Source organism: Cervus elaphus, chromosome 7, assembly GCF_910594005.1.
Source record: "Cervus elaphus chromosome 7, mCerEla1.1, whole genome shotgun sequence".
NCBI classification, from domain to species: Eukaryota; Metazoa; Chordata; class Mammalia; order Artiodactyla; family Cervidae; genus Cervus; species Cervus elaphus.
In genome coordinates, this window is record NC_057821.1 from 29431324 (window position 1) to 29569695 (window position 138372).

General features: G+C 46.6%; 9 protein-coding genes, 1 long non-coding RNA gene and 1 other non-coding gene across 22 annotated transcripts in view; 7 read left to right on the forward strand and 4 right to left on the reverse strand.

The window, feature by feature from the left end:
- The window catches only part of LOC122697354 (high mobility group protein B1), a 1190-nt gene extending 5 nt beyond the window's left edge, over positions 1 to 1185 (reverse strand). The window contains exon 1 of the mRNA XM_043908116.1: positions 1 to 1185. This exon is cut by the window's left edge and continues 5 nt beyond it. Coding sequence (XP_043764051.1) covers positions 473 to 1120 — 648 coding nt within the window. The 5' untranslated portion in view covers positions 1121 to 1185 and the 3' untranslated portion in view covers positions 1 to 472.
- An 8000-nt stretch (positions 1186 to 9185) lies between these two features.
- Positions 9186 to 20677, forward strand: TRIM31 (tripartite motif containing 31). The gene is made up of 8 exons (XM_043908778.1): positions 9186 to 9602; positions 10244 to 10339; positions 11135 to 11369; positions 12970 to 13104; positions 15946 to 16020; positions 17186 to 17251; positions 17850 to 18023; positions 19293 to 20677. The coding sequence occupies exons 1-8, from the start codon at positions 9186 to 9188 to the stop codon at positions 19817 to 19819; spliced, it is 1725 nt and encodes a 574-aa protein (XP_043764713.1). The 3' UTR covers positions 19820 to 20677.
- Positions 20678 to 21632: 955 nt separating this feature from the next.
- Positions 21633 to 21714, forward strand: TRNAS-GGA. Its single transcript has one exon. It is a non-coding gene; the product is annotated as a tRNA-Ser (tRNA).
- A 20148-nt stretch (positions 21715 to 41862) lies between these two features.
- RNF39 (ring finger protein 39) lies at positions 41863 to 47396 on the forward strand. 2 transcript variants are annotated; one of them, XM_043908117.1, is made up of 4 exons: positions 41863 to 42567; positions 44165 to 44187; positions 44403 to 44494; positions 45935 to 47396. In XM_043908117.1, the coding sequence occupies exons 1-4, from the start codon at positions 42136 to 42138 to the stop codon at positions 46513 to 46515; spliced, it is 1128 nt and encodes a 375-aa protein (XP_043764052.1). In that variant the 5' UTR covers positions 41863 to 42135; the 3' UTR covers positions 46516 to 47396. The 2 variants fall into 2 exon arrangements, with proteins under 2 accessions (XP_043764052.1, XP_043764053.1); XM_043908118.1 differs by having other exon boundaries at positions 41866 to 42501.
- PPP1R11 (protein phosphatase 1 regulatory inhibitor subunit 11) lies at positions 47326 to 50486 on the reverse strand. 2 transcript variants are annotated; one of them, XM_043908119.1, is made up of 3 exons: positions 50190 to 50486; positions 49024 to 49132; positions 47326 to 48586 (listed from the first exon to the last, which is right to left on the reverse strand). In XM_043908119.1, exons 1-3 carry the CDS (start codon positions 50256 to 50258, stop codon positions 48384 to 48386), a joined length of 381 nt encoding a protein of 126 aa, XP_043764054.1. In that variant the 5' UTR covers positions 50259 to 50486; the 3' UTR covers positions 47326 to 48383. The 2 variants fall into 2 exon arrangements, with proteins under 2 accessions (XP_043764054.1, XP_043764055.1); XM_043908120.1 differs by having other exon boundaries at positions 49955 to 50486.
- A 3054-nt stretch (positions 50487 to 53540) lies between these two features.
- On the reverse strand, positions 53541 to 57313 carry POLR1H (RNA polymerase I subunit H). 3 transcript variants are annotated; one of them, XM_043908123.1, is made up of 5 exons: positions 57155 to 57313; positions 56821 to 56975; positions 56481 to 56581; positions 55963 to 56072; positions 53541 to 54123 (listed from the first exon to the last, which is right to left on the reverse strand). In XM_043908123.1, exons 2-5 carry the CDS (start codon positions 56954 to 56956, stop codon positions 54099 to 54101), a joined length of 372 nt encoding a protein of 123 aa, XP_043764058.1. In that variant the 5' UTR covers positions 56957 to 56975; positions 57155 to 57313; the 3' UTR covers positions 53541 to 54098. The 3 variants fall into 3 exon arrangements, with proteins under 3 accessions (XP_043764058.1, XP_043764057.1, XP_043764056.1); XM_043908122.1 differs by lacking the exon at positions 57155 to 57313 and having other exon boundaries at positions 56821 to 57148; XM_043908121.1 differs by lacking the exons at positions 56481 to 56581; positions 57155 to 57313 and having other exon boundaries at positions 56821 to 57148.
- Positions 57314 to 57945: 632 nt separating this feature from the next.
- LOC122697359 lies at positions 57946 to 62868 on the forward strand. Its single transcript, XR_006342056.1, has 2 exons — positions 57946 to 58001; positions 61579 to 62868. It is a non-coding gene; the product is annotated as an uncharacterized LOC122697359 (long non-coding RNA).
- Positions 62869 to 65417: 2549 nt separating this feature from the next.
- Positions 65418 to 65771, forward strand: LOC122697360 (40S ribosomal protein S27-like). The gene has a single exon (XM_043908125.1). The coding sequence runs from the start codon at positions 65450 to 65452 to the stop codon at positions 65699 to 65701; it is 252 nt and encodes an 83-aa protein (XP_043764060.1). The 5' UTR covers positions 65418 to 65449; the 3' UTR covers positions 65702 to 65771.
- Positions 65772 to 70861: 5090 nt separating this feature from the next.
- On the forward strand, positions 70862 to 78387 carry ZFP57 (ZFP57 zinc finger protein). Of its 5 annotated transcripts, none has more exons than XM_043908126.1 (5): positions 70862 to 71104; positions 73303 to 73793; positions 74240 to 74366; positions 75029 to 75133; positions 75968 to 78387. In XM_043908126.1, exons 2-5 carry the CDS (start codon positions 73608 to 73610, stop codon positions 77248 to 77250), a joined length of 1701 nt encoding a protein of 566 aa, XP_043764061.1. In that variant the 5' UTR covers positions 70862 to 71104; positions 73303 to 73607; the 3' UTR covers positions 77251 to 78387. The 5 variants fall into 5 exon arrangements, with proteins under 5 accessions (XP_043764061.1, XP_043764064.1, XP_043764065.1 ...); XM_043908129.1 differs by having other exon boundaries at positions 70863 to 71104; positions 75053 to 75133; XM_043908127.1 differs by lacking the exon at positions 70862 to 71104 and adding an exon at positions 71146 to 71687.
- MOG (myelin oligodendrocyte glycoprotein) lies at positions 75778 to 88202 on the reverse strand. 2 transcript variants are annotated; one of them, XM_043908132.1, is made up of 9 exons: positions 87918 to 88190; positions 86458 to 86805; positions 82312 to 82425; positions 81065 to 81085; positions 80720 to 80740; positions 78935 to 79051; positions 78616 to 78636; positions 76774 to 78235; positions 75778 to 76456 (listed from the first exon to the last, which is right to left on the reverse strand). In XM_043908132.1, exons 1-8 carry the CDS (start codon positions 88000 to 88002, stop codon positions 78222 to 78224), a joined length of 741 nt encoding a protein of 246 aa, XP_043764067.1. In that variant the 5' UTR covers positions 88003 to 88190; the 3' UTR covers positions 75778 to 76456; positions 76774 to 78221. The 2 variants fall into 2 exon arrangements, with proteins under 2 accessions (XP_043764067.1, XP_043764066.1); XM_043908131.1 differs by lacking the exon at positions 75778 to 76456 and having other exon boundaries at positions 77383 to 78636; positions 87918 to 88202.
- Positions 88203 to 107556: 19354 nt separating this feature from the next.
- On the forward strand, positions 107557 to 136772 carry GABBR1 (gamma-aminobutyric acid type B receptor subunit 1). Of its 3 annotated transcripts, none has more exons than XM_043908134.1 (23): positions 107557 to 107582; positions 108166 to 108250; positions 108931 to 109134; positions 109877 to 110062; positions 111429 to 111449; positions 112981 to 113141; positions 116514 to 116648; positions 117027 to 117197; positions 118254 to 118355; positions 118785 to 118850; positions 119292 to 119483; positions 125690 to 125932; positions 126551 to 126614; positions 128054 to 128131; positions 129495 to 129645; positions 130116 to 130248; positions 131553 to 131669; positions 131773 to 131880; positions 132292 to 132385; positions 133087 to 133214; positions 134225 to 134353; positions 134539 to 134682; positions 135375 to 136772. In XM_043908134.1, the coding sequence occupies exons 2-23, from the start codon at positions 108166 to 108168 to the stop codon at positions 135546 to 135548; spliced, it is 2886 nt and encodes a 961-aa protein (XP_043764069.1). In that variant the 5' UTR covers positions 107557 to 107582; the 3' UTR covers positions 135549 to 136772. The 3 variants fall into 3 exon arrangements, with proteins under 3 accessions (XP_043764069.1, XP_043764068.1, XP_043764070.1); XM_043908133.1 differs by lacking the exon at positions 107557 to 107582 and adding an exon at positions 107630 to 107749; XM_043908135.1 differs by lacking the exons at positions 107557 to 107582; positions 109877 to 110062 and adding an exon at positions 107631 to 107749.
- Positions 136773 to 138372: the final 1600 nt, after the last annotated feature.

Here is a 138372-nt window from a genome sequence, read left to right on the forward strand (position 1 = left end):
TTTTTTTAATAAAAAAAATTGTATTTACTTAGAAGCATTCAGAATGTCAACAAAACAGCTGCAACTTTTTTTCTTTTTCTTTTGCAATTACAGAGTGGTATTCAGTTAACAGAACAACAATTATTCGTATAAGCTGCATCAGAGACAACTGAAGATGAAAAAACTACCATCCCCATATATAACTAATTTGTGCTGTGCACCAACAAGAACCTGCTTTAAATTTCCATGCCAATTTACAACCCCCATACTGTACCAGGCAAGGTTAGTGGCTATTGAAAATACCACCAGGACAGGGCTATCTAAAGACACATTCGGTAGTGTGTTAACTATACAAAAAAAGACACTGTACAGTTTAAAAACAAATCTTACACAGCCTTACATTTCAATTTTTTTTCTTTAAAAGGAGTGAGTTGTGTACAGGGGGGTTAAATGCTTTATAGACAAGAAAAAAAAAAACTGCGCTAGAACCAACTTATTCATCATCATCATCTTCTTCCTCCTCCTCATCCTCTTCATCTTCTTCCTCCTCCTCATCCTCTTCATCTTCCTCGTCTTCCTCCTCTTCCTTCTTTTTCTTGCTTTTTTCGGCCTTAACAACTCCCTTTTTTGCTGCATCAGGCTTCCCTTTAGCTCGGTATGCAGCAATATCCTTTTCATACTTTTCCTTCAGCTTAGCAGCCTTCTTCTCATAAGGCTGCTTGTCATCCGCAGCAGTGTTATTCCACATCTCTCCCAGTTTCTTTGCAACATCACCAATGGACAGGCCAGGATGTTCGCCTTTGATTTTTGGACGATACTCAGAACAAAACAAGAAAAAGGCCGAAGGAGGCCTCTTGGGTGCATTGGGATCCTTGAACTTCTTTTTTGTTTCCCCTTTAGGAGGGATATAAGTTTTCATTTCTCTTTCATAACGGGCCTTGTCCGCCTTTGCCATGTCTTCAAATTTTCCTTTCTCTTTAGCAGACATGGTCTTCCACCTCTCTGAGCACTTCTTAGAAAACTCTGAGAAGTTGACTGAAGCATCCGGGTGCTTCTTCTTGTGCTCCTCCCGGCAAGTTTGCACAAAGAATGCATATGATGACATTTTGCCTCTCGGCTTCTTAGGATCTCCTTTGCCCATGTTTAATTATTTATCCTCCGCGAGGCACAGAGTCGCCCAGTGCCCGTCCGGCTCTCACTTGCCCCCCCAGACTTCTTAATCTAAGGTATAAAATGATATCTTGTTTTAACTTTGCATTTTCAAGATTACTGTTTCATATGCTTATTGATTGATTAATTTTACTGTTCTGTGAATTTCCAGTTCAATCTCAGTCCATTTTTTATCATTCAATTTTGTGAAAACTTAAAAGCATTTACAAAGTTAAACCTTCACAAAATGAAAAACATTTATATATAGTAAAGTCTCTACCACCCCATTCTTCAGCCAGTCCACTTCCTTAGAGGCAACCAATGTTAGTAGATCATTATCGTTCCAGAAAGTTTATATTCATGTTCAGGAAAATAAGAATTTTTATCTAAGTGATTCATAGTACATACATTATTCTGCATCACTGGGTTTGTTTTTTTTTTTTCCCCACTTAATGACATAACTTGGTGATATTTTTCTATCTATAAATATATAACTTCCTCATTATTTCTATTCAGGTTTAGAGCTGGATTGTAATTTATTTTAACATTTTCCTATTGATGGGCATTTAGGTTGTTTACAATCTTTTGCTAATACAAACATTGCCACAAATCCACACTAATTTTAGGTGTGTGAGTAAATCTATAGGATAAACTCTTAGAGGTGGAATTTCTGAGGTACAGTGGTAAAGGGAATTAAGTGAAAAGAAAGTGAAAGTTAGTTGCACAGTCACGTCCAACTCTGCGATTCCATGGACTGCATGCAGCCTATCCTGCTCCTCTGTCCATGGAATTCTCCAGGCGAGAGTACTGGAGTGGGTTGCCATTTCCTTCTCCAGGACCCAGGGATCAAACCCAGGTCTCCCGCCTTGCAGGCGGATTCTTTACCAACTGAGCCACAAAGGAAGCTACTTACAAGGTAAAAGCACTTGTAATTTTGAAGCATATTACAATATTGACCTCCATTGAAATTGCACCAGTTTACATTGGCCCAGCAATGAAAGAATCTTTTCCCCTGACATTGGCCATCACAGTGTCATCAGACTCCAGGATTTTTACCGAGTAAAAAATTGTATTTCAGTGTCATTTTAATATGCATTTCTTTCAATGTAAGTGAGGCTGAGAATTTTTCACATGTTTAAAAGGCATTTGTATTCTCTTTCCTGTGAACTGTCTGTTCATATCCTTGGCTCATTTTCCTATGAGATTGTTGATCTTACTGATTTGTAGCAGCTTTTTAAAAAAAAAGTTTATTTTTGGCTGCACAGGGTCTTCATTGCTTTTGCACAGGCCTTTTCTAGTTGTGGCTTGGGGTGGGGGAGGGATTACTCTTCATTGCAGTGTTGCAGGCTTCTCAGTGCAGTGGCTTCTCTCATGGAGCACAGGCTCTCGGTGCTCGGGTTTCAGTAGCTGTGGCATACAGGCTGAGGTGCTCTGCAGCATGTGGTATCATCCCAGACCAGGGATCGAACCCATGTTTTCTGCATTGACAAGCAGATTCTTATCCACTTCACCACCAGGGAAGTCCCTGGAGCAGCTTTTTTATATCTCAAAGAAATTGATTCTTAATCTTTGATTAATTTATGAATCAAATTATTAATAGTTCTCCCAGTTTTCATTTGTCATTTGAATTTATTTTTATAAATTTCATCATGTAAAAACATTTTTATTTATTAAACATTTTTATTTTTAAAATTTATCATTTAAATTGATCACTATTTTCTATTTTGTGACCTATCTATAAAGACCCTCCCACTCTGAAACTATAAAATAATTCTCCTGTGGTTTCTTCTAGTGCTTTTATATTTCCATTTTTTTTTAACTTTAAATTATGTCTGTTTGAAAAAATAAATAAATAAAAATAAAATATGTCTGTTTGGAATTTAGCCCAGTTTAAGGTATAGGGAGTGCATTCAATGCATTAATTTTTTTCTTTCTCTTTCGCTTTCTTCTTGTTCCAATTATCATTTATCTAGTTACAATTGGAGATGGGATCTTTGTTAAGTACTAAATGCCTGTATGTATTTTGGCTATTTCTGAACTTTCTATTCTGCTCTATTCCTGATCTTGTGTTCATGCCATATTACTGAGTCTCTGTAATATGATTCAATAATATAATGAGGTCATTTTCCCCCACATGTACTCTTTTTTTACATTCTTTTCTATAATTCCTCTTTTTCATAGCTACTCTTACTCATTTTTCCTTATGACCTTTATTTTTGTTTTAATATTTATTTATTTAATTGGCTGCGCAGGGTCTTGGTTGCCACACAGGGGATTTTTGATCTTTGTTGCTGCATGTGAGATCTTTAGTTATAGCATGTGGGATGTAGTTCCCTGACCAGGGATCAAACCCAAGGCTACCTGCCTTGAGGGCACAAAGTCTTAGCTATTGGACCACCGGGAAAGTCCCCACCCTTCTTATTTACAGCCCCTTCCAACTCTCTTGCCTCTTGTTTTGTTTTTAATTAAAAAAAATTATTTATTTTAGTTTGGCTGCACTGGGTCTTAGTTGTGGCATGCGAGATCTAGCTCCCTGACCCAGGATAAACCCAGGCCCGCTGCCCTGGGAGCACAGACTCTTAACCACTGGACCACCAGCGAAGTCCCTTGCCTCCTATTTTATTGGCTAAATTTTCTTTATTAGTATTTTTCCCTTTGCTGCTTTGAAAGTTATAATTTCTATTCCTTTAGTACTTATCCTTGAAATTTTATCTTATGTCATTAACTTCATATTTTTATAACAAAGTCTAAAAATTTAAGTATCTTTAGACTCCTAAAATATTAGCTCCCTTAGGTAGGTCTTTAGCTATCCTCCAAACTTCCCCCTGCTGCTAATTCCTGTATTATAGTCGTCTAAAATTTTAGCTCTACTTTTTTGAAGACAAAACTTTTTGTTTCTAATGTTTTTTACAGTCAATGGTATACAATATTTACCAATACTGTTGAATTATGTTTTCTTTGCTTTGTGCATCACACTCCCATTGTGGAGCCTTTCTCTCTCTCTCTCCTTAAAAGATAATTTTCAGGAGATTTTTCAGCAAGATTCCAAGGATCTCCTATGACTTCCTTGGCAGTCCAGTAGGTAAGACTCTACACTCTGAATACAGGGCATGAGGGTTTGATACCTGGTGGAGGAACTAAGATCCCACAAGTAAGATTCCACAAAGGGAAAAACAGACTTCAAAGAGGAAAAAAGAAAAGATTTCAAGAATCCCCTGGTGGAAAATTAGTTTTTTTTAATGTCCAAAAACCTCTTTATTTTGCCCTCCTTTATGAATAATAGATTAAATGAATATAGACACCTTGGTTTGGTAATTTCCTCCCACTTCTTAGAAATATTAATATCAGTTCTAAAGATTTACTTGCATGTTGATTTATGGCAGAAACCAACACAATGTTGTAAAGCAATTATCCTCCAATTAAAAATAAATTAAAAAGATTTACTTGTTCTTTGATAGGTATGCTGCTATTTCATTCTGGCAGCTTTTGCAGTTTTCTCTTTCATTCTTTTCAGTTGCATTACAAAGTGTTTTTAGTGTGAAATTATTTATTTTTCACATGTTGTGCTTGATATTTGGTGCATTTTCAGGGGACCTGAAAATTCTGAAAAAACAAAAAAACCTGAAGCCTTTTACGCTTCATATTTTGCTCCTCCATTTCCTCTCCTCTCTTCTTCTGAACTTCTGACTGGACACATGTTGGAGCGTTTTGATTTATCCTCCGTATCTCTGACCTTACTTGGTTTCTGCCGCTTAGTGATTCTCTGTGCTGTGTGTCAGTAAACTTCTCAGAGGGTGCCAACCCACCACTATCTTATATTCATGAATTCTCTCATTGACTGGTTGTAGTTTTTTACTTTTAAAAAATATTTTGTCTGTTATTTGTATGTCAGGGAGGGAGTAGTGGTGGCCGCGTGAATTTACATCCTCATCTTGATGCCAAATCATTTTTCTATATTACTGCTATTAACCCTTGACATGTCATATTAATGCTAGTTAATCCTCTTTTGCTATCATTTGCCCTTTGATTTTTTATGGCATTATTTTCCATGTTGAAATTTTTTTTTGTTTTTGGTGATCTGTCAATATTTTAATTTTATGTCTTTTTTTTTTTTTTTTTAGTCATTCAAAACAGCTCTCTCACATTAAGGATAAATGTTATTCTAAATTTTAATATTTTCATATTTGATCTTTAAATTACCTAGAATTTTTGTTTATGGTATACAGCACAAGTCTAACTTTGTTTCTTTCTAAATAGTCAATTATGGCAACAAGTGGGACTATATCAAGCTAAAAAGCTTCTGCATAGCAAAAGAAACAATGAACAAAATGGAAAAGCAACCTATGGGATGAGAGAAAATGTTTGCAAGTCATATATCGAATAAGAGGTTAATATCCAACGTGTTTAAGAAACTCCTACAGCTCAAAAGTAAAATCCCACAAATAATACAATTAAACAGTCTATTGAAGAGACTGGGGCTTCCCTGGTGGCTCAGGCAGTAAAGTGTCCACCTGCAACGCTGGTGACCCAGGTTCGATCCCTGGGTCGGGAAGATCCCTGGAGAAGGGAATGGCAGCCCACTCCAGTGGAGAATGGAATGGCAACCCACCCCTGTTCTTGCCTGGAGAATCCCACGGACAGAGGACCCCAGCAAGCTGCAGTCCATGGGGTCGCGGAGAGTCAAACACAACTGAGTGACTAACACTATAAGGGACTGGATAGACATTTATCCAAAGGAGACATACATATGGCCAAAAGGTACATGAAAAGGTGCTCAACATCACTAGTCATCAGGGAAATGCAAATCAAAATCACAATGACATATCACCTCACACCTGTCAGAATGGCTATCATCGAAAAGACAACAAATGCTGTCAAGAATGTGGAGAAAAGGGAACCTTGGTGCACTATTGGTGAATGTAAATTGGTGCAGCTACTATGGAAAACAGTATGGAAGATCCTCAAAAAAATTAAAACTAGAACTACCATAGCATCCAGCAATCCCACTTCTGGCTATATGTCTGAAGGAAATAAAATCCAGAATTCAGAGAGATATCTGCATTCCCATGTTAACTGCCCTTTGTTCCCAAAAGCCATCACTTGGAAACAACCTTAAGTATTCATCAACAGACGAATGGAGAAAGCAAATATTACTGTGTGTGTGTATTTTATTTATTTAAAATATTTATTCGGCTGTGTCAGGTCTTAGTTGTGGATAAAGCAAATACTGTATATAGTCAGGTCTTGAAGTGAAGTCACTCAGTTGAGTCTGACTCTTTGCGACCGTATGGACTGTAGCCCACCAGGATCCTCAGTCCATGGGATTTTCCAGGCAAGAATACTGGAGTGGGTTGCCATTTCCTTCTCCAGGGGATCTTCCTGACCCAGGGATTGAACCCGGGTCTCCCGCATTGTAGGCAGACACTTTACCATCTGAGCTACCAGGGAAGCCCTACAGTCAGGTCTTAGTTGTGGATAAAGTAAATACTGTATATAGCCAGGTCTTAGTTGTGGCCTGAAGAATCTTCATTGTGTCACATGGAATCTTTTCTTGTTGCACAGGTTCCCGAGTGCGCACGCTTTCGTAGCTGCAGCACATGGGCTTATTTCCTTTGTGGCATGTGGGATTTAGCTCCCCAGTGGATTCTTAACTACTGGATCACCAGCAAAGTCTCTCAAATGTATTTAAAGTCAGCCATAAAAAGATGGAAATCCTGACATTTGTGACAATAAGAATGGACATGGGGGCATTGGGCTAAGTAAAATGTCAGACAGTGAAAGTCATGTCTGACTCTTCGCTACAGTCCATGGAATTCTCCAGGCCAGAATACTGGAGTGGGTAGCCTTTCCCTTCTCCAGGGGGTCTTCCCAACCCAGGGATTGAAGCCAGGTCTCCCGCATTATGGGCAGATTCTTTACCAGCTGAACCATAAGGGAAGCCCAAGAATACTGGAGTGGGTAGCCTATCCCTTCACCAGGGAATCTTCCCAACCCAGGAACTTAACCAGGGTCTCCTGAATTGCAGGGGAATTCTTTACCAACTGAGCTGCCAAGGAAGCCTGATATGTCAGACAAATGGCAGACAAGAGAAAGACAAATACTGTAGGATTTCGCTTGTATATGGAAACTAAAAGCACCGCACTCATAGACACAGATAGAATGCTGGTTGCCAGGGTCTGAGGGGTGAGAAAAATTTGAAGGTGTGGATCAAGGGGTATAATACAAAATTTCAGTTAATAAGTTTCAGGGGTGTCATGTACAGTGTGTGACTATAGTTTAATATATACTCAAAAGTTGCTACAAGAATAGATCTTTAATGCTCTCACCATAACAATGACAACAACAAAAAAGTTATTTATGTGAGGTGAAGGATGTGTTAACTAACCTTATTGTGGTAAACATCTCACAATATGTACATGTGCCAAATCATCACATCACATCACATCACATTAAGCCTTCACAATGCTGTATGTCAATTATATCAATAAAGCTGGGGAGGGGGGGGAAGGTGAGATGTCTTCAGGAGCTAGGTAGACAAGAGGCAGTAGGAAGTGGTAGGAAAAATAAAACATCCATCCTCTCTAAAGTCGTACAAATTATTATGTCTAAAATCACTATGTCAAGTGAAACCTACCTATAAGTTAAATTCTGCCTCCAGCAGCCAGCAGTTTAGGATGAGAATAAACTATAAAATATTATACATATGTTAAGATGCTTTAATTTCACCTCAAAGCAAACAGAGGAAGGCCTTTTCATAACATTTCTGAAATGGAGGTATAACACTTCTGAAAGCCTTGGCTTCCAACAGTTTCTATAATTAAGGTAACCATATAACTCATCATCCAACCTGGATACTTTTGAGAATGGAAGGATGTTCTATTCATTACAGCAGGTCAAAGGTGAAACCCAGCACTCTCCCAAGGTAGACCAAAATATACAATCACTCTGATTATAATAATAAAATTACCCACAACACATGTCTGACATAAATATTAAGACCAGATAAAAATGAAAGATGTGTTTCTCGAGGGAAACAGATGGCAGATCCTGGAGAGAGAGGAGGTAAAGGTGGCAGCTGGGATCCAGATGAAATGGGAAGAGAGAAAGGACCCTTCCCTTATCCAAGAGGGAAGGAGCAAAGGTTGCAATGCAAATGTGTTGAGCTACAGAAGGGAGTGTAGGTGATGGTGGTTGGGGGAAGGCAATCCAGAGATCAAGTAAGCACCAAGAAGCAGGAAGAAACGGAAAAAACGAAGAATGAGCATGGACGCACCAGAGTATTGAAGACGTTTGAAAAAAAAAAAAAAATCCAGAAGAGGACAGACTGATCCAGGTGCTGCAGGGAAGTAAAAAAATCAACTAGGATGGAGAACAGAGGATGACCTTTCAGCAAGGAAGTTCCTTGCTGGTCCCACTGTATTAGGCATCTCCCCAGGGGAGGAATGGTTGCCTCTCCTTTTAACTGGAAACTCCCTGAGCGGGTGATTATATTTTCTATATTTACACAAAATACTTAAAAAGTGTGGAGCCAAATTATAAGAGGTAGAGAATTACCTGCTTCTTTTTCATATGTTCTCCCAAGGTTTGGGCTCTGCATGAAAGAGATGCTCAAATCATTACTGGTGAACTGGCTGTGACCTTTCGGGAAGTATTTTCCAGTCCCTCCACTCCTTCCCTGAACCTCTGAGGATGGACTTTGGTGCCCTGGTCCTTCTAATCTCAGTTAACTGCCTCATAAACACCCTTAATTAGTCCAAGGTTCAGGAATACTTACCCCATTTTATAAGCACTGTATATTCATTTGCTGAATCCATTCATTCTCAAGAGGCAGTGAGGTAGCATTGCTCATCTGTTTCCCTCTTTATAATATTTCCTACCTTCTAATTTTGACTCTTTGCTACTATTGTTTTTTTCCTCTCTCTTTTTCCTCTCTCTCTGATTCTCTAATTAATAGACTCTGACCTCCATCGTCTCTGTTATTTTCTCTTTTCCTAGAACCAGTGTCCACAGCTGACTTCTAGACTTTCAACAGACTTGAAGAAGCCCTTGGCCCCATCATGGCCCATCAACAGTTTTCCGGTAAGCTTCAAGAAGAAGTGATTTGCCCCATTTGCATGGATATTCTGCAGTACCCTGCTACCATCGACTGCGGGCACAACTTCTGCCTCAGTTGCATCACTCAGAGCGGGGAAGCAGCAGACAGCATCATTAAATGTCCCCTCTGCAACAAAATTGTGAGGAGGGACACAATCACGCCCAACTGGCTCTTGGTAAATCTGGTGGAGAAAATCCAAGCTATGGATCCCTCGGAGATGCAGCCAGAAAAGGAAGAGCTGAGATGTCTAAGGCACGGAGAGAAATGTCATTACTTCTGTGATGTCGATGGCAAGTTCCTCTGCGTGGTGTGTTGTCAGTCCAAGGACCACAAAACCCACAACGCAACTCTGATAGAAGAAGCTGCCCAGAGTTATCAGGTAGATATTTGGGGGTCCCTTCTCTGTTCCCCCATCAGTCCAGGAGTTCAGTGAGGACCTGGAAACTATCATCTCCTCCCTCTGGGTTTGTACCCATTGCCCCCATCTGAGTAGAAAATTTGCAGTCAGGCCCAGTAGTTTCAAAAGTCTAAGACTGGAGAACTGATGCTTGTTGTGACCAAGGTATAATGGAGAATGGAAAGAACACGGAATTTCAAGTCAGTGGCGTAAGTTCAGGTTCAGACTCCTGAACTTTCTATAGATCCTTCAAGGAGTCACTTTACCTCTCTGAGCTTCAGGTGCCTCCTTTTTAAATGGGGCAAATAAATTGTACTTCTTAAGAGTCGTAGGTATGACAAATGAAAGAAGGTTTGTGGAAGTCCTTTGATAACCCCCAAAGCACATCCAAATATTAGTCATAATTTATTAGTTGTAACTTATTACCACATTCCTTTCTTGTAGGTCACTTAGACTCCAGAGTTCTTCCTCCCCCATCACACCCCAGCCCCCAGCTTGAACAGGAAAGGGGGATCTATTAATAACGACACAAGGACTCGCCCACCATCCCAAGAGATCAGGAGGGCATCACGAGGTCAGGAGGGCTCCAGGCACAACTTGCCAAGACAACTCTCTCCCAACAGGAGCAGATCCAATCACAAATTGAGGTCTTGCAGCAAAAGGAGAGGGAGATAATTCAGACAAAGTCACAAGGTGAACACAAGATCAATGTCTTCATGGTAAGAAAAAACTCAGGTGTGGGTCTCTCTGTCCATGAGCTCAAAAGCAGAAACACTATCTCTGCAAAACTCCTAGAATTCCTTATTACACTGACCACTCAAAAAGACCTCATTGACAAAGAAACAGATACAGAATGGGATGGAGGGTAGGAGGGACAGAAAGAATTGTGGCATCAGGGGTAAGGGTGTGCTCCAGCCTTCTCCTCTTCTACAGCACTTGGATTGCCAGTGCTAGCACCTTCCACGTCCAGCCTCGTGTTGTTGGAGTAGGTTGGCTGCTTTGGTCTCCTCCACCTGGGGACAGGTAGTGTAAGGAAAGCTGGTGCTGGTCTTAGAATTGGAAATACCAGTTTTAAGACCCATCTCTGCCCCTCACAGTCCCTTACTTACCTAGAAACTGACTTCTCAAGTTAGAAAATGAAGACACTATGAACCCACTCAAATATCTGTACCTGTTTTGTGTGTGGGTGTGTGTAAAAAGGAAAAAAAAATCTATGTGAAAGCAGATTATAAACTGAAAAGACTTCTGGAAATATGAGTACTTAATACTTAGGTATTAAGTATTAGCTACCTGTCCTTGAAGGCAAAAAATGTAAATAAATAACCTAAAATGAAAACAAGGCACATAGTAAGGGCTTTCAAAAGTTTGTTCTCCTCCCATTTCCTTTCCTCCATGTCTGCCACTGCACGTTGCTCAGAATAAACTTAATAAAATGATAACTTTGAATAAAATGAGATAGAAGGAACTTTGAGGCCATCCTCTCATCTTCTGAATGTCCACTTTCTTGCCCCCAGACCCAGGTGGAATTAGAGAAGCAGAAGGTCATCACAGCCTTCAACCAGCTGCATCAGGTGCTAAAGGAGGAGAAGAGCTTCCTCTTGTCCCGGATCAACTGGCTGGGTCAGGAGATCTCCAAGGGGGAGAAATTCTATGTCGTTTCCACCAAGACGCAGCTGAACAATCTCAGGAAGCTTAAGGATTCCCTGAAGTCCAGGCAGTGTCTGCCGCCAGGCCAGCTGCTCCAGGTGAGTGTCCCTTGGGGGCCAAGTTGTAAAAACATAGGGACCCCTCCCCAGTTACAGATCAGAGCACTGGTCCCGTGGCAGGATACCAGAGTTGCCTCCATCTTCCTTCCCCCAGCTGAGTGCTGTCCAATAGAAACATTGTGTGAGCCATAATTTACAAATATATTTCACACTATGTATATAATTTAGAAGTACAATGTGAGCTATATGTGTAATTTAGAATTCTTTTGCAAGTCACAAATATGACTTAAACTTTTTTCTTGTAGCCACATTAAAAAGATAAAAAAACACAGGTAAAATTAAGTGAAATATTTTATTTTACCCAATATATCCAAAGTATTATAATTTCAATCATTAACCAATATTTTTAAAGTATTAATGAAATATTTTATGAACTTCTTCCTTTAAAAAATTGAGTCTTTAAAGTCTGGTATATGTTTGGCAGATCTCAGTTCAGACATCATATTTTGAATGGTTGAATTAAATGACTCTGACCAAATCAATATAGTTGTGGTCAATGGAAAAAGTATTTTACACTATTTCAGGTTTTTTTTTTTAATTTAAATTTGGATTGGTGACTCTAATAAAATTTAAAAATTTGGTTCCTTGTCATACTAGCCATGTTTCAAAGTGTTCAATAGCCACGTGTGACTGGTGGCTGTCATACTGGACAGTTCAGGTCTAGGTGGTGCACAAGATAAGCTGAGCTCCCTTCTGTATACGTCTCCCACTCCCACTAGTTCAGAAATCCATTTCTTTTTTTTTTTTAAGAAAGACCACACAAAGCCATTCCAGCCCTTTTCCTGTCTGTCTTCTCCCTTTTCCGGTTTAGTCTCAGAGACAAAACTTATTTTCAAACAACTCAGTTAGTTCCTCTTGAGGTCTGATCATTTTCCTGCCTACTGACATATTGGACACTTCCTGGAGGAACCTTTATGGAGATGTTCGTATGGGAAGAGAGATGTTCTCATTCCACCTGCTCTACCCCATGCCCTGCATGGTCGGTACTTCCTCCTTGGCTCCCATGAATCAGCCAAGTGCTAAGACTGTGCTGTTTTTCTTTCTCTTCTAGGACATCAAAATTGCCTTGTGCAGGTATGATGGGCCACCCCAAGTGCATTTTGCCCACTGATTCATTCATCTTACAATGCTCAACATACATTCAAATACTCAACATTCTTCCCTCCCAAGTTCCTGTCTACTCTGTCTAACTGCAGTCAGGTACTTAGGCTGCAGCTTAAGCTGAGTTGGTTACTAAAGAGAAGAGCTGTTTCTCTTTACTTTCCTATTTCTTCATCACAGATTCTCCTATTTGCTTGCACTTCCTGCATGACCCCTTGCTCAACTAGATGGCTCCTGGGTCTCCTACCCCGTCTCTCTGCCCCCTTCCTCTCTGCTTCTTTCTGGCTTATCTCCCATCTGCATTTCCATATCACACTATGCCCCACCGCACCCTGTCCCCATATCCCTAGCCCTGGCCTCCTGACTCTCAGCTCACTATCCTCTGATTTCCTTCCTCACCCCCAAGGCTCCATCACCTCATCCCCACCTCTTTGTCACAGCTCTTCCTCCCCTGCACCCCATCCCTTGATCTCACCATCCAGTTCAGCCATATCTTCCTAGGAGTGAAGGATTTCGCTTTCTCAACCCAACCCCTGTTTCAATGGGCCTGGAGAAAAAACTCAGTGACATCAAATCACGGCATGATTCCCTCACAGAGAGCCTGAAGAGATTCAAAGGTAAGGAAGAGGCTGTCATTAACTCAGTTCACCTCCCTTTGGGGGATTCTTCCTCCATCACCCCGAGGAAATGGAACTGTAGCTCATCCATGCCGATAGTAATTATATAGGACATTTCCAATGCCAGGCTCTCTGCCGGGCACTTTCCAGGCATCTGGATCTTTCTTTTCAGGCATCTCTTGCACTCTGTCTTCATGTTTCACCTGTTTGCCTCCCTGACTCTTCTTGTGAAAGCTGCGAGAGGTTCCCATGCCTGGCACAGTGACTGGCAGGAAGGTGGTAGACCAGTTGTCTGGTGGGCCAGAACTGGGTTTCAATCTATTTCTGACTACAGAACACAAGAAAATAGATTCAAAGTCAATGACATTTTAGGGAAATCCTTCTTGCAGCCTTGCAGGGAAACAGAAGTCAGACAGAAGTAGATGACTTGGGCTTTAGATATTTGGTCAGATATTTTTCAAAAACATGTCTGGGATTACAACTAGGAAGACAGCTGTGTATTTATAAGGACTCCCTTCACAGCAAAGGTTGTGCTTGTGAGTAGAGAGAGCTGGATGGAGTTTTCTCCCAGGAAATATCACAAGAGTCTCCCAATCCCAGACCCCTTCCATATGCCTCTGGAAAATGAGGACCAGGACAAAGCCCCCAAGAATACCACTCGTTCAGCTAAGAATCTCCACTCCCCAGACACAGAGTTTTTGTTCTTAATTTTGTTGTTTTGAACTTTTCTTTTCCCTAGTAACTGCTTTGCTTTGTCCAGTTCTCCCATCCCACGTGGTGTAATCTCATGTAATCCAACAATTTCATAGTCATTTCAGGTTTTCATAGTCATTCCAATTTGGTTCTGAAGTTCCCTGGTGGCCTAGTGGGTAGGATGCTGGCCTTTCACTGCCATGGCCTGGGTTCAATCTCACATAGAATAACTACAATCTAAAAAATAAAATTAAATAGTTTTGCTTCAGTTTAGAATTTCAATAAAGGGATTTATTACCTTTTCACTTTGGCACAGGCTGGGATTGGGCATGGAGAAGGGGGCTACAAATACATTCTCTACCTTTTGGCACAGATGAACGTGGTCTGCTGTATTTTCTCCCCCCTACCCCCACATACAGTCCCCTAACTCCCACCTGGCTCTCTTAAAGTCCACTGGATGGAGGGGTTGCTGGGGGCCTACTTACAACACTGGTCTAATCTCCATAGCTGCCTAGTCTGAGGATGGTTGCCTCCTGTTGGGGAATGACTGGGTCTGGGAAACCAGAGGTGGAGGGGGTTGATGGCTGGACCCTGAAGGCCGTGGAAGCATAGCATTCCTGGCCAGTGTTTGCTCTGGCTCCAGGTGTGTGGACCCCTCATAAGAGGGTCGCTGAGCATTCCCTATGGCTGGGCTGGTGGCCCTCAGATGAGATCCCCTGTGTCTCCCTCCACCTATACCCAGGGCTGGCTCTCTCCTGTCCTGGAGCTACAGGGCACTAGAAGGGTACAGAGGCCCAGAGGAAGCCCCTCATCTAGGAGTCCCACTCTGTAGCTCTTCCCTTAGTCCAGCACCCCTACAGCAAGTAGAGGCCGGACACAGGCCATCCTCCCTGAGTTGTGGGCTCATTCTCCAACCACACAAAGTCTTTTGTCCTCTGCCCCTATTTCCATGAGGGTACACAGACGTTGACAGCCCTCCATGTCTGGGAGACGGGGGCACAGAACTCCCTCCTGGGGGAGAACCAGGACAGAAGGGCACTGAGCGCCTTGGTCTGGAGCTCCCTTGCCTTTCCTCTCTCGAGTCTTCTCTTATCGGGAGGAGAGGGATTGCCACCCAGGCTTTAAGTAGGTGGGACCATCCTTTACCACAGCCTGTGCCTGAGTGGCGGGCACCACAGCAGACCTTCTTCTGAAGCCAAAGCGTGAGGCCAAACAGCACCTTTTGTCCCTCAGCCCTTTCTCCTCAGTTCTCCTCACTAGGAAGGGCCTAGATTTGTGCTGCCCGATATGTTGGCTACTAGCCACACATGCACTTGGGCATTTGAAATGTGGCTCGTCCAAAGTCAGCTGTGCTGCTAGTGAAGGAAACATATCAGATTTCACAAGACTTAGTGTGAAAATAGAGTGTAAAATATAGTAATAACTTTTTATAGGTTGAAAGGCAATATTTTTTAAATAATGGATTATTTTTTTAATTTTTTAAAATTTTTTTATTTTTTAATTTTTTCATTTATTTTTATTAGTTGGAGGCTAATTACTTTACAATATTGTAGTGGTTTTTGCCATACATTGACATGAATCAGCCATGGATTTACATGTTAAATAATGGTTTAAATAGAAGATATAATTAAAAATTAATTTTATCAGTTTCTTTTTACTTTACTTTTTGTAATGTGACTACTAAGAAAGTAAGTAAATGTTAGTTACTCAGTCGTACCCAACTCTTTGCGACCCTGTGGACTGCAGCCCACCAGGCTCCTGTGTCCATGAGATTTTCCAGGCAAGGATACTGGAGTGGGTTGCCATTTCCTTTTCCAGGGGATCTTCCCGACCCAGGGATTGAACCCAGGTCTCCTGTACTGCAGGCAGATTCTTTACTGACTGAGCTACAAGGGAAGCCCTTCCCTGGTGACTACTAGAAAATCTAATGTTATTTGTGACTTGAGGGTATTTCTATTGGACAGTGCTGGGCTAGAGAGCCACTCCAGGATAACAGAAAGAGCATCTCTCAGAGTTTTACACCTTGGTCCACTAGGAATATGAGAGTCAAGTTCAAGGCATTTGAAATTTGGTGCCCGCTGTGTGATCATAGGTTCCTGGTTCAAACTCTCTGAATTTACTCCATCTCATTCTTTTCTCTCTCCACAGACAATCTCCAGGCTGACAGCAAGAAAGATAAAAGCAAATTCCTCAAAGGCATGACTGAGGAAGACAGAAAGAGCTGTAAGTGATGACTGCTCCTGCCATTTGGGGAAAGTGAAAAAAGCAAAGGGGAAGAATTCTCTCTCTGGTTACACGGAGGCCAAATATAGGTGAATCCCCATTCCTCATCAAGGCAGAAGCACAGGCATATGGATATATTTTATTATTTTAAACTTAGGTAACTCACAAAACAGAGACTAATCCCAAAATTTTGAAATATTTAAAAGTAACAGAAAATTCTGGGACTTCCCTGATTGTCCAGTGGGTAAGACTCCACGCTTCTAATTCAGGGGGCATGGGTTTGATCCCTGGTTGGGGAACTAAGATCCCACATGTTGCATGACATGCCTCCCCCCCCCCCCCCCCCCCCGCCACCCCTGCAAAAAAGTAACAGAAAGTTGCAAATTTATTCCTCCATTCCTCAGAGTAAGGGAGGAAAAGATAAGACAAGGAGAAGACAAAAGCAGCTCAGTCTCTGCCGTAGTAGCTGCCATCAGCCATAGGCTGGGTTTCCGGTTGTAAGTCAGGTCATGACAGCCCAGGGGAGGGAGACCTCCTGTAACTGCAGCCTATGCCCAAGCCATCAGAGATGGCCCTGCTATCTGAGATGGTAACACCAGAAGTACCATTTCTTCAAGAGCCACCATGTGCTAAGCAGTCCACATCTAGAAGTTCAAAATCTCACTACCATCCTCCTAGACAGGTGTTATTATTGGCAATTTGCAATCAATAAGGCCCCTGCAACTTCAGAGAGGTGAAGTAAATTACCCAAGTCACATGACTATTAAGTGGAAAAGACAGCATTAGAAATCATTTTGCCAATGCCAGAATCTACACAATGCCTTCCAAAGCCAAGAGCAGAACTTAAGATTCTGTTCCACCAATGTTTCTCCACCAGAGGAGCTATTGGTGTTTGCACATGGTAAGTCTCCACTGTGCTCTATGCCTTGCAGTCTGCTGAATCACATCCCAGGCCTCAGGAAACATTCTAGGCCAGTAGAGTACCCCCTCCTTTGCAGGCATTGGGACAACCTGAAAGGCTTCTATACTTCCTCATGACCTGGGGTGCAGCCCTTACTGAGAATCACCAATTCTTGAACTTACTGATGGTGGCAGGCTGTTTGGTTTTTAGTTAGCAGCTTCCAGTTATCGAGACCAACACTGGTTTTCTCTCACCAATTCCTAGGGTACCTGTCAGAGAAAAACTATCCTATAGTGAACAAAACCTCGGAGCCTGAGTCGACCCCTCCAGGTAAGAGTCCTCACCCTGAATGCTGGTGGCTTCTAATGGTGAAGTCAAGGAACCTCCAAGTCTACAGGGGGTCAAATGCTGTCCCCACCCAAGCACCTGGAGGGTATGCAGTTAATGGTCAAGAATCTGCCTGCAATGCGGGAGATTGGGTTCTATCCCTGGGTCGAGAAGATCCCCTGGAGAAGGGAATGGCTACCCACTCCAGTATTCTTGCATGGAGAATTCCATGGACAGAGGAGCCTGGTGGGCTACAGTCCATGGAGTCACAAAGAGTCTGATATGACTGAGTGACTAGTGCACACACATACAATTAAAAGGAAAAATTACAATTAGAGGGAAAAAATAACTAAAGTAAGCTTAACCAGTGAAGACAGCTTACAATTAGAGGGGTTTTACTAAACTGTTCCCTTATCTATCATTCAGTAAGGCAAGCCCAAGAATTTCTGTTGATCCCCAGCTACTGGAACCCTGTGGGCAGTTTCACTTTCCTGAGTCTACCCCTGATTCCTCCTGCTGTGTCTAGAGCTTGGTAGCACTTTCTGACATTGCTGCTTTGCCCCCACTGACCTCTCTTCTCTCCTCTCCTTCTCCCTCAAAGTTGACAGAACAACTAAATCAGTGCTGCCAAATCCCAAACTCTCAGTTTCACTCGGCCCACTCTTCCGGAGCCGAAACACGCCCTCTTTTGTTTCTTATTCATCAAACCTGGACAGCTCTGAGAACCTGGGGAGCCCTGGAGTTACGAATATTGAAGAGCTCAAGACGGTGATTGGTGAGTGGCTGAGAATAGTGAAAAGTCCCTGAGGGAGTGGAGATGGGGATGGAGGTGAGAACTTAGAGAAGGGAGCAGGTGTTCTCAAGTAAAAGGAGGAAGACGACCCAGCACTAGGCTTCTGTTTACTGCTTTGGCTGTGGTGCCCCCTGGTGGATAAAGGAAGTCACTATAGTTGGCTGCTCTGGTCCACTGTTTTTCAACTACCAAGGCATCAATCAGTTTAGCCAGGGTGGAATCTAGAGACCAGTAAGAACTACCTGGGCCCCAATCCACCTAACTCATCCTCATGATTCTGACCACTCTTCTTCCTTTTCCCCACATTCCCACATCCTCCATTTCTCCTACATGCCCCATCCAGTAAGTAAACATTAAATCATACTAGAGTGAGAGGAGGACTTCCCTGTAGCTCAAACGGTCAAGAATCTGCCTGCAACGCAGGACACCAGGGTTCGATCCCTGGGTTGGGAAGATCCTCTGGAGAAAGCAATGGCAAGCCACTCCAGTATTCTTGCCTGGAGAATCCCATAGACAGAGGAGCCTGTTGGGCCACAGTCTGTGGGGCTGCAAAGAATCGGACACGACTGAGCAACTAAGACACAGACAGGAGTAAGAGGATGAGGCCCCCATTCCTAAGTCTTTGGCAAGGACTGGAACCACAGCTTCTCAAGCCATTGTAGAGGGAGGGTGGGGGCCTTCTACCTTTGACAAGCTATAACTTAATATCCAAATCCAGACTTTCCCAGTGGTTAAGACTCCATGCTTCCACTTCAGGGGCGGTGGGTTCCAACCCTGGTGGGGGAACCAAGATACTGCATGCTGCGCGCCCACCGCCCCGCCCCGCCCCCCAAAGTGTGCATATGTGGTGAGAAGGGGGCTGACAGTTCCTCCTTCTGCACTCCACCCCTCCACTGAACCCTGTTTTTGAGGGGTTGTACTTTAGAAAATTACTCGAGCTCAGACCATCTGAACCTCGACATCTCTTATACAAGCCTCAAATCTTGTTCTAGATATGAGGACCACAGGAAACGGGGAAGGAAGAGGAGATAGTCTCAGTTCTGAGTGTTGAAATGACACCTCCCCACCACCAATGGAGACCACCCTCAGAGCTGCATATGGTGAAATTTAGGGATTAACGCCAAGGAGGGGGCGGGGGGCTAGGACGTCTCTGGGGGCAAAGGTGACTGTGACTATGTAGAGAAAGCCATCCTAAAGGGGGCTGGATGGCTTGACCTGGGATTGCCCCTCTTTCTCCTCATCTTTCCGCAGACCCACTGATCCTGGATGCGGCCTCGGCTCACCCAGATCTCATCATTTCCCAGGATCTGAAGACAGTGACGCTGATGCCGGTTCTTCAGAGCGTCTGCGCTGAGCCCACCGACCCGGAGCGCTTCTATCCGTTCCGCTGTGTCCTGGGCTTGCCAGGCCTCTGCTCCGGCTGCCAGACCTGGGAGGCGGAGCTCCAAGGGCCCGGGGGCGGGGGCTGCGTGGTGGGCGTGGCCTCGGAGCCAGTACCTAGGAAGGGCATGCTGCAGATAGAGCCCTTGAGTGGCTTTTGGGCGCTGCGCATCGCGGGCTCCGAGTGCCAGGCGCTCACCGGGGCCGGCACCCGCGAGGATCTCTCGGTCTGTCCCAGGAAAGTGGGCGTCCGCGTGAATCACGAGTGCGGCGAGGTCGTGTTCTGCGACGCCACCACGAGCAACCACCTCTACACCTTCCACGCCTCGTTTCCAGGGCAGATCTTCCCCTTTTTCCGGCTCCTGTTTCCCGGCACCCAGATCACCCTGAGTCCCTAGAGTTGTTCCTTTGCTTTCCTCTGCGTCTCCTCTCCGTTACCCCCTCGCTTTGGGATGTGTGGGATGTGTGCGGTAGGGTTGAAGCTAGACTTCCAGGAACACTTTAGGAAAGTTACACTTTTTTGGCTTCTTGATGGAGGCCTGATATCTCTGAAATTCCTCCCACGGCCCCCACCCCACCCTTTACTTTTACCTTCTTTCTTTCAGTCCCCCTTTCTCCCCAGTGTACCTAGGTTAAAAAGGAAGCTTCAAATACACAAGGCTATTTATTGTCGCATTATAAATCAATAGGTAACAGTGAAGATTCTGCAATGAGAATGTTGGTTGAGATGCAGATTTCAGGGGACCACACACTGATTTGAGGCTGTGGCTTTTATCCTCGATGCCCTTGAGAGTGTGTGCAGGCTTGGCCCATCTAGACCTCTTGCTTTTGAGGGACCTGAAAAACATGACGCTGGATCGCTGGTGGTTGTCTCCCCAGAGACTCAGTCAGGTCTAGACCTTTTGCAAGTGAGGACTATCTGTCTATTATTTTAGGATGACCTCCAGGATATATTAAGTGAAAAAAAGCCAAGATGGAGAATAGTGCACACAGCATGTTACACGTTACCTAAGAAAAGGGGAAATGTAAATATACATTTTTTTAGCTTGTATTTATTTTTTAAGTGGAAGGATAAACCAAAACCTAACAAAAACACTTACTTTTGGGAGGAGGGAAAACCAAGTGGAAGACATGGAAATTAGGCTTTGGAATTATGTAAATGTTTTACATCATTATAAAACAAACTTAAATTAAAACAAGAGGAACCTAACTGTGTATGTAGTTGGTAGCTTAAATTCTCTGTATTTGGTAACTTCTTAGGAGTTATTTTAGGTGACTTTAAAACACAGTAATTTAGCTGTATCTCCTTAGTGGAATATAGCCTAATGACAAAAAGAATTGAAAATAAAACAAAATTTTCAGTTATCATCTTGGTAATAATATTTTTGTTGTTATTCTGAATTTATTATGTATTATGTTGTTTAGTCCCTAAGTCATATCTGACTCTTTTGTGACTCTATGGCTTCTCTGTCCATGGGATTTTCCAGGCAAGAATACTGGAGTGGGTTGCCATTTCCTTCTCCAGAAGATATTCCTGATCCAGGGATTCAACCTATGTCTCCTGCGTTAGCAGGCAGATTCTTTACCGCTGAGCCACCTGGGTAGCCCATATATTATGTACATGTACATATATACACATATATAATAAGATAAAGAAAATAAGCAATTATGTTAACATTACCAGGAACCAAGATTTTCAACCTGAAAGATTAGTTTTCTCTTATGATTGTGACATAAAAGAAGAGAAATAAAAGCATGGTGATCCCAAATTTGAATTGGAACATCATAATGTGATAAACTCATGATGCATTTTCCTTAAAAAAATAATAAAATGTATTTCTTAGCTTCCTTCACAAAGAAGCCCTATTATTAATAATAATAGCCTCACTGGATACACTGAGCAAGCCCTGCTTACACCCAGATGAAAATCTTATTATTTCCTGCCAAAATGGCTCCTTGAAGAACTGGCTAATTCTAGGTCTGGGAGAAGAAATACACAAGATGACCCTGGAGCATTTTGTCACATCAGATTGTGAGAAAGCTACTGGAGCCATATCTGGTTAAAGATGGGACACTTTTAAGCATGAATGAGAATAATAATAACTACAATTAATTAATATATGTCAACTATGCAAAAGACAAAAAATTTCCACCAGTTCATCATGACAACTAAAAACTCACTGGTCACTTTTGGAAGATGCTAGAAACTGAGCTGTGATGGCGGAATGGTTAAGGCACTGGACTGGAAATCCAGTGGGGTTTGCTCAGGCAGGTTCAAATCCTGCTCACAGCATTCTTATTTGGGCTTCCCTTGTGGCTCAGTTGGTAAAGAATCCACCTGCTATGCGGGAGACCTGGGTTCAATCCCTGGGCTGGGAAGATCCTCTGGAGAAGGGAAAGGCTTACCCACTCCAGTATTCTGGCCTGGGGTTACCGAGAGTCAGACATCACTGTGCAACTTTCACTTTTCTTTCAGAAACCTTTACTTCTTCCTGAACACTGGTAAATAAAGACACAGTTTTTATGCCACCATTCTTGTAGAAATATATCTAAGATCACCAAATGGCTGAGGAACAGTTCTTTATTACAAACTCCAGCTTAAGAAATGAAGACAAGGTGGAAGACTATCATCCTTTTTAACACCTAATGAAATAAAGGACCGATGCAATAATTATCAACAGCTGCTGGAAACATATGTGAAAAGCTTACAGGGAATCTTACAATGATGAATCATTCTGACAACACTTGAACCCACTGATCAATCCTAGCATCATAAAAAGAAAGACAATTCAACATTATGTGCTGTCCAATGTAATACAATAGGAAGTAATGACTTGATGTATACTTGCGAAAAATGTTGAACCTAAAACCCATCTATCAGAATCATTTTAACAATGCTAACAGAAATGCAGTCGGCAAATCCCAGTTTGGGAAAATTCATAGGACAGAGAATCGGTTATCTTCATCAGATAATTTCCAGAAGAAAAGGGTTTGGGGTGCAGGTGGGGGAGATAAGAGAAAGGGAACTTAACGATTGAAAGAGATATCAAGCAAACGCTGTGGTGGACTTGTTTGCATCCTGGTTTGAATGAATTAATTGTAATCTAATTTTATTTTTTTTATAATCTAATTTTAAAACATAAGACAAAATTTAACAGACAGTACATTTATATTAAGGAATTGTGCACTTTTAAGGTGTGATAATTGTACTCTTTAAAGTGAGGTTTTGGTATATTGAAGTTTTATTAATAAAATATGCCTGGAATTTGCTTAAAAACGACACACTGGGGAAAGGGGGAGGATGAGTGGGAGGCAATTGATGAAACAAAATTGGTCATGAGGTGATCATTGTCCAAGGCGGTGATAGTTGCACAAGAGCTCATCATATTAATTTCTCCACTTCATGTGTGTTTTAATTTTTCCATAATGAAAAAGTTGACACACAAAAAATTTAAGACATCCTGTAAGTGTGGCCTCCCATGGTCAATGTTTGGGAGTGAATCTAACTCAGAACCCAAAAATCCTTTCATAGGTGTGAAAAGATTTTAATTTTTAGAAAGACTAGTTTAAGCTGGAGTATGAGAGGATGTTGTTTCACTTTCAAGGCAAATCGTCTGCCTTTTTTTCTTCCTTAATTTCCTCAAAATTAATCTCAGGACCAGGTGCATCCTCCTAACTACCCACCTCCCCACACCACCACCACCACCAGCATCACGCACAGCAAAGGCCTTCGTATAGTGTTGCCACGTGAGGGATCGAAGTTAAACTCAAAGAAGGACTGCCCCTGTTTCCAGGATGATCCCGTAAAAATAAGAGGTGAGAGGCTTGGAAACCTAAGCCAAGAGGATGACAAGATGACGAAGAGCAAGACTCAGGATTTGCGCCGGAGTTCCAGATTATTACAGGTTTCTTCCTCTTCGACTCCCTTCAACCGGGTGGAGAGCGGGGTAGGCGGATAGGGCGGGCTTCCCGGGCATTTACAGCCATCCGGTTCCAGTTGGGAAACGGCTGTATTACAAAGGCGTGGGGAGCCGCCCGCGGATCTCCGTGTGGCCGCGCGCGCGTCTCCGCAGGGGCAGGGCGCATCCAGGTGTCCGGCCCGGCAGAGGCAACTCCTCCAGCGCAGATTCCAGGAGCGCGCAGTCAGCCCCGGCCGGGCTCCCCCATCCTGTTTCCCGCGTCGCCCTCAAGGTACCGTCGATTACAAAAGCAGCCTTCATCTGCCTGTTAGGCGACGACGGGGGACAAGGTGACCCGGACCCACATCCCCGCCCCCGCCCTCCCCTCGCCCCCTGCATTCTTTCAGAAATCTTCCCGGGGCAGAGTTCACAGTCACTATATCCGGTATTAAAAGTCCGAGTGGTTGACGTCACTCTCTTTATCTCATAGTTTCCTTTTCTTGTATGCAGATTTAGCTTCCTTACAAGAACAGGAGAGCCTCCCGGACTGCAGATTTCATACTTTCTCCCTCCCGTGACGCTTAGCACAGATCCTGGAATGAGGTGGTTGCTAACATTCACTAGTGGAAACCATCTCCTAATTCCTCTTTCTCAGGAAGGACTGGAATCTTGGCAACCCCACTCAACTGTTGTGGAGCAGCTTCAGCTCACGTCCCCCAGGACGACTTCCCCAGTCGGGGTTCCTGGCTCTTCCTGTAGGAAGGTCCACACTCCCAAGCCACTGCACTCACCTCAGTAGACTGTGAAGTCCTTGCCGGCAGAAGCTGCCTCTTACTCATCTTGGCTTCCCTCTCCCACCCTTCTTGCGCAGTTCTTAGTGAATGAAGGGACATATTGTGACATGGTTTAAATCTGGGAAGGTCTTCCTTCCTTACCAGGGGGGGAACCTGTAACCTGTCCCTCTTCTGTCCCGTATAGCAAGAAGCACTTTTGAATCTTTCAGAAGCTGAAAACTTGAAGAGGGTCCTGGCCACTCACACAGTGCTATGTTTGAAAAGTGAAGCAGTCACTGAGGCCAAGGCCTAGATTTCCCTTCTCTAGTTCAAGGTGTTTTTGGCTCCTCCACACGCTGATAACAGTACTAATACCTTCTTTAGAGAGTTTAACAGTTTATCAAAAGGTTTTATACACCGTATTCCATTTGTTCCTCACAGCCTCTTGAATTAGGTATTGGCATTGATGCTCAAACTCAGGCCTTTTAACTGAAAGCAAACACAAAAGCCATATTGAAAAGGTAAAATATGGTAAAAATATGTGATAGTATGGTATAACAAATAATAATCTTCCCATGGTAGTGCCTTCTACCTTGACATCCTCAACTCCTGTATTAATTTCTTAAGTCTGCTCTAATACATTGCCTCAAACAGGGTGGATTAAAACAAGAGAAACTATTCTCTCACTGTTCTGGAAGCTGAATGTCTGAAATCAAGGTGTCAACAGGACCATACTTTCTCAGAAGTATCTAGGGAAGAACCTTCCTTGCCCCTTCAAATTCCTGTGTTTGCTGGTAATATTTGTCGTTTGTCCTTCCTTGGCTTGTAGATGCATCAGTCAAGTCTCCCTGCCTCTAGACTTCACCCTGCTGAATCCATCCTTCATGACAGAGGCCAACATAACCCCCTCTCCAAAGTTTATTACAAACATTTTCAAACAGAAGAGTTAGAATATTTTATATAATCTATATAAATCTAAGATTTATGTAATCTACCACTTAGATTATATCATTAGCACTTTACTACAATTGCTTTATCAAGTGCTTTTCCCATCTATCCTCCCCTTTATCCATCCATCAGTCCATTTTATAATTTTATGCCTTTTTAAGTAAATTGCTTAGGAGCTGCAGGTTCGATCCCTGGTTGAGGAAATAAGATCCCACATGCCGCTCGGTCAGAAAAAACCAAACCAAAACAAAAAAAAAAAAACCCACAAAACCAGACAAAATCAAGTAAGTTACAGACTTTCAAATGATGTTTAAAAACATAATCTCTTCATGTCAGGACTTGCTGAACATTCAATGGACATTCCATGATGCCCTCTTGGGGCAAGCATAAAGCCCAAACCCGTTTTTAAGTGCCTCCAGCCTAATCCCTCCCAGACACTGCTTCTTACTTTCCATTCTAGTGAGATCAATTGCAAGTAAAATTCCCCACTCATCATGCTATTTGTCACCTCCCTGACCTGCTCGTCTTGTCCCTTCTCATGAGATGGTCCTCAACCTCCAGGGCCTCAAGGATCCCCTTCCCCAGAAAGCCTTTCTTGGTACCCACCTGCCTCACCACATGAGGGTCGATTCACCTCTTCTTGAGCCGGCAGCAGCCCCCAGGGCATTCTTCCCTTGATTACTGCACTTAGCTCTATAGATCATAATGATCTGTTTATGTGTCTTTCCCACCTTATGTGTGTGCTCAGTTGCTCAGTTGAGTCCAACTCTTTTCAACCCCGTGGACTGTAGCCCACCAGGCTCCTCTGTCCTTGAGATTATCCTGGCAAGAATACTGGAGTGGGTTACCATTTCCCTTTCCAGGAGATCTTCCCAACCCAGAGATCGAACCTGTGTCTCCTGTGGCTCCCACTTTGGCAGGCGGATTCTCTACCACTGAGCCAGCTGGGAAGCCTCTTTCCCACCTCTCAAGCCCCCAGATGAGAGCTTCCTGAAAAATCATGGATCCTGCTTTATCTGTCTATTGTCCTTCACACCTAGATCTCTGTGTGGCCTGTGTGGGTGCCCAGTAAATATTTGTCGAGTGAATACATGTCTTGTTTTGTCCCTTCTGACAGCACCTCCTGCCTTTGTACCATCTTCTCCCATACAGCCTGGCTCCGGATCCCTAAGGTAGAGCTCAGAGGCTAAGAATGAAGAAAAGAAACACTGAATGTTATCAATGTCCTCCAACCATCAGCCCCCAGAAACACACCTATAGTTGAACACGTTGGGCTTATTACTCTTTGCATCAAAAGAGTAGGGAACTGTGAACATCTCAGAAAGAAAGTGTTAGAATAAAAACCTGTGACAGTATGTGGGCTTTGGTTAGGCGATTTGGGGGCAGGTCTAAAAAAACAGGGTCTTCCCAGGTGGCTCAGTAGAATCAGCCTGCCAGTGCAGAAGACCTGCGTTCAATCCCTGGGATGGGAAGATCCCATGGAGGAGGAAATGACAACCCACTCCAGTATTCCTGCCTGGGAAATCCCATGGACAGAGGAGCCTGGAGGATTATAGTCCATGAGGTCGCAGAGAGTCAGACATGACTGAGCACACACGGATGCACACACAAAGAAAGTAGGGATTTTTCTCAGATAGAATGCTGTCAGAAAGCAGGATAAATTTTATAACTATCTTAATCAGTTCTTTCTACAGTTCTTTCCCTGGTGGTCCAGTGGTTAAGAATCTGCCTTCCAATTCAGGGGATGTGGGTTCACATACTGCAACTAAGACCCCATACAGCCATAAATAAATAAATATTAAAAAAAAATCCTCTCTACTGAGAGAGGAGATTAGAATGAGGGTAAAGAAATAATAGCTTTTTTTTTTTTTTTTTGGCTATGGGAAGGAGTGTTTGATATTTTGTGTGTGGCACAGTGACTGTTTTTTTGTTTGTGCTCAGAATTATGAGCTGGCCTTGCTTTGTCTCATGTGATTTCAGAGTGAACTCGTCTGAGGTCATTGTTTTGTAAGATAGTTTATGCCTAATAGGAGAGTAACGTGGTTTGCCTGTGAGTGTCAAGCCTGCTTCTGAAAGTTAGAGGCTGCTGTTTCGTCAGAGGCTTCTCCGTGTTTAGGTGGGGAACTGGCTGAAGCATGAATTAGTGGGGTTGGGGCACATGTGTTTACCTGTGTAGAATCCAGTTCAATGCCAGAAACTTTCAAACAGAGTAAGTCTTGAGTTTATCTCCACTGTCCAACCCCCAGCTCAGCCATGTAATTCCAGGTCACCGGGCAGACACATTCACCCTCATGGTCATCACCCGCATGGCCATGGGAGGGGACTGGTGACCCGGGCACTGGTGAAGCTGAGTCATGAGGAGGGAGAGGCCAGCTGCCTCCGGTGGCCTTGGCTGCGACCTCTCCCAGACTCCTGCTCCCCAGACATCCCGCATTCTCTCAGGACAGAGACTCTGCAGCTTGACTCCTTGGCCTGGCTGTTTTTGTTTGTCTTCCTGCCTAGTATCACAGCCTCACAGTGACTCTCTTACCTACTCATGTGAGCCCTGAGGAAAACCTATTAGATATGAATTCTTTGTTGGTTTTATGACTGTGGCCTCTAACCAGACTGGTTGAGCTCCCTGGACCCCAAGGGCCTTGTTGTCTCTGCTCCCTGCCTTTTGATGATCTCACTCTTGCCATCAGTTTCTGGATTCCAGTGACTCACTGCAGATGCCTGGCTCCTGAGTTCTCCAGGGATGCTCTCTGAGGACAGGCAGGAGAGAGGCCATGACCCTGCCTCCTTCAGTCCAGGGTGTCTGTCTAACGATCTAGTGAGTCCCCTTCTCCCGTAGAGCCCTGAACGTCTCCTCCCAAACCGCAGCTCTCACGTGACTGCCTCCCAACTCCTGCCTTCGTGATCCTTTTCTGCCAAAGATGGCACCTCTCCTGTTAGAGTTCCTGGCTTTCAACTTGACGTCCTGTCCTGCCCCAGCACTGGTCCCTTCTCTTCCTTCAGGCACAAGTCTGGTTTTTACCAGTTCCACTTGCTTGCTGTAAGACTTTGAACAAATTAATTAAGTCTCTGGGCTTCAGTTTTTGCATCTGTAAACTGTGGATAGTGATAATTACCTTTTACTATTGCTGTGTGGATTAGTGTGTTTTTTTTTTTTACTACACACATAATAATTAATGTAAGGCTCCCCAGGTGACTCAGTGGTAAAGAATCCACCTGCTAATGCAGGAGCTGCTGGAAATGTGGATCGATCCGTGGGTTGGGAGGATCCCCTGGAGGAGGAAATGGCAACCCAGTATTCTTGCTTGGAGAATCCCTTGGAGAAAGGAGGCTGATGGGCTGCAGTTCATGGGTCACAAAAAGTAGGACATGACTGAGCAACTAAACAACAACATGAGCCCCACATCCTGCCCAGTGAGCTCAGGAAGTTAGTGATTCCTAGGACATGCTCTCTGCACACATAAAAAACAATAATTTGTGGAACAGCTGGACCATGAAGGGACAAGAAAACTCCTCTGCCTAACCTGGAGTAGGAGCTGATGATGGAAGTATGACATCTACTCAAGAAAGACAAAGAAGTTCTTCTCCCCCTCCCCACTTTTCTTTTGTTTATAAAACCCTAGTCCAGTAAGCACTCAGCATGGCATTTCTCACCTGCCTGCTTGTAAGCCAAGCATCCTATTCTAATAAGTCACTTCTTATCTATCCAAAAAAAAAAAAAAAAAAATTTAAACCAGACAGGTAGAATGAAAGTCTCCTTTATCAGTGTCCCCCTGGATCCTAGTTTGATGTGGTCCTTCAGGACGTTTTTCTGTGCATTTATATACATATTTATGTACACATGGAAATATATATGTGAATTGTGTGTACATAGTTTAAAAACATCTATAAAGTGAAGATAGTGGGGATGACGAAGATATCTGTTTGTGGACCAAGTAGGTTGGTGGTGTTTTTTTTTTAAAGCTGTTTCTTTTGTGAAAGCAAATCAATAGATAATACCTAAAATGAAAAAGCATGCAGTAATACTATAATCGTGTTTACAGATATGGAGACAAATACCAAAAAGTAAATCAGCTAAGAGAGTTGAAAGTGGTGGAGATGGGTGGGGCTGCTGGTTTTTCTCATTAACTCATTATTTGCCTTTTCATGTGCAGTTATAACTCCGGTCACACTCCCAAAAATAATCTGTGCTTTGTGTTTCTTTTTATCCCTCATCAGCAATGTGGAGATCTGCTGCCCACTCATGCCCTCAGACCAGTTTCACATACTTCCTTCCTCCTCCTCCTCTCTATTCCCACGGTCCAGCCTGTGCAGCCCTCTAGTCCATTCTCCACCTGCAGCCAGAACCCTGCCTCATCAAGTGTGTCTGATGCAACATGCTTCATCAGAGTGTGTTTCTCCCCACTTAAAAACTCTCTCAGGGGACTTCCCTGATGGTCCAGTGGTTAAGAATCCATCTTCCAAATCAGGGGGCACGAGTTCGGCCCCTGGTAGGGGAACTAAGACCCTACATGCCGAAGGGCAACTAAAACCGCATGCTGTAAAGAGAGAGGCCAACTAGAGAAGCCTGTACATCGCAAGGAAGACCCAGCACAGCCAAAAATCAAAACAAAACTCTCTGAAAACAAACTAGTGGTTACTAGTGGGGAGACAATATAGGGGTAGGGAGTTAACAGGTACAAACTATTATGTATAAAATAAGCTACAAGGATATATTGTACAGGGAATATAGCCAATATTTTATAATAACTATGTGCTGTGTGCTGCGCCAGGTTGCCTTGGTCCTGTCAACTCTTTGCAACCCTATAGACTTTAGCCCGCCAGGCTCCTCTGTCCATGGGATTCTCCAGGCAAGAATACTGGAGGCTTGCCATGCCCTCCTCCAGGGGATCTTCCCAACCCAGGGATGGAACCCAGATCTCCCACATTGCAGGTGGATTCTTTACCATCTTAAAAGTAAAGGATAAAGTCTCTGAGACTCACCTAGGAGAACAGGGTTAATATTAAGCCTTTTGCATGGCAAGCCCCACATCCCTCTCAGCTCCAGCCCCAGGCATGAGCATCCTTACCAAACACGTCATCTTCACCAAGGTCAACCACCTGCCATTCTCCAGACACACCTTGTTCTCCTGGGCTTCCCCGGCTCTGTATTCCCTATTCCCTCTGACCAAACCTTCCCTGTGTGTCTTTAATATGGATCACAACTCATAGGGCAAAATATCTTGCACTTTTATTTTTATTTTTTTATCTCGCACTTTTAAACCATGAGTATTAGAGGTCTTCACAAATAGATCCAAAGAAGTCGTCCTCATCCTTCCTAATGGCTCCATGAATTAAATGAGATAATGTACATGAAAGTGCTTTCCCTGCTCTTTGGCACCTAGAAATTGTCAACGAATGTTTCTTTACTTCATTTAATTTCGTATTACTCCAACATAATGGAGAAGCACTCTCACTATCCCTTAAAAGTACAGTTGTAAGATGCCTCTTCAACCCTGACTAGAGCTAGGCAATGGTTTTAAATCCATCATGAATTAAATGTCACTGATCTCCATCTAGTTCCCTTCACATCCCTTGTTTATTCTCTTTGAACTCACTCAACTCTTGGGAGCTCTCCCAGACTGTGTTTGCTTGCTTATGCCTCAAAGGCCTTCTCCCACCACCACCCCCACCATCCACTAGGGAAATACTTCCCTTCTTCCAAGATCAGACTGTGTCACTTCCCTCTGAAAGCTGCCCTCCCCCAGAGAAGAGCCCCAGTCATCTGGGCTGCCACGCTGTCCAGTATGTACTGTTTACATCACTCCTCAGTTAGCTCAGCCTCCTGAAGACAGATAGCCTTAGCATCTTCAGGGCCTAGCACATTGCCTGACACATAACAGTGGCCCCATAAATGTTTGCTGGATGAAAACCTCCAAGTACCTAAAAGTCTCATCTCCCTTTTCTATATAATATGACATACACAGAAGCAGCTGCACTTGTAGTATAAAGGATAAAGGAAAGTGTTTAGATTCTTACTAGCTGTGTGATTTGGGGCAAGTCACTTGACCTCTCTGAGCCTTGACCTACCTCAGGAGAATGAAATAAATTAAAATATGTAAAAGAGCTCTAGAAAGCAACAATTGTCATTACTGCCCCCTCTCCGAACTCATTTGCAACTTAAATCCAGCCACTTCTGTGAAACCGCCTCTCTCCTCTCCATCTCTGTTCCCGGTTCATCCCTGGTCCTCTGGTTTCACCCTCCCGTCCCCTTCATCTGATCTGGTGGGCCCTGTTCTCCGCCAATTCCTCCTGAGACGTCTCTGCAGCCTTAGCCTTTCTCCTCTTATGTGTGGAAGAATCTTCACAGCTTCCGCGGAGCCACCCCAGGAGCCTTGGTGGGGGGCCTTTTCCTCCACTTCCTTGAAGCCCCTCCCTGTCCTCCCGGCCACACACACCACCCCTGGGGGCGGGGGCGCCGGGCGTGGCCGGCTGATGCCTCCAGTAAGCACTGGTTTCGAGACGCTCGCAAAGGCGCACAGAGGTGGCAGATAAAAGGATGCGCGAGGCCACGCTCTGCGCCGGGAGGGGCTTGACCCCTGGAGGGAGCCGCAGAGACCGCAGGTCCCTCGAAGCCAGTTTGCCACCCAAAGATGAAGGGCAGGGCAGGACTGGGCTGGAGGGGAGTGTTGGGGGTAGGGGAGGAAGCAGGCGCACATCTGAAGCTCTGGAGGAAGTCAAAGGGAGAGGCTCCTGAGCTAATTGGCAGGCCGGATGCCAACAACATGCCAGTGATGTTTTGGCGACACGTCACCTGGGAAGGGGAAGGAAGGGAGGGAGGGAGAGTCTGTCATGTGGGCCAAGACCTGAGAGGCACGTGGGGCTCCTCTCAACTGCTCTCCAGCTCATTAGGCTTTTCTAGGTCATTCTCTGTATTACTGTCTCCCTCAAGGGTGCCCCTGCTCTGCCTCACGCTTGCTTTCATGTTTCTGACTTGGTCTCTCTGACTCACTGTCCATGTCTCTGACTCTCACTGTGTCTCCCTTGGTGTCTCTGCCCCTGGGAGTCAGGAGTCAGGTTGGGAGAAGAGACACTTGAACCCTAGCCCTCCCGGACTCTGCCTTCTGCAGCCTTTGACCTTGGGCAAGCAAGCCTGGGCCTTGGTTTCTTCCCTGTGGCTGAATGTTACCAACTCCCCTGGAGTGGTTAGTGAAATTTTAAAAAGAAAAATAATATGAAACTTTGAAGATTATAAATTTCTATATAACCATGAACTATTCTTTTTGGTGCTGTCACGGCTCATAATGTCACATGCTTACCTGGGCCTTGTTGAGGTATGGGGAAGTCATTCTGACTTAATGTATGATTTGCTTGAGCTCATGTTAACTAGAACACCCTGTCTTACAGCCTATGGAGCATGCATCTGCTTTAACCATTAAAGAAAGAAATGTATTTAAAAAACAAAATGGAGTAATTGTGGTTCAAGCATTCAAAATGGAACCAGGTGGCCGATATGGCTGTTGTTTCAAACAGGTTTCTGCATTATTGAGAACTTGAATTTTCTGAACTGTGTCAAAGTCAAGGACATCAGCCATTTTCAAAATAGTATCTGCTAGCAGCTGTTGGGTATAACCTTGTGGTCTGAAGGTCTCCCCTTGCAACTATGCAACCATTTTGGACACCAACCAATCCTTCTTGCCAGTTTCAGTCCTAATTCTTGACAAATATCTTATGTGACCTTGGAGGTTTTGCCTTTATAAGCCTTTGCCATTTGTTATCCACACTTTTGAGTCTGTGTTTCCCACACTGTAGTCCTCAATCTGGCGCAAATAAAAACTCTTTTCTATTTTTATGATAGATTGATTATTGATTATTTCTATGGACATTGAACAGTTCACAAAGCAAGTGGTTGAGAGTTCATCTGCCAATGCAGGGGACATGGGTTCCATCCTTGTTTTGGGAAGATTCCACATGCCACGGGGCAGCTGGGTCCATGAGACCCAACTACTGAAGCCTAGAGCCTGTGCTCTGCATTGAGAGAAGCCACCGCAATGAGAAGCCCGTGCACCACAATGAAGAGTAGCCCCCTCCCCACGCCCCCTCCCACCGCTTACTACAACTAGAGAAAGCCCATGCAGCAACGAAGACCCAGTGCAGCCATAAATAAAAAATTAAAACAAAACAAAAAAACCTCTGAAGCAACTGAATATCTGACAGGCAGCTCAGCTTCACATGCCCACCATTTAACTCCTGACTTTGCACCCAAACTGGCCCCTCACGGTCTTCCCTACCTCTGTCCCAGGCAGTTCCATCCTCCCATGGTGCTTGAGCCAAATCTCTTGGAGATTCCTGACTCCTGTTTTGCTCTCATACCTCAAATGCAACTAAGCTGCAACCTTATCAGCTCTCCATCAGCTTATATCCAGAAGTCAGCCCCTTCTCATCACCTTCATTCCCTACCAGGCTCACCTCACTCAGTACCAAAGAAAGTCCTCACAGTGGCCTCAAGACCACATACAGTCAGCCCATCACCTCTCTACTTACCTACCACTCTCCCCACTGCTCTGCCTGTGCCAGCCACATGGCCTTCATGCTATGTCTCACATATCATAGGCTTTTGCACCTGACTCTCCCTGTCTGGACCACGTTCCCTCCAGATAAGCAATTGACTCATTCTTTCACCTATTTCAAATCCTTGCTTCAGTATTGTTTATTACAGTTATAACCCTGCTCACTCTATCTAACACCTCTATCTTCCTTCCAAGCTTTATGTTGTTTTATGATACCTATCTACAATGCGGGAGACCCGGGTTCGATCGCTGGGTCAGGAAGATCCCCTGGAGAAGGAAATGGCAACCCATTCCAGTACTATTGCCTGGAAAAATCCCATGGATGGAGGAGCCTGGTAGGCTACAGTCCATGGGGTCGCAAAGAGTCGGACACAACCGAGTGACTTCACTAATCATGTTTTTCACTTATTTATTTGTTATGTATCTGTTTTCCTCATTAGAATGTAATTTCCATAGGGGCAGATTCCTGTCTGCTTTATTCTCTGCTGAGTCCCCACCTCCCACCGGTACCTGGCACATAGTAGGTGCTTAATAGCCTTTTGTTGAATACATGAATATAAATTATTTCCTTGGATCCTTAAAAGAATTTTTGAGATAAGTATGGTTGTTCCTGCTTTATAGTCACAAAAAGAACAAGACTTGAATCCAATCTTGAATACCCCACTGCTTGCAAATGGGGTGGGTGTGTTCCTTCAGTTTCTGCAGGTTCTTACCTAGTTTAGTCAGAAGAAGCAGAGGTCTCAGATTTCTCAGTTCAAAATGAGGGATTTAAGACTTCCCTAGCAGTCTAGTGGTTAAGAATCCATCTTCCAAGCAGGGGACACTAGTTTGATCCCTGGTTGGGGAACTAAGATCCTATGTGCCACACAACACAGTTCCCCTCCCCCTCAAAAATGTACAAAATGAGAGGTTTAGACCAGTTAGTTTTCCATCTGCTAGAGAATGACGACTCCTTAGCTGCTTCAGTCCAAGTTCTTCTCCCTCTTCCCACCCTCACCCCTTCCTGGGTCCAGGGAAGTGAGGCTAAATGGTCTGCCAGGTCCACTGGGAAACTGTGGCCCACAGATTCATGAGAAACCTTTTCATTTCTTGCTTCCTACACTCCACACATCTCACTGGTTGAGTCTCTGATTCTGTCCAGGAGATAGGATGACTACAAAGAAAAAAAGAGAGAGAGAGAGTAAGAAAGAGAAAATGATGGAGGCGAAGGCAGGGACTGAAGGAGATGGAGTAGGCAGGTAAGTGGATGTTAGGAAACAGTCTGCAGAGAGAGGCAGTGGTTGTGAACTGTTGTCCCACTGAAACAAGGTATTTCATCACTTGGTCATTCCTTCCTCCCCTGTGATCCCATCGCAACTCCCACAGCTCCTGAAGAGCTTTTCCTGTTTCCCGAAATAGTTCTTGCATCAACCCAGTTCCCCATTGCAGGAACTAGAAGTTCACCCCTGATTTTCCTCTCCCTTACCCTCCAATGACCACTCCAACACTTTCTTCAATTCTGTCTACAAAATATATTTCAAATTGGCCTGCTCATCTCCCAATCCACTGGCTACCATCTAACTGAAGCCATCATCACCTCTCACCTAAAATACTGGAATAGTTTTCTCTCTTCAAATGACCATCTCGCATAGCTCCAGGGGATGTCACTAGCATGTAGTGGCCTTGGGTCTCTCCCATTCCACTCTTGCCTTAATCCACTGCTCACAACTTAAGACTCTGCACAGTTCATCTTTGCCTAAGTTTTTATCTACCCTGTAACATCTTCACTCCCCTGCTCCCCAGGCACCAGGTTTGTTTTGTTTGTTTCTGTTTGTTTGTTTAGGATTTTTTTTAATTTTTATTTATTTTTTGGCTGAGCTGTGCAGCTTGCCAGATCTTAACTCCTGGACCAGAGATCAAACCCACATCCTAGACAGTAAAAGTGCTGAGCTCTAACCACTGGTCAGCTTTGTTTAAATTAGCCTCAATTGCTCTTGTCTTAGAGTCTTTGCAAAGTTGTTCCCTCTGCCTGGAAAACCCTTCCTTCTATTCTGTGCTTAATGAACTCTTATTCATCTCTCAGTTACCCTCTTAAATGTCACCTCCTCAGAGAGCGCTTCCTCAGCCCCTCATCTAAACTATAGCCCCCTGCTACCAGTCTCTGTGCTGGATCCTTAAAGAGCTGCCAGATTTAGCAAGTACAAATACAAGACACCTACTTGAAATCTGAATTTCAGATAAATAATGAATCAATTTTTTTTAGTACAAGTATGCCCCCAAACATATTTGGAAGATACTTAAATACTTTTAGAAAATTCATCATTTATCTGAAATTCAAATTTGCTTGTATTTTACTTGGCAACTCTAGATATGTGGATTGACTTTATTTCCATTCTGTTTGGTTGGGAAGTAAAAAAACTATTTCTCAGAAATTTTTGCAGCTGGGTTCTGAACCAGAATTAAGGTTGGCTAATTAGATGTATTTGTATGATATTTGAAAGGCAGAAGTGAGGGGGAAGCCACTTTCCTGTAACAGATGGTCAGGTGGACAAGCTCCAATAAACATGAGAAGTTCGTGGCAGTAGGACACTTGGGGGAGTGACTGCAGCATTTCTGATCTCTGGTGATTGGCCTTGAAGTCAGTCACCCAGTTAGGACCTCTTGATTCTTAATTCTCCAGGTTTTTCAACGATTTTCTTGTCAACTGGTTCCCTGAATTAAATCCCTTGCTTAAAATACCCAGAGAGGTTTCTTCTGCCTGAACGGAGGCTGTCCTGGTCCAGTTCCCATCACCCTGTTCTCTCCCTTCATATCACAGTTTGTGTACATTGTGTGATTGGTCAGTATTCCTCTCACCCACAGACTCTAAGCTGCCTGAAGATAGGCCCCTTTCCACTCTAAGGTCCTACAGATCTCTGTAGTAGAGGAAGCAATCAGAATCGAGTTAGCTACACTTGGTGCACTGCACAGGTTAATACATTGTTAGTTTGGAACACTCATTCTTCAATGAGATGCTCAATTTTTTTTTGTTTTGTTTTGGTTGTGCCAGGCAGCAGGTGGCACTTGTTTCCCCTACCAGGGATCAAACCCACGCCCACTGCAGTGAAAGCATGGAGTCCTAACCACTGGACATCCAGGGAAGTTCCAGGATGCTTATCTTGAATACATTGAAGGAGGACAAGAGTTAAAAAAGGAAATGAAAAGAAAAGACGACTAGGCCAAAGGGAATGTCTAAATACATAAATTGGATCCTATAAACTCCCCACTTAAAGCCCTTCAGTGGCACCGCACTTTGTAGAACCAAACCCAACTTCTAATCTGGTCCCTAAGGCCCTGCACGACTTGGTTCTTAGTATCTCTCCCGTGTCTCTTTATACCATTCTTATCACACCTCATAGCATGCCATCTTCATCAAGATATTTCCTTCTGCAGGGCCTTTGCACCTACTGTGCCCGCTGCCTAGAAAGCTCTCCCCCAACTTTTTATTTTGGCTCCCTCTCATCAGTCAGAGCTCAGCTTAAATGTCACCTCCTCAGAGAAGCTTTTTCTAACAGCCTATTAAAAGCAGTGCACATCTCCTCCAGTTAATTCCTCTTATATTACCCACTATATTCTCCAAAGAACTTATGACATCTATAATTATCTTGTTAATTTATTTGTTTACTTGCTTATTGTTGGTCTTTCCCAACAAGATCTAAATTGCCAGAGGATAAGGGACCATGGCTGACTTGTTCACCAGTGTATCCTCACTAGGAGTGAGGAGTGAGGATACACTCCTAGAACAGTGTTTGACATATAGAATGTTGTGTTAGTCACTCAGTCATGTATGATTGTTTGTGACCCCATGGACTGTAGCCCATCAGGCTCCTCTGTCCATGGGATTCTCTAGGCAAGAATACTGGAGTGGGAAGCCATTCCCTTCTCCAGGGGATCTTCCCGACTGCTTCGTAAATAGTTGCTGAATGATTAAATCAATGGATGAATAAATGCTCAGCTCTTAAAGCTCAGCTGCTTAATGAAAGCAGCTCTTAAGGCCTAGGGGACACTAAGAGAAAAATGATTAGTGAATGTCTAAGGGGGAATTTAAAGGATGGATAAATAAATGTCAGTGATACTAACGGAGGGTTATCAGAAGGAAAGAGAATAAAAGGGCATCCCAAATGAACTTGAAGGAGAGGCAACATCTGGGAGAAACCGTTAGCCTTAAGCTTGGATTTAAAGGGAGAGGGACAAAGGAGGCTTCCAGGAGGGAAAACAAAGTCTCATAAGAGAGGAAGTAATGTTTAAGGGAAAGAGCTTAGAATTCGGAAGTGGGAAATCTGAATTTCAGTCCCACTTCTGCTTCTAACCTGCTGTTTGAGCCCAGGCAAATCTCTTACCACGATGGAATCCAAGTTGTCACTGTAAAATATCTGGATTCTCAACCCTACAGCTGATAAATGGCTAAACAATAGATCAGGCAATATGGATGACAGTCCTTTACAACCCTGGTCACATTTTTGAGCATCAAGATTCCTCATTTAATCTGACCTAATCTTTGTCCTCTATGTCAGTCTTAAATTCATACTGCCTGAAGCTGCCCTGAGCCTCAGAGGATGTTTTACCCAGAGTTCTTGGAGCCATTGAATAGGAAAGCCACCATGCTCTATTAGGATCAGTCATGTTAAAGCCCACTGTAAACAGCAGTCTTTAAAAAAAAAAAAAAGTATTTCTGGAAGCAACTGAGGTTGAAGATACTCTTTGGGAAGGAGTATAGTGAGTGGGAATTGAGAAAGAATAATGGTTTCCTTCATCAATGCTCCTTACCCCTGGGCCTCTTTTCCCACTTTCAGTTTTTTTCCCCCAAGATGCTTCACATGCTTTGTGCAGGCTTTTTCATTTCTCTCCAACTCAACCCAACCCATCCTTCATTTACAAACCACCTCCTCCAGGAAGCCTTCCTGAAATAGTTTCCACTCATTCTCTGACCTGTAAACAAAACCCTCCACTCACTCTTCTCTCTTTAGCACACCTTTACAATTTGGTAATGACAGATCTTGGTCGATGATGGAGATACCTTATTTGTTTCATCACACTCCCTGATTCAGTAATGGCAGATTTCGGATGATGATGGATATACTTTACCCGCCTTATCATACTTCCTAAGGGCAGGGGCCATGGCTGGCTTGTCATCAGTCTCCCAAACACCTTTTCTTACCTGCCGTTCCCCCTCCAAGGCTCCTAAAGACTTGTAGGCTCTTTAAAAACACGGGGATGTTGGAGACACATAGTTTTTCAAGGCAGAAGCCTGGTGTGTCTCCCTTTGCCTGGCAAAGCAATAAAGCTGTTTAAAAAAAAAAAAAAAGATGGGGATGTTACGGATATGGGGAAGAGATAGACTGAAAAATAAAAGAAGAAAAAAAAGAAGAGATGGAAAAGAAATGAGGGAATTATGCAAGGCCTTCCCAGCTGTAGCATCTCCATTGCCACCCACGGATGTCTGACTACAACATTCCACAGCATCACAAGCAGATATCCTGAATGGAGTTGGAAAGGGGTGGGAACAGTTATGTTGGAGACACCTGTATTAAGAAGATGTGGTGCTAATTGAGAGGCAGGATGCAGTCATGATCAACTAGAGCAAGCCAAGCCAAGCCAACACACCAAAAATCAGCTCTGCCCATCTGGTTCTCTGAAGATAGAATAAACCCAAGGGAGAATTAGAGAATCAAGTGTAGCATTGTTGGGGATTCTGGCAAGGAAGGGAGAAAGTCTTAAAAACTGAGACAGTGAAACTACTGAACCACTGAAACTCCTATGGTCTAGAGCCCATGCTCTGCAATAAGAGAGTAACCCCTGCTCACCAGCAACTAGAGAAAGCTAGCGTGCAGCAATGAAGACCTAGTGCAACCAAAAAATAAATTAATTTAATTAAATTAAAAAGACAAATTATCACGAACTTTTGTTTGAAATCTGTGAAACAACACACATTTGTTATCTTATAGTTTTGTAGCTCAGAAGCCTAAAATGGGTCTTTCAGGGTGTCAGCGTGCTGGACTTCATCTGGAATCCATCTCCTTGCCTTCTCCAGCTTCTGGTGGCCACCTACGTCCTTTGCTCATGGCTCCCCATCCTGTCTTCAAAGCCAGCAGTGTCAGGCTGAGTACTCTTGTGACTCTTTAATCCAAAGAGGAAGATTGTCTTCTTCTGCTTCTGTCCCTCACCTTTTTTGGCCGCACCACAATGCATACCAATCAATTCTTAGTTCCCTGACCTGGTATCCAACCGGCACTCGCAGCAGTGGACGTGTGGAGTCTTAATCACTGGACTGCCAGGGAAGGCCCTGTCCTCCACTTTTAAAGACCCTTGGATAATCTAGAATAATTTCCTTACTTAAAACTCAACTGATTAGCAACCTTAATTCCATCTGCAAGCTTAATTCTGCCATGTAAGGTAACATGTTCACAGGATCCATGCCACAGGTAACATGTTCACAGGAATCAGAACAAAGGCATCTCTAGGGATTCGTTATTCTTCCTATCATAACACGGAAGTCCATTTCACAACATAGATTTTGGTCATAACTGTAGCCATTTGCTTGGGTAGCTGTGCATTTTATGAGCAGGGAGCTGGGAGGTTTGTTTCAAGATGAGTGTACTTTATCAGAGTGTCATGTTTGAGTGTCTCCCTGAAGTAAAGGGGGAGAAGGATGCCTGGAGGGGTTGCCTAATAACCTGCTTCTGCTCCATAAAGACTTACTGCTGTTGTATTGTTGTTTTTGTTGACAATAAAACTAATGACAGAGTGTCTTTGCATGTTTTCTTCCAGTATGTCTATCTGTCCCTAAAAAATCCGGGTGTCCATCCCAGTGATACAGTATGTATGAGACTACCTGTGGCATATGTGTGGTTTTGCATTATATGAGTGTATCTGCCTATTATGTCTGCAATTGGGGGCATTTAGACATTGCTGTATGCACACGCATGTTTGTGCAACAGTGTGTGATTGCAGTTGCAGACATCTGAATGTTTACTTATTCACAACCCCCCAGGAGTACCCAGACAGAACGGCCTAGCATGAGAAAGGCAGAGGAACTAGGAAGAGGAGGAGAGAAGAGGAGGGCGGAGGAGGAAAGAGACAGAGACGGAGATAATGACACAGCATGAGGAAAAATCTGAAAAAAAAAAAAAAAATCAGAAAGTAGCTTTCCTGGTGGTCCAGTGATTAAGAATTCTTCTGTCAATGCAGGGGACATAGGTGCGATCCCTGGTCTGGGAAGATTCCACATGCCAGGGGACAACTAAGCCTCCTGTGCCACAACTACTGAGACTGTGCTCTAGAGCCCAGAGACCACACCTACTGAGGCCTGCGCGCCTAGAGCCTGGGCCCCACAACAAAAGAAGACACTGCAATGAGAAGCCTGCTCACTGAAGCTAGAGATGGACTGTGTGCAATAACGAAGACCCAGTGCAGTCAAAAATTAATAAATAAATGAAATTTAAAAAAATATAGAAGGGAGTTCTAGGGATCTGAAATTAAAAGAGGGGCAGGGTGGAGTCACAGCAAGGCCATAAATCAGAAGATCTGGGTATGGCTTCACTTCAGGTCATTGCCTGGCTGTGTGACCTTCACAATGCCAGCTGTCTGGGCCTCAGTTGACCAAAAGAGTGAAAATAGATAACCTTTGGGCACATGCCAAAGAAGGAGAGGAGAGAAAAGTAGAAATAAAAACATACACAGGGAAAAGAGAGAGAAACAACTAGAAACAGAGAAATAGGAAGAAACAAGAGAGGCCTGGGAGCCAGCCAGAGGTAGAGCGGAGAGAACCCAACCAGGACTCCTTGAGGCAGGAGTGTGGGCGCCTGCTCCCCACCCCTTACCCCCAAACTTCGGTGTCCTTAAGCCCTTAATAGGTAAGGCAGGAAGATGGAGAGAGGCGCCTGGAATGACAGCCACACGCCAGCGCTCAGAGGCCCGCCAAAGCCACACAAACCAGATCTGTCTTCAGTGCCCCCAGCCCCCCAGATGTAGGTGTGCCAGCCACCTGGAATGACTCATACCCTGGCGATGTGGGCACACATGCCAAAAGCGATCCTGGGCACCCTGCCCACCTGCACACTGCAGGCCAAGGGGAAGGCGAGATTCCGGCTCTTAAGGGAGGTGGGGGCGGGGAGGGGGTGTTGGTGATACGGGCTACCCACACACACCTTGCTACTTTGCTACCTTGCCCCCAGAGCGCCTCCTAGCGACCACCTGCTCGGCTCGAGACCTAAGTGTCCCTTCCACCCTCCTCCCCCGAACCTTACTGGGAAGCGGGAGAACCAGATGGGGTGTTACGCAAGGCCTGATGTTTACCTCCCGCAGGGGCCTCCTCCCTCCCTATAAAGCCTGACGTGGTGGGGAGATCGGCGGGGACAGACTGGTCGAAGGCCGAGGCGATCCCAGGAGAGCGCCAGGAAAGCGTCAGAAAGTTAATGCGGGAGGCGGAGAGCGGGGCAGAGACGCAGCCAGCAGCCGAGGCGCACCGCCATCTGCGCAGCCGAAGGCGGTCGCGGTGGTCGCGGAGGGGACGGCGCCCGGGCGCTGGCTCCCCATGGAGGCGTCCGAGCTTCTGGGACCGGGGCTGGTGGAGCGTCTGGAGCAGCTGGCGACGTGCCCGCTGTGCGGGGGCCCCTTCGAGGACCCGGTGCTCCTGGCGTGTGAGCACAGCTTCTGCCGCGCGTGTCTGGCCCGCCGCTGGGGGACCCCGCCGGCAACCGGCCCCGAGACGCCCCCCACCGCCTGTCCGTGCTGCGGCCTGCCGTGCCCCCGCCGCAGCCTGAGGTCTAATGTGCGGCTGGCGGTGGAGGTGCGCATCAGCCGCGGGCTGCGGGAGAAGCTGGCCGAGCCCGGGGCGCGCGCGGGGAAACGCCGAGGCGGGCGCATCCCTACCATGGGCTGCCTGGACCCGCAGGGAGAGGTGAGGCGGGGTGCGCTTCGCGAGTCCGCAGCTGTCCGCGGAAGGGGCGATCGGCTGGGGGGAAAGGCAAGTCCCGACCCGAGGCCCTTCTAGAAGTTTAGGCAAAAGAAGGAGTTGGGAGGAGACCGGCTGAGGACGAGGGGGCGGTGGCTGTCAACTGAGAGGTGCCGGGACGCACGGCGGGGAGTTGACGCTGCGCCCAGAGCCAAGGGGGCTGGACGGATGCCTGGCTCTTATTAGAGGGGCTGGAGGGAAGGGGCTGGGGCACTAGACCGAACGCAGGGAGACCCCCGAGGCCCTGCGAAGAGCGCGCGAACTGGGAAGCTGGGAAAGACGCCACTGGGCGCCCGTGAGGAGAAGGCCTGGCGGGGAGGAAAGGGGAGGAAGCAGACCGGGGCGGGAGCGAGCTGGGGGCCTGGGAGGTTGGTGAGGGAGATCGGAACTCGCCCAAGGGAGGAGGAGCAGGAGGGAGGGCGGAGAAAAAGCGGGAGTGGAGGAGAGAAGGAGGGGGGCTGTCAAAAGGAGGGAAGAAGAGAGGCAGGTCCAAACTTTTCTGCAGCGTCCTGGGGTAGGTCCCCGCGCTCCTGTCTGGACCTTGCTGTATTGTTTGTTATTGTTGTTCTCAGCTCCTCCCAGAGCCCCAGGCAGAGGCGGTCACGGGTGGAGGCAAGATCCGGGAGAACAGCCTGGGGACCCCTGGCTCCTCTCCACTTCCCACCCTGATCACCCACCCTCCCACTCTCCCTCCTGGGCCTCTGACTCCTTGGCGGTCAACCATCCTCGTTCCCTTGCCCGACCCCCAGGCGCCCCGGATTCCCTACTGGCTTCTTGCCAGCAGCCGAGCCGGTCTAGAGTCTTGTTTCCACCCTTTGAAGTCTACACATACCTAATTAGTCTAGGTGTAATTGGCATAACTAGACAAGTTGTCTTTCCTCTCTCCCCTTCACCATCCCTCTGGTCTGCCCCAGTCTTCCCCATTGGACAGAGAAATGGAAAGAGGGAATCCTAGACTTTGGAAAGGGAGCACCCCGCGCCCTCTCCTGGCTCCCAGGGTGCCCTGCAGGTCGGCGGGGCCTTCTGGGACACATCCAAGTCCAGCTGCCTCCTTGGTCAGGGTAGAGAGACACAGAACAAAAGGCCCAGTAAACGCCACTGGGCTTTTATGGCAAGAGGGGAAGCGGTTTTATTATAAGACTTCTGTAAACGAACTCTTAGCCTAAGGACTCGAGGTATGTGTTTGGTCTCTGTGATGGATAAAGCGGGATGTTTATCTGGGATACAGCCTCAGGAAGGTGGATGAAGATAGGGGCCACTGACATAGAGAAGGGAGGTGGGGAGGAAGTAGGGAAAGGCGAGGACTCCGGGGGCAGGAAAAGGCCGGGATGAGACTAGGAAAGGGGAACTGAGTGGCTCTGGGGGGAGGGAGGCGGATGGTGGGGGGTGGGGTTCGGGGGGTGAGAAAGTGGTGACCGACAGGAAAGAAAGGTCATGCTAGGAGAAGGGGAGTGAGAGGAATAAGGAGCACACGGGGCTAAAGACGTGAGATCACTCTGAGATGTGGAGAGGGCCTTCACCAGAACAGACCCAGCCACCTGAGGGCGGGGGAGCTTCCCTCAGGATGAAGCCCGGAGCTCACATCCATGTTTTTTTCTGTCCACTCCAGGATATGAAGATGACATGGAGAAGGTGAGTTCCATTTTTACTGTTTCTTCCTTTCCACTACCAGCGGCCACATCCATCACCTTGTCACGGGAACCACATCTTTGTCCCCACTCCCAGACAGGTTTCCTGGGTTGGCCTCACCCTTTTCTGCCCCAGAGATGTGAGTGGGGGAGGGGTGCAGGCATCAGAGGGCGGAGAGTGTCTACCAATTTCTTGACCCTTCTCCCTCATCCCTCCAGGTTTGATGCCCCAACATCTAAGGCATCTAATTCAGAGGACGAGCTCCCTGAAGATTACCCAGTAGTCAAAAACATGCTTCACAGGCTGACGGGTAAGGAGGGCAGAAGAGAGGCAACTAAATGAGAGGCTTTTCAGTTTGTTCCCTTTTCTCAAATATGATCCAGTCCTTTTTGATGTCTCTGTTAATTTCCTAGGGCTGCCGTAACCAAGCATCTCACACTAAGTGGCTTAACAGAAATTTAGTGTCTCATGATTCTGCAAATAGAAGTCAGGTGTCAACGGCATTGGTTCTTTCTGATCCCTGAAAGGGAGACTCTGTTCCAGGACTTCTCTCTTAGCTTCCCTCAGCCTCAGGTGTTCCTTGGCCTGTGGATGGCATTCTCCCTGTGTCTTCCCTCTAGACACACTTCCCTCTATACACACTTTTTGGGTCCAAACTTTCCCTTTGTATAAGGACATGGGTTATATTGGATTAGGGTCCACCCTAATGACCTCATTTTGATTACCTTTATAAAGATTCTATTTCCAAATACAGTCAAATTCTGAGGTCTTGGGGGGACTTCTTATCTTTGGGGGCGGGAAGAACACGATTTAACCCATAACAAGGTCAATCCTTAACCCTCAGGTTCCAGCCAGTCTCCCCTCTTTCCTGTTTACTCACACAACAGAGCCCTGCAGGTCAGGTGCTTCTGACCTGCTGTCACCACCTCTCATCACTCCCTTCCAGAAGTGTCCCAGAACTCGCGTGTCTCCTTGCCCCTGGGGCTCTGGGCCTTCTCTGCAGCTTCTGGGGAGTTCCTTCCATCACTCCCACGGCTGCCCTCTGCCCCTCTTTAAACTGCCTAGAGAAGTTGCTCCACCCTCCTGGACACCCACCATCCCACCGACCCAGATGGCTTCTAGTACCCCTAGTCCAGAAATCTTTTTTCAAAGCACCCCATACCCACAAGGCCAAGGACTACTTCTTTCTGGTCCCTTGGCTATCACCGCCTTCTCTCTCCTCCGCCCCACCCTCCCTCTAGAACTAGGCCTGTCTACTCCCACCTATTCCCGTGGGTGGTGGGCTGGTTTCTCAGGATACTTCGGATTCCTCCCTCTGCCCTCCCCCCCCCCCCCCCCCCCCGCCTTGGGGTGCTGGTTTCTGGTATCAGTCCTCCTCTTTAGCTCCACCTTTCCCATCCTGTTGACCCAGCTCCCACGCCCTGCCCCAGATGCTGCAGATTGAGGTATCGATCCTCCCGCTCCTAAGAAGTCAGTCCAGCTTCACTCTCCCCAAGGCCACAAACCAGGAAACCCCTCCCCTATGCTCCTGCCCTGGGCCGGCAAGGACCTTCTCCAGGCCCAACTCTCCGGAAGGAAGTGGCCCATCAGCGCAGGCGGGGTCTCGCCCAGCCTCCTCTTCATTCGCCTTCACCCTCGGTGGTCCTACGGCCGCCTTCGTAGAGCGCTGTTGTGAGCCTCTGGCGTCCGACCCCGCCTCCGCCTGGGAAAGCCCTCTCACACGGTCTTCCTCGCGCCTTCCTCTCTCCAGCCGACCTGACCTTGGATCCTGGCACGGCACACCGCCGCCTGCTCGTCTCTGAGGACCGCCGCAGCGTCCGACTGGCCCCACCGGGGACACCGGCGCCCCCCGACGGCCCGGCGCGCTTCGATCAGCTTCCGGCGGTGCTGGGCGCCCAAGGCTTCGCGGCTGGCCGCCACTGCTGGGAGGTGGAGACCGCGGACGCCGCCTCCCGCGGAGACTCTTCCGGAGAGGATGAGGACGACGGGGAGAGCCTCTACGCCCTGGGCGCGGCCGGGGAGTCGGTGCGACGCAAGGGCCGAGTAGGGCTGTGCCCCGCGGGGTCCGTGTGGGCCGTGGAGGGTCGCGGCGGCCGGTTGTGGGCGCTCACCGCCCCGGAGCCCATCCCGCTGGGCGGCGCCAGGCCCCCGCCGCGGCGCATCCGCGTGGACTTGGACTGGGAGCGGGGCCGCGTGGCCTTCTACGACGGCCGCTCCCTCGACTTGCTCTTCGCCTTCCAGGCGCCGGGTCCCCTCGGGGAGCGCGTCTTCCCGCTGCTGTGCACCCGCGACGCCCGCGCCCAGCTCCGCATCGTGCCCGCGGAAGGCTGAGAAGCTCGCCCACAACCCTCGTTCTGGCCTGGCCCAAATGAGGCAGCTTCCTCTTGAGCACGGACATCCTTACTCATTACAGGGATCCTGTCCGCGCCCACCGGGCAAGTGTATTGATAAGCACCCCGGACCTCCCCCCCTCCATTTTCTCCAAATAGGACCTCCACTGGCCTCCAATTTCCACATCCATGCCCAAAGCTGAATTCCTGAACCCCCTTCCCCCCATCTTGGGATGCTCCTCCCCCTCGGTTATCTCAGTACTTCCCCCAGGGATCCCTCCCCTTCTATATTTCCCAGGCTTGATTGGGGAAGAGGTCCTGCCCCACCAGTACTGGTAAATGGCCCATTTTAATACGCAGAGGGCCAGCTGGTCAAATATTTACCTCCCACCCCTGCCGCTCCTCCTGGCAAAGAAGAGCACGGTGCCCTCTCCACAGCTCTGAGGTTTGGGCTTCCCTGCCTCGTCCACTCTGAGGTTTCTCTTCAAGACCCTCCTCCCCTAAAACAAGAGGCTTAACTGTGGCCTGGGCCTTAGGGCTCTCTGTTTTTGGGAGATGAGGGGCAGGACAGTTCTATTCCACCCTGACAACCTTCCATGTTTACAGCTATTTCTTGTTAAGAATCTTAACCAATATCCCGTTTCCCCCGCCAGCCCCACAACCAGCTCCTTGTGAGCATGGCACATACTTGTAACATGGAACCAATGGTGCTACCTCTCCATTTCTCAACCTGGGAACGACCCAGACACCCCAAATTTGCCCTTGTATATATAGCCTCACTTCTTTCCCCATATGTATAAATGGGTCCATATTTAACACATTTTTATGTTGGGTTATTTATTTTGTGCATCTGTGGCAATAAATGAGATCTCAGTGGTGGTATGGATTTGACTGATCTCTGCAACCGTGCACTGCAAAAGGCCTGGAAAATGATATCCAGATCCCAGTAAGGAGTGGGGAGGGCTGGGAGGGCTGGACATCTGGGCTGGGAGAGACATCAAGGCCTTGGAAGGAAGGGGTAAGATTGCATCTCTTGGCTCCCTCCCTTTTCCATCCCCTCCCAGGGACCCAGGCCCCTAGGGCCGGGTTGGATCTGTTTCCTAAGTTGGAAGACCAAAGGCTGAGGAGATAGTGGGCTCTAAGTGACTAGTCTTGGAGCCAGTTTTGTCAGAAACCCTAGTCACATGAGAACGGTGAGGAGAGAGGACATGCCTATTTTTTTCCCCCCATTTCTCATTAAAGGTGAGAATGGCAAAGACCTCCCTCTCTCCTAACTCCTCTTAAGGGCTTGAGGGAAGTGGGCAGGAGAGGAGGGAAAGGGCTAGGAGCCCTGAGGTCTCACAGAAGACCTCACATCCCACAGGCAAGGACTAAGAGTTAGGATGACATAAATACATTAGTGGAAGAGCTCTAAGCCAGGATTAACAAGCATAGCTGGAGCAAGATTGCCTGGAATCTGACTAGGACCCTGGCAGTGAAAGCTGGGGCTGCTGGAAACCCATATTAACTGTTTGGAACTCAAGTAGAGAGTGCAAGGGGCCAAGGTAACTGGATCCCAGGACAGGCAGTTTGGCAGTGAGAACAAAGGAAAAAGATTGGGATCAAGATGGCTGGATCCCTGGAGAGAGAAGGCTGGGTATTGTAAGGAGAAATGAGGGCTGGGGGAACCCAGAAGCCTGGGTTCTGGAATAGCAGCAAGTCAGAATTCCAGGATCTCTGTCCACCTTCCTCTCCCTCTTCCCTTTGTCAGGCAGAGGAGAGGGGAGGAGGGGGCTGGAGAAGGGATCAAATCATGGGTTTAGTCCCCGAGTAGCCACATGAATACATTCAGGGCCAGACAGACACAGGAATGGTGGGGGAGCGAGGAATTTAGTGCTGCATGGGCCCTGGAGGGGGCTGGGAGGGGTCAGGAGGCTGGGGAGGGGTGGTGGGGCTTGGTCCCGGGGTTGCATGACGCCGTCCTTTGCGGTGGCCCCGAACACAGTGTGTATGACCACAGCCCTCCTCTTCCTCGTCATCACTCTCCGTGGAGCTCTCGCCAAAGGCCCGAGGTTTCTCATAAATACAGCAGCCTGGATTTGGATGCAGGAGCCCAGTGAAAAAGGAGGAAGAGTTCAGATGTAGTGTCAGTTCCATTCCCACCGGATCTCAGTCAAAATTCCTACTTCCCACCATTTTCTCCTTCTACCTTCCAGATCCAGCTTCCCCAGGCCTACACCCTGGGACTCTGTCACCCACCCACCTTGCTTTGCCAGCCGGGAATCCAAAGCTCCTCTTCTCCCACCTCAAATACCTCTTGACTTTAGGCCTTGGCACATAGAAATTCAAGCCCTTCCCTACCTCTTTCCCTCTAATTTAACCTCCTCTCCCTGATAACAGAGAACCACCAAGGCAGCCACAGGACTGTGAGCATCTGGGGGCTTCGCGAAGGCTAGTGAATGCCAGAAGGCAAAAGATATGCTGAGGGGAGCCAGGACTCCAGCGTTACTGTGGGGCAGCAATTACTCACATTTTGATGAGCGGCGGCCCATGTGTTCATTGTCCACAGTATCACTCGTCCATTCCACCTTTTTCTCTGGCTTCCGTTTCCGAAGTTTGATGGTTAGGCTCCGGTTTTCCTGGAAGGTTAAGAAGGATAGACATACCTAGCTAGTCCCCTCCTACTAACTCTTCCCGCTTCCTCCCTGGGGCCTCCTTTCTTCCCTTCCCCAGTTCAATCAGGATCACAAACACAGCAACAGAGGAGCTGATGCTGGGAGAAGATAGAACAGGCTTTTGACCTCAAGGAGTCCCTTGAGGAATTCTGTTCTTAGTAACTACTGGTATACAGAGAAGATACAATTCCTAACCTAGGGAGAGTCCCAGCAAATCTTCAAAGGAAAATATAATCCTTGCTGTTCCTCCGTCTTCCTCCCCAAAACATCCTTGGTGGTATTAATACATGGAAATTATTTTCTCAGTCACCAACACCTAAACTTTGATCTCCCTTTCTTTTCCCAGAACCCCTATTCTTTTTCCCATTAAAGAAATAACTCTGTTCTCACATCTCTCATCCTCAAGCCCAGCCCTCCCAACCTGTTTTCCACCTATTCTCCAGCATCCTGGCATCTCTAGTAACTATTACTCTAAACTCCCTTAATCCAAGGGTTATTAAGTCCGACAGGAACTTCTCCCTTTGAAAGAAATGTTTTTGCAAAAATGCTATTTTTCTCTACATGTCTGATTTTTCAAAATACTCTCATCATCTCCCTTTTCTTGTACTCTCATTCCCTCTGCTTCCGTTTGCAATAATCCCTTCAAGAAATATTTATTGATAAGCATGCTTCGTGTTAAATTTCCCTACAATGAGTTTCCAACCATGCGTTCTTACACAACCCTTCATTTCCCCCAGCACATCCCTTGCTCATTAATCGCCAAGTTCGCGGTCTTTCAGTACTTACACACACCACCATCCCAAGCAGCATCACCTACATCTTAACTCTATTGCATGTCACTTGACCAGCCTTCTGCACCAACTCTGACACACCAAAAAATCCCTAATGCCCTGCGATTCTCCCAAACCCACTTTCTCCCATATCCCCAGGCCCAGCCCACCCAGCTACTCTCCAAAGCCCTATCCCTTCCCTCCCGGTATCTCCCAGACCCCTAAACAGCACCGCCCCCCGCCTTTCTCACGGGCTCGGTTGTCACGGTAACCGTTGTCTCAGTGACGGTCTCACTCAGCCCGGCCCCTGCCTCCGCCATGGCTAAGGCTGAGGAGAGAAGCGGAGGAAAGGGGATGGGGCACCCTTCTGTCTTTTCTGTGTCTCTGAGGTCTAAGAGACTCGGTATCGATTCAGATTAGCAGCCAGGATCCTCCACCTTCTCTTTTCCCCCTCCTCCTGGGCCTCCGCTGCCCCACCCCTGGGGATAACCTGTCCAACCCCACTTCCGGCTCCCTACTTCCGGGTGTGACGCGTTCTGTGGTCCCCCTTTTCCCTTCCTGGCACTAAATGCGTCAAAGCCCCGGGTCGCCGGATTAGTTCCGCCGTAATGTGACAGTGCGCAGGCGCCGCAAGGAGGCGACACAACTTTGGCGGAACAGGCGTCACTTCGGTACGGGAGCCGGAGGCGGGGCGAGCAATGACTGCCTGATCCTGCAAACGCAGAGGTTGAGCAGGAATCCGCGGTGGAGGTTAGAGCTGGGCCTGTTGCTGAAGACTGGGTACCGCACCCGGTTCAGACGTCCCGTAGCTGAGTCCATCCCATTGCCATCCCTTGTATGTGTGTGTGTGTGTGTGTGTGTGTGTGTGTAGCTGAGTCCATCCCATTGCCATCCCTTGTATGTGTGTGTGTGTGTGTGTGTGTGTAGCTGAGTCCATCCCATTGCCATTCCTTGTGTGTGTGTGTGTGTGTGTGTGTGTGTAGCTGAGTCCATCCCATTGCCATCCCTTGTGTGTGTGTGTGTGTGTATGTGTAGCTGAGTCCATCCCATTGCCATCCCTTGTGTGTGTGTGTGTGTGTATGTGTAGCTGAGTCCATCCCATTGCCATCCCGTGTGTGTGTGTGTGTGTGTGTGTGTGTAAAAAACTAAGGGGCAATAGCAATGATCCTACCACAGCCTAACTTCATTTCCTTTGTCTGGGAATTAGGCAATTGGGACCTGGGAGCAGCTGGAAACACACTCGATTCAGAGTTTTAATCCTCCTTCTGTGCCCGTAGGGGTTGGAGCAGGGCATTTAATGCGCCTTCAACATGGATTCTTTCCTGTCACTGGCACGTGAAACACTCTAGAGTCTGCATTTTAGCTCCAAGTCTACAACAGCTAATGGGGAAGACTGGCAAAAATACTAGCAAAATATAAGACATTAGAATATTAACGTAGATGTTAAGACTCATCTGTGAAACTGAATTTAGTCACATGCTGCCTACACATGCTCTGAGGTGGAGATGAGAAAGCTTAAACACAGAAATGGTCATCAGTTCATTTCAGTCACTCAGTCGTGTCCAACTCTTTGCAATCCCATGGACTGCAGCATGCCAGGCTTCCCTGTCCATCACCAACTCCCAGAGCTTACTCAAACTCATGTCCATCGAGGCAGTGATGCCATCCAACCATCTCATCCTCTGTCATCCCCTTCTCCTCTTGCCTTGAGTCTTTCCCAGCATCACGGTCTTTTCAAATGAGTCAGTTCCTCGCATCAGGTGGCCAAAGTATTGGAGTTTCAGCTTCAGCATCAGTCCTACCAGTGAATATTCAGGACTGATTTTGTTTAGGATGGACTGGTTGGATCTTTTTGCTGTCCAAGGGACTCTCAAGAGTCTTCTCCAACACCACAGTTCAAAAGCATCAGTTCTTCAGTGCTCAGCTTTCTTTATAGTCCAACTCTCACATCCATACATGACTATTGGAAAAGCCATAGCTTTGACTAGACGGACCTTTGTTGACAAAGTAATGTCTCTGCTTTTTAATAAGCTGTCTAGGTTGGTCATAACTTTTCTTCCAAGGAGCAAGCATCTTTTAATTTCACGGCTGCAATCACCATCTGCAGTGACTTTGGAGCCCCCAAAAATAAAGTCTGTCACTGTTCCCCTATCTATTTGCCATGAAGTGATGGGACCGGATGCCATGATCTTAGTTTTCTGAATGTTGAGCTTTAAGCCAACTTTTTCACTCTCGTCTTTCACTTTCAAGAAGCTCTTTAGTTCTTCTTCACTTTCTGCCATAAGGGTGGTGTCATCTGCATATCTGAGGCTATTGATATTTCGCCCAGTGATCTTGATTCCAGCTTGTGCTTCATCCAGTCCAGTACTTCTCATGATGTACTCTGCATATAAGTTTTAAGCAGGGTGACAGTATACATACTCCTTTGCTCATTTGGAACCATGTGTTGTTCCATGTCCAGTTCTAACTGTTGCTTCTTAACCTGCATAGATTTCTCAGGAGGCAAGTCAGGTGGTCTGGTAGTCCCATGTCTTTAAGAATTTTCCACAGTTTGTTGTGATCCACACAGTCAAAGGCTTTGGCATAGCCAATAAAGTAGGTGTTTTTTCTGGAACTCTATTGCTTTTTCGATGATCCAGTGGATGTTGGCTCTTTGATCTCTGGTTTCCCTGCCTTTTCTAAAACCAGCTTGAACATCTGGAAGTTCATAAATTACAATATAAGCCAGTTTGTAAGATAAAAATACGTGTGTTTCTCAAGGAGCAAAAGAGTGGTAAAGAACAGGCAAGCAGACGAATGACTTTTTTAGATAAAGAAAGCAGCTTATAAAGTACTTGTGTGTACTGAAGAAAATGGATTCCTGTATTGCAGGGATGTAAGGAGTTTCAGTTGACTGACAGGTAGACATGGTTATGAGGCCCTGTAAACTTTGCAAGAAACTTGGACTTTATCTAGTCAGTGAAAGGCTTAAAGTATAGCAGACATGAACAGATTTTATTAGATTTCAGGAGTGTGGCAGTAAAGTCAATTACCAGAAATGTTCAAACATACAGTGGAGGAAACTGTCTTGCCCATCTGTCTAAGTTGCCATGGATAGCATATCAGTTCAGTTCAGTCGCTCAGTCGTATCCAACTCTTTGTGACCCATTGGACTGCAGCAAGCCAGGCTTCCATGTCCATCAACTCCTGGGGCTTGCTCAAACTCATGAGAACTCCCAAAATAGAAAGGGCCACACAACTGTAAGATAATCATGACTGCCACCTTCTAGTCACTACTTAAACCAAAGAATGCAGGAATACTAATTCCCAGGCTGAAATTTGAATATGCTGATTGTGCCTGGACTAAATATTTGTTTGCCTTTAAAGTTTTTGGCTCAAACTGAAAAAAATAAGCTACGACTCAGCATGTAGAGTAAAGCCCATTAAAATAAAAAATCATTGTGGAGTGGGATTCCTGTTGATTTTTTTTTCTTTCTACTTTTCTCTATATAAATCTGTTACAGTGTAAAAAAATGTGTGTATACACACACACACACACACACACATATATATATATAACATTATCTCAAGAGCAATAAAAAAATTTCCAGAATGTCCACTTGTGTCTTTGAGTGTAGATTTTATTGTTCAAACTTACATATCAAATGAATCTGATTCAGAGCTTTCTGTTGAAGCTCACTATCCAAACTCCCACTTTTTGTTTCCCTAAACTCAGGAACCAAATAAGATTTAGCTAACAAGGGAATACTTATAATTGCCTTTTTATGTTATTAGCCTCATTCCTGGCTCCATTTTTTATCCTAGTTTTTTATTTTTTTTCCCCCTTTTTCTTTCTGCTGTACTAATTTATATTCCTTTTTTGTCACTGATACATTTGTTGAGAGAATGAATATATCTCTCTAAGCTAATATAAATTTCTTTTGGAACAAGATAGATTATAAATCACATACGTATGTCTGGCTTTTGTAGAAAAATATAACTTTAATAAGGACACTCAATTAGGGTAGGAGTACTCTGGGGACAATGGTAATCCACACATGATGATCTGCTTTTCCTCTGAGAGCAGAACACTGCAATCGGGAGATGGACAAAGGACCTAAGAACTCAATATCCTTCAGCTTCCAAGTAAGAAAACGATTGTGAGTCGCTCAGGAAAAAAATCAAGAATCTTCCTTCTCTTGGAACCTATAGAGAAAGAAAGGACTTGTTACATTTGACCAAAGAGGTACTAGCAGTGTAAAATGAAAGAAATAATCAAGGAAGGACTTTCATTTATGACCATAGAGGACTCGCTCCCCTAAAAACCCTCCACAAATTCAAGACAATTAAAAATGCTGGGATTAAAAATGTATCTTGCAAATTATGAATTAAGTCAAGATTTCTTAGGAAAACAAAAAGCACTAGCCATAAAAGAAGAACAAATAAACTAGACCTCATAAAAATGAAAAACTGGTCACTTAAAAAAAAATGTTAAGAAAATAAATAGGCCAGGCTGAGAAATACTCCCCAAAGGCATTTCTAACTATAAATATTTTTAATCCATTGATGAGAAGGCAAGAAAGTAAAGGCAATCTTCGTACTGAGTGAAACTATATAAAATCAGGAATCTAGACAGGTACATTAAAACTGAAGCCCCTGGTAAGCTGGTGCCCTTGCTGTTTTGATAGCCACATGAGTGAACCAGAGACAAGCCTACAATATCTGATAGGAGATACTTTGAATAAGTTTGAAACCCCCAAAGGGCTACACCTGTGTATAAAAGTGAACAAGAAAAAAAAAAAATCCAACTCTGCAGAAGAGGAATTTGACTGTCTCACTAGGTAGAGGGAGAAAAAATTAAAAATTTCCCTCTAGAATTTCTAATCAAAAGCTGGCCTTACATTGGATTTGCAGCCCAAACACATGAAGCTGAGAATTTATTTAAAGTCATTCCAGCTTGGTAGTGCTTCAAGGCACCTGAAGAGGAACACACATGCCAAGAATATAGTTTTCACTGCAGGCCTCAAAGAATCCCATAGTCCAAATTCTAAAAAATCTGAGCTTATATTAAAAACTACAAAACAAAAAAAGCACCATGAGAAAAGTCTGCAGGAATAATGGCAGCATCAGACCCGTAAAAACTATGGGTATGAGAATTAGGAGACACAGAATATAAATATCATGCTTTATATATTTAAATATAATATATGTAAGAATTAAAAATAATTTTAGGATTAAAGAATCATGAATTATTAAAAGTGATTGAGGAGACTTGAAAAATAAGCAGAACTCAAAAAAAATTTTTTTAAGTACCAATAACTCACATAAACTGAAGACAGAATTAGTGAAGTGGAAGAAAGACCAGAAGAATTTACCCAGAAGCAATATAAAGAGAAAATAGATGGAAAATTATGAAAGGGTGAGAGAAATGGAGTAGTGGGTAAAGTCTAATAAGCAATTAGTTAATTAGAACTCCAAAATGTGAGAACATAGGTAAAGGCAATATTCAATGAGATATGGCAGATAATTTTCCAAGGTTGATGGAAAAGAAAAAAAAAAATCAATCTTTACTTTCAGAAAGCCCAACAAATCCTAAACATGATAAACAAAAGAAAGCCACATCCAGATATACTGTAGTGAAACCACAGAACACCAAAGACAAAGGGGAGTTCTCAAAACTATTCAGAAAATCATGTTCTTTAAATCACCCATGACTAATTCTCACCAAAGTAAACCTACCTTGAGTACAGTGGAAGATGCAACAGTAATACCCAGATCATCAAGCAACATTTGCCTTTTGTATTTTTTTTTCTTTCTTTTTAAATATCTTAAAAGGTTTAATTCACCAAGTATAAAAAGGATAAGAAAAGTGTAATTTTCTAAAATAAAAAACGACTACAAGTTTCCCTATTATTTCAATTGTACGGAAGAGAGGGATGGGACCAAAGAACACAACTGTTTATTCAGTACAAAAAGCAAATCACTGGATTTATTTAGGTCGCAAACAGACCGAGAAAGGGCAGAGAGGAGAGAAAGGATACGCACTTGCAGTTGGTACAGGTGTAGAAGACGGTCTGCCCTTCATCCGCTGATCGCATCTGCCTGGTGTGGTACGCCATCCCCTCGTGCCCACATCGAGAGCAGCGCCTGTCAACCTGGGAAGCAACTGGTGGGATTAATAATTCCCCTTTCCGCTCACAGACATGGGGCTGTCACAGTCTCCAGACTCTGACGTTTTAAAGACCCCTCTTCCCTCTTAGAGGCGCAGTGGTAAAGAATCCGCCTGCCAATGCTGGAGACGCGGGTTCCATCCCTGGCTCGGGAAGATCCCCTGGAGGAGGAAATGGCAATCCGCTCCAGTATTCTTACCTGGAAAATTTCATGGACAGAGGAGCCTGGCAGGCTACAGTCCTCGGGGTCGCAAAGAGTCAGACACGACTCAGCATAGCACACACCCTTCCCTCTTGGAATTGGGTACAAAACTCTCCAGATTTGAGCAATCGCCCCTCCATTTCTTTCCCACCCTCCTTTGATGGGCCCAGTCCTCGATGTCATTCACTCACCACGGGTCCCTGGAACTCAGGTCCTTCCTCCATCGACAAAGGCATGGCTGTCCCCAGTTTGTTAAATACAACTGAGGTCTTCACAACCTTCCCCTCAAAGTCTGCGCAAGCAGTAAGAACTGGTTGTGGAGACAGTCAGGAGGGCTGACACCCATAACTCCCTCTCGGTTAGGACAGGGGGGCCTTATATTCTTCCCTTCAGGTTTCGACCCAAGGCCAAAAGTGCCTGATTCTCTGCTTCAGGGTCCCCCTCTTCAATCCAACCGATATTAGGGTCCTCAAGCCACTGACTCTTTCACGCTGGGCCCCCGGCCGGGGTCGCTGCGTACAAGCCCCTTACCTCGCACGTTGATGGAGAAGCCACAGCGGATACAGGCGACCGCATCCTGAGCCCCGGGCAGAGGCAGGACCGAGCCGCAATCTGGGCAGAAATCCAAGTCCGACTGAAAGCTGGAGCAGATGCCGTTGAGGTCCATGACGGAGGGTGGTCGAGGGCTGGGAAGGAGAGATTGCTAACAAAAGAGAGTCGCTCCCTCTCCTCCCCTATTCTGTCCTTGGACCTACGCATACAGAACTCGAGTCCTTCTCCCACGTACGCCTGTGCCTCTAAGACCAAGAAGCCCATATATCCATAATTTCAAGCCGGGGTCCGGTACTTCGACTTGGGGGCTTACCTACGACCGGCGAGAAGAGGAAGTCAACTCCGCGAGCTAGAACGTCGGCTCTACGCTGCAGCGAAGTAGCGAGAGCAGGGCGGGCTAGAGCGCCCTGTCGTCCGGCCTGTCGATTGGCTGTTACGTCATAATTAATCGCAATCTTGGTCCCGGGAGGGAGAGGAACCTCTCTGAAGGAAGGTTGTAGCGCTACCTTCAGGCTGGTTTTGTGGCGTTGGATAAGACAACAGGTGATTGAAGCTGAGCCACCGGTTGTTTTCCCCCTCAGTACCCAGTTCTAGGAACTACAACTTCCTCTGTTCCTGAGTTGTTGTTGTTTAAAATAAAAATTAAAAAAAAAAAAAGCGAAACATTCTGGGAGTTACAGTTCTAGCGCTCCTCGGACCTCGCGATGCAAGCAAGGGCGCTCTGCAGAGCACCGCCTGGCTCGAGTGCTGGGCCCTTGGCGACGAAGAATTGATGCTTTTGAACCGTGGTGTTGGAGAAGACTCTTGAGAGTCCCTTGGACTGCAAGGAGATCAAACCAGTCAAGCCTAAAGGAAATCAGTCCTGAATATTCACTGGAAGTACTGATGCTAAAGCTGAAACTCCAATATTCTGGCCACCTGATGCGAAGAACTGACTTATTGGAAAAGACCCTCATGCTGGGAAAGATTGAAGGCAGGAGGAGAAGGGGAGGACAGAGGATGAGGTGGTTAGATGGCATCACCGACTCGATGGACGTGAGTTTGAGCAAGCTCCGGGAGTTGGTGATGGACAGGGAAGCCTGGCGTGCTGCAGTCCATGGGGTCGCAAAAAGGAGTACGACACGACTGAGCGACTGAACTGAACTGGGCCTTTGGAAGGGGTGAGTCGACCTCTTACGGGGCATGAAGTAGAGAGAGTGAAGGCGGAGGAGGAATGCCTAGTCACTAGGAACGAAAGGACGCAGGGATGAAGTAGGACACTTAGGAAGGGGCTCTAGACTTTGGAGGTAGTGAAGCAGAAGAGATTGGGACTCCTTCCTCTATAGATGCCTGTCAGATGAGGGAGGTTAGCATTAGTCAAGGGAGCAGCCTTGTGATGACGACTATCAAGGTTTGCTTTCAGTTGCAGACCCCTTCCACCTTGTCCCCCGCCTCCCATCCGGCCAGCTCTACATCATCATTGCATCCATTAGATGGAGAGTTGACATATCCCTGATCTTTTATAAAACATGAGGACAAGTGTCTTAAAAGTCTTGCTATTTTAATTCATCTGGAACCTACAATCTAAAGTGTAGAATCTTGTCCTGAAGGGACAGCTTCTAGATGAGTTTCTTAGTTCTCTCCCAGTCCACCCACCCCCTCTCAACCTCATAGCTGTGCTAAGCTGCTTATGTGTGAAAGTTCTGGAGCCATCACTATTTTCTCCTGTTTGAAAGAGAACCAGCTGTTGTCACTCCTAGAGAGGTTTTGATCCGCTACTCTCTGCAATAATGGAAATACACAAACTAGTGAGAGGGTTAAAACTGATCAATCTACTAGAAAGTGACAAGCCCCATAATAATTTGTCTTACAAGGAGAGATCTGCTGAGCCCATGATGGTTGGCAAGTTTTTATTCTCTCTTCTCTGTGTGTCTGTCTCCTTTGAAAATAGAAATTGAAATTAGTCCAACTTTCCCTTTCAGTATCAGTTCAGCTGCTCAGTTGTGTCTGACTCTCTGCGACCCCATGAACCGCAGCACGCCAGGCCTCCCTGTCCATCACCAACTCCCGGAGTTTACCCAAACTCATGTCCATTGAGTCAGTGATGCCATCCAACCATCTCATCCTCTGTTGTCCCCTTCTCCTCCTGCCCTCAATCTTTCCCAGCATTAGGGTCTTTTCAAATGAGTCAGCTCTTCGCATCAGGTGGCCAAAATACTGGAGTCTCAGCTTCAACATCAGTCCTCCCTTCCAATGAACACCCAGGACTGATCTCCTTTAGGATGGTCTGGTTGGATCTCCTTGCAGTCCAAGGGACTCTCAAGAGTCTTCTCCAACACCACAGTTCAAAAGCATCAGTTCTTTGGCGTTCAGCTTTCTTTATAGTCCAACTCTCACATCCATACATGACTACTGGAAAAACCATAGCCTTGACTAGACAGACCTTTGTTGGCAAAGTAATGTCTCTGCTTTTATTATGCTGTCTAGGTTGGTCATAACTTTCCTTCCAAGGAGTAAGCGTCTTTTAATTTCATGGCTGCATTGACAAAACTCAGTGAAGATCCACAATGAGTTGAATACTGTCCTAATGCAGCAAAGTAACTAAGCATTATAAGGCATGACTCTTTCCCAACACAAGCTCAACAGTCTGTTCTGTTCGTATTTATTAAGCACATATGCCAGTCTTTGAGCTGAAGCTGTGGCTGTCAAGCTAAAAACTGTGTCTCTGACCTTAAGGAATACAAATGAATAATCAGAATGCAATGAAAGTACACTTACAGGACAAAATGAGAGCCCAGGAAAGGCATAAACAACAGATATGCCTGTATACTTCAAGGAGGACTATTTATTAAATGTTTCAATAAAAAATTGAAATGTAAGAGAAGAAGATGCTCATTCTGTGGTGAGGATAATCACCAATCAACAAATCATTAATTTTGAGAACTTGGAATTACAGACTCTAATGTTAGGTACTGTGCTAGGTACTGTGTACACAGAAATAAAAGTAAGGTGGTCATATTTTTAAAATCTCAAAATAAGTATATGTAGTCAGGCAAGAGGTTAATGCCCAAGAGGTTAATGCGATCCAATATTTGATATCAGATCCTTTCTAATATGATAGATAGATTCTGTATTTGTAGATAAAAAAAATTATAGCTCCTACTCTATGAGTCTGAATTTCAGCATCAAAATGTTAAAAGTGATATATGGATACAGATATCACAGTGGAAACCAGGATTGATTTTCAAATGAGTTGAAGTAAAAAAATATTATGTTCATAGGGAGGCAAAAATTGCTGTTACACAGAGAAGACTGGGCAGATTTTATGGTCAAGTCTTGACCTGAGGAGGATGGACAACTGCCATTTATTGAGAACTTACCATATATAAAGCATTGTGCCAGGATCTTTAATTCTCATTTGTTCTTTATAACTCCAAGAGGCAAATTTTTGTCTTATAGTTCCATTTTATAGATGAGGAAACTGATTTAGAGAGAGACTGAGTTACCTACCCTGAGTCACACACCTGGGAAATGGTGGAATTAGGATTCAGGCATAGCCCTATAAGGCTTCAAAGTCCATGCTGTGTAAACCATAAACGGTATAAATAAAGGCACAGAGATGAGATGCCAGGCATTCTTAGTGGCTTAAATATGACCTCACAGTAAACTCAGATTAGACCAGAGATGACACACAGAGAGTTGGTAGTCTTCACTTGTGTTGCCATCAGCTTGTCCTGTAAATAAACCCAGAGTGACCCTAGATTCTCATCCCTAGTGGATCAACAGGGAATAGTCTCAATGGATTTAGGTTGAAGAATGACTGGCAGAATAAGGCAGGCAAGCAGAGAGTGAACAAATAAGAATAGAATTTCAGAACAAAAGATTATAGGGCAGATATGCTGTATGTGGTGATAGAGGCAGAGAGGGCCCGGCTCAAGAAACTGTACAAAGAGAATGAACCGATAACACTGAAGTCTAAACTTATCCCAGAAGACAAAGGAGGAAACCGGACTGAGCAGTATGTCGTAAATGTGCTTGGGCAACACTTCACCAAGGAGCCCGTCTCTTCCCATGCCCAGTCCCTGGTGCAAGATTCAGAATGGTTCATGTTGAGTCCACAGGAGAAGTATGCTTTTAAGTTTATATGAGAGGATTATACTTGGCCCTCTATATTGGAGGTTTCCCTATCCACAGATTCAATTGTGGATGGAAAATACTCAGGGAAAACAGAATTATGGAAAGTTCCCAAAAGCTAAACTTGAACTTGCCACTTAGTGGCAACTGTTACATAGTATTTACATTGTATTTACAACTATTTACATTGTAGTAGGTATTATAAGTAATTGAGAGATAATTTAAGGTATATGGGAGGATGTGCCAAGGTTATATGCAGATATGATATCATTTTATATAAGGGATTAGCACATGGATTTTGGTATCTGGAGGAAGCAGGTCCTGGAACCAAGGGACATTGGTGGGGAGAGTGGTCCACAAATACTGAGGGATGACTGTATGCTCTTATTTATATGTCCTTATTTTTAAAAGAGTTTTCATTATTTGTCACCATAGGAATGTCATGGTTTCTCATCAGAAAATGGCCCTGTTGTAGTCCTACCTATTCCCAGGTGTTTTCTTTCTGAGGGAAATATCCTTGGCCTTGGCCAAAATAATTGGATTCTTTTGATTCAGTTGATATGAGAGCAAATTTGTTCTGACATCTCCCACCTTATGTTTTACCTTTGCTTTTTTATCTTACAGATTGGCCTGGGCTAAAGTATCAAAAGACCCTAGGATTGCAGAAGGTCAACAGTCTCCACTGGAGAAAAAAATATTGGTAAATAAATCATCCTAACATCATACTGTTTGAAAAGACTAGAAGAAGGAAAGTTAGGTTTAAAATCCTACTGGCACCCAAGTGACACTTTGCGGTAATGTGTCCACACTGGCAAATATTTTCCAGCTAAATCTTTACTTGCAAAACAAAGTATTATTTTCAAAACTCCCAACACTATTTAAAAAAAACAAAACAACTAGTTATTGATTTTGGTGGTAAGAACACCAACTTTGAGAGCTTGCAGGCTCACCTAGGAGTGATGGAAGTAAAATCCCTGTTACTCCAAAGTTAATGACAGGTCCTTTCTTCCCCCACCTCCACCCCCACCATGGTCCTTTCTTGGTGTCAATAATGAGAATAGGCTCCTGTTTAAATATGTTCAAAGTAAAAAGATGGTCATATTACAAAATTCTGCACCTCACCTTGACAGAGTCTAGGTGGCGTACATACATCAGAAGCAAAACAACTGATAATTCAAAAATATCAAGAGGAGTATGAAATACGCTGTAGGGAGCAAGGGCTTTCCCTTGACTACTGGCTTGCCAAAGCGGAGTCTTACTATAATAAAAGAATAATGGAAACGGTGAAAGAACAAGAGAAAGGCAGTGAAATCAAGAAGAGATTGGAGGGAAAAACAACCCAAAGCATAGAGAGACAAAAACGGTTTTATTTGCTACCCGAGAGAGAAATGAAACACATAGAAAGGCACATACATCGAGGTGGACAGATCAGAGAGTTTAACAGTAAAACATTTAAACAATCAACACCACACTCTAGTGAAATAAAATTTCCCAGAATTGTGCCGGAAGAGCATGGCATCCAGAACACACAGAGAAGAAAAAAGCAGGTAAATGAGAGAGAACAGATACAGATTAAAGATCACCGGGAACGCATGATTCGAGGGAGAGAACTTGTAGAGCAAAAACTCAAGGAAAGAATCTTGAGAAAAGACCAGAGCCAGCCTCCTGTTCGTAAGAAGTGTGAGAGCATAAAGAGCATAAAGAAAGAGATAAAAGAGTATGAAAGTGTTATTGCATACCCACTTTTCCAGCCATCCGGTAGCAGTCGGATTAAAGTGAATGTTCTGATGGAAAAGTCTCAGAATAGAGAAGAAAACAACACAATGATCAAGCCACTTCAAAGAAGATTCTTAACTATGCCACCCTTTTTGAGAAGTCAAATAGGAAAAATAAAAGACTCAGTGCTTTCATGATGAGATCATGTCTCTTAAATGAACCTTTATTTTTTAAATAGGAGAAATCAAACAAAAGTTTAATAACTTATATACATGAGAGAGACCCTGGAAAACTGAGTAACTCCCCCCACCACACACACTTTTTTTTTTAATGCTGGTTCTGTTCCACAGGGTTCAGTGACATTTCTCATTTATACAGAAGCGTCGGATAGTTCTGGAGTTTAAAACCAGCTTGGCTATTTTGCATTGCCTTGTGTTTGTTCAAGTTGCTTATCCTTTTGATGTTCATTACTAATCTGTAAAGTTGGAAAATAATAGTTCCTAGCATTTATAAGAGGACTTCATTTTTGTGAAACAGTAGCATGTATCAGATATTTCATAAATATTGGGTTTTCCATTTGGAAAGACCTGGGTTGGGCAAAGATGGTGAATAAGGAATTGTTCTAATCTGCCTCTTCCATTCCTCCTACCCTCAGCCTCAAAGGTTATCTTGAGATTGCTGTAGGTCACCATGCAGTTTTTTTGTTTTCTATTCATATCTTTATCAGGGAAGTACAAACCAGGCTGTAAAAGTCTAACTTATAACATGTAATTTATTTGTATGAGAAACTTAATTTTGAGAACCTTCTATGTGCCAGGCATTGTTAGTTACTGAGATGAATTAAGAGAAATGCTTGCTCTTAGCTGGTTTACAGCTAATGGCATAGATCACTCTATGAACAGATAATAAAATAGGGTTATGACAGAGGTATGTCTAGGTGTGTACAGAGGAGGGACATCTAACCTAGGTGAGCAGAGTGAGGAAGAAGGTCAGAGTATAAAGTTGTAGTAATCTCTCATATTTCTGCCAGCTCCATATTTTGTCAGTTTCTATCACCCACTTAAACAAGACCTTCCCAATGTCTGGATTCACTTAGAGGTAACCCAACTCACCTTCTCTCAAATAGAGATCCTTCCAAAAGTTGGTAAATTTGGGGTTCAGAATTGGTGAATAGAGAAGCCGAAAAATGGAAACTGGATGGCCTAAGGAATATTATACTTCAGTTGTGATCATCCTGATGCCTACCCTTTTGTATCAGCAGGACACCCTTTACAAAAATGCAGATATTGCTAGATCAGTGCTGTCAATAGATCTTTCTGTGGTGATGTAACTCTTCTATAGCTTTGCTCTTCAATACAGTAGTGGTTTCTCACATGTGGCTACTGAGCATTTGAAATGTGGCTAGTGCAAATGAGGGACTGAATTTTTCATTTTATTTCACTTGCATTGATTTAAAATTGCTACATGTGGCAAGTGACCACCATGTTGTACAGCATGGTGCTAGATAAATATAACTCTTGTGTTAGACCTCAATCCCACAGTCAGTTTCTTGCCTTTAACAATATTTGCAGGTATAATAGACCACTTACCTTAGTATCAGTTTAGTTTCCTTTATATTTGAGATGCTCCTTAATCCCACAAAGAAATTAAAAAATTACTGTAGGCAACTTCTATGTGGACATGAGGTGATTGAAGTTGCTTAAATTGGGTTCAGGAACTCGCCCTCCCCTTGCTCCTTTTGGAATGTGACCAGGACACCTACCAAAATCTTATTCCTACCCACCTGATTTGCCTTATGCAGACTTTTTTTGTCCTGTTGTTCTCTAATCTTCCATCTTCATGTCACAGTTTTAGATTATATACCTTGCAAAAATGTGGATCATCAGCATGCAAGAAGCAAAAGACTTAGAAATCCAAATCACTAGGGTACTGATAAGCCATTTGAATTGCGTGGGGTAGAAAAGTAACCTGATACATAGCTGCTGGTAATTGTTTACCAGGCAGATATTCACTGTTGGACCATCCTTTTGACCTGTAAATGTACTCAAATCTCTCCCATCTAAATAAGCTTCTATGTGCAGAAATTCCCTGGCAGTTCAGTAGTTAAGACTCCGTGCTCTCACTGCTGAGGTCCTGGTCAGGGAACTAAAATCCCAAAAGCTGAGTGGCATGACCAAAAAAATTTTTTTAATTAAAAAATGTAAAAAAAAGAATAAATAAGCTACTTTGCTATTTATCTGCACTCCTTCATAGTAAAGTCTCTTTAGAACGTCTATACCGGCTCCCTGCATTCTGGCTTCAGTGCCCATCCGTCCACCAAATCCCTTTCTGCTGAGTCATCAGCAAAGAGCTCCATGTGGCTATATCCAATGAACAGTTAAGGGTGGAATGAAGAGAAGAATGTGCCAACAACAGCAGAAGACCCAATAGGCATTTGGCAGCAAGAGGAGTCAAGAATTTAAGGGTAGGAATGCAGTATGTAGAAAATGAGAGAGCAGAGAAGAGCAGTCGTGCTGAGAAGCTGGAGATCAGGCAGGGCACAGTGGGACCTGTTTAAGAAACTGGAGTAAAGTACCAAAGGAACAAGATAAGCAAGCAGTCATAAGACTCAGGATAAAACACTGGAATATGAATAGAAGCACTGACAGATCCAAACTATTGAATTGGTCTCCACTTAGGATCGAACAAGTTCTGAGTCTTAGGCTGAGCTGAGCTGACAATTGAGGGTGTAAGAAAGTCCAAACTACTTTTCCGGCGGTGACGACCTCCTCACGAGAACATGCCTCTCGCAAAGGATCTTCATCCCTCTCCAGAAGAGGAGAAGAGGAAACACAAGAAGAAGCGCCTGGTTCAGAGCCCCAATTCCTATTTCATGGATGTAAAATGCCCAGGATGCTATAAAATCACCACCGTCTTTAGCCATGCACAAACAGTAGTTTTGTGTGTTGGCTGCTCTACTGTCCTCTGCCAGCCTACAGGAGGAAAAGCAAGGCTTACAGAAGGATGCTCTTTCAGATGGAAGCAGCACTAAAAGCACCCTGTATCAAGATGAACGGGAAACCATCCCAATAAACAAGTTTTGGATAAAAAAAAAAAAAAAAGTCCAAACTAGGTACTTCCCTGGTGGTCCAGTGGCTAAGACTTCTTGCTCCCAGTGCAGGGGGCCTGAGTTCAATTCGTGGTCTGGGAACTAGATTCCACATGTTGCAACTAAAAGATCAAAGATCCTATATGCCACAACTAAGACCTGATGCAGATATATATATATATATATATATATATATTTTTTTTTTTAGAAAGTCCAAAATAGAAACAGAGATTATCAGGTCACAGAGCAGGAGACAAAGCAGATAATTACTATAACCCTCATACTGAGTCACTTAACATGAGATAAGATTTTAATTCATTAAAGCATGCCTGATATTATCTCTAACCATGAACGTCATAGTGGCTTGAAAAATAAGCCTCAGGATGTAAGATGTACAAGGCTGGTGTATTTTAAATAGAGCTAAAGTCTTACAAACTAGAATAAGTCTGAATATGTGGCATTTTAAAATACTAATGTGGTAGGAAACATAAAAAATTGATTGATACCTTGACTATCATCCCATTGTCAAGTGGCTTTGCAATAAAAGGCACATCATGTTGTGTGAGGCTTTCCCAGGTGGCACAGTGGTAAAGAATCCGCCTGCCAAAGCAAGATACACAACAGTTGTGAGTTCAGTCCCTGGGTCAGAAAGATACTGAGGAGTAGGAAATAGCAACCTGCTCCAGTATTCTTGTCTGGAAAATTCCATGGATGGAGGAGCCTGGTAGGCTACAGTTCAAGGAGTCACAAAGAGTTGGACACAACTGAGTACACACACACACACACACACACACACATCTATCTACTTACGTGTATGAGAGAAATCAGAATTATACAGATCAAAGTTGTGTTTTCTGGAAAGCCAAAACCATGACACATTAGTTTCAATGGTATGGATGGAGGAGGGTGGACTAGAATAACAGCACTGTACCCTAAAGTGTGGGCTTCCCCAGTGTCTCTGTGGGTAAAAAAAAATCTGTCTGCAATGCTGGAGCCATAGGTGATGCAGATTTAATCCCTGGGTTTGGAAGATCCCCTGGATGAGGACATGGCAAGCCATTCCAGTATTTTTGCTTGGAGAGTCCCATGGACAGAGGAGCCTGGTAGGCTGTAGTCCATAGGGTCACATTGAGTCAAACATGACTGAAGCAACTTAGCACACACACACCCTAAAGTGTCAACACTCAAGAGACACCACTAATAGCCCTTGAGGGGCTCAAAGAGCCAATGAAGCCCATCTGCCAGGAGCAGGTGTGGACAATGCCCCATGCTGTGTGGCCTCACTTATGGTAAGACAAGTCAACCTTTGACAGTAGTCACAAGTCCAAATCAGAAACTGGGTCCTGGGACTTCCCTGGTGGTTCAGTGGCTAAGACTCCAAGCTCCCAATCTGGGGGTCCAGGTTTCAATCCCTGTCAGAGAACTAGAACCCACTTGGAGCAGCTAAGAGTTCACATGCTGCAGCTAAAGATCCCGCATGCCATGCAGCAACAAAGACCACAACTAAGACCCAGTGCAGCCAAATTAAATAAACGTTGAAAAAAAAAATCTGACTCCTTTACTTTGTGCCTAGTTGATGATGGTGAATATCTTGCCATGTCTGGTGTGATGATGGACTCAGGCAGCAGGGGAGGCAGTTCACAAAACATGTTTCCATCTGCAGCTTGATTAGTCAACCCCATCAGAGACTAGACTCATTCCGTGCGGATTCACCTGAGTGACCCAGATGGTGGTAGCTTACGATGAACGATGTCGGAGTCGTGATCTCTGAAGAAGATTTAGCTTCAGGACCAGGGACCAGGCTTGATCACTCAAGAACTTTTGTGTAGGAGAGTTTTATTAAAATATAAAAAGGGACAGAGAAAGCTTCTGACATAGACATCAGAAGGGGGCGGAGAGTGCCTACGCTCACCAGTCTTTGCAAGGGAACTATATACCTTATTACAGTAAAGGTCTTACCGGAGGCATTCCCACAACATACATCTTGAGATAACAAGATTAGTCAAAAGGTTCTTGTTAAGGAGAAACTTGTCCTAGAGCAAGATACATTGTTATATTGACTAAGACAAAGCAATGTAGAAAAAAAGTTTGTCCTTTTCTCCTCCTTGAGAGCCTCAGACCCCTTTCTCCTTGAGGGCCCTGGATCCCTTCCTCCTCAAGGGCCCTGGATCCCTTCCTCCTCAAGGGCCCTGGGCTCCTTATCAACCTACCTAAGGATGAACTTTCTCAATGGTTAGATAAGCATTTATGATTTATTTCCACAGTTTCCAGCTCCAAAGAGAGATGCCTAACCAGTCTAGTTTTCAAGCGGCAGACCAAATAGGTTGGCAACAGCCCAAGGCAGTAAGACTACAGGAAGGTTGATCAAAGGGATTATTGGTGAGAGGTACAAAATGGCCTTGAGTTCTGCCCACCAAGAGGACTGACAACAGCCATTTTTGGCTCTGCATCACTGGCAATGAGACTGAATGGCTGAATCAGCCAGGGAGAGAGTTGAATTTTAGCTTAGCTGAACCACAGTGAACCAGGGCCAGACATTTAGGGAAATCTCTGTGAACTGAGAGCCACATGAACCAGCAGCTCTGCTTCAGTTGGCAGAGTAGGGGGTGAAGTTTTCCCCAGAGGGATATCTGCCACTTTTTCATGTAAAGTAGAGATGTTGAGGCCAGGTCAGCCACATCCTAAATATACCATTTCCAAGTGAGGATTATTAAATCCTTCCCACTTTGTCAGAAGTTGAGTCCAAGTTGTAGCATGTCTGACTCTTTGCAACCTCAGGGACAGTAGCCCGCCAGGCTGCTCTGCCCATGGGATTCTTCAGGCAAGAATACTGGAGTGGGTTGCCATATCCTACTCCAGGAGATCCTGAGTCCAAGTTGACCTACCCCCAAATGTGAATAGTAAGTAAGAGTGTCCGAAGGCCTCCATGTGTTAGGTGTTTAGTTTCAATAGGAGCCCAGTAGCAAGCTGATGTGGCTTTTCCAAAAAAGAAAAGTGTACCCAGTAACTATGTTAGGAAGGTGGCTGGTCCAAAACCCTAAGGGGTGCCACTGAACACAGGCTGCCTCCACCACCATCTCCACCAGCCTACTATATCCATCTGACTCTGTGGGTACCTCCTCAGCCTGCCCACATGCATCATCTGTCTGCAAAGGCAGATCACTGGTTCAGGTACCTTGGGAATACTCAGGTTTAAAACCTATATCTAGGGACTTCCCTGGTGGTCCAGTGGCTAAGACTCTGTGCTCTCAATGCAGGGGGACTTGGGTTCCATCCCTGATCTGGGAACTAGATCCCACATGCTACAACTATTAATAATAAAGATGATGAGTGCTGCAACTAAAAGACCTGGTACAGCCAAAACATAAATCAGTTCAGTTCAGTTCAGTTCAGTCCAATCGCTCAGTCATGTCCAACTCTTTGCAACCCCACAAACCACAGCATGCCAGGCCTCCCTGTCCATCACCAACTCCCAGAGTCCACCCAAACCCATGTCCATCGAATTGGTGATGCCATCCAACCATCTCATCCTCTGTTGTCCCTTTCTTCTCCTGCCCTCAATCTTTCCCAGCATCAGGGTCTATTCAAATGAGTCAGCACTTCGCATCAGGTGGCCAAAGTATTGGAGTTTCAGCTTCAACATCAGTCCTACCAATGAATATTCAGGACTGATTTTGTTTAGGATGGACTGGTTGGATCTCCTTGCAGTCCAAGGGACTCTCAAGAGTCTTCTCCGGCACTACAGTTCAAAAGCATCAATTCTTCAGCGCTCAGCTTTCTTTATACTACAACTCTCACATCCATACATGACCACTGGAAAAACCATAGCCTCCTTTGTTGGCAAAGTAATGTCTCTGCTTTTTAATATGCTATCTAGGTTGGTCATAACTTTCCTTCCAAGGAGTAAGCGTCTTTTAATTTCATGGCTGCAATCACCATCTGCAGTGATTTTGGAGTCCAGAAAAATAAAGTCTGACACTGTTTCCACTGTTTCCCCATCTATTTGCCATGAAGTGATGGGACCAGATGCCATGATCTTAGTTTTCTGAATGTTGAGGTTTAAACCAACTTTTTCACTCTCCTCTTTCACTTTCATCAAGAGGCTCTTTAGTTCTTCACTTTCTGCCATAAGGGTGGTGTCATCTGCATATCTGAGGTTATTGATATTTCTCCTGGCAATCTTGATTCCAGCTTGTGCTTCCTCCAGCTCTGCGTTTCTCATGATGTACTCTGCATATAAGTTAAGTAAGCAGGGTGACAATATACAGCCTTGACATACTCCTTTTCCTATTTGGAACCAGTCTGTTGTTCCATATCCAGTTCTAACTGTTGCTTCCTGACCTTCATACAGGTTTCTCAAGAGGCAGGTCAGGTGGTCTGGTATTCCCATCTCTTTCAGAATTTTCCACAGTTTATTGTGATCCACACAGTCAAAGGCTTTGGCATAGTCAATAAAGCAGAAATGGATGTTTTTCTGGAACGCTCTTGCTTTTTCGATGATCCATCGGATGCTGGCAATTTGATCTCTGGTACCTCTGCCTTTTCTAAAACCAGTTTGAACATCTGGAAGTTTACGGTTCCTGTTAGACTCTTTAGTGACCCCATGGACTGTAGCCAGGCTCCTCCATTCATGAGATTTTCCAGGTAAGAATACTGGAGTCGGTTGCCATTTCCTTGTCTAGGGTATCTTCGCAACCCAGGGATCAAATCCAGGTCTCCTGCATTGCAGGCAGATTCTTTACCATCTCAGCTACAGTGGTAAAGAACCACTTTACCACTCCAGTTCAGGAGAGGCGGGTTTGATCGTTGGGTCAGGAAGATCCCCTGGAGAAAGGAATGGTAACCCACTTCAGTATTCTTGCCTGGAGAATTCCATGGACAGAGGAGCCTGGTCCATGGGGTCACAAAGAGTCGGAGACGACCGAGCTACTAACATATTCTTTACCACTGAGCTACCTGGGTAGCCCAATTGTGTGTTTTCATCAGAAATAATTCAATCCCTTTCCCCTCAAGAGTGAATTAAGACTGGGAATGAGATCCTAGCCCTGGGTGGAACCAGCAGCTACAATTGGTAGGAGGGACGGGCTAGTGGGGTGGGCGGTTCCTTTTTCTTTCAAGCTTCCTAGATTGTTGTGAACTCTTGACTTTGGCGGTCCCACAAGCAAAACCGGGCAGGGTACGCGGTGGGCCTGCGGAAACCGGCGAGGAGAGCGGGGCCGGGACGGGGCCCTGGCAGGGCCGGGGCGGGGTCGCGGGCGCCCGGTACACTTGCGCTGGGTTGGAGCGGCTAGCCGCTGGCCCACCGGAAGTCCTACGTCCTGGAGCCCCGGTCCTCGGCAGCGGCGGGTGAGTAGGGGCAGCGGGGAGTTGAGCTCGCGGTGGTGGAGGCTAGTGAAAGGTTTGTCCCGCGGTCTTCCGCCCCTGACCTCGGCAGGCGAGGGGAGCATCGCGTCCCGAGTCCTGGCGGAGTTTCCAAGCCCTGGGGGCCCCTGGGGAAACCTGGACTACTCAGGGTGGGGCCCGGTGCAGCGACCACTCACTCCCTGGGGATTCGGCCCAGAGCACGGGCTGCTAGCACGTGTTGAAAAAGTCGGGGTCCCAGCAACGAGGTTTCGGGGCAGACGGGCATCGGCCAGTGCAGTTCCCGTCAGCGGGACCCGTTCAGTGGGAATTGAGGAGCGGGCCACGCAATCGTGAGCGAAACTCTCCTGCCCGCGGGAGCCTCCGAGGCTGGGGTCCGAGGCCCGGCGCGCAGTGGCCGGAGGTGAGCGCCGTGGGCCCGCGATTTGACCCGGCAGAGCTAGGACCGAGCAGAGACCCGAAGACCGGATGAGAAGGGCGAAGGCCCGAGGGTCGTTCTGCCTTGCCGGAGGGCAGAAAACTCCAGTGGCTGAAGCAGCGGCGAGGGCGGACCCCCGAAGCCTGGAGGGTGTGTTGGGGGTTTCAGTGGTTCTCAGAATCGCTACGGGAAACAATGGACGGGTTTGGGGTTAGAGATCCGGTGGACTCAGAGCACTGGAAAATGGCGACACATTCCCTCGAGGGGTTTACGTTCTTGGAAGGGCGGGGACGGGCCCTGAACTGATAAACAGGTCTGCGCCTAGAGTCATAAGTTATCCCAGCCGCCTTGCACTAGCCGGCCAACCGGTTTGAGCTCTGGGGCGAGTGGATATTGAAAGTACTGTCGAAGTCAACGTGCCAGGGGCAGGCGGCAGCGGCCAGAAATTCAGACTCCATAGTCATGCTTTCTCCCCAAACCAGACAACCAGCCTAGAATCTGGACCGAGCGCCCCTGGCCACCACCCCCAGCAAATGCTTTTGAGAAAGACTTAACAAGGGTGGGTCTTTCCTGAGGGAAAACAAGAGAGCCAGAACTTTGAGGATACGATTATAGAGACTTTTGAAGTGTTACTTTTACTGTGTTCCACGGGCTAGTAGAATAATCCAGACCTGCACCATCTCACCGCTTGATTGTGGATGGGCTTGAAGGGAAGGGAGGGAGGGACCAACTTCACCTCCTAGGAAAAGCACCTTTCCTGTCAGCTTTCTTTTTAGCAATCCTGTTAACTTCATCGTTGAACGCCCTTTGCCTTTCTGGCATTTTCAATTCTACCACCTTTCAAAAAAGTGAAAGGAAGAACGTCAACAGGTTTAAGTCTTCATTCTTTTCATTCCATTCATTCCATCTGGAGGGAGGCCTAGCGGGGTGAGTGGCAGTCCGCAGGAGGAGGTGGGAGTTCCGCCATGTTTGGGCAGAGCAGGAACTTCCCCGGTTGGATCGCAGCTCCAGCGCTGGCTCCCTGGGAGCCCTGTGTAAGTGTTGGTTGTTGGGCTGTTACCTTTCTTTTTTCTTTTTTTAACTGTCGTTAAACTAACTCTGCTGCGGGGCATGCAGGATCCCCATTAGGGATCAAGCCTGGACTTTTAACCACCAGACGAACAGAGAAAGTCCCTCCCTTATCATTCTTTACAAGGATCTGTATGTATTAAAAAATCACAGAATCATCTTAGATGGGATCTTAGAGAGTCTCCTTTAATCTTATTTTCCAGTAAATCCACATCAGAATGAAGACACTTGCACAAGGCTGTTTGTGACAGAACCAGGGCTGGTTACCTCAGGCATATGCTTTCTTTCCAGAATACCATACTGCCACCTTAGAGGGGGCTTTGGGACAGCGGGAATCTTGTCCTTGGTGATAGAGTCCATGCTTTGAATGCTAACTCTGCTGTGGACTGGGAGCATCCCTGAGCACATTACCTAGCCTCTCTGTACTTTTTTTTTTCAATTATTTTTATTGGTTGGAGGCTAATTACTTCGCAACATTGCAGTGGGTTTTGTCATACATTGACATGAATCAGCCATGGAGTCTCTCTGTACTTTAGATTACTTAAAATGGGGTTATTAATCATGACCTCATGAGGCAGTACTGAGAAGTTTTAGGTACAAATCGGGGGTTCAATAACTCTTGGTGTTTCCTGACCAAATTAGGAAGCTCATTCCCCCTCTTGATAAACTGATAAGTTTTGTTTCTCTCTGACCTCAGGTTCCTGGAGGTGGGCAGCAACTAGAAGCGGGGTGAAGCAGAAGACAGACGACACCTGCAGAGCTGGCATTACTGAAGAGTGACTGCTGAGCCAAGGGGGACCAGGTCCCTGCACTCTGTGGAGCTTGAAGGGAATCAAAGGTGTTCTCAGTTGTGAAAGAGGAGAGTTTGGACAGCAGAACAAAAAAGGAAGATAGCCCCCTGGAGCAGATACCTTTGACACAGGAGGCCAGTTCAAACCCTTTGCAAAAGCCTTTGCCAAGTCTCTCCATCTGCTCAGTCGCTGGAAGGTAGATAGCCCCAGGATGGAGCCTAGTCAGCCTTGGGGGCCAGGCCAGGCAAGGATAAAGCTAAAAACAGACAGCATTGAAGAGAAGGTGTCTGACCAGCCGAAGCCAGTGGAACCTGTACAGAAGCTGCTCCCTCAGGTGGATGAGGAGGACCTGCTGAAAGCCCAGAAGGGAGAGAGCTGGTGGAAGATGTGGGTGAAGGTGAGGAGACCAAGCCAGAGGGAGGGAGGGAGGGCCTGGGTCCTGGACTCCAGGAGCTCTTTCATCCATTATCCTGTCTGCAGACCAAATGGAATCTCAGAGAGTTCCAAGCTGAAAAGGAGAAGGGGCTTTGAGTCCTTTTTTCAGATTCCACACCAGCCTGGAATCCTTCAAGGGCTACTTGCTGAAATTCATCATAGTGGCAGCCTTTCATCCTTCCTACTTGTACATTCAGTACATACCCCTCCCTTCTCCCCCTGCATTGTTCTCCCTTCCTCTCCACCCTTCCTTTCCTGTTTGTACATTAAAGTTGCTGATTCTGTATTTGTCTTTTCCTATTTCTTCCCTCCTTCCATGGTTTTCCTTTTCTCTTAGTGTTCTGAACCTTTAGACTGGATGTCTGTCTGTCTGTATACAAACTCCCTGAATCTTTCCTGTTCTTCCAGAAGCCAGTCACCTTTGAGGATGTGGCAGTGACCTTCACCCAGGAAGAGTGGAAATGTCTAGATGCCAGTCAGAGGGTCCTCTACCAGGATGTTATATCAGAGACTGTCAGAAACCTGATGTCTGTGGGTAAGAGGCTGGGGTTCCTCACAAGCTCTCTGTCCCAGGCCTTTGGGACATCTGGTTTCCCTGGATAGGTAGATCAGTTCACAATTATCTTCACTGATCCTTGGTTTTGGTTCTTTATGTTCCAGGTGGGAAAGATCTGGGTTACTAGGCTCAGGGTGAAAGAAGGAATGAAAGCTTGCATGAAGGCAAAGATAACACTTGTAACATGATAACAGTGTTTTCAAAGAATGCAAATCTGCCTATTCATCCAACCAGTATTTACTGAGCCATTTGTCTTCGCTGGTGGCTCAGCTGGTAAAGAATCTGCCCTCAGTGCTGGAGACCTGGGTTCGATCCCTGGGTTGGGAAGATCCCCTGGAGAAGGGAAAGGCTACCCACTCCAGTATTTTGGCCTGGAGAATTCCATGGACTGTATAGTCCATGGGGTAGCAAAGAGTCACGACTGAGCGACTTTCACTCACTCACTCACTCACTTGTCTTATGTACCCGACACTTTGTTGGAATCTGGAATCTGGCCTTTTGCGTGTCTCCTCCTAGCACTTAAATGTCCCAGATTATGGCTCTTAAACCACAGATATGCAAGAAGGGAGCCTCTTGTCCCCATGAGGTGTGAAGGGGCTGAGCCTGGGACCTCAGCTCTTCCTCTCCTTCCCATCCCCCAGATGGAATCTTTCTGTCTAATCTAGATCTGATCGCCAAGCTTGAGCAAGAAGAGAAACAGTGGGAAGCAGATCTCTGTTCCCCGAATGGAGAAGGCTTTCATTCAGGTGAGAATTGCAAAGGAGAGAGGAGAGTGAAAAGGGCCCAGGACATGCCTCAGGAGGATGGAAACGCCTAAGAGGAACAGGGCTCTGAATACCTGGTTCTAGCTTACATGCTTCCTGCCTAGACATCATCTGCTCAAGTCCCCTGGCTTCAAGAAGATGAGTATCTGAGCCATTCAGGATGAGTGAATATCTTCAGTTTCCAGAGACAGAGAGATTCCATGTCAGTTGCTTATGACAGCGATAGCCTCTTGATTAAAAAGTCCTTCCCAGGAGAAAAAGAAAGGGATGGGAGATAAGCTTGATGCTGAGTTGGACTAAGGATGACTTGTTCCTGAGAGTAGAATAAGGACTTGAGAGAAATTTAAGTCTAAGCTGACCCCACTCCTGGTTTGCCAGGACAGTTCTGGTTTATGCTTCTCACCTTAGCTTGATTCTTAATAGCACCTCTGGTCACCCAAGTATCCCAATCCTCATGATATATTATGAGGTCACCTGTGGGTATCTGGGGTGTCTGGGAGTTTGATCAATATTGAAAATGAGAGGAATTAGCACATAATGTAAATAAACTACACTTCAGTTATTGAAAAAAGAAAATGAAAAGAAATGGATTTCAAGAAATGTGGTTAAAATTTTGATCTCTGATATTGTTGGAAGATTCCAGTTAAATTTTTATTTGCTTTTAATTTGAAAACCCAAAAGTTTATTCTTATCTCTGGTCTCTGAGGTGTAAGAGTGAGGGTGAATGTCGGGTGGGAGAGGAAGCAGTGTGGACTGAGCAGAGAGCTGTGTCAGGGCTGTCATGATGAATCCCATCTTTCTTCTTGTTCCCTCCAGGAGGCAAGAAGGAAGGATGCCAAGAACAGAGTCAGAGTGTGGGAGATGAAGGGACTGTTGATGACAAGAAGGCCTCCCTTGCTCACAGAGGCTCAGGCCCAACCTCTCCTCCAGCTGGGTCCCCGGACAAGACACCAGCGTTGCCAGAATCCTGGGCTCGGCCAGCCTTTACCTGTCACACCTGTGGCAAGTGCTTCAGTAAGCGCTCCAGCCTCTACAACCACCAGCTTGTTCACAACAGCGCCCAGTGTGGGAAGTCCTTCCAGAACCCCAAGGACCTCAGCTCCGGCCGGCGCAAGCAACTCAGGGAGAGGCCCTTCCGCTGCTCACTCTGTGGCAAGACCTACTGCGATGCTTCTGGACTGAGCCGTCACCGCCGTGTCCATCTGGGCTACCGGCCGCACGCGTGCCCCTTCTGTGGGAAGTGCTTCCGGGACCAGTCTGAGCTCAAACGCCACCAGAAGACGCACCAAGGCCAGAAGCTGGGGGCTGGAAACCAGAAGCATATTGTGAGGACTCCGGATACCAGAGCTGGATTACAGGGGCCAGCAACAGGGAACCATGCACCAGTGGCTGGGACCCAAGGACCCACACTTAAAACCAAGGGTCCCCAGACTGAGCCCCAGCCGTCAATAGACAGGAACCAGGCACCTGCCACCAAGAACCTGGTAACCACTGTGAGCGCTCAGGCCCCAGTTATTACGGCCCCGGAGCCTGTGACCAGAACCCCAGGCCCAGAGCCTGTGACCAGAACCCTGGCAGCCAACATGCGAGCCACCCGGCTGAACACCAAGTCCAACTCTCACCCAGAGAAGCCTTCAAGACGCAAGGTCTTCTCTTGCCCTCATTGTCCCTTGACTTTTAGCAAGAAAACCCGTCTCTCCAGTCATCAGAAGGTCCATTTCACAGAGCAGTCCAACCGCTGCTTCCACTGTGGCAAGTCCTTCACTTTATTCTCCGGGCTGATCCGGCACCAGCAGACTCATTGGAAGCAGAGGATCTACTGTTGCCCTATCTGCGACGTCTGCTTTGGGGAGAAAGAGGACCTTTTGGGTCACTGGGGGGGCTACAGAAGCAAGGGGCTGTTCCTGGGCAGTCCCCACAAGTGCTGGGCCATCCTGGGTCAGTGGCTCGGCTTCTTTCCCAATGCCTCTGCTGTGGCAGGGAAGGAAATGGATCTTTCTCCTGGATCTAGACCCTCAGGAAACGGGAGGAAGGGAGAGGAAAAGGCACGCAGAAGAAAGAAAGCAGAGAAGGCAGTGAAGGTCTTGGAAGGGAAATGAATGGCCTGTCCGCCCGAGGTCTTTCTCTGTTTGGTTTTCCAGAGGAATGACCTCCAGGGTAAGGAGACTGGGATAGAGGAAGAGAGGTGAGGGGATAGTGGAGGACATACAGAAAGGAAAGGGGACAAGAAGTGGCACTTGGAAACTTGTATTGTTATTAATTAGCACCTAGCTTGTTTCTTTGTGTCTGATAGACCATCAAGTAGTAATTGTTCAAAAAGACAGTGGATCTTCAATAGGTATGAAGATGGGAGGGAAAGGATGAGAGAAGGGGAAGTCTGAGGGGCCCATCTGGAGGGGTGTGGAAGTAGAAGGGAGGTGTTTGAAAGCAGGCGTGTTGCTCCCTTCTCATCCCTTGCTCCCCTGGCTCCTCGCTGAGCCGCCCAGGCAAGATGGAGCTCTGGCCAGCACTCTATGGGTTTCTCCCCAGGTCCTCACTCTGCAGGTCACTTGGCTCTCTCCTGGATATTGTGGACTTTTCCTGCACCTTCTCTTCAACCCTTCACACCCCTCAGCTCTGCCTACCAGGGCTGAGATCTTGAAAGAAATGACCACCATTTGCAAAGCTGATGTGTTGTAATTTGCAACGAGGAGGTTCCTGGTCTCCATTTCATGGCAGAGACCCTCTTGTCTGTGTTACTCTGCAGCACAGGTGTCCTCTGACAGAAGAACACCTGCCTGGCTATAGCCTGAGAGGATTTCCAGGTGGAAGACAAGCCAAGGAGCAGAACGATGTGGGCAGCAAAAAGGGGGAGAGGAAGGAAGGAGCTGGGGAAAGGGACAGACAAGGTAATGACAGAAGAGAAGTCGATTCTGTTTGGAATTCAGAGCATTCCTGAAGTGCAGATTGCAATGTCCCCGCAGCGAAGAGGGAGGCCAGTGAATGTGCAACTCAATGGATGTGACATCCCCAAGGACTGATCCTTGGACCAGCCAGGCTCTTCTGCATCTCAGCCAAGATGCGGTGTCCTTCAGAAGGGGTTTCCTAGAAGGAGGAGAAAATAACTTGAAAAAGCTGTCAACATTTTCTGTCATGAAACTGTTAAACCAGAGAGAAGACAGACCCTGAGGAGTCACCCAGCATCAGAGGTGAGGCCCGGAGCAGCTGCTGGAGGGAATGAATGAACGGATGGGAAAGGAGGCAGTAGTAGTGGGATTCTTGATAGTGGGGCTCATAGCTGGGGCAGATCAGGCAGAAGATTAGAGCGCCTTCAGCTCCCATCGCCCAGGAGACATCCCTCCACCCAGGCTTGCCAGTCCCATCCTTTCCTCTTGGATTTTGATCCCTCAGTAGCCCCCTCTTCCCCTTGCTGCTGCTCTCTCTCTATTTTGCTCTCAGCTTATAAGAAAGTGAAGAAAACTTACTTAGCTCTTCAAGAAATTGCCCTGAAAACAAAGAGAAATAGGTGATGAGCAGATGATGACTGGCTCCTCCCACATCCTCCCTGTGGACTTTGTAATCATGCCCTTCCCCCCTTCCACTAAGACAGCCCTCAGATCTCAATAAGTGGTTCACTTCTTGGATTCTCTGAGGAGCCTGGGGTTGGCCACGGGGACAGAGCAGGAAGGACATTCCGGCTCTGAATCTTGAACCCTGCTCCCATCCACCCTCTTTATGTTTCCTATTCAGGGCTGGCTTAGTCCCTCCAGCTCAGCGGTCCCGTCTGCGGCCCCAACACTGCACCTGCTAGTCTGCGGTGTAGCCAGTTATAGCAGATTATCAAGGCCACCAGGGGTCCGAGAACTGGCACGATGACAAATAGGGTTATCTTCCAGCAGGGCACCATCAGGAAGTGGGGATCTGAATTATTTGCCACAAAACAAACAGGATTAACATGTGTCCCCCCCTTGTGTCCCACCCACCCCCTCCATTTATTATTGCCTTTCTTTGGGATTGGGGGTTCTTAACCTGGGTCCCAAAATAGTTTGGATGGAATCCAGGGAGTTCATGAATTTGTATGAGAAAAGCACTACATTTTTATTTTCACTAACTTCGAACTGAATTTAGCTTTTTCTTCCTGAAAAAGGACTGTAGGTAACAAATCAGTTATCAGTGGTACCTGTGACTTTATCACCAGTGGAAACAGCATTCCCATCAGAGTTGTTTCTGAAGTCTCAAAATACTGTTTATCAATATTTTGAAATACCAGATGACTTGCCACTACATTTTATTATTTAATCTATAGTTTTGTTATTTAAAGAAACATTGGTTACTTTAATCACAAATTTGTTTGTATTGCAATAACTTTCAAAACAATGGTATTCTTTGTAATCATATGTGTTGTATTTTATGTGTACATTTCAAAACATTCTGGGAAGGGAGCGGTTCATGAGGCTTCACCAGACTATTGAAGAGTACAGAGTTAAGACCTTTGTTATTTGAATTCTGTAAAACAGATCTTGGTCCTCCCCTTTGACTGGAGACTGTGTGTTTTTTTCTACACACTGATTAAATGCCAGGGTGGAGTCAGGGACACCTCCAGCCTTCAGAAGCAAAGGCAGTTGGGGAAGGCTGCTCAGGGCCGGGACCATATTAAAATTTCTGCAACATCCACTCAACAAGTATTTGGGTGCCTTTCTGTTGTAGGCATTGTCCTTAGGCACTAGATGATCTGCAGTGAACAAAAAGGACAGAGACCATGGCCTTGGGCCAACCTTTTTTTTCTTCCCTGCTGTGTGGCATGCAGGATCTTAGTTCCCCCACCAGGGATCAAACCTGTATCCCCCTACAGTGGAAGTGCAGAGTCTTCCGCAGTGGACTGCCAGGGAAGTCCAGGCCAACATTCCAGGGGGGGTGTCTTCCCTTTCCCCACTAAGTCTTCCCCGAGGAGTCAGTTACTTATTCTGTACTCATGAAAACTCATTTTTCCTCGTGATTTGTCAATGATGTATAAGTACTTTTGTTCACCAGTTAATTTATGTGTATGTATCACTTCCCCAACTAGACATCAAATTGATGTGCAAAGACTCTGTTTACCTCTCCTTTGTAATTCCTAAAAAAATAAATCATGTATGTAAAGTATTTGTAATTCCTAGAATGAGTTAACATTGGGAAGCTGTTAGTTATAGTACCACAGATGAAAGTATGTGCTTGTGAGCTCAGTCATGTCCAACTCTTTCCGACCCATGGACTGTAGCCCACCTGGTCCCTCTGTCTGTGCGGTTTTTCAGGCAAGAATACTGAAGTGAGTTGTTATTTCCTCCTCTAATGATCTTCCCAGCCTAAAGATCGAACCCACATCTCCTGCATTGCCAGCAGATTCTTTATCACCGGGCCACCTGGGAAGCTCTAAGTGTTATTAATTAATAATGCTATTATCTAACCAATCTTAGATGCAGACAGTGACATTCAAAGAAAGAACAAGAGAAGGAGAAAACCAACCGGGAGCCGGGGGTCGTTTCGTCCCCAGGTGTCAGGAGTCTTGTAAACACCAAGCTGACCTGGGGGGCTGGGTATCCCAGAACTTACCAAAAGTCCGGTGGAGATTCTCTGAAAGAAGAAAAAATGCAAATGAACTTAGTGCGCTTGCTATGATCCTTTCTCCTCTGAGCCTTTGTTATTTAATCACTTTGAATTGTTTGTAGTTGTAAGTGGTGCTCGAAGATGGAGGAAGGGAAGCTGTAGGATTTTACTTCTGCTCTCCCTGAAGGCAGGGAAGAGGAATGAAACTGTACGACTGGCTTTAGGAGTTTTCAATAGTGAAGTTCCTGCTTCAAGGAGCACAGGGTGTCGGGGCAGAGGCAGAGATGGTCAGAGAAAATGACCATTTCAGTTATGAGGAAGGTCTGGGGAGGGAAGGTACCTGGAACTCACCTATCTCTGCCCAGAGTTTTCCTAAAATAGAAAAAGGCAACATTAATTCTACCGCAGGCAGTAGATGGGACCCTCCACACCCACTGCCCTGGGCCTTTGTGCAGGCTCTTTTCTCAGCAGCCTAGGAGCATCCTTAGCGTGAGAACCAGATTTGAATCGTGGGCTTCAGGCTCATTCTTTGGCTATTGCCTGGGTTAAAGAAAGTGGAGAACCTCGGCAGACAGCAATGTCCACCAACACCCCAAACCAACTGTTACCTCCCCCACTGCTCTCTGCTCCTTTTCCTGCTGGTTGTGGGGTCACACGGGCACTCCACCTGCTGGGCTGTCAATTTGTTAATCTAAAGCTGCTTCCCATCTGGAGGAGGAAAGAAGGAACTAAACATTTAGTTGAGCAACTGCTTTTTGACCGGCTCTGTATTAGGCACTTTACATAACACTGTCCCCTACCTTCTAGGAGGGAGGGTGTTATCTCTGCCTGAAACAGACAAGGCAGCTGAGACTTGGAGGAGGGTTCTGGTCATTGAGCAGGACCCAAACCCAGGCTGCCCAATTCCACTAGTCAGGTCCTTTCTCCTCAGCCATGTGGGTGAAGAGGTTACTGAGTATCTGGGACGAGGACATGGGGAGAGAGGACCCCACCAGTGTCACCCCTACATATACTCCAAACCCTCCTTGCTGCTTTAGCCTCTTAGGAAGGGGAAGGGGAAGGGGAAGGAGGCCCTATAGGCTTTGGCTTTGAGAACACTTGGTGGAGGGGAGAAGTCTTGACATGAATGCTCTTGGGCACAAGAGGCAGCTTCAGACAGCTGGACCCCAGTCCTCGGTGTTGTATGGAGAAGGAGTCCCTACTACGTGCTAGGGACTTATACTTACGGTATCTTTGCTTAAACCTAATAACACAGATCTGCCAAATTCTGAAGCTCATGCTCTCCCAGAAGGATGAGCTGCTGTGTATGGTACAGGGGCCAGAAAATAGGGGTTTCAGTTTGAGCTCTGCCACTTACAAGCTGTACCAGCTTGAGTAAATCTCTGAACCACTCCAAGCTTCAGGTACCTCCTCTGTAAAATGGGGTTATTACATATCAGCCCTACCTCTTAGCGAAACTACAGGTCCTGTTACCTAAGTGATATGAAACTTATCATCATGGAGTTCTGAACCCAGGAGTCCCTCAAAAATAGATGTCAGCTGACCAAGCTCCAAGAGCTTCAGGGATGGTCCCCCGCCAGCCGCCCTCCAGCCTGTACCTCGGAGTCTGCGCTGCAGGCACAGGAAGACGAGGCCCACGGTGATCTGCAGGAGGAGCACTGGCAGGACCGCGATGAGCACCAGCACGCCCGGGTTGATCCAGTAGAAGGGATCTGAAAGGCAGAACCGGGGAGGCCCAGTGCTCATCCCCAACACCCAGCAGAGTGCCCAAAGATGACTCAGAACTGACATCTGAGCTTAGGCTTAAAGGAAAAGTGGTTGTTTCCAGGCAGGGCCGGTAGTTTAGAATGACAGGAGTCTATATATTGGGCAAGTCTTGGAGAGTTTTGAGGACCACAGAAGAGACTTAGATCTGACCCTCAAGGTCACGGGGGTACCCTGAAGGATTCCATGATAAGGAGTGACAAGATCTGACACACTCACTGACTGCAGGATGGGGGGTGGGAGGTTGGGGGGGGCAGTCAATTAAGAGGCTATGAAAATAGTGAAAGTAAAAATCATGAGCCTGAACTAGGACAGTATAGGAAATCCAGGTGAACTTAAACAGGAAAAAAAAAAGTCTTTTTAGTAACTTTTAAACTAAAATGTAGTGTTTCTTTCAATTATGTTTGTAGGTAACACTCTGAAACAATATGAACAGGACCTGAGACTTTGTCATCCCTAAAACGCACAACTATTTTCATATCACAGTTGGTGCAGAAATCTCAAAATATCACCTATGTTCACCGTTTTGAAATGACACTCTGATCAAGGCCACCCCATATCTTATTTAAAGGTAACCTGGAGCAACACGATTTTGATAACTATTTCAGTACAGGTATATTATTTGTTTCAAATATCCTTCTGAGAAGGGGTCCGTCGACTTTACCAGTCCGACAAAAGAGTGCATGACACAAAGAAAAGCTCAGAACTTCTGTTCTGGAGATTTTGAGAAAGTGGAATCCATGGATTTGGTAGATGTGGACTGGAAAGGATAAAGAGAGAGGGGGTAAACTTTGCCTTTCTGGCGCCATCTAGTGCCCATTTTAGAGTCTGCCCTTCAGTGCCTCAAAGCTCTCCCCGTGTAGTCTCAGCTTGCAGAGACTGCGCTTTTCATTTCGTTCTCTGCTTTAGGGGGCTAAGGGCTTCCCTTGTGTCTCAGTTGGTAAAGAATCCGCCCGCAATGCTGGCGACCTGGGTTCGATCCTGGGTTGAGAAAATCTCCTGGAGAAGGGAAACGCTACCCACTCCAGTATTCTGGCCTGGAGAACTCCATGGACTGTATAGTCCATTGGGTCGCAAAGAGTCCGATACGACTAAGCGACTTTCACTTACTCACTTGGGCTAAATAAAGATACTGACATCAGGGTAGGCATTAAGTCACAGCAAAAAGCCTCAAACTGGTTTTTGAGAAGGAGTCAAACGGACCCCTTCTCAAACTGGTTTCTTAGGTAAAAATACCACCCTTCAAGCTGCAGTTTCAGGATCTTGTCTGTTACTGTGTCCCCCAGGAGAAAATAGTCAACTCTGCTTTCAGAGTTCTTATCGGAAGTAACCTGGAGCAACATTATTTAGCAATTACATCCTTTAGTTCCTTTCTTTGTACACCTTTTATATTTTAACAAAGGGTTAGAATCACAAAATGAGAGAGAAGCAAACATTGTGAGACTTCTGATGTAAAGAGATAAGTGAAGTATATAGCATCACCTACGAAATATGCCTGACAAAACAAATCAGACCTGAATCTGATGGTGCATATTCTAATCTATGAGTTCACAGGAAATAAAGGGTATGGAACACCATGTTGAATAACATGGGAGTGACATCGTGGAAAACTCTACAGGGTGAATACTTACCTGTGGATCTTGTTTGGATTGGATTCAAGCAAACCAACTGTAAAAATGTATTTATAAAATAATCAGAAAAATGTGAACACACACCGGGTATTAATAAGAATTTCTGTTAAAGTTTAAGAGATGTCGCAGTAATATTTTGGCTATGATTTTGTTTTGTTTGATGAGTTTTTCTATTTGAGACATACAGTCTTGAGGATTTAGCATGACATGATAATGCTGTCTAGGATTTGCCTGAGTAATTCAGCTGGGGAGTAAGTTGATGAATGGGGTCGAGTGAAACAGGTTGTCAGTCCTTGGGTCATAACTGCTGCAGTCAGGTGATAGGAACTGGGAGGCTCATTATAATAATCTCTCTACTTCTGGAAGTTTTTTACAGTTTCATAATGAAGAGTTTAAGAAAGGTTTAGAGACAACTAGTAATAAAATCATAAAAGTGACAAGGAAAATATAAAGTTGGAAAGTGAGATTAGAAACTCTTTAGAGAAAAAGGGGAGGTAATTACACCTGAGAATCCTATGGACAGAGGAGCCTGACAGGCTACAGTCCATGGGATCGCAAGAGTTGGACATGACTTAGCGACTAAACCACCAATTACACCTGAAATTTGGCAGTCACATACTTACTGCATTTCAGTCCTAAATTTGTCTTGGCTTCCTGGAAACACAGGCTAGGTGAGTGGTCCCTTATAAAATACTCCTTTTTTTTTTTTAAAGACTCTTAAGCATGCAGATTATGAGACAGGAGGAAGTGGGTTGTATTATGGAAATCTACCCAAAGGAAAACTTTCTCCCTGGGGAGTTTTTTTTTTTTTTTTGAGGGAGTAGGGATGGGAAATGTACTGGGGGAGGCAGTTTTTGAGCAAGGAGGAAGTTATTGAACAGGAATAAGGAAAATCAGCCAACTGGAGAGGTCCTCACTCTTAGACTCCCTTGCAGGTAAAAATCCCCCAGTGAGAACAGCTGTATGAAGAACATTCAGTGCTACACAAAGCTATTTTCACATGCCTGAAATCCCTCTGTAGAAACAGTGCTTTGTTATCCCACATACAATGCCATCTTCTGGTCCCAGCACTGCGACAGTGGCCCTTGAGACACAAAAGTGATCGATTGTCCGATGTTTGTGCTGCAGGTGGGGAGGAGGGAAGGAAAATGACCTGAGGCTCTGGCCTCAGAATATTTTTGATCCTCAATTATATAGCAATTAACTTTCAAATCTCTGCCTCCTTGTACACATCCTAACTCCCCAGGGATAGATAAAACAAAACAAAATTTCAAAGTCATCCATCACACAAAACATACTGCAATGAAATTCTGGAGAAAGGAAGCAATGGAGGTAAAATCTACAGGTAACATCTCTTTCTATGAACTTATTCAGACATTTTTTCTGCTTGTTTAATTCACTTGCAGCTGTATTTATCAGGAATATGTTCTTCAAAAATGTACCTCATCTACAAAAACACCACAAACACATCAACCGAGGAATTCATTGTAATAGGATTTGATCAATTTGACCCCTTAGGAATAGGGCTCTTGTTTATAACAAATATACAGAAAGACAATACAAAGCAAAAGAAGAAGGGGAAAAGTCCATTTGGATACTTCGATTAACTTTTAGATAATTCATATTCCTCTCGAGTAGCACAAAATAACCACAAATTGATTATCCTGGATCTTGCTGCCTGCCTTTATCATTTTTTTTAATATTTAAAATTAAAAAATTTCCCTAAGGATACCCACAAATACATTATATATACATTTGCTTTGTATATATATGTATATATACAAATGCATTATATATACATTTTTATATAAGTGGATAAGTATGATGATATGGATAAAGTTACAGTCCTTTTTCTTTTTCAGTTGGATCACACCCTATCCTCCTTTCTTTCCCCCAAAGTGAACCATATTAACTTTCTTATGGATGTCTTTTTATATGTTTCTCTGATATAAAACATAAGGTTTTGTTCTGTTCCCTATATTCTGTAGCTTTCTTTTGTTATCCAACAATACCCTGTGAAATGCCTCCAGGCTGTCTGGTATGGCCCTAAAGCAATTTTTTCTGTGGCTCCATGATTTTCACTATATGGACAACAGTGTTTGCTCAGTCACTCCCTACTCTTGGGTATAGACTCTGATTCTGGCTTCTTTCTCATGCAGAATAATGATGTAGCAGACATCGTGGGCATAGGAATTCCTATGTACTGATGTGTGTTCTCTATGGAGTTAATTCCCAGGAGTGAGCTGTTTGGGTTATAGGATTTCATCTCAACTGAGAGAATGATCAGAGGCTCAGAGGAAGGTCTTGGCCATCGAACAGACAATACCTACTGATAGATGCACTACTCACCTTCCACTTTCAATTCCATCGCTGCCTCCTCTTGGTAAGAGTGATCTCGGAAGAAACATGTAAAACCTCCTTCATCTGAGAACCTCACATTCCGGATCCTGAGGGTCACCTTCCCCTCCCCAATGGTCTCTTTCAGCAGCTGCGTGCGGCCCCGGTATTCAGGTGCCTGCTCTTCGTCTTGGTCCTTGCCATTTCGGTAGAGATGAACCACCCTGGAGAAGGGGGGCCGATACCACCCCACCTCCATGCCTGTAGCATTCTTTCCTGGAGATATGCGACAGGGCAATTCCACTTCATCCCCCACCAGCGCCCGGATGGGGTGCCCTGGTCCTATTACTCTGAACTGTCCTGTCCAAGACACCAAAGAAAAGAAACTGAGCGTCAGAGGGAACCTGGACAAACAAGTCCTTCGTGGGAAGGAAGGGCTGCTTCAACAGGGAAAGAAGAAGGAGCTTGATTTTTAAATGGAATTCTAGAGCCAGGGAGAAGCTCAGTTTTTCTTAAAGGTCTCTGGTTGGAGAGATACCGCGAGTTCCCTGCATAGACCACTCTAGCCAGTGGCCATCCCAGCCCGTAGGAATGTGGCCAAACATTGCGCAGTTTAATGGTCCCGCGGGCCTTCCTATTCAGACTTGGCCAGATTGATTCTTACTCTCCCCTTAGTGGTTTTGCTTTGGTCACTTCACTGCTACCACCTCCCTATCACTTCTCAGCTCTCTGTCCTTGTTCACACCCTGGTCCCAAATTCTTCTCTGAGATCACCCTAGAGGTGGCTCTATTTTCTTCTTCATTTCCTCTGTTTCTTCAGCCCTCTCTATAGCTCCTGGACCCTGCCCAGACATGCTCCCAGTCTGTTTTCATCTGTGGGATGTATCTCCTCGTCAGACTGGGAGCAACTGGGAGATGAGGCTGCTTTCTCCATTAGACCTGCAAAGATTTCCTGAAGGCATGCATAGGCCCCCTCTGTTAGGTGGTTCCTTGAGGTTGGGACTGTGTCTTCTGAGAGCAGGGCTCCTCTGTAAAAACTTATTAGTGTCTGATCATGCAGAACAGAACTCTCAAATGTGACAAGACACTTCAACAAACATTTATCGAGGTTTACCATGGGACAAGTGTGACTAAGCATTTTATATGTTTCATCTCATTGAACCCTGACAGCAACTCCAAAAGGTTGTTGTTATGATATTCCCTATTTGATAGGTGAGAAATCAAAGCTGGAGAGATAGGTAAGAACCAAGTTCAGGGAGATCCCTGAGTTAAGGTCGCATGATGGAGTTGGGGTCCCTTCTGAAGGCTGTAGGTTGGCACTGAAGGCCTCTGAGGGGAACCATGTCAGCACATCTATGTTTCAGAAAGATCACTTGCAGGCAACTTGAGGATGTGTTGAAGGAGGTAAGCCCAGGGAACTAGCCTTCCTGTTCTCAGAGTCTCCCCAGGGCAGGAATAAAGAGAAATCTTACCTGCAGAGCTGGAAGTCAACTGGAGGAGGAGGAAGAGGAGGGAGGGGAGACAGCTGGGCAGAGAGGAGCTCAATAAACTGGCCATCTCCACTGTCGGTGGGGACAGAGAGCCCCTGCAGCAGGGTCAGGCCAAGGAGAGGCCGTTGGGGTGCATGTCCCCACCCCTGAAAAAGTCCTAGGGGAGGATCGGGGAGGGCAGAGCTGCCCTGGCCCTGCCTCCTCCCCAGCAGAACCACAGCTGTGCTCCCAGGCACGGCCCCATGTCATCCCTGCCAGGACTTACACAAAAGGACCACAGAGCCAGGGGATGACCAGGGTTTGCCTTCCCCACCCCCTCAGAGCTGGAGCAGAGGCTGCCTGGTACTGGGCCTTCCTCCCCCACTTCCTCCCAGGGGAGCGGCCAGTCTTCCAGGGGGCTTCTAGGATCTGACCTGTTGGGATGAATCACTCACTGGACCTCAGGCTGAAGCTTGTCCAAGTGATCTGCAAGGTCTCTTCAACCCCTCGCCTCCAGGCGCTAGCCAAGGGAGAGAGATCTGTGTTGGATTTTTTAAAAAATGAAGAAGAAACATTTAGACTTAGTTTCCTATTTCTACCATCTACTGTCATCACCAGGCCATTCATTCCTCTTGATGTCTGACCTCCCTCTCTCTCACCACAAATCCAAATGCCCTCCCTTATGTTCTGATGTGTTGCTTGGGTTTAGTTAACTTCTCCCTCCCAAAGAATATTAATACAGTTTGGAAAGTCACAAGTCCAGTGTCACAAGTTGATGGCCACCTGTGCTTGGAGAGGCAGACATGAAGAAAGTATTATAAGATCTGCAAAGTCAGTGACTGTCAATCAACACAGGCATTGAGGACCGACCAGCAACCAGGATGCATCCTCCAGCCGGCGCATCACTCTCCAGTTTCCTCCGTGTCACAAAGAAAGTGAGAACTGGGATGAAACCTGCATGGAACAGACCACGGGGTCGCAAAGAGTCGGACACTGAGCAACCAAATAAACAAATAAGAATCCATTTTCCTTGCATTGGATGCTCAGAGCCCCAACCACCGGATGGCTAAGGAAGTCCCCACGAGCTAGGATTTGAAGTCACTTTACCTCTGAAGAGCTCACTTCCCTTGCCTCCATGCCCTCGACTGCCTCACATCTTTGAAAAGGGGGTGGGTTTCTGGAGCTGGGGTGACCAGTCCCTTGGATGACATGGTCTCTAGACAAGGGGAGAGAATGGGAAAACAAAGCCGGTGGTGTTGCCATTTACAGAAATCGCTATAGGAGCCTCTGGGTTTGCTGAGCATGGGGTTGTGTCTAACAATAACCCTGTGCTGTTGGTCAGGCTGGTCGTGACAGTCAGCAGTTAATTGTTAGTTTAATTTTGTGTGGCATATGTTATATGCTCTTAGAAATATTCTTCAGTTGTCTCTTGCTGTCCTCGGTAGTTACCATTTGATCCACACCTCTCACCAGGTCTGATAACAGTCTGTGTACACAGTCATGTATGCAGAGTGACATGTTATAAATATGTTAATGTATATGTTAATCAACACACTATCCGTATGTGAAATAGTAAGCACTCAGTAAATGGGAGCTTACCCAGATGTTCCCTAATATCAGTACTGCGTAAGATTTTTTAGAGAATGTGTAAAATAAAGATCATGCACTGTTTGCTTCTTATGTTTACTTAATAACGCATGAAGTGAAGTGAAGTCGCTCAGTTGTGTCCTACTCTTTGCGAACCCATGGACTGTAGCCCACCAGACTTCTCCGTCCATGGGATTCTCCAGGCAAGAATACTGAAGTGGGTTGCCAGTTCCTTCTGCATAATAATGCATAATCCCACACTAATACATAATATAGCCCTCTTGAAGTTTTGAAAATGGATTCTTATTTGTTTATTTGGTTGTTCAGTGTCCAACTCTTGGCAACCCCATGGTCTGTCCATGAAATTCTCCAGGCAAGAATACTGGAGTGGGTTGCCATGCCCTTCTCCAGGGGATCTTCCCAACCCAGGGATTGAGCCCATGTCTCCTGTATTTCAGGCAGATTCTTTACCATCTGAGCTACCAGCTACTAGGTTACATATAAATGTATTCCATTAAATTAATAAATATTTATTAGAAATCATGTGTGTCAATCCTTATATTAGGCTCTGATTGTAAAAGTTTCAGCAGGACAAAGAAAAAGTTGTTTTTTTTTTTCTTCTTTGGCCCATACCATGAGGCTTGTGGGATCTTAGTTTCCTGACCAGGGTTGAACCTGGACCTCCTTCAGTGGAAGCCTGGAGTCCATGCCACTGGAAAGCCAGGGAATTTCCAAAAGATTCTAGCTTTCTCTATGGTTTCACTCTTGATATGTCACAGTGGCTTTGTTTTCATTTTTGCTATTTAATATTGCATTTCTTCAGGCATCAGGGTGAATGCAGGCCTTCCCACGTGCCTGGGGTCCTGTCCCTCCACTGGGCACAACACATGTGTATGCCTGACTCCACGTCTCTCCTGTGCCCAGGCTCCTGCTGGGGGGCACTGAGGGTGGCAGTGGTTCCTGGGGGGAGTTGAAGACATCTGAAAACCAGTCCTGGGGAGATTAAGAAGCGAGATCAAGCTTGAATCTAGGCCCCAAACCCTCAGCACACGTTCTAGTACCCCATTGGGCTTCACTTACAAAACACAAATTGAAAGAAAAGTGTTAAGAATTTCAAGACAGCGACACAGAGGGCAATTCCCTGGTGGCACAGTGGATAAGACTCCATGCTCCCAATGCAGGAGGCCTGGTTTGGTCCCTGTCAGGGAACTAGATCTTGCACGCTGCAACTAAAACCCAGAGCAGCAAAAAAACAAAAAACAAAAAAGATAGTGACACAGAGCATCACAGCCCAAACACAGTGTTCCCTCCTAATCATGGGGTCCCGTGCAGCTGCATTGGTTGATTGCTCATGAAGTTCACTGCCTTCTATACAGGTGCAGTTGTTCAGCTCAAAGAGCCTGTACAGTTGCAGTTTTAATAAATTCCCCTGCACAAAGCTGTATACTCTGTACATGTGAACATACTATAGCTCAGCTTCCTCCTCTGCAAGTGGAGGAGAATGACATCTGTCCCATTAGGACTGTGAACAGAATTACAGGAAGGAACCCACGGGAACTGTGAATGGTACACAGTAAACACTCTGTAAGTGCCCTTATTTGCTCTCACTTGCCGTGATTTTTTTCTTCTGGAGCTCCCCCTAGTGGTACAAATATCGGGAGGAAATTGATATTTTCCGCTTTTGTGGCCTTATTTTCACAGTATGCTGCTGCTGCTGCTAAGGCGCTTCAGTCGTGTTCGACTCAGTGCGACCCCATAGATGGCAGCCAACCAGGCTCCTTCCCCCCTGGGATTCTCCAGGCAAGAATACTGGAGTGGGATGCCATTTCCTTCTCCACCCATGTGCTTAAACTGGTTTGCAAGTTCCTAGGAGATTCGATAACTGATAGACTGTAAAACGTCTAATTTCTATCCATTTAGCCCAATGTTTCATGGGTCTACAGAAGAAATGAGAACACTGATCTGAGTCAAGCTGATGCAGGTATCCAGCAAGTGAGTCCTTGTAGCCAAAACTTTATGTTTTATCTATCAATATTTCTTCCATGCTTGTGTCTTCTTTGTTATTATTCTGAATTTCACCACCAATATTTTCATTTTTCAAAAAGAAAAACATTCAACTTGTTATGAATCAGGTGAGTCAAGCATTTAGGCTTGCTCCCCACCCTGCCCCCCACCCCATAAATGGGAATGAATTTGTGCTGATTTTGAGCAAAATGTAATGAGTTGTCCTATGGAAGAAGCGTTAAGCTGTTCTGAGGCTCCTCTTGGAGTAAAACAGGTGCAAGTCAGAGCTAGAGTTCAGTTCAATACAAAGGAGAATCTTCTCTCCATCAAACTGAGGGAGAGAGCTGGCATCCCATTCCTGGACGTCCAGCCAACTTAGAATGGCAGGTTAGGCTAGGTAACTCTAAGATGTTTTTCGTAGCTGTACGACCTTACGAGAATATACATTTTTCTTCTTTCTTCCCTTCTCCTCCTCACTTCCTTCCTACCTCCCTGATGCCTTCACTTTTCGCCAACGCCCACTAAAGATGTTGCAGGTGAAGACCCAGGAGGCGCTCCCAGTCTGCCTCGCAACAGGTGACGTATAAGGCTTTTGCGCCAAGAACTGGTTGCCAGGAGCCCTTGAGCGGCGGGGAATAAGGCAAAAGCGAGGCGCCTTTGGGCCGAAGAGTGACTTTCTGTTCCAACGGGCAAAGCTTTTCTTGCTCTTTCAGTTTAGATCCACCTCCCTTGGTTACCTAACTTCCTCCTCTGTCTCCTTCCTCTGCTTTTGTTCAGTCTGGATTAAGGAGCCCTTAAATGTTGCTGGGCCAATAGCTCAGGAGAGGGAAGATCCAGCTGGCCATTCTGGCACCTGGCCCAGTCCCTGAGGGCACCCACCTGCGAATGGCCCTTCTGTCACTACGCGGTTGCTCCTACGAAGGAAAACGCGGTGGCCATTTTGGAGCTGAGAGACTGTCTTTTTGTCCATCATCTTAGAGTCTGGCAATGACAGTTTTTTTCTTTTTTTCACCTACCAGAGAAAACTATACGGAGAGAGAATTCTGTTCGGAATTCTTACAACTTTTTCAGAACTCCCAATATCCCTATTCCAGGATATGACAGACTCTCTCTCTCCCTCCCTCCCTCCGCCCCCCCCCCCCCCCCATATATATGCCTGGATGCTCAAGTGCAAATTCCAGCTCCATGCAACTGATTGATAAACATGCCAGACTCCAGTTTACTACCCTGTGGGAGAATCTGTTACCTTGGACAGAAAAAGAAACCTCAGCTTCTTTAACTGTAAATGGAAGTTTTGAGGTTGATGTGAGGACTGAATGAGACAAGGTCTGTAAGGTACTTAGGTCTGTGTCTGGCTCTCAAAGGCCATAATAACACCTTTTGTGCAGGGCCTGCCTGGGCATAGAAAGTCCGGCCATGAGAGCAGGACTCTATCTTGTTTTCCCTGCATCCTCCTAGGCTGGAAGAATGAGGGATACATAATAGAATATGGCTGTGTAAAGAATAAATGAAAAACTGGAATTTTCACCTTCAGATCGCCAGCATTTGTAGTCTCCTCTCTTTCAGGCTGTGGGTTCTGCCTTCAGGCACCTTCTTGCATTGTAATCCTTTTAGATCAATATTTACACTTTTATTTGGTCTATGATCATACAACTTGTTAACTCAGAGGTAGTATTTTTGACTTTTGATCTTGAATCCTGGATTAAGGGTTTTGTGTGATGAGGAACTTCAGATGTCTGCTTGCCTAAGGAGGGAACTATTTTGAGGGGTAAGGATGACCCATGATAAATGGCTTCGGTTGCTTTTCAGGGGCCAAATGTGGCTTACCTGGAGCCAGGATCTCCTCGCCCTTCCGTCTCACCTGTGCCATCCCTTAATATTATCCATGGGACTTCCCTGGTGATCTAGTAGTTAAGAATCCACCTTCCAACGCAGGGGATGAGGATTTGATCTCTGGTCGGAGAAGTGAGATCCCACATGCTGTGGGGCAACTAGAGCCCAAGCTCAGTAACAAGAGAAGCCCACTTACTACAGTGAAGACCCAGTGCAGTCTGTATATATATGTTATTCCCAACCTCCACTTCCAGAGCTTCCAAGACTTTCACAGGCACAGGACCCAAGTCTTTCTCTTTATGTCGTCTTCCCTCCTGCTCTAGGAAAGGAAGACATTTTTTCCCACCAGTGGCAATCCATCTCTGTGTTTATCCCAGGGGACCTTATGCTGTGAACCCACAGCACCCGGCTGCTCAAGAATCGTTCAAGTGCCAGATGAGAAGACTGATGTCCAGTTTTGTCAATCAATCAAGTTGATTCAAACATATTCTTTCTTGTTGAATGAACGTTATGATAGGCATTTTGACTAATCAGAACAATTTGGTTCTCATTTGCCCTTGTCAGCAGCATTCTAAGTGGTTGGTATTGCAAAATCATGAGATATACTTTTATCTCAGAAAAAAAACTTATGGAGAGGGAAAAATATTATATTTATATGTTTGACTGTAGGTGTTTTTTAATCCTTTAGCCACGGACTTTATTGTTTGAATATTTGCAACTATTATTCTATACGTAAATTGTAATTTCTTACAAAACTCTATATTCCATATTGCTAGGTCACTTCACTCCCATTTTATACCAGATTTCCATTAAGAAGTAGTTTCCTAAATCACAATCTGCCTGATTCTGTGTTGTTGTTCAGTTGCTAAATTGTGTCCAGCTCTTTGTGATGCCATGGACTGTAGCCTGTTAATCTCCTGTACATGAGATTTCCCAGGCAAGAATACTGGAGTGAGTTGCTATTTCCTTCTCCATGACTGTAGGATTTTTTAATATGCTTCTTGAAACCATTCTTTCAAGTTCCTGACTTACTAACAACCACAGAAGTTCAAGCAACTCAGTTAGTCTGTTGATGCTATTCCCTCAAAGAAGGACAAAGATTTTGAAAGGAGACAGTAAACTATTAAGAGAGGATTGGGGCCTTAAAATTAGTGAGAGTGGAGTTGAATGTGGAGATGTGTGTCTCTATGGGTGGGGTGGGCTAGACATTCGGTATAGTAGTTTTGTGTTGGTTATGGCTATGCTTCCAGTGTGGTCTTGAAACATTACAGCTATTTCTATTTCCCCAGCACAGCTTTCTGCTTAACTGGGGTTAATCAGGGCTACATGCTATTGCATTCTAATCAAGGCTAGGAAACGAGACATTTCCTTTTTGTTTCATACACTGTTTGATATAGTTTCACAGTGAACATATGGCCTTTATAATAATGATTAAAAAAAAAACAAAAAACAACTTACCAAACAAACAAACCTGGAAAGGCTCCTTAGTTGGGAAAAATAGTTTCTGGAGGAACTTAACCTTGCCTTGTAACCAGGGCCCTCTAGTGATTAAATTAAGTTATTGCTCTGAGATTGGACACATAGCAAGCATGGAGGGATGATGCTGGGTGAGGTTCAGCCAGGGTCTGTCCCTGTGAGAGTACTTAGTGGAGGACATATTGTACCATAGTTGGTTGACAAAGTTGTACAGAGTTTATACTCACTGAAATATTAATGCATCAATGAACTCACATTTAAGAACTTGGTGGTGTGTAACATACCAGCATTGAATGCAAATTGTGGAGGAAATAACTAATTTTCATTCTTGCGGGGTTTTTAACCTCCTCAAAATGTTTTCTATGATTGTATTAATATTTGTTCCTCACAATAATATGTGGCATAGGAAGATTAAATAAAAGCTTTATTCCTTTTTGTAGATGATGAAATTGAGACCAGAGATGCTGTGACGGGCCCCAGGTCGCCAGATGATTATTGTCAGGGTAAGACCTAGAACCCTGAATTCTAGGTTATCAGACTGGCATTCTTTTCCAGATGTTTCTGCTCCAGTTAGGGGTGGAGATATGCAGGCTTTGTTTTATATTTAGATATTTTATTAAGTTCAATTAGATATTGAACCTAGTGGTTCACTAAGTTTGCTCTACCATTTCTGTAGCTTTTAATTCCCTTTTTATACCTTTTTATTATTTTCCTCAAACTGAACTCTATTTGGAGACATTACTTTTAGCAACAGCATAAAATTTGTATATAATTAATTTTTTCATATTAATCAAACCTATTTTACATTATAACTTCCTCTAGTCTTCTAGTCATTGCTATGAGTATATGGGTTTGAATAATTCTACCCCAGAGTAAGGAACCTTGATATTTTAATTAGTTCTCATATCAAATATATATTGTCTGTTTTTATTTTTTAAATTGAAAAAAAAACACAGAGCCTGAAGCATGGATTTATTTTGCCATCTTCCTAGATTCCAGTTTTAAAATCACTTTTGCAGATCATAAGGACTATGAAGGCTGACACTATATCTCTCAGGTGTGTGACGCCCCAGAGTGCCTGGCATTGTGCTTTGCTCCACAAATATCTGTTGAATAAATGAAAAAAAAAAAAAAAAACCCTACAGCCAATGCGGTTTCCTTCACACACCTGTAATACTTTCAGTAATAGTTATGGAACAATAATATTTTCTTATGAGCCTCTTAACAATAATGCCAATGATATAGATAAAAACACTCTGAATCCTTTATTTTTCTGAGCAGACTTCTTGGCGATAGCCTCTTTTTCAGGCAAGTGTCCCCTTTTGTCTGTGTTCTGTGCTCAGTCTCTCAGTTGTGTCTGACTCTTTGCGACCCCATGGACTGTAGTCTGCCAGGCTCCTCTGTGCATGGGATTTTCCAGGCAAGAATACTGGAGTGGGTTGCCGTTTCCTTCTCCAGGGTATTTGTCCTGACCCAGGAATCAAACCAATGTCTCTTGCAGCTCCTGCATTGGCAGGTGGATTCTTTACCACTGAGCCACCTGGGAGGTCCTCCCTTTGCCAGTAGTTTGGTAATACTTGGCAACCCTGCCCCCCAAATTCATACACGATTTACCCATTTCTACTCTTTAGGAGTGATCCTGCCAATAAATCCTCACATGTGAGAATGATGCATGTACAGAATTATTCAATGCAGCTTTGTTTGTAATTGCAAAATATTATAAACTTCTTAGGGTCTATTAAAAGAGAGCTGATTGAATACATTTTCAGCCATTGAATGATGATTGTATGGAGACAGCCATCCAACAGAATGTTATTCAGCTATGATAAAGCAAGAGGAAGACCTTTGTGTATTATTATAGAACAATCTCTCCAAACATAATCACCATTGTGTCAGAAAAGGGGAAATATATTTGTTTAAATAGCCATAGTCTATCTCTGAAAGAATACAAAAGAAATCAATTCTGTCCATCATGAGGGCATGATAGAACTTCTTTTCTATACCCATTGTGAGGTGTTTGAGCTGAGACTAGGCCAGGGGGGACTTATAGGAGTGGAGGATGGGGACTCTTTTGGGGAGCCTCTGTGGGCTAGGAACTTTCACATCCAAGACTACCTCACTTGATCACCAGGAGACATATATTATTACCTCATTTTGAGAATGAGGCAAGGCACAGAGGGCTAAGCAATTATTTGTATATCTTGGAGCTGTGGCGTCTGGGTACTTCCTGGTGAGTCCAGGACCCGGTGCAGTAGCAGCATCCAGAGATGGAAAAGATCTAAGAATCTGAATGAAGGACTCTGAGAGGAGGCCAGTGCCCTCTCAGGGTTCTGTGAAGGGAAAAGGAAGCAGTTTCCCTTTGCTTGCTGCTTCAGACATCCTGGGGCTTCCCAGATGGCTACTGGTGGAGGATGGTGGGAGGGTATTCTTTCTGGGATGGGGAATCAGAAGGACTCCATGTTTCTGTTTCTAAATTAACCACAAACATTCAGTGAATTGTTGATGTTGTTGTTAAGTTGCTAAGCCATGTCAGACTCTTTGTGACCCCATGGACTAGCACAACAGGCTTCCCTGTCCTTCACTATCTCCCGAAGCTTGCTCAAGCTCATGTCCATTGAGTTGGTGATGCCATCCAACCATCTTATCCTCTTTGCCCCCTTCTCCTCCTGCCTTCAATCTTTCCCAAAATCAAGGTGTTTTTTTTTTTTTTTCCCAGTGAGTCAGCTCTTCACATCAGGTGGCCAAAGTATTGGAGTTTCAACTTCAGCATCAGTTCTTCCAATGAATATTCAGGGTTGATCTCCTTTAGGATTGACTGGTTTGATCTCCTTGTAGTCCAAGGGACTCTCAAGAGTCTTCTCCAACACCACAATTGGAAAGTATTAATTCTTCAGCACTCAGCCTTTTTGGTCCAACTCTCACATCCATACGTGACTATTGGAAAAACGAGAGCTTTGTGCAACACAAACCTTTGACAGCAAAGTGATATCTCTGCTTTTTAATATGCTGTTTAGGTTTGTCATAGCTTTTCTTCCAAGGAGCAAGGGTCTTTTAATTTTGTGGCTGCAGTCAATGTCCACAGTGATTTTGGAGCCCAAGAAGAAAATCTGCCTCTGTTTCCATTTTCCCCCATCTATGAATGCCTTCTACATTTGTTACTTTACAGGCAAACATTCATTTTCTTGGTCTTCCTGTCTGTTTGAGGCCTGGATCATCCTATAGTAACACTTAACGTACTTACACTGTGTCAGGGTTTCAATCATATAGAGTGCTTTATGTTGTCTGAACCTCACAATTATTTAGCAAAGCAAATGAGTGAGGGTAGAATTTTTCTTCCATTTATAGCTAGAAACTAGGGATCAGCGATGTCAGGTCACTTGCTCATATCGTGTGCTGTTTGCTAGCGTGCTGTTGCTGGCTGATCTGATTCTTTGATTCCAGGTTGGTTTTTCTTTTTCCACTTCAAATTCTTTTCTCTTTTACTTATGTTTTGCTGCCTTTCCCTCATCTAAAATAATTCCCTAAATTATATTGCCTGTGAAGTTGTCTCATAACTGAGAAAAGTACAGACGTGACATATCTTATATTTCAAGTCTTACATCTTTCTCCTCCAAATAAGGAAGCATAACACTTGACTCTCTTTTTATTCTCCTCCACCAAAAAAAACATGTAAAAAAAGATGATGTATAAATAAACAAAATACATAAGTGCACCTCACAATATGGAATAAAAATGTTCTTGTAAACTATGTTCATGTAAATTGAGCAATTCATATTTTATTAGATAAATCTGAAGTCTAAATTTATTCTATTCTAGATACTTTTGCAATAAATCAGTTCTATTTCTAACATATTTTTTTGAGCTCACCTGAAGAAAGATATATCTGCTGCCCTGTCTCCCCACAAATAAAAGTAAACCAATTTCCTGGGGAAAAAAAAAAAAAAAACCAAAACCAACAACAACCACATGCAACCTAAGGCTGCAGTAACTCCCAGATAGACTTTGGAGATTGCATGACCCCTCAGTGCCCACAGGAGGAAATTACTCAGGAGTTAAAATCAAGAAATGGTCGGAGACTTCCTGGGTGGTTCAGTGGTTAAGACACCACCCTTCCAATGCAGACAGTGCAGGTTCAATCCCTGGTGGGGTAACTAAGATCTCACGTGCCAAGCGGGTGGCCAAAAAAAAAAAGGTTGTAGATGCGCAGCCCATCCTAGTTGTGCTTCTCTTTTGAGCCATTTCATCCTCCTTCCCAACCAGTACATCCACATTCCTCCCTCCACATTACTCTCCTGTTTAGCTTGTGCCCTTTCCTCATAGGCCCCTAGAGTAGCAGCTATGTCATTACCGCCAGTCCCCTCAGTAACATGTTGGTAAGAGGGTAGGAAATTCAGGGATACTTGCTATTTAAAAATTTCCCCACAATGGCTTCAGTTGGTTTGGGTTTAGGGAGGGAGACTTCAAAGGGTGACTGTTCTCAGATTTAGGACAGTGAGCACAAGAGGAGGATGAAACAAGACACCCTGTCTTGCCTGCCGGCTGCTTGACAGCAACCAGGGGCAACAGGGTCACCAGTCCTTTTCCCAAGGTCCACTGGGTCTCCATCTTCTTTTTATTTGTCCCCTTCCCCTGTCCTACTTGTAATTAAAGAGACAGAATAGAAATGTGCTCCAGATACAGAGAGAAGATCTCTACCTTTGTCCCTATTTCACAGCAACATCCTAGAATAAAACCAAGAAGACTGATCTTTGGAAGGGCACCTTCCTTAAGAGCAGCAGAAAGGGCAGGAGGACCAGCTTTCCAGTAGCATCTTACTGTACTAGCATAGTACATGGACAACATGAGTGCTGCCATGTGGGTGAAAATTTATACACGCACTAGAACTATACCTAAAATGCCATTAGAGGAAATTTGAGGGTGATAGGAAATGAGCAGAGATCCTGCCAGGCTTAATACTGGTGAGCAAGCTTCAGTTTACTGATCCAACTAGGATGGGCCATGCAGCTAAAGGAAGGGTATGGGCATCCCAGCACCATGGACCGCATAACAACAGCATCTGCAAATAAGGCAACTAAGGAGAGATATCGCTACAAGTCGTTTAGTTGCTGAGTTGTGTGCATGGACTGTCCCATGGACAGTCCTCTGTCCCAGGCAAGAATAGTGGAGTGGGTTGCCATTTCCTTCTCCAGGGGATCTTCCTGACCCAGGGATTGAACCTTTGTCGACTGCATTGGCAGGTGGATTCTTTACTGCTGAGCCATCTAGGAAACCCATAGCTAAAAGGGGACATCTCAGAAAATACTGGAGAAGTCTTCCTGAAGAGGGACCCTGCCTGTGTTCCTGCCAATCCCCTGGCTCTGTCTATGCTTGGGTGAATCTACTCCTAACAGAAATCTTACTCATGTAATGTTTGCCCCAGTGTTTCCATCCACAACAGCATGGCTGATACACAGAGGACTCCCAGGGAGTCAGACGCCCGGGTGCTTTCAAAACACTTCCCACAGCTGGTCATCAGGCTGAGCAGGGTCTTTGGAGTCAGGTAAACAGATGTTCTGATCTCAGCTTATTATGTGTGAGACACTGGGCAGATTATTAAATTCATTTGCTTCTCATTTTCCTAGCTTATAAAAACAGAAATGATATCTATACCAGAGAATGTTATAAGGAGCAAGTGAGACAGTCTAAGTAAATCGTACAGCCCCAAACAGTTAATAATACAACAAATGCTATTATTATGATCCTGTAACTATAGGATGGAAAGACCTGCATGTATGGAGGGCATGTCACCCTTACGGCCCATGGAAGAAAGTACCTATTTCACCAATACCTGCAAGGTCTTTGACAAACAACAGAGGCCACAAAGAGGACTTCCCTGGTAGCTCAGCTGGTAAAGGATCGCCTTCAATGCAGGAGACTCTGGCTTGATTTCTGGGTCAGGAGGATCCCCTGGAGAATGGATAGGCTACGTACTCAGTGTTCTTGGGCTTCCCTCGTGACTCAGACAATAAAGAATCTGCCTGCAGTGCAGCAGACCTCGGTTCGATCCCTGGATTGGGAAAATCCCCTGGAGGAGGGCATGGCAACCACTCCAGTTTTCTTGCTTGGAGAACCCCCATGGACAGAGGAGCCTGGCGGGCTACAGCCCATGGAGTCACAAAAGTCAGACATGACTGAACGACTAAGCACACAAAAAATGCAATCAGGCCAGCTTGGTTGGAGCATGGTGAGTGAGAGAAGGAAGGACCTAAGGCCTGGGTTTGTAGCCCAGTTCTGCTATTTATTGGCTGTGTGACCTTGGAGAGTTCATTTAAACTTTCTGAGCAGCAGTTTTCTCATCTGACAATGGAGATATTACGACACTGAAGCAGTTGAAAGGATTAAGAGAAATAATGTGAGTTCTTTGTAAATGATACACCAATAAGGTATTATGTTTCCATGCTGCTCTAAGTGTAATAAATACTGAAAGCATCTGAAGGTGTGGATGAGTCATGTTGGTTTTTAGAATTTCAGAATGATGTCTTGAAGAATAGGGAAGAGTTAAAACTCAGCAGGTGTTTGTTTACTCTAGGTTGCTAAAAGCAGAGCTTGCTTCACAGTTGTTTGAGGCTTTCTTTCTGCTAGGATTTGAGTGGTATGATATGATTCTCTGGACCAGGGCAGGACCCATCTGCCCCACTGTAATAGGGTCATGGTTTCCATATAGGGCCTTTATGGAAATCCTCAATGGTGTTTTTATGGTGTAATCATGGTTGTGGTAGTTTAGTCGTTAAGTCATGTCTGACTCTTGTGACATCATGGACTGTAGCCTGCCAAGCTACTCTGTCCATGGGAGTTCCCAGGCAAGAATCCTGGAGTGGGTTGCCATTTCCTTCTCCAGGGGATCTTCCCAACCCAGGGGTCAAACTGAGGTTTTCTGCATTGCAGGCAGATTCTTTATGGACTGATCCACCAGGGAAGCCCTGTTTCTACGGTATTTCCATAAGCAGAATTTCTAGTCTGTATGTACACACACACACACACACACACACACACACACACATATAACTGAATCACCAGAAACTAATACAACATTGTAAATCAACTATACTTCAATAAAAATTAAAAAATAATAAAAAATTAGTTTTAGTTTGTTGCCTCAGATATGTTCATTTGACTCCTAAAAACATATATTTCTAGTTCAGATGACTTCTAAGGAAACTATTACAGCCAGTTGGAGTGCACGTATTTAAAATACATTACGTATTGTTATGCAGCCACTCATTGCTTTCCACAAAATAAAACTCTTTTAAAAACTACCTGAAAAAATAAAAAATTAAAAAATTAAAAAAATAAAAACTACCTGAACCGTGACAGGGTTCTGCCTGGCACAGTGTCTGATGCTCAATAAATATCTAATAAGTGAAAAAAACAAAAAACAAACAAACAAAAAAAAAATCATATATTTATAAATATTTTCTCATACTTATATAATGGGTTCCACACAACCTTTTCTGTAATTCCAAAATCCACAATGCTCTGAAAACCAAAAATTTTGTTTCTAAACTTGTTTGGTGGCAAAACCTGGCTTGACTTTCTTCCATTTTGTGGCAAAGCCAGAGGGTAAAGCTATTTATGGTCTTTACTCGACCTAGTATTAAGAGTCATGCATTTTACTGCAGAAACATAATTGTGCTTATTATGGGCTTGAGACCTGGATATACATATCAAATAATGGAGTTTTCAACATTCTGTGGTTTCTAATAGAAAAATCTGGGTGATGTGTCTTTTTACTCTGAATATTATTTGGTTAGTGTCCTAGAGTGCTCCAGTACTTTGGCCACCTGATGCGAAGAGCTGACTCATTTGAAAAGACCCTGCTGGGAAAGATTGAGGGCAGGAGGAGAAGGGGATGACAGAGGATGAGATGGTTGGATGGCATCACCGACTGAATGGACATGATTTTGGGTAAACTCTGGGAGTTGGTGGTGGGCAGGGAGGCCTGGCGTGCTGCGGTTCATGGGGTCACAAAGAGTTGGACACAACTGAGCGACTGAACTGAACTGAGTGTCCTAGGGTGCTTAGCACTAGTGAAAATCATGATAGATATGTGAATTGGACTTTCAGAAGAGAGAAATCTGTTACAACAAAATGAACAAGTAGAATCTCTACCAACCAATTTATACATGCATTCTGATGCATGTGTGTTTTGAAATGGTATGATTAATTATGCACAGTTATTCATACCTGGTGTATATACTTAGTTATATATATTTAATTAAACATGATACTTCCTTATCTTAAAATCCTTAAAAATTCAATCATCTCGTAGTTCTAGGAGTAGAAATACTTACTAGATTTGTTTGTGAGAACAGAATATTTTCTAGATCTGCTAACCTGATCTCATATACCTTTTATAAAAGAGACAAACTTACCACTGCCTTTGTTATTGCTTAGGTTGACCTAGTATTTCATTACATTGTGTTCATTCATTATTATAGAAGGGCTTACTTATGGAGAAATTATTTGCAGAGGTAATTCACCATGTCACCCTTATAATCTGGTTACTACTGGCCCAGAGCTCCTGAGAGACAGTGGTCCCCATGACCTCAGAGCATCTTGTGGGTATGGGAGGTAAGTACTGGGCCAGACATTTACAATATGGTTTTTTAATTTCATTGAAGTTTTGTGAATTCCTGATTGGATTCCCCTGTATATGCCTGAGTGAAGCCCAGCATGCAAGTAACTCGTGTTTGAATTTTTCATCTTTGTCCTATACCTTTTTCTAAACAGCAAGAACTGTGCAGGACAGAAAACCCAGCCTGAAGGTGATGTAAGAGGGTACAAATATCCTCCCTTCACACACTGCTGCTGCTTCAGATGGGAAGACAGAACTGAAATGCAGTGTGATCTTTGATGAAGAATGCCTTGGGTGAGAGTTGAATGAGAGATGTGCCTTGAAACTAAGTCTGGATGCACTGGAAAGTCTTTGGAAATGAATTCAAATATTGGCTCTGCTGATTTTGTAGCGCAGTATCCTCTGATTTGCTTCTTAACTTCCCTAAATCAGAGTTTACTTGGCTCCAAAATTAAAACTTCCCTTGTGGCTCAGCTGGTAAAGAATCTGCCTGCAATGCGGGAGACCTGGGTTCAATCCCTGGGTTGGGAAGATCCCCTGGAGAAAGGGAAGGCTACCCGCTCCACTATTCTGGCCTGGAGAACTTCATGGACTATATAGTCCATGGGGTCGCAAAGAGTTAGACACGACTGAGTGACTTTCACTTTCACCTTTCACAAAATTAAAACATCACCATCTACTTTGCATGGTTGTGTGAAAATTATATTAGATGCCCCATGAAAGCATCTAGCAAATTATCAATTATCTGAGCTACTTTGGTTAATATGTTTTTAGGGCTTATGAGGTGTTAAGTTCTGGGCCTTTTCCTCTCAGGGTTGGACAGAACATGAGGCAGATGAGAGGAAAGAAACTGGAAGTATGGGAAATAAAATGAATATGGAAATTGGTCAGGTAATTGGTCATGGAAATTCTCAGTTAATCTGAGTGGGAACTCCACTGTTTCTATAAAAAAATAGTCCAAAACTGAGAAAAGAGGTGGTGTTACCAAAGGCATAAAGAATATAGGAGCGATGGAAGGATAGAATCAGGTCCAAGGACTTTTCTGGAGGAGAGGAGTTCTGAGCTGGGTGTGGAAGAAGGAAGTGGATTGACTGTGGGGAGGAGGGGTTAGGATACTCAGCTGTGACTGGGGAAGGACCTCAGTAAATCCCTGAGGAATATGGGCCAGGAAGCTGGGAAGCCATATTAGAGAGTACAAAGGTGTGAAAGGAAGAGTTGCAGCTACTGGTGGAAAAAGGTGAGTGGTTTGTATAATAAATATAATTGGAGCCTCTCTCCACATCCTCAGATGCTTCTGCCCATTGAATAACAGATATTGGCTAGACTGCTTCAATGTGCTTTTGAAGGTTAAAAAAAAAAATTAAAAACAAGTATGATAAAGGTAATATTTGTAAAACATTTGAAAAAAAATTGAACCAATATGACCAAAAAAATGTATCTAATAATTTATGGTCCCAGAGGTAATCATAGCTAATATGTTGATGTATTTTCTTCCAGCTTTTAAACACATGTATACCACAATTGTACACATTTTGTATTCTGCTTCCCCCCCAAATTTGCTTATTTTCCCATGTAAATGTCATTAAACACTCTTTTAAACACATTTTTATAACTATTCCTTTGAATGAACAACATTTATTTATTGAATCAATAATTTATTGAATCAACATTCTGTGATTTGGACATTAAGTTAAAGTTATTTCCTTTCTGGGCTAGCATCAGCAGTGTGGTGATAAATATCACTAAGATAATTTTCAGTTCCATAGAATCTTAGACTCCTCTTTTCTGGGGGGTGGGGGATTCCGTCCTTCCACCCTCCTCAGTTCAGTGTAGCAAAGGACTCAGGACTTCAGGGAAACAGAGACAAGTTTCCAGAATGAGATATTAGGGAATTCCCTGGTGCTCTCATTGTCTAGTTCCTGGGTTTGATCCCTGGTCAGGGAACTATGATCCCACAAGCTGTGCATTTGTCAAAAAAGAAAAGAAAGACTAGATGAGGACCTTGTGGGCTCCTGGGAGAGTTCCTACTGAGACACTCCCCTACAGGAAGGCCCTGCTGGGAGCAGGGGAGGTGTCCTATGGGCTCTCAACCTTGCCAGGACCAAGAAAGAGCATGGAGACCAAACAGCTGACCTAGTCCATAGACAGGGCAGAGTTAGGAAACTCTTCTTTCAAAGCAGTCTAGGAAAATTCTCATATGATTTTTTTTTTTTTTTTTTTTGCTGCTGCCAATAACTTGACACCCACATTTTTGATTCTGCCTTGCTGAAAAAACAGCACATCTTTAGAGGAGGGGTCGCTATCATTTTGAGAGGTTAGAAATCCTGCCCCTCTCTTTTCTTTTCTTCTGCCCTTTTCGTAGCTCAGGGGATCTCAACCACTCCCTAAAGGACAGTTTGAAAAGTTGTGGGCTTTCTTTTTGTAAGCGATGGAGGGGGCTACCGAGGGCCCTAATGGGTACAGCAGGGGAATAAGACATCCTTCAAAGCATAGCCTGCACAGTGAAAAGCTGTCCTTCCTCCAGATTCTCAAGTATCCCCTAGGACCTTCATTTAGGTGATAACGTGTGTTTAATTATCTGAGCCTAGAATTTAATACAGTTAAAAAAGTGGCTTTAATATACAATGAACTTTCTAGGAATGCAATTACAGTTCTGTGTGAATTCAGGGAAGATTGACTTTGCTACCAAGAGTTGTTCAACATTTTGTTAAGTCACTTCATTGATGGCAACACGCTGGAGGTAGTTGAGTCACCGACTCAGCACCTGTATCAACCGGCGTTTGTAGCAGTTCCAGCCCTGTGATTCTATGGATAAGTGCTAGCATCTGCCTACTTCGTCATGACTTCAACACTCACACGTTAAAATACTGTTTATGTTCTTTTACTACAAATTACTTTTTTTCCCCTTTCTTATGCTACAGTCAGGGAAGCATTTTTTTTTTTTAAGTTCTGTGTGTAGGTAGGTTATTTCCTTTATGAGTTTCAATTCAGCACAGTATAGGACTCATGACAAGATGTTTGAAGGGTTGAAGGTTGAGAATTTCAGTTTAATCAGTCTGATAGTATTTAGCTTTTCCCCACCCCTTCCCAGGGCAAGCCAGAAAGAAATCCCTCCCCTTTCCCCCCTCCCCCCGCCCCACAAAAGAGCCTTCTGTCTCCTCGGGCAGCCCAAACTTATCCCCATGAATCATACACACACGTGTGCGTGCACACATGCACATTTCTTCCTCCACTAGACAATAGCTTGGAGCCTCTGGAACTGTCAAAAGGCGTGCACTTGCCCCGCTGTCTCTAGAGCGCCCAGTTCTTCCTTAGTCAAGAAATATTGATTGCTAGGCCCTGCTGGAGCGGAGATAATGCTGGCTTCTGCCCACTTGGAGGTTCTTTATTCTCTGGTCTTTTTTCTGTCTTTTTTCCCCCCTCCTACTTTAATTTCTCTCCTTGACGCTACCCTCCCGTCTTTTGCTTCCAGTCCTCCCTCCGCGTTCCCTCCCCAGGCAGGCGAGTAGCCTCGCTGCTGGACCCACGGAGCCGCTCTGGGTTCCACCTCCGTCTTCTCCATCCAACAACTCCTGTCGCGCTGAGGTGGCTCCCGGCCTTCACCCCCTCCCCTCCCCGCCCCTCCGCTGTCTGACCCTGGCTTCTCCTTTCTCTCCCACCCGTCTCGTCCTCCTCCTGGTCCTCGGCTTCTGCCTCTCCCGTCTCACCCTGACCAGGGCTGCTTCTCTTTGTGCAGCCGTCTTTCTCCACCTGCATCCCAGGCTCTCTGTCTCAGCGCCAGCTCCTCGGCCCCCTCGCCCCCTCCCCAGCTCCCAGTGGTCTGGTCCGCGGGTCCCCGCGCGCGTGTGTGCGGGTGCACAGGCGCCCCTCTCCCTTACCTCCGAGCCCCGCTCCCCCGCCGCCCGCCCCCCGGCGCGGTGGGCGGTCCAGGGCGGGGCCGGGATCCGGGGCGGCTCCCGGGGTTTGGGTTGTGGGAGGTGCCCTCTCCCCGGTCTCCCCCTCTTCCCCCCGCCCTGTCTCCTCCCGCACCCTCCTTCTTCCCTCCGCCCGGGAGCTTTCCCGGTCCCCGGCGCCGCCTCCTTCCCTCCCGGCTCCCCGCTCCCGCGGCCGCCGCCGCCCCAGGGAAGGAGAGACGGGGGTGGGGTTTGGGGGAGGTGAGACCTGAGGGAGAGACCCTGGCCGGGCTGGAGAGCGGATTCGCGGGGAGGAGGGTCGGGAGGAGGGAAAGGTGGAGCAAGGGAGGAGGGGGGAGCCGGGAGGAGCGGCCGGGCCTGGGGCCTTGAGGCCCGGGAGAGCCGGGGAGCCGGGCCGGCGCGCCGAGGTAAGAGCCAGGGCCCGGGGGAGGCCGGGCTTGGAGAGGGGCGCGCGGGGAAGGAACGAGCCGGGGGCCGGGGGGCCGGAGGAGAGGAGGAGCGGCGGGGAAGGGAACCGGGAGCCGCGAGGCGGCCGATCCGGGGAGCGCGGGGCAGCCGGGCTCGGGCGAGCCGCCGGGGCCCGGGGAGAGGAGGTGGTGAGAGGTGGAGTCCCGGGAGGGTGGGGGGGCCGAGGGAGGCAGGAGGAGGGTGGGGACAGGCTCTCTCTCCTCCTCTCCCCCCACCCCGAGCCGGGCTCCGCCCCCGCCTCCTCCGCGGGGCGCTCTCCCGGTCCCGGGGCTGAGCCGGGTCGGAGCCCGCGAGGCGACAGGAGGGAGGCCAGGCCGCCTCCCGGGTCCGATCCTCACGGCCGCCTCTCACTCAGATGCTGCTGTTGCTGCTGCTGGCGCCGCTCTTTCTCCGCCCCCCGGGCGCGGGCGGGGCGCAGACCCCCAACGCCACCTCTGAAGGTGCACCCTTCTCCGGCGACCTCGGGCACCCCGCCACCTCACTTCCCCTTTCCTTGCATCCCCTCTACTCTCCCCTATACGGCATCGGGGCCTGGCAACCCCGTCTGCTCAGCCCCACTTTACTACTCCTGACCTCCTTTCCCTCACCCTTCATTATTAGCCAGCACCCCCTTTCTCTGCCCCTTATTACTACACTAGGCCACCTTTTGTGACCCGCATTGTTTCCTGCACCCCCACCCCTCTTTCCTGGGCCCACATTGCTACCTCAGTTCCGCTTTTTCCTTGGTCCCACATTGCTGCCCAGGTGGCCTTGGAAGACACCCTTCTCCTTCTCCTCTCATCTTCATTCAACCAGATTCTCCTTTAGCCTTTTCTTACCAAACTCATTTGCATACCATACCCTTTCATGATTTCTTACTTTTCTTCATTACCCCAACCAGCATCCTTCCCTTTCCACTTGTGGGCTCCCCGAATAGCCTTAACCCTGGCCCATTCCGCCGTGCCCTTTAGCCCAAGGCTCCCTACTCCTCCCCTCTCCCACCCTCCAGCACCTCGTCCCAGCCCCTGTCCTCCACCTGCCCCCTAGACCCCGCCCTACGCTCCCCTGCCTCCGGCTGCTGACTCTGCCTTTTCCCCCCACCATCCTTCTCTTCCCCCCTCCCTATGGACTCACCCCTCAGGTTGCCAGATCATACACCCGCCCTGGGAAGGGGGCATCAGGTATAGGGGCCTGACTCGGGACCAGGTGAAGGCTATCAACTTCCTGCCCGTGGACTATGAGATTGAGTATGTGTGCCGGGGGGAGCGCGAGGTGGTGGGGCCCAAGGTGCGCAAGTGCCTGGCCAACGGCTCCTGGACAGATATGGACACGCCCAGCCGCTGTGGTGAGTAACCTCTCAAAGCCCCTCCCCTTTTCCAGCCAATTCTTCCTGCCTCAAACTTGGCATCACTGCTGGCAAGTCAGCACTTTAAATCCAGTGTAACTAAATTCACAAGTACATTTATGGAATGACTCCTATGTAAGAGGGACTTTGCTGTGTGCAATTGCAGGCAGTAAAGTTAGCAGCCTGCAGGTTTCATTTCATCCTTCATTAGGCTACTGACCATTTGAGGAGATAACTTGGGTATTCATCTTGTGAGTTAGTCTATTGAGGATTACCGGTGGCAGTTTATGCAAAAACATTCTAAAGTGATTTCATCCCATTTTGGAATACCTGTCTCCAGTGGAGAGACCAGTACGCACCCTCCCCCCCGCCCCCCCCCCCAATTAAAACCCAGTTTAACAGGAGTATAAGCCAACTATAATAAGGCAAATCTGATTGTGCATCTAAAGTTACATACATCTACACATCTCAAAGCCAGACAATCGCCCACTTTGAAGAGATCCCATTTTATGTGCTTATAGCTCCATCTTGGGTTCCTATGATGGAAATGCTGTTTCTTTTCTGAATGTAGATGCTTACAGGGTTAAGGGAGGACTGGAAACTAGAGAAGCTATCTTTTTAATACCTGATTTCCTGCAGAGTAAGATGCTGTGGACTCAAACTCAAAGCTGAGCCCCCTCCCTCTCTAAGGGGAAGGAGCCTTCTCCAACTTGCCTCTCTCTTTATTTTCCTGTCTCCACAGTCCGAATCTGCTCCAAGTCTTATTTGACCCTGGAAAATGGGAAGGTTTTCCTGACGGGTGGGGACCTCCCAGCTCTGGATGGAGCCCGGGTGGATTTCCGATGTGACCCCGACTTCCATCTGGTGGGCAGCTCCCGGAGCATCTGTAGTCAGGGCCAGTGGAGCACCCCCAAGCCCCACTGCCAGGGTGAGGGGAACAGCTGCCTGCATGCAGCAGATGAGGACGCTTGTCAGAGGATGGGAGCGGGGTGGGAATGGATGGTGGGGAAAACAGGGTGCTTTGGGGAGGCAGAAGTGAACGCTCCACTCTTTCCTCCATCCACTTGCCTCAGACTTCCTCCTGAAGTTCCCCATTTCCACTTTCTGCTGAGGGCTTCCTTCCTTTACCTTTCTCTTGTTAATATCTTCCCCATGCTTTCAACCCTTGGGTCTCACATTTTCTCCTTTCCTTTATGAATCTCACCCTCCATCACCCTTCTTAAGATTCAAATACTACAGTTTCCCCCAGCCTCAGTCCCTTTCTCTAAACTTAACATTTCCTATGCATGATCCTCTTCTAGACTTGATCTCTCTCCATTCATTATATGCCCGAATTATTGTAAAGACTCAGCAATAAACCATATGTCGTATTTAGAAAAATTAATAAGATTGAAAAGAATATCCAGGGTGGAAAATTATCAGGGTAAAAATGAAAAGACTTCAAAGTGGGGGTAGAATTGTCAGAACATTAAGGACAATCCAGGGATGGGGAAGGAAGAGGACAGTCTTTTTCTATACTTCCCAGACAACCCCCATCATTCCCCAAGGGGATCTGTCTTGTGTCCATCACCTGTTTCTCCATCTGGCTCTGCAAACTTCCCACTTTCCTGGGCTCCCAGATTCTCTCTCTGCAATCTTCTCTCCTGGGATGCAGGCATACCTCACGCTTCCTCTACCTTTGTAGACCCTCTGCCTATTGAGATGCTTGGCCCTGGCTTTCCTCACTTAAATTATTCTGTTTGTGGTTTACCACTCCATTCTGGGAAGTGGGAGTCCCATCCAGGGATGAATTAACTATGACGCTAACGAAATTTAAGCTCCAGGGTTCCTTACTTATGCAGGCCTCTTCTTGTGCCCGAAAAGAAAAACGTAGAGGGTTTAATAATGTGTTCACGTGGTCACAGGGTTTTGTAAAAATTGCCAAAGTAAGATATTTTAACAGCAGTAGCTTCAAGTCAATCGCATTTGTAATTTTTTTTTCTCTTAAAGAGAGACCCCCACATTTTATAATATTTAGGCTCCACAAAACCAGGATCTGCCCTTGTCTTAGCTGTTGGCACTCCTGTCTCAAAAATTCTGTTGTCCTTTGAAAAATGAAAGAAGAAAACCACAAATCCTGACCCACAGCCCCACTTGCTCTTATTCCCAGGCACCCTCCCCTCAGAAACACAGGCTTCTGCTCCCCTCCCGGTCTTCTTCGGCATGGACAGGTGTGGGAGGGGGCTGGGGATCAGGCCTGGGAAGCTGGGCGCCACTGGTAACTCTTCTCTGATCCCCGTCTTTCCTGCTGCCAGTGAATCGAACGCCACACTCAGGTGAGATCAGAAACCCTCATCGCGTGCACTGCAATCCTCTTACCCCTCACTCTTCACCCTCCACCTCCAGGGATTCTGCCCCTTACGTTGTGGGTTCTCATCCTCCCCATTCCTCCCCCACCTTCCCCCACTCACCCCAGTCCCCAGTAGGCGGCCGGCCCCTTCTTTCCCTACCTGTTTCCAGCCTCCAGTCCCGGTTTTCTGCGAGGCTGCGGTCCCTCCCATCTCCCTGCCTGGCTGCACCCCCCTCGGCTCCGCCTCCTCCAGACTCCGCTTCTGCCAAATGGCAGAGCCCCAGCAGGGGGCGGCAGAGTGCTGGGAGACCCGGAGCGTCCAGCTCGCCTACCCCGGTGGGGTTCCTTCCGACCTTCTCTGGAACCCTTCCCTGCCCGCCCCCTTCCTAGGATGTCACCTGCTGACTCCATCAGCCCCGTCCACCCATCTCACCCACCGCCGGGCCTCACTCTCCCTTACCTTCAGCGCCTCCCCACATCCTTCCCTTCCCTACGCCCGTTCCCTTTTCTTTCACCTCAGTTCCTTCTCCCACCACCCTTTCTCTGTCCAGACTCTGTCCAACCAGCTCTGTGTTCCCTTCCTCTGTCCCCATCATCCGCACCCCCCCACCTCCACGCCCTTTACCCAAGCCTTCCCTCTTCCCCGCCCAGCTCTCCCTTTCTCTCCACAACCGTTCCCATCGCCCTCTTCCCCCACCCCTCAGCCCTTCACCCCGTCTATTCACACCCCCATGAAGACGCTCAGGCGCCAACCCCTTTTCTCTCGCGTCCCTCTCTGGCCCTCGCCTCTCCATCCCTCGCCCCTCAGAGCTTCAGCCTCCCGCGGTTCCCTCCGCCCACCCCGCCCTCCTGGCACACCCCTTCCCCTCTTTCCTCCTCCCCGAACGTTCCCTTAGGTTGGGACCCTCGCCTTCCCCATCCGTCCCTTTCACCCTGGGGGTCGCGGCCGCCCTCCCCTCCTCTCCCCTCAGACGGTGGTTCCCTCAGCCGCTCTCGCCTCCGTCCCCGCCCCCTCCCTCCCTCCCCAGCCCGGCCCCCCCACCCCCTCCCCGCCGCCGCGCGCCGCCCGTGACGTCAGAGCCCCCTCCCAGCCCTGCCTCTCCCTCCTCCTCCTCCCCTCGGTCGGTCAGTCAGTCCGCGAGGAGAGTCCGCGGTGGCGGCGGCGGTGGCGGGAGCCAGAGCCGTGAGGGCCGTAGGAAGCCAACCTTCCCTGCTTTCCCGAGACCCTATCTCCCTCCTCCGCACAAAACCAGGGATGGAGGCGCCTCCCCGACAGCCCCTCAGCAGCCCTCCCCAGGAAAAGTGTCCCCCCTGAGCTCGTCCTCCTCCCCAAGCAGCTCCCGCCCCCTCCCCCCGCCCGCCCCCTGCCATGGGTCCGGGGGCCCCCTCTCCCGGGGTGGGGTGGCCACTGCTGCTCCTGGTGGTGCTGGGGGTGGCGGGGGTGACTCCGGTGCGGGCCTCCCACTCCCCTCATCTCCCGCGGCCTCACCCGCGGGTCCCCCCGCACCCCTCCTCAGAACGGCGCGCTGTGTACATCGGGGCGCTGTTTCCCATGAGCGGGGGCTGGCCGGGGGGCCAGGCCTGCCAGCCCGCGGTGGAGATGGCGCTGGAGGACGTGAATAGCCGCAGGGACATCCTGCCGGACTATGAGCTCAAGCTCATCCACCACGACAGCAAGGTAGCCCCGGAGAGGGGAGTGGGTAGGTGGGGTGGTGGGGGCTGGGGGGGCAGGGGGCCTGCTGCACGTGCCTTAGTCTGAGTAGCTTCTGCGATTGCCAGGCAGACCCCTCCCATGTGTGACTAGCTGAAGATAGGCGGGGGATGTGGGAGCTTGGGGAGAGTGACAGAGGCTGGAGGTTCAAGATGAGGGTCTAGGGGTTCGAGGTGGTTAATCACGCTGCAAGGCAGACCCTTATGTTCTCCGAGACCCCTGGAAGTGCCTAGGTCGGGGGTAGCTGGAGAAACTGGTGATGGCTTTAGGGAACAAGCCGATCTGGTTCCTCCGGGGAGTAAACTAACCCTGGGGTGGGTTGGGGGATGGAGGGAATGGAGCTGGATCAGGGGTTTACATTTACCATGGTAACAAGGTAAATCTTGGCAGCAGGTTGGAGCGGAAGGAATAGGGACCCAATCAGGAAAATTTTGAGGGACTTGAGTGCTCTAGTTTATTTTTCACAACAAACAGCACGGAAGCTTGGGTCCCCACCTGACTCTTTCTCATCCCTTCGTCTGCAACCCTGTTGTGGATTCCTGGATTGTGGAATTGTTTGGTGGTCTGTTGTAGTCGGGAAGGCTAATGGTCAAGAGATGGGCAGAGGTGCTAGGAAAATGAATGGGATTAGAGGTCCACACAGGAGCCCCCACAAGAGCATGGGGATGGCAAGAAGTCAGAATGCAGGGAAGAGAAAGAACAGGAAAGAATGGCAGTGGGGGAGGGGGGCCAGCAAGAGGAGTGCTGACAGCCTGAGACCCGGGGGTGTCTTGGGGAACTTGGCTCTTGAGTTTGCCTTCCCTGAGTGTTGCGGCCTTTTAAGATGTGACAAGGGAAATGGAATGTAGGGTTAGGGAGAGGGGAAATTGGGAGAGGGGGAAAGGTCCAGGGGTAGTAGGGGATAGTGCTGTAAGATTCCTTTCTCACCCCAACCTCCACATGAATGACTAGGAGTATGGGGGAGGATGTAGCCCAGGCAGCAAGGCAATTTGGGATCTCAAATCTATCATCTCTCCCAGAAGGCCCCAGAGACTTAAGGGTTTGGGGGAGAGGGAAAGAGCATAGGGGTGGGTGAGCACCTGGTGATCTTACACCTGGGGTGGACTGGGCATTTATAGTCATTCTTTGGAACAGCAGTGTACACCTAGAAATACCTGTGTGAGGGAGGAGGGGGCAGAGGTGGAGTTGAAGATGGGATGCTTGAGGAGGAGAGGGTACAAGGACTCTTCTGGAACTTTGAATCTCTTCTGACACTTTGACAGTGATTCTCAAACTTCAGTGTACCTAAGCCTCACCAGAGAAGTTTGTTATGAATCCAGATTCTAACTCCTCGGTCAGGGATGAGTTCCAAGGGTCTGCATTTTCACCAATAAAAATCTTATTTGGCTAACCCCAGGATGTCTATAGGAAGGGTAGCAGGACACAGGAAAAGAACTAGTTAGTGTAGGAGAGGCAAGAGGAGAAAGAGGATCGGATTCCATGGAGGAGTCAGTTTAGAAGAGTGGTAATTGGCTATGGGAGTGGGAATCTGGGGAGAGGGACAGGGAGGGATGGGTGCAGGCTTTGGGATAAGGGATCGTGGGGAGCTAGGGGAGCCCTGGGTGTGAGCTCCAACTCATCCACCATGACAGGTGATTCCCTGGAGGTGTTGGGGAGCAGATGGGGACCTGAGAGAAGGGAGATGGAGGAGAAAATAGCAGAGGCGGCGAGGGAGAGATGAAAAGGCAGACAAACTGGAATGTGTGGTTTCCTGCCCGCAAATCCGGATCCTTGCTCCTTGGGAGAGAGAGGAGAGGAGAGAGGGGAAGACAGATCTGGTCTGTTGGGGAGAGGGTGAGAATCATGTGGCCAAGGGAGTGTGCAGTGATGGATAGAGTGTGGAAGGGGGAAGGAGTGCAAGAGAAGGTAGGGGAGGAAACAGGAAACAGAAGGAAAGACATTAGGGTCCTGTACATTGCCCTCTTTGTCTGTATCTTATGTGTTCTTATATGTCCTCATGGTTCCTAATAACCTCCCCTCAGACAAGAAAGGGAGGACCACTGAGAACCCTTGGGAGAAGCTGGGGGCAGGATCTGGAGTGATAGATGCAGGAAGCTGGGATGTGAGGATGGTAAAGATACACAAAGATGCCCAAGTGGCAGGGATGCAGAACCTTCAAAACATGCAGTTGAGCATGCACAGAGCACTGCCCTTAGCAGGGGTAGGCCTGGGTGGGCAGCAGGGAGTTGGTTCCATGGGCCAGCCTCCCCTGACTCCCCCTTCTCCAACTTCCCACAGTGTCCCAAATGTCAGGCCTCAGTGGGAAGTGAGCAGGCCCTAGGGGGCCTTCTTTATTTCCTTCTACTTGCCCTGCCCTCCATCACCCTCCCCAGTCCACTGTACTGCCTGTCTGTCCCCTCTGCCCTGGCTCCCCACTGGCTTCCATTTCTTCCCCCCTTCCTTTGGGGCTCCAGCAGCTTCTGAAATGTCATATTTCAGCAGGAGGGGAACAGGCAGTGGGAGCCCCACGGCTGGCTGTTCCTCCCCCCACTTCCCCTCTGCCCCTGCCCCTTGAGCTCTCTGCATTGTTTACTTTCCCAGCTTTGTCCCTCTCTTGTAGGCACCCCTAAAAGCATCTGGTTTCTCAAGCATCCCATTCTATTTATTCTCCCCAGCTCTTCCCTCATCCTTGTTTCTCCCCACCCCCTTCCGTCCCTGAATGTCTTTTTTCCCAACGCACCCGCCAAATGTCAGAGCCCAGCAGGAGGGCATGAATCCGCTGAGCCAGGACCCCCTGGGGGTCTGTCCCTGTTCTCTCCTGTTTGTGTGTCTCTAGCCCTGAAAAGAGAAGAGGGAGGGAAAAAAAAATAGCAGGTGGGAGAGGGAGTTTGCAGAGGTGAGGGAGGACTTTTCATAACATGGCTTTCAAGAGGCTGTCTGGGGACTTAGGGAAAAATTTATTCATATTCCTGCAGTCTATTTTACTCACAGGTGTTTGGAGCATAGAAACCTAAGGAAAAGAGGAGGGAGGGGTCATTGAGGGAAGGTGGGCTAGGGGGTGTCTGAGGATGCGCTGAGAGGAGGGAAGGCAGTGTTTGCATGCACACTGGCAGAGGGCATGCAGGAGAGGGTGTGGGTAAGGTGCCAGGTGGGAGGCAGAGAAGGATGTTTCACGAATGAGGGGAAAGGAGACTCAGGAAAGAGAAGAAACGGGGATAATGAGAAAAGAGATTCAGCAGGGGGATGGGTAACTAGGCAAGTGACTAGGTTGTTGGGGAAAAGAAGAGAGTAGGAGTTGCAGGGAGGGGAGGAGCCCTGGGGGAGCCTCCCATCATCCCCTCCATCCTCACCCTCATGCAGTGTGACCCGGGCCAAGCCACCAAGTACCTGTATGAGCTGCTCTACAATGACCCCATCAAGATCATCCTTATGCCTGGCTGCAGCTCCGTCTCCACGCTCGTGGCTGAGGCTGCCAGGATGTGGAACCTCATTGTGGTATGCGGGGCCCTGAGGGCCAGAGGTGGGGCTGTCCCCTTTGGGGCCGTTTAAGAAAGAGGGGGGTGTATTGAGTACCACAGTGGCCACGCTTCCAAGATCAGAGTCCTTTGGAGACCTGAGCTAGTTGGCCTGCTAGCAGCAGTGGTCTGACAGGACTGCAGCTGACCTGCTTACCATCAGAAGGAATGGAAGGCAGATGAGTGAAAGGGTACCCTGAGGGAGGGGGCTTTTGAGAATCACTTTTCCTTGGGCAGAAGTAGGGAGGCTTGGCGAGAGTGAGCGAGAGAAGCCCAGAGGCAGGGAAGGGTGGAAGGAGCTCTCTTAGTGAGGCTGCCAGGAACACACTGGGACAGAAGGCTGTCCCTCCTCTTGTAGCTTTCCTACGGCTCCAGCTCACCAGCCCTGTCGAACCGACAACGCTTTCCTACGTTCTTCCGAACTCACCCGTCGGCCACACTCCACAATCCCACCCGGGTGAAACTCTTTGAGAAGTGGGGCTGGAAGAAGATCGCCACCATCCAGCAGACCACCGAGGTCTTCACCTCGGTGAGGATGGATGGGGTGATGGGGGCCTGGGCTCAAATCCCAGCCCAGAGGGATGCGACATGGGATTCCTTTTGCCAAGGGGCGAAGACCTTGGTTCTTTATCAAGAGAGGACACATTCTGAGTGGGTTAAGTGCATGTTCTTCCTGTAACCAGAGGAGTGAACCAGCTGAGTTTTCAGGACCCTCTCCAACTTTTTGATTTTAGGATCTTTAATTTTCCCCTGCTTTGATGCTCTATCCCCCAGACAGATAGACTCCAAGCAACCCAGTTCTATTAAAGTAGGTTCATTTTAAAATTGAAGTAAGATAAGGGAGAGAATATGAAACTAGAACCTGGGGAGGTAGTAGATTCCAGAGGCACTCCAGGGGAGGTGGTGGGCGTGTGTGATGGGAAGAGAGGGAATAGAGAGAGAGCTGGGGGGAGGGAGAGAAGAGAGAGGCAGACAGACACATGCATGCACATGGTTGGTAATTGACGCGGAGGTGCAGACTTGCAAGGAGAGGAGGAGGGGGAAAGGGGAGACTTGAGGGGGTAGAAAGGAAATACCTGGCTCTTGACCCCGAAGAAGACAGTCTGCTCCCTCTCTTTAATTCTATTCTTTGGGTCCTCTATTCACTTTTGTGTTTGGTGACTCTTTAATCCTCCCCCAACCTTCTCAGTGACTCAGGACATTCTCTGATCCTTTTGTCTGTCTGCCCACTTGCCTCTTGAGGTTGACATCATCCTGCCTAGACCAGACCCTGCCTTGTCTTTTCCTGGTTCTTCTGTTTTCCTTTCCCCATTTTTTGCTGTCAGGCAGGAGTCGGGTGATGGGGGTGACTTAACTGGATGCAGAGCCTCAGGAGGGATTCACTAAGCACCTTCCCGTAGGAAGCCATGTCCTAAGACACCAGAAGCTCTCCTTCAAACTCTCCCCACTGGGGAAAGAGCTGTTGGAGGGAGGTTCAGAATCACTCTTCCTTTGTTCTGAGTATGTGGTCCCCAGGTGACACCTCCAGGCTTTACTCCATTGTGCACCCTGTGCTTTCTCTATTTGATCCTCATCCCCTCCCAAGACTCTGGACGACCTGGAGGAACGGGTGAAGGAGGCTGGAATCGAGATTACCTTCCGGCAGAGTTTCTTCTCGGATCCAGCTGTGCCTGTCAAAAACCTTAAGGTGGGACGGTGGGGGCTGGTGGGCCCAGTCTGCAAGGGTCTGGGTGAGGGGGAACAGTGGTGGGTGGGAAAAGAGGCAGGCAGGGACAGGTTGGATTTTTTTTTTTTTTTGGTGTTGAAATGTAATTGACACACAATGCTGTATAAATTTAAGAAGTGCAGTGTGTTGATTTGGTACATTAATCTATTGCAATTTGATTACCATCGTAGCGTTAGCTAACACCTGCCTCAAGTCACATAATTTTGATTCTTCAAGGCAGAAGCATCTCCCGGGGAAGGTTAGCTTCATCCTGTAGTTGACATTTATCCACTACTCATCGAACAGAACCCTACACTGAGCGCCTTGGGACAGGAAGTCAAATCCGTGAAAGTGCTTGCCTTGGCCCCTTCCTGCATCCCTCAGGAGCTCTGTTCTCTCTCCATTCCATAGCGCCAGGATGCCCGGATCATCGTGGGACTTTTCTACGAGACTGAAGCCCGGAAAGTTTTTTGTGAGGTGGAGTTGGAATCTGAGAAAGGAGGGGCGCTGGGTGGGCTCTTTGCCTTGGGTGTCTCCTGGGCTCTCCTCTCTGCCTCTCTGAGCAAATGATTAGAGGATAGGATTAATATGAAATTCCTGTCTGTAGGCTCTGACTCCACGTCTTGGCCTCTCACACACATGACACTCTCCAGGTCTCATTTTCCTATCACTTTGTATTTCCAGAGGAGACGGAAGAATCTCATCTTTCCTGTCTGGCTGGAAAAGGCCACTCAGAAATAGAGGCTGGGAGACACCTAGAAGGAGAAGTAGTCGAACCTTCCCTATTACCCCCAGACTTGTAGATTACTCTTTTCAATGCTCTGCTTTTCTCTGAATCTGAAGAGGCTGAATAGTGTTATGTGAGATAAGACAAATAAATGAAATGAAGACCCAGCCCCACTCCTCCTCTGCACTCAGGTGTACAAGGAGCGGCTCTTTGGGAAGAAGTACGTCTGGTTCCTCATCGGGTGGTATGCTGACAATTGGTTCAAGATCTATGACCCGTCCATCAACTGCACAGTGGATGAGATGACCGAGGCGGTGGAGGGCCACATCACCACTGAGATAGTCATGCTGAACCCAGCCAACACTCGCAGCATTTCCAACATGGTGAGTGTGTGAGGACTTAGAAGCTGGCCCTTGGGCAGGAGGAAGGGCCTGAGGGGGTCTCTTAGGTGAGGGGAGCAGGTATGGGGCTTGGAGGTTTAGGAGGGCAAGGGGCCTCTGCTCACCCTCAATTTGTGCATCATGTTTCCTATGGATTCCACCTCTGCTGTGACTTCCTTGGGCAGGAAAGAGGGAGTTAAGAGAGTGGTACGTTCAGTGGGCCCCTGATGAGTTGCAGGGCTGTTACCATGGAAACAAGGAGCAGTTGGCAAGAAGTCAAATGAGGGAGAGGTGTTAATGACAATATAGATGCTGCATCTGCAAGCACACCTTTATAGGAGCGCTGTTTCTGGGCAAAAATTCGTTTTATTTTCTTGGTGACTTTAGAGCACTTTAGAGTTGCTTCGTATTCACTCTTGATTGGTATTCAATTAGCTTGGCTCCTGATGCTTTTTTAAAAATGTTTCTCTGGGAGTTCCCTGGTGGTCCAGTGGCTGAGACTCCATGCTTCCAATGCAGGGGTGCCCAGGTTCAATTACTGGTCCGGGAACTAGACCCCACATGCTGGAACTAAAAGATCTCATGTGCTGCATCTAAGACCTGGTGCAGTCAAAGAAATAAATAAATTTAAAAAATAAAATAAAAATGATTCTCTTTTAGAATTTTAAATGCAGAAGGGATTTTTGAAATCAGTTAGCCCCAGATAGCTGGTTAGTGACGGACCTTGGACTAAAAGACATACTGGTTGATGTGGAAATCAGCCTAGAGGTGAGGGGCACAAGTGGGTAGGGTGTGGTGTGGCGGGGAGCCTCCTTTCTGGTTCAGGACTGCACTAACGAGTATGAGAATCTTGGCTGAGCTTGATAGGGAAACCTGTGTGTCTGCTTATTATACAGATACAGCCCCAGATCTGGAATACCTGCCTTGGAGAGCATGCTAGGAGTGCATGAATGACTGTAAAAGCACATGAATATCTTATTTATTTTATTTTTTATTTTTTGGCCACGCTGCAAGGCATGTAGGATCTTAATTCCTGGATGAAGGATTGAACCCCATGCCCCTTGCATCAGAAGTGTGGAGTCTTAACCCCTGGACTGCCATGGCAGTCCCAAGAATATCTTATTTTTAAATTGCTGTAGTAATAATCACTTTTACATAGTAAACCAGGAGCTTAGACAAATGATTTCAGTGATGCTCATAGTGATATTCTGATGTAGATTTTTCATTTCTATCTCATAGACCAAGAAATTGAGACTCAGAGAGGTTAACTGATTTATCACGGGTCACCAGCTGCTGAGTGGTAAAGCTGGAATTAAATTCTAGTTGAATCTAACTCCAAACCATCTGCTCTGTCACCTCCCATGGAAAACCTTGAAGTCTCACTAAAAAGCTTGCCCTTATATCAGCTAACACTGTTTAGCAGATGACAGTTCTTGAATGAGAGAGAGATAAGATTCAGGAAGTTTATTCTGACAGTGGATTGTGATGGAAGGGTCAGTTGCCATGTGTACTTTAATTATGGATACTGTCCTGTGACATTTTCGAGGGATCTTGGTTGAAAAATTATGATAGAAAAATTCTGCCAGGTCGTTTCCATGTAGAGCACCTGAGAGGTGAGTTGTCCTGAGACCTTGGGGGAAGTAGAGGAGGTGGTAACTGAAGCCAGAAAAGCTGGTTGGTGCCCCAAGCCCAGGACCTGCCAATAGTGCCTTCTACCCCTTCTGCCCTGATAGGAAGCAGGGATTTGGATGGGGGTATATAGGCCCCTGGGCTTTTGAGTTGGAGGATCTTTTTCTGACTCTTGGTCTTTAGAGAAAGATGGTGCCTGCCTTTGAGGACTAGAGGTATTGCTAGGCCTGCTTGGTAGCCTAAAATGCCAGATGAAGAGGCCAAGATTTTTCAGAGTGTAAAAGCCATCTTAATAATTAACTAGACACGAGGTTACAGATGGATCAGATAGGACCAAGAGAAGTGGATCAGAAGCAAGGATGGAGCCTATGACCCAGAACCGAGGAGATTTAGAAGTGAAGCGGAGTTGCCTTCACTCTGTAAGGAATGCCTTGCATTTAGATCAACAGTTCTCAAACTTTAGCTTCTATCAGAACCATGACTGGGCTCTTCCCTTGGAAGTTCTGATTCAGTGGGTCTGGAGTGAGACTGGAACTTAATACATTTCAGCAAGTTCCCTGGGATGTTGATGCTACTGGTCTGGGGCCCACACTTTGAGGCCTGGTAGTGTGGTGGTTTTCAATCAGAGGTTGCAATATTTAGGGGAAGTTTTGGTTGTCACAACTGGTATCTAATGAGTTGGCTAGGAATACTTCTTTTTTTAAATAGTTGTTTGGCTGTGTTGGGTCTTAGTTGTGGCATTCGAACTCTTAGTTGTGGCATATGGGGTCTAGTTCCCTGACCAGGGATTGATCCCCAGCCCCCTGTATTGGGAATGTGGAGTCTTAGCCACTGGACCACCAGGGAAGTCCCCAGGAATACTTCTAAATAACTTACAATGCAAAGGATCATCCCCACAACAAAGGATTATCCTGCTCAAAATGTCAATAGTGCAGAGACTGAGAAATTCTGGTTTAGAGAAAGAGTTTTTAGGAGCCATATATGGGAGAGTGGATTAGAGTGGTTTTGGAGAAAAATAGCTCCAGGCTGGAGCTGTACTAGAGCTCAGGTATGAGGCAGTATACTAGGGGATAAGATATGGGGACTTCTCTGGCATTCCAGCAGTTAAGACTCCATGCTTCCAGTGCAGGGCGGGAGGGTTCGATCCCTGGTCAGGAAAATAAGATCCAACATGCCACCAGGAGCGGCCAAAAAATAAAAATTAAATAATTTTAAAAAGAGTCTGGAAAATTAAAAAAAAGATTGTCAGTAAATTCTGGTTGGTATAGATAGAGGACCTGGGTACAATAGAAAATAAAAATCTACCTCTGGATATACATTTTAGATCACCACTGGACATCTATTCTCACATATAGAGACTGCCCACAGGGCTGTTAAAAATTTAGGATCATACATTGGTACTTGGGTAATTCATTAATAATTCACTAATTTCTATGGGTTTTGTGGAATTTTTGTTGTTGTTGTTTTCCTTAAGCCGCCTTATAACATTTCCATTTGAAAATGTATAGCCATCTTTGCTGACCCAAAGGGGAGAGACTTTTTGGTAATTTTAGTCATGCCTGGGACAGTGGTGCTCCCTGTATCCAAGTGTGTTAGTGGTGGTGACCTGAAGCCAGGGGAGTATGAGGATCCGGGCTGGGGAGAGTGACATGCAGAGCAGATGATTCCCTTCCTGTCTGAGTGATTTTTGGATGCAGGGTTTACTTTGAACTGAAGGCTGGCTGGGCTTGGAGGCTGACAGGTTGCTCAGGCTAGTTGCTATCTGCTGAGCAGGTGCTATGGGAGAGAGACATTCCAGTTTACAGGGTGGAGGGAAGCGAATGGACTTTGAACGGATTGGAATCCCAGTGCTAGCAGCATACCTTCAAGCAGGTCAAACGGTTCTGTCTCAGGTTCCTTGTCACTTTCTAAAATGAGCATATATAGTATTTACCTCATTGGGTTATCTGAGAATTAAATAAGTTGATATATATGAGGACAATAATAAGAACAATGTAGATGTCAGCTATAATTATGATTAACATTATTCTGTATAAGAAGTGATATTAATGAAACATTTCAGCACAAAAGTATTAAGAGGACTTGGTGATTTGAAAGAATCTAAGGTGATCCTAAGGTTTCAGTCCTATATACTGGGGAGTGTTAGAAAAATAGAGCTTATTCTTAGATATTTTTGAGATTACTGATTATATAGTTACAGATACCTTAAAGAGAGAAATTCAGGGCTTGAAATATTGAGCTGGAATTACAGATTTGAATATTGGTAACAATGATGAGGTTGAAAGAGAAAATATAACTTTATACTTAGCATTTTATAATGTTGTAATTTCATCCTTATAATAACTTTTCAAGGTGGTTAATATCACTCCCATTTTAAAGCTGAATAACTCCATGTGCTGTGCTTCATTGCTCAGTTGTGTCCAACTCTTTTTGACCCCATGGACTGTAGCCCGCCAGGCTCCTCTGTCCATGGGGATTCTCCAGGCAAGAATATTAGAGTGAGTTGCCATGCCCTCCTCGAGGGGATCTTCCCATCCCAGGGATCGAACCCAGGTCTCCTGCATTGCAGGCAAATTCTTTACCGACTGAGCCACCAGGGAAGCCCAAATAACTCCATAGTGAAATCTAGTAACTTGTTTGAGATTAAATAGCATCTTGGTGGATTATTGGAATTAGAAGGCATCTTTCTATTTATCCATCCAATGGACATTTTTCTTAAAGATGGTTTTTTGAAAAATAATTTTATTTATTTATTTATTTAGGCTGTGCTGGGTCTTCATTGCTGCGTGGGCTTTCTCTAGTTGTAGTGAGCAGGGGCTACTCTCTAGCTGTAATGTGTGGGCTTCTCATTGTGGTGGCTTCTCTTGTTGTGGAGCATGGGTTGTAAGGCATGCAGGCTTCAGTAGATGCGGCTCCCAGGCTCTAGAGCACAGGCTCAATAGTTGTGGCACACAGGTTTAGTTGCTCCTCAGCATGTGGATTCTTCCTGGATCAGGGATTGAATCCATGTCTCCAGCATTGGCAGGTGGATTCTTTACCACTGAGCCACAAGGGAGGTCCCAAAGATGGTTTTTTTGGAAGCAGTTTTTGAGTTCACAAGAAAATTGAGAGGAAGACACAAAGGTTTCCTATATGCTTCCTGCCCCACTCATTCGTAGCTTCCCCCGTTATTGGCATTCCCCACCAGAGTGTTTACAGCTGATGAACCTACGCTGCTACATCATTAACACTCAGTGTCCATTGTTTACAGAGGGCTCACTCCTGGTGTTGTATATTGAGTGAGTGTTGATAAATGGATAACCACATTTCATTCCCTTCATCTATAGACACTTGTTTGTCCAGAATGGGCGGGGCACAGTGCTGGATGCTGAGGATTAAGAGAAGAAGAGACTCTGGTCCTGTCCTCAGGAGGAGCAGAGCACAGGCCTGCTTGTCTTCAATCCTGGGCTGTTTCCAGCTCACCACATTGCACATCCTTTGCATTTCCAATTCCCCTGTGCCTCCAGAAAGCTGAATAGAAGGGAAAGTAGGCAGGGCATCAGGAACAGAGATTCATATTTATTCTTCATTCATCTATTCATCCCTTTGTTAGAGTATGTGTGTATGTTGGCCTCCTGCATTGCAGGCAGATTCTTTGCCACCTGAGCCACCAGGGAAGCCCATGTATGTATGTTAACACATTCCAAGTCTAGACAGAGCTGTGTGGTGCCCCTGTGTATTAGCTGTGCCTTGCCAAGAGGTGGACACCGAGCCTTTCCTGGTATGGTTTCTGGGAGGTAAGGAAGGGCAGACATGATTTTCCCCATTATGTGGAAGACAGTTCCAAAAAAGGAAGCAATTTACTTGCAGTCGTTTAGGTAAACAGTGTTACTGCCCGGTATAGAAATTCAGCTCTCTTGATCCATTTCATGACAGAGTTAAAAGAGCTCTTATTCTTTTTAGCTTTCTTGGAAAAAGAAGATGGAAGGTTGGGAGGGGTGTGGGTAGGGATTGAATAATCGACTTCAAACGTGTGAAGGGTGTTTCTGCAGCCCCAAGTCTTCTGAAAACCGTCCAAGAGACAGTGAACCGAAAGCACACGAGGATGGCAGGAAGTTAGCACGCTAAAGAAAAATCTTTCTGGTTGACAGAGCGAGAAAGGCTGTGGTGTCACCTTCTCTGGGCTCTTTCAGACTTGGAGCTGTTAGTTCCTGCGTCAGCTCTGTTGGAAGAGTCTGAAGGCTGAGAGAAAAACCAGTGCTGCAGCTCCTCACTGGCGGGGCCACATCTTTGCTTTGCTCTCTCTCTCTGCTTTCATTTCATTCTCTCTGCTGTTCATTATGCAGAGCATCTATTTATTAAACTTCTCTGCTTGCAGTTCTGAGCTTGCAGCTGTGCACACTAAGGCCATTGGACCCAGCTAACCCCTGCTCTAGTCTAGTAGCTTCTGATCTTAGATGCGCATGTATAGTTAGGGATGTTGAGTGTACACAGGCTCAATCTGACGACTTGAACACAAACCATCCATTCAAGTCAAAGTGTCAGAGCCAGACTCAAGCCCACCCCACTCCAATCCTTTCATCCTGTTCTTCCCTTCCTAGACATCCCAGGAGTTTGTGGAGAAACTGACCAAGCGACTAAAACGACACCCTGAGGAGACGGGAGGCTTCCAGGAGGCACCCCTAGCCTATGATGCCATCTGGGCTTTGGCACTGGCCCTCAACAAGACGTCCGGAGGGGGCGGCCGTTCGGGTGTGCGCCTGGAAGACTTCAACTACAACAACCAGACCATAACTGACCAAATCTACCGGGCAATGAACTCCTCATCCTTTGAGGGTGTTTCCGTGAGTTACAGCAGCCCCTTTGCTGGCCTCTGTCCTCCCATCCGGAGAGACCTCTCTGAGGCTTCTTCTCCTGGAAACATGCCTTCTCAGTTACCTCTCTGCAATAATCAGTTTTAGACCACGGAAGTAGAAGCCCCCAAGCCAGAAAACCCCACAGAAGTCTAGAAGAGCGATGATATATTCCATTTCTTCCAACCTCTCCCCTCACTTCTCTCAGTCCCGATATTTATGAGTCAGATGAAAATTACAGGATTTTAAAAGAGGAAGCAGCCTGAAAGATCCTCTCCTTATTCCTCTTAAAGTGGGGAAATAAGCATCCAGAGGGACTTGGTGACTTGCTTAGGTCACACAGCCAGAGGCCAGGTCCCCTGGTATTCCATCTGGGGATTTTTCCCATTCAAATCTCCTGGGTGAAGCTTCTTTTCCAAAGAATAATGTTTCTAAAATCTAGGGTATGGGCATCTGGGGTATGTCCTATATGCAGGCAAATGCCATAAATAGAATTCATTCAGAAGCTCAATTACTTCAAAAACATAAGGATTCAAAGAGGCCCTGATGTTCTCGTTTCGCTCTTGCTTTTATCCCCTTTGCCTTCCTCCACATGTTTCTCCCCCTCAGGGCCATGTGGTGTTTGATGCCAGCGGCTCTCGGATGGCATGGACGCTCATCGAGCAGCTGCAGGGTGAGCATAGGGATGTGGGGGGATGGGGAGGTCGGTGGACGGGCCAGGCTGGGGCTGGGCTAGAATACCGTCTGGGAGGAGAACCCTAGGAGACAGGAAGACATTGCCTTGGTGCCTCCCTACCTCATGCCTGCTCTTCCGTGTTCCTCAAGCTTTTAAATAATGATACTGATAATAAAAAGCTTAGCCATGGGTGAGTTTCTTTGCGTTTCAGTGGTTGTGCATGCAAATTGAAAACAACCACTCTTTTCCCCTAGTGGCCCCCATTTTGATTTGAGAAATTTCCCTCTGGTGACTTGAGGGGTTCATGACTTGTCAGCGGCATATTCATGGACTCAAGGAAAGCTGAATCTAGGAAACAAGCTATTTTTAAAGGGAACCTATTGCATTTCCTTGATATGTAAACAATTAGGTCTAATTTTTCTGCAGTACGTCTAGTTTGGCTTTTCTAGATGGTATATGCTTATAACTTCACACTGAGTTATTTGCAAAACTTGTGAATTAGTTTTTCAACTCCACTCCACTCAGGCTCTTAGAGCAGGGCCAAAAGAACCATTTCTTGGCCTCCTGTGAAAAGTTTCTTTCTTTTCCTTCTCCCGACCTCCTACATCCTCTCAGATCTTTGTAACCAGGACAAGAACGAATAGACTTCAGCCACAGTCCAAGGGCTATGAGTTGGCTTTAGAAGAAAAAGTTATGGTAACTGGGACAGCTCTAGAAATCTTAGGAGTGGCTGAATTTGTGGCTTTTTAAGAGGCAGATGCATCTTGTTTAAGAAATTAGAAGCCAAGTCAATGGAAGAGAAATTTCTAAAATTAAAATGAAAGCCTCTGGGAAAATAGATCTTGTGATTCTATCAGGAGAGGGAGAATAAGCGGAAACATGTTTAAAGATTTTTAAGCCAGAATCACAGTGAGAGACATTTTCCTGAGGTGTGAGCCCGTGGAATGGGTGGCAGACATCCTGTGCAGCATTCTTCACTGAAGGGCTTAAAGCATATAAGATATTCTTATTTGTTTGTGTGGGCTTCCCTAGTGGCTCAGCAGTAAAGAACGTGTCTGCCAATGCAGGAGACATGAGTTTGATCCCTGAACTGGGAAGATTCCCTGGAGAAGGATATGGCAACCCACTCCAGTATTATTCTGGGAAATCCCATGGACAGAGGAGCCTGCAGGCTACAAGTCCATGGAGTCACAAAAGAGACATGACTGAGTGACTAAACAACAATTTCTTTGTGTTGCCTTGGAATCTATCCTATAGTGCTTTTCAATCAGATTGCTGTTTCAAGTGGCCCCCAGATCCTTCCAAGTATCCTTTGGGGGCTCAGGTGAAGGGAGAATCAGATATGACCATAGAGATCTACTTTAGGGAAGCGGGAGGTTGAGAATGCTTGGGATCAACTCTTCACCTACCTGTGGTTACTCCTATCATCTGTCCAGGTGGCAGCTACAAGAAGATTGGTTATTATGACAGCACCAAGGATGACCTTTCCTGGTCCAAAACAGATAAGTGGATTGGTAAGTGGATCCTGTCTATAATTTCCTTTAACTCCTCTGAACCATTGACGAATACTGTGTTTGAATGAGGGTGGGGTGGTTGGTACCATGGGGTTGAAATGTCCTAAGGAGATGAACCAGGGGCTGGGTTTCTGAGAAAGGGAATAAAACCTCCAAGATGTGGGTAGGAGAGACTGGTGTATTTAGAGAGGGTATAGGTGGTGGGTAGCAATGCATTCTTAAAAATAGTACATTCCTGGGATGACTGGGGATTGGGTCCAGGGGGCAGGAAATGAAAATTCCATTTGGGTTTCCCAGATGTTCTGGTGACCTGATATATCTGAATCAGCTACTTCAAGCCTCAAGTTGCCTCTTAGCTTTCTTAGGAAGACAGTTGCTTAAACTGTAGGAGAGGATGTAAAACCTCATTTAATTGTCTTCTGTTAAAATGTACTTTTTAAGGAAAGAAAGGAAGCAATTATATTCCTTGTGTGTTTGGTGGGCTAAATAATAGGAAATGGGAAAGATACTCAAGGTGGGCAAAATGGGGACTTTATTCATCAAAAAAAGGCTTGGTGTCTTCAGGAGGGGGAAGGGCACAGCCATGGAAGACAGCTGCCATCTGCCCTGCCCAGCTGAAATCTAGTAGTTCTCAGCACTGCTGGAGTTCTGAATTTTTTTTTTTTTTTTATAATTTGAATTTAGGACAGTGTTCTGTATTGCTATAAATGCTGCATGGCCTAAATTATGCTTTTTTTTTTTTTTTTTAAAGCTCAGCAAATTGAAATTAGTCTTTTTTCCCCCCACTTTCTGTGAATTCTGTGACAACTTTGAGCTTCCCTTTAATAATAACTGAGAAACACCTTTGGGAATATCACCTGGCCAGGGTTAAAATCACAGATCAGTTTTTTTTTTTTTTTTTTTAAAGAAAATTCCTCCTGAGGTTAGGAGGCCAGACTCTATTTTGAGGCACTTTAGCTTCATGATTCTATGATTGCCTTTTGCAGCTTCTAATTTGAGTTGTAAGAGACCTCATAAAATTTATTTCTCAGTATCCCCTTCTTTTCCTTCCATTCTTTCCTGAAAGAAAGATTGGAAAAAACACAAAGAACAAAAGGTAACAACAAAAAGACTACAACTTTGGTGATACAGCTCGGCCTCTAGTTCCATCTTCTTGTCTCATATCTGATTGCTTCCTGAGAGCCCCAGAATCAAAGAGCACTTGGGCTGCAGCAAGCCCTGATTCAGGGCAGTTAGGGCCTCCTGTCCTCAGAGTTAAGACCTGGGTGCCCATCAGCAGCTTGGTCCTTTTCCCCTTTCTCCTGTCCCACCTTCATGCCTTTGTCCTTCCTCCTTTCTCTTCCCCCTCCCTTGTGCCACGTAGGAGGGTCCCCTCCAGCTGACCAGACCTTGGTCATCAAGACGTTCCGCTTCCTGTCACAGAAACTCTTTATCTCCGTCTCCGTTCTCTCCAGCCTGGGCATTGTTCTAGCTGTTGTCTGTCTGTCCTTTAACATCTATAACTCCCATGTCCGGTAAGTTTCTCTTCTGACATTTCCCTGTCCTCTCTGCTTCTCCAAGATAACGGTCATTTGCTTGAAGGGAGTGAGAAGGAAAGTATGTAGCTCCTGAGGCCGTGCATCTCTGAGGTTTCCACTCTAGATAATTGTTTGCCCAGGGAACAAAAAGGGGGAAGCCAGGTATAACTCTCATCCCTGCTCCAAAGCAGCTAATGGAAAAATAAAAAAGCTTTTGGGATCAGGTAACATAATTTAGGGCTCTAAAGAGTGTGTGTGTGGTAGGGGCCTGTGCCCAGGAAGCCGTCTGTGGCCCCCCATGACCGAACTGGCTTTGTCTCTGATGCCATCTCCAAGGCCGCCTGCCTTTGTCTCCCGGCCCTGAGGTTGGGGTCAGGCCGTTGTGGGGTGTTTGGGGAGCTGAGCCTCCCTGGAGAGGAGGGTAATTCTGCTCTTCAATCTCTCCCACCCTTCCGCCTCTGCCCTAGTTATATCCAGAACTCACAGCCCAACCTGAATAATCTGACTGCTGTGGGCTGCTCACTAGCGTTAGCCGCCGTCTTCCCCCTCGGGCTGGATGGTTACCACATCGGGAGAAGTCAGTTCCCCTTCGTCTGCCAGGTGAGGAGGGGGCGGCAGGTCTCCTGCAGAGCATGGCTCTCCGGCCCGCCCCCTCAGGAGCGCCTTCTGTGATGCGCCGTCCCCTGCCTGTCCTCCTTGTCTTTCCTCCTTGTCCTTAGTTGTTCTCCTGACATCGCCCCCTGATCTCTGTCTGGCTCTGTCCCTTCCTTCTATGCCTCCAGACTTTTTCATTCTGTAGCTGGCTTGGCAGTTCCAAGGTTGCCATGGCATGCCTTGCAGAGAAGGGTGGGGAGGTACTGAAGGCGCAGGAAGGGGGTCTGCACAGAGAACCCTCGGACAATGGTGGCCTGTCTGTGGCGCGGGGGCTGAGAACAAGAACTGGGGACTTCCCGTGGGAGCCTTAGTTGTGGTTGGGGAGGACAGAGGCAGGGATCTGAACCAACAGCAGGGAGAGTTGGGGGGAAGGGACCGCTCTCACACAGGGAGGAGGCCCTGTGGGACTCTTGGCACATGGAAGGTTCTGGGGCTGCAGAGTAAGCCTGGCTTCAGCGGCAGTATTTGTTTGGTTCTCTCTTATGCTGGTGGGAAATACTGCCCCTTGCTTTCTTGCCCATTCTCACTCTTCTCTGCTCTGTACCTATCCTGATCACACACCTGGGCACATGGCATTTGCACACACATACACCTACAATTCTTCAGAAAGACCCAATACAGTGAGAAAGCAGATAGTCAGCAGTGACGCACAAGAGGTATCAGAGCAGGGATCTGCTGAGGGAACGAAGAGAAAGCAGCTGACTGTCCGAGTGGCTGCATGGACCTCACCAAAGGCGCATGTGAATTGTGAAGGATGCAGGGGATTTTGTTGGCTGGAGAAATAAAAGAGGGTTACTCCATGAATGGAGGGAGTGTCCTGTGGGTAGCAGAGGCACCAAAGAGAGTAGATCAAGGGCAAGGATAAGCAAGCAAGCAGCTGAGCAGGGCTGGAGCATGGGGCAGGTGAGGGTCTGGGGCAGGTAAAAGTGTCGGGGGAGAAGAGGCTGGAAAGGTGGGTGGGTCCATGTTGTAAACGGTCTCATGCCACATCTGGAGGTGTTCAGGCTGCAGTCTGCAGGCCTTGGGGAACAGTCAGAAGTGACTGGCTATTAAAACCCATTTTTTAGCAAGATTATCCAGGTGGCAAAGTGCAAAGAGATTCTCTGCTGCCCAATCGCCCTCTCCACCCAGCCCCTACTGGCTGCATCCTGCCAGTCTGGTCATCTGTTCCCTCCTAGAGCCCTGCCCCATGCTGGCACTATCCACCTGCTGCCCCGCCCTATTCTCTCCTGCCCTCTCTCCTTTCCTAGGCCCGCCTCTGGCTCCTGGGTTTGGGCTTTAGCCTGGGCTACGGCTCCATGTTCACCAAGATCTGGTGGGTCCATACAGTCTTCACAAAGAAGGAGGAAAAGAAAGAGTGGAGGAAGGTGAGCTGCTCTGAATCCCTTGGCCCCTAGCACCTAGGCTCTCAGGGCTTGGGAGGCCCTGTCCCCCACCCCATATTGGGCTGTACTCTGTGTGTTGACTCAGACCCTGGAGCCCTGGAAGCTGTATGCCACGGTGGGCCTGCTGGTGGGCATGGACGTCCTCACCCTCGCCATCTGGCAGATCGTGGACCCCCTGCACCGGACCATTGAGGTACCCTTTAAGGAGGTGCTTGGGTCAGGAGGCCTTGCAGGACACACTGGTGGAAGGGCCTCGGGAGCTGCCCATGGGAGGTTCCATGGGTTCCATATTCCAGCCCTGGGTATCTCAGCGGCTCTCCCTGCTTCCTGGAGGGAACCCTAGCAGACACTCTCAATTCCTGTGACAAAATGAAGTGGTGGGGATCTGGGAGGATGGGCAGATTTTCAGACATCGTGGAAAGTGGGGGAACAAGCACTTATAAGGTGTTTAGGCAAATGTTCCCAGACCTGGAGTTGGATCTGGCATGAGAATTGAGGATCTCTTCAGAAAGAGGGGGCAGAACTGGGAGTTGGGACTGAGCAGAGGTGGGGAGGGGAGGGGAGGACAGCAACCATCTTGCCTGTGGCTCTGTCTCTCCCTTAGACTTTTGCCAAGGAGGAGCCGAAGGAAGATATTGATGTGTCTATTCTGCCCCAGCTGGAGCACTGTAGCTCCAAGAAGATGAACACATGGCTTGGTGTGCAGGGTGTGGGGGAGGGGTGGGGGAGATGCCCATAAAGGGGGCTAGTGGGGAGGGAGTGTGTGTGGAGTGGGCAGTAGCTTGGAGGGAGGAGGGTCTTTGGAAAAAGAGGCGGAGAGCTCATGTCAACTCAATTCGAACCTCCTCCTGTTTGCCTCTGCGTTAGTCTTTTCTGAGCATGGGGAGAGTTGATCTTTTGCCTGAGGTGCTTAGTGTCCAGCTCAGGGAGGAGGCAGAGCTTGTGTTCATCAGAGGGACCAGTGATGTGGCCTCACCTTCACTCCATCTCTTGTCTGGTCCACTCCCTGGAGTGAGACTGGGGCTGCGAGGGGTTAGGCCCCTTTGGCCCTTTTAACATCACTCTGACCTCTGACCACAAATGGCAAACCCACCCTCAGCATGGAAAGCCATCTTCCCACTCAGAGGGTGAGGAGGTGAGACACTGTGTGTGGCTCAAGCCCTTGACAAGGTCCTTGACAGCTGCTCATGACCATCATCGTCCTGTGTGATGGGGCTCTTAGTCCCAGGAGGAAGCAGTGAGGTCAGGGCGAGTGGGGTGGACCTGGGGGCAGTGGACAGGGAGGGGGCTACTAGGTCAGAGGGGCTGGGTTGGAGAGGAGGCCCCCATGTCACTGCCATCAGAAGGAGCACAGAGAAGGGGGTAGTGAGTGGAAAATAACCCTTCCCTGCCATCCTAGGCATCTTCTATGGTTACAAGGGGCTGCTGCTGCTGCTGGGTATCTTTCTTGCTTATGAGACCAAGAGTGTGTCCACTGAGAAGATCAATGACCACCGGGCTGTGGGCATGGCCATCTACAATGTGGCGGTGAGCTCCCTGGACACCTGGCATCGATCGTGGGGACTGGGCACAGCAACCCAGATGGGGGTGGTCTGAGAAGAATGAGGTGCCTGATGTGGGGTCAGCTGGGTAGAAGTCTTAAAACATTTTCTAATGCCTTGGGTTTGAAAAGCACTTTATAATGTATAAAGTGAACATCAATCTTCATACAACCACCCAGTGAAGAGGTGATTAGCATCCCCACTAGATAGATGCGGAAGCAGAAACAGGTGAAATCCTGTTTCCTCATCTGTGGTTCCCAAGCTGGGAATCTGAATGAGATTTCCTGCAAGGATGCTCAGGACTGGCTCTTAAGGACTCTGATGTGTGTACAGAGATGCTGGGAGCTCCTGTCTGGAGGGAGGGGCTGCCCTAGAGCTGGAGCTGGTTTGGGACAGTTTATCTGGGATTCTTACCAACCAAGAGTTGAGGATGATCCTGACTTTGTTATTGTTGTTGTTCAGTAGCTAAGTCGTGTCCGACTCTTTGCAACCTCAAGGACTGCAGCACTCCAGGCTTTCCTGTCCTCCACTATCTCCTGGAGTCTGCTCAAAATCATGTCCACTGAGTCAGTGATGCCATCCAACCATCTCATCCTTGGCTGCCCCCTTCTCCTCTTGCCCTCAATCTTTCCCAGCATCAGGGTTTTTCCCAGTGAGTTGGCTCTTCCCATCAGGTGGCCAAAGTATTGGAGCTTCAGCTTCAGCATCAGTTCTTCCAGTGAATATTCAGGGTTGATTTCCTATAGGTTTGACTGGTTTGATCTCCTTGCTGTCCAAAGGACTCTCAAGAGTCTTCTTCAGTACTCCACAATTCGAAAGCATCATTTCTTCAGTGCTCAGCCTTCTTTCTGGTCCAAATCTCACATCCCGACTTTGGGTCCTTTTTGAATGGAAAGTTCCCCAGGAACCTGTCCCCATAGACTTTTCTGGGGGAAGTAGACCCTGTCTCTTGTCTGAGCCAGCAGGTCTGTGACCCCACACATGCTCTGCCCCCAGGTTCTGTGCCTCATCACTGCCCCGGTCACCATGATCCTGTCCAGCCAGCAGGATGCCGCCTTTGCCTTCGCCTCCCTCGCCATAGTTTTCTCCTCATATATCACCCTGGTCGTGCTCTTTGTGCCCAAGGTATGGCTCTGGGTGTCCTCCCAGCCTCTCCAGCCCCTGTCCCCTCCATGTCCCTACTTCCCTTCCTCCCACTTCTTCCGTTTTGGGCCCAGCTCCCTCTTGTTTTCCTTCCTTCTGTGCAACCCACCATGACCTAATCACTGACAGTCCCTGCTGGCCCATCCACACCCCCAACTCCCTCCCAGATGCGCAGGCTGATCACCCGAGGGGAGTGGCAGTCGGAGGCACAGGACACCATGAAGACAGGGTCCTCGACCAACAACAACGAGGAGGAGAAGTCCAGGCTGTTGGAGAAGGAGAACCGCGAGCTGGAGAAGATCATCGCCGAGGTGGGTGGTGAAGGCAGAGGTGGCGGCAGGTCGGGGAGGCCCACGTCTCGGGTGGGGTCAGGATTCCAGAGGTAGAGCCTGAGACCGGGGTTCCTGTGCACGTGATTTACCAAGGGAGGTCTCAAGAGACAGGCTGCCAGGGAGAGAGTGGAGGAGGCCCGGGAAGGGGTGAAGGTGGAGTCAGTCTCAGGTAAAAACCTGGTAAAGTGCTGGTCTCAGCGGGTGGAGGGGCTCTGGAGCCAGAACTGCATTGTAGGCTCCGCCTCCTGGAGGCGAGGGCGTGGCCCTGGGCTGGGCGTGGCCGATTGTGGGGGTTGAGTATACCCTCTAGTGAGAGGGGTCTGGGCAGGTCTACAGGCCCCCAGCGGGAGTTAGGGGCCAGCGCAGTGTCAGGCTGGGGGTATTCAAACTAGGTTGGCATTAATCTGTTGAGTGTGTTACCGGAAGCGGAAGCTGTGTGCTCGGTCCGTTCTCCCCTCCCCCACCCCCTTTGTTTCCCTGATCCCGACTGCTGCCCCACTGTGTTCACTGTGTGCTTTCGGCTCTCCCTGTTCCTGCCTGATGGCTCCTGTTCCTTTCTTCTGCCCGTTTCCCCCTCCCTCTCCCCCACATTTTTCTCTGCCTCTCCTTCCCTCCTCCCACCCTTTCCTGATTTCCTCTCTCCCACTCGCCTGATTGTTTTCTTCCTCCAGAAAGAGGAGCGCGTCTCTGAACTGCGCCATCAGCTCCAGTCTCGGCAGCAGCTCCGATCCCGGCGTCACCCTCCGACACCCCCAGACCCCTCGGGGGGCCTGCCCAGGGGGCCCCCTGAGCCCCCTGACCGGCTTAGCTGTGATGGAAGTCGAGTCCACTTGCTTTACAAGTGAGGGAGGTGTGAGGGGGGACAGGCAAATAGGGGGAGGGAGAGGGGGAAGGGAGAGGGGCTCGGGACGAAGCAGGGGATACCTACCCTAGGTGGGAAGAACACCGTTCCATCCCATCTCTTGTAAATACCTGCCCCTCTTGAGTCCCAGAGTTCCAGGTCCCAGCGTCGACTGAGTCTCCAGTGCTCTGGGAGCCGGGCCCTGTTCTCTCATTCATTCGTATCATTGTCTATCTCTACTTCATAATCGAGTTTGTACCCGGCTTGAAGCTTCTCACTCACTGGCTCCTTGGTGCCTCACGAGACACACCCCCTCTTCTTTTCCTCTGGTTGCCACGACAACCCGGCAGCCCCCTCGCTTTTGTGCTCTGCTCCCACCAGCAGGGGCCTCCCCAGAGGGCTCTCTGTGGCAACAGGGCCTGGCCATTTCTCTCACCATCCTCATCTCCTTCCAACCCCTTGGCTGTCCACACAGCCACACGTTTTGTCCCTCTTGAATTTAGCTTTTGCAAGGCACTCTTTTTGTCAAGGCTCACATGCTCCTTCCCTCTTCCCAACACACATCTATCCTCACTGTTCTCACTTTCTTGTTTGCACATGTGGTTTCACATGTGCTCTCTCCACCCTTCCTGTGGCCACATGTGCCCTGCTGTATTCCCTTCCCTCACGGCTGCCTGTGCCCCTCTCATGGTCATGGATATGCCCTTGGGAGAGCTGTGTGGGTGGGCGTGTGCCATTTGTACGTGCCCAGGTTTATCTGTGCACTTGCCCTGTGTGCCCTCGTGTACCCTCTTCTTTTTGCACCTTAAAATTGTGTTCTTCCAGCAGAGCCATATGCACCCACCCTGCACATTGTCACACACTTTCCCCCAATTCCCATCTGGTGGGGCCGTCCACATCTGGGTCTACATCACACTCGGTTTCTGCTCGCACTCACCCTGCTCTCCTTTGCACTCTGGAGCACCCTCGGTCCACACTCAAAGTCCTCCTCTACAAAGTGCTCCCTTCGATTTTGTATTTTTCTGAGGGAAGGAAGGGAGAAGAAATGGGGACAGGTTTGGGGAGCTGCTTGCAGTGGGTAGTTGGTGAGAATCCTGACCAAAGGAAGGCACCCCTGACTGTGGAGGCAGAAGATGGTCCTGTGTGGTGGGAGATGGTGTCCTTTTTGCACTGTGGTGTCTTGGGGGAAGGATCTCCCCAAATCTCAATAAACCAGTGAATGGAGTGACTCAGCACCTCGTTCCTCACTGTGAACCAAGTGGGCTTCAGCCCAAGGAGGGAGGCTCTGGGGGCCCCCCGCATTGATGAAAAGGCACTTCAGTGGAGGGATGGACAGAGGTATTGTATTGATCCATTGAGGGCTTAGCAGGGCAAAGCAGGACACCGTTAGGGCTGAGATTAGTGAGAGGTGACATAACTGGTTAAAAGTGTAGGCTGGAGTCAAAACTACCAGAGCTTCAGATTCTAACACGTACAAAAAACATTCTTAATTTCTATTTTCCACGTCCTCACTTGTGAAGGTAATAGTCATCATCCTTACCACCATCTTCACATCTATCTCTCCACAGAGTGGATGCCAGGACGAGTGCTCACGATGGTTCTTGGCTCATGGAGCATGTTGACTAAACAAGCCACTGTCACTGTTTAATGAGGTCTCTGACAGTGATGGGCATGTATTGGGAGCCTGGAGCATGTGGCTGAACAGATGTGAGGACAATTCCTCCTAGGAATTGAGGATAATAATAAAATACGACCGTTCGGAGGTAGCGGATTAGATGGTCCCGGGGTGTTTCCAGCCTGAAAAGTCATTGAGAACTCTGAGCATCTTGGCAGGAGCTTGCAAGAAAGTCCTCAATGACCAATGAAAACAAAACAAAACATTGCTCGACAATTTTGTAATTTTTTGTGTCCCCTTGGAGAAGTGGTGTTTTTTTTTTCCCCCCGAAGCTCAGTTTCTCTCCTTCCCCATAGCACTGATTTTTTAAAAGTGATTTTCATATTTTTTTTCTGAAAGAGCTGCAAGGATTGGTTGGGCCCTGTCATTTCACCACCCTGTTTAATAGCCAATTTCTGAAGTTTCCCAAGAGCAGGGGAGGTTAAATTTTGGACCAGTACTTGAAAAGCATTCCACTGTGAGTATCTGCTTTGGATCACTAGGATTTGAATCGAGTTGCCCTTCATCCCACAGTGGAATATGCTCAAGGCAAAGGGAAGAGGCCTGTGGAGGAGGTCAGCTGGTAGTGTAGAAAATGGACAGTTGGCTTCAGAAGCAGCAGTGGGAGCTACCTCCCAGCCCTGGGCAGAACAGGAAAGACCAGAGTTACCACCTGGAACTTTGCTTGTACTTGTTTAGTCACTAAGTTGTGTACGACTCTGCAGCCCTGTGAACTATACCCTTCTGGGATCCTCTGTCCATGGGATTTCCCAGGCAAAAATACTGGAGTGGGTTGCCATTTCCTTCTCTGGGGGAATCTTCCCGACCAGGGATTGAACCTGCATTTCCTGCTTGGCAGGTGGGTTCTTTACTACTGAGCCACCTGGGAAACCCTCTTTGCACTTAGCAGGGCTGCAGATTACAGAGGGTTAGTTCTGCTGTGCCATGGTTAAGCCAGACATTCTTGGCTGGTAGGAGCACAGACAGGGACCAGGTCGAATGGTAGGGCTAGCAGAGACGCCTGGTGCGAGAGGGAAGTGTTGCCAGGTGGTGTGTGACCACTACTTAGCAGTTCTGGGAAGAGCTCCCTTGGCCTCTCCAGCCCTGCTGGGTCAGGGTGGGCTTCACCTTGGGCTTTCAGATCTGACTGTAGAACATCTTGAACTCTAGACTG

Coding starts and splice junctions, on each gene's coding strand:
- ZFP57 (XM_043908126.1), top strand. CDS start 73,608: ATGGAGCCTAGTCAGCCTTGGGGGCCAGGCCAGGCAAGGATAAAGCTA. Junction 73,794..74,239: donor GGTGGAAGATGTGGGTGAAG/GTGAGGAGACCA, acceptor CTGTTCTTCCAG/AAGCCAGTCACCTTTGAGGA. Junction 74,367..75,028: donor CAGAAACCTGATGTCTGTGG/GTAAGAGGCTGG, acceptor CCCATCCCCCAG/ATGGAATCTTTCTGTCTAAT.
- POLR1H (XM_043908121.1), bottom strand. CDS start 57,105: ATGGGCTTCTTGGTCTTAGAGGCACAGGCGTACGTGGGAGAAGGACTC. Junction 56,073..56,820: donor CTTCTCCATCAACGTGCGAG/GTAAGGGGCTTG, acceptor GTTGCTTCCCAG/GTTGACAGGCGCTGCTCTCG. Junction 54,124..55,962: donor TACACCTGTACCAACTGCAA/GTGCGTATCCTT, acceptor CTTTCTCTATAG/GTTCCAAGAGAAGGAAGATT.
- PPP1R11 (XM_043908119.1), bottom strand. CDS start 50,258: ATGGCGGAGGCAGGGGCCGGGCTGAGTGAGACCGTCACTGAGACAACG. Junction 49,133..50,189: donor TTACCGTGACAACCGAGCCC/GTGAGAAAGGCG, acceptor TTAACCTTCCAG/GAAAACCGGAGCCTAACCAT. Junction 48,587..49,023: donor GGGCCGCCGCTCATCAAAAT/GTGAGTAATTGC, acceptor ATCCAAATCCAG/GCTGCTGTATTTATGAGAAA.
- GABBR1 (XM_043908134.1), top strand. CDS start 108,166: ATGCTGCTGTTGCTGCTGCTGGCGCCGCTCTTTCTCCGCCCCCCGGGC. Junction 113,142..116,513: donor TCATCCACCACGACAGCAAG/GTAGCCCCGGAG, acceptor ACCCTCATGCAG/TGTGACCCGGGCCAAGCCAC. Junction 131,670..131,772: donor AAAAGAAAGAGTGGAGGAAG/GTGAGCTGCTCT, acceptor GTGTTGACTCAG/ACCCTGGAGCCCTGGAAGCT.
- TRIM31 (XM_043908778.1), top strand. CDS start 9,186: ATGGCCCATCAACAGTTTTCCGGTAAGCTTCAAGAAGAAGTGATTTGC. Junction 10,340..11,134: donor ACAAGATCAATGTCTTCATG/GTAAGAAAAAAC, acceptor TCTTGCCCCCAG/ACCCAGGTGGAATTAGAGAA. Junction 17,252..17,849: donor GCCTGAGTCGACCCCTCCAG/GTAAGAGTCCTC, acceptor TCTCCCTCAAAG/TTGACAGAACAACTAAATCA.
- MOG (XM_043908131.1), bottom strand. CDS start 88,002: ATGGCCAGTTTATTGAGCTCCTCTCTGCCCAGCTGTCTCCCCTCCCTC. Junction 82,426..86,457: donor GATGGAATTGAAAGTGGAAG/GTGAGTAGTGCA, acceptor TCTGCCTTTCAG/ATCCCTTCTACTGGATCAAC. Junction 81,086..82,311: donor CCTGCAGCGCAGACTCCGAG/GTACAGGCTGGA, acceptor TTTCTATTTTAG/GAAAACTCTGGGCAGAGATA.
- LOC122697360 (XM_043908125.1), top strand. CDS start 65,450: ATGCCTCTCGCAAAGGATCTTCATCCCTCTCCAGAAGAGGAGAAGAGG.
- RNF39 (XM_043908117.1), top strand. CDS start 42,136: ATGGAGGCGTCCGAGCTTCTGGGACCGGGGCTGGTGGAGCGTCTGGAG. Junction 42,568..44,164: donor GCGATCGGCTGGGGGGAAAG/GCAAGTCCCGAC, acceptor TGTCCACTCCAG/GATATGAAGATGACATGGAG. Junction 44,188..44,402: donor ATGAAGATGACATGGAGAAG/GTGAGTTCCATT, acceptor TCATCCCTCCAG/GTTTGATGCCCCAACATCTA.